The sequence below is a fragment of the Neomonachus schauinslandi genome, chromosome 3, assembly GCF_002201575.2.
Source record: "Neomonachus schauinslandi chromosome 3, ASM220157v2, whole genome shotgun sequence".
NCBI classification, from domain to species: Eukaryota; Metazoa; Chordata; class Mammalia; order Carnivora; family Phocidae; genus Neomonachus; species Neomonachus schauinslandi.
Genome location: NC_058405.1, coordinates 146,921,567 through 147,065,745, shown reverse-complemented (window position 1 = coordinate 147,065,745; position 144,179 = coordinate 146,921,567). Strand labels below are relative to the sequence as shown.

General features: G+C 34.3%; 2 protein-coding genes across 2 annotated transcripts in view; both read left to right on the top strand.

The window, feature by feature from the left end:
• Positions 1-14,219, top strand: part of TFPI (tissue factor pathway inhibitor) — a 34,414-nt gene extending 20,195 nt beyond the window's left edge. Inside the window, exons 7-8 of the mRNA XM_021703178.2 lie at positions 13,241-13,420; positions 14,113-14,219. Of these exons, the coding sequence (XP_021558853.1) occupies positions 13,241-13,420; positions 14,113-14,219 (287 nt within the window). The remainder of the gene's footprint in view (positions 1-13,240; positions 13,421-14,112) is intronic.
• A 73,581-nt stretch (positions 14,220-87,800) lies between these two features.
• CALCRL (calcitonin receptor like receptor) lies at positions 87,801-130,457 on the top strand. Its single transcript, XM_021702911.1, has 13 exons — positions 87,801-87,815; positions 89,053-89,145; positions 92,147-92,282; positions 94,994-95,104; positions 95,206-95,318; positions 96,900-96,991; positions 112,966-113,092; positions 116,075-116,228; positions 117,660-117,720; positions 117,804-117,870; positions 122,246-122,464; positions 122,617-122,658; positions 128,305-130,457. The coding sequence occupies exons 2-13, from the start codon at positions 89,095-89,097 to the stop codon at positions 128,518-128,520; spliced, it is 1,389 nt and encodes a 462-aa protein (XP_021558586.1). The 5' UTR covers positions 87,801-87,815; positions 89,053-89,094; the 3' UTR covers positions 128,521-130,457.
• The last annotated feature ends 13,722 nt before the right edge of the window (positions 130,458-144,179 follow it).

Genomic DNA, 144,179 nt, shown 5'->3' with positions numbered 1-144,179 from the left:
ATTACATCTGTCAGTGCTTGCAATTATATTAATATATTTTACTATAATTTAAGAAAATATGATTCTATGCTTATGTAAAACCTTGTGGTTCAAGGTTTTAGCAAATGTATAAGCTTCTCTGCATTAGGTTCTTTTGAAAAGATGTAAATCGTTTTAATTTTGATTCAGTGCATAGGAATAATAACATGCCCCACAATAAAAATAGGATAGCATTCATTTAAAATTCTTTCCATTAAATAACAATCCTTAGAGTATTGGAATATTCCAAAAATATAGCTAGATTATGCTATTGTTATGAAGGAGAATATTTGTAAATATAATTTTAATGTTTCTCTTCATGATAATAGGAAAGAAATCTTTTAGAAGTTTTGTTCGCTGTTTATTCTTAACTACCATGATATTGCATATAAGCTTGAGAATTTTTTTTCCAGTGAGCCCTCTTGACTGAAAATATTTGAATGCTTACCAAGTGCAATCTAGGTTTAATTTTCTCTGTTTATTTCCAGATTTCCTTATTAGTAGGCTATATAGGTATCTCAAAGATTGAGGCTTGCTCTTCCTTAAAGAGATTTTTACAAAATCTTTTGTAAGCACATCCATATGTACAAGTGAGAGCAAAGTATTTGAGTTTGGATTGGCTGAATTGATGAGTATATCCACGTAGGTAAAATAAATGTTTGTTCTCACTACATGTGTGAGAGAAATCATCCTAAAACAATCCCTCTAAACATATGTAGTTCTGTACACAATCTTCAGAATGAAAAACTACCACAATTAGTTTTTCCTGACTTTTCCCTTGAGACTAGCACTACAGTATAGTAGATAAAAGACTCCGAGCCTGAAGAGTCGGGCTCAAATCCCAGTACTTCCACTTATTAGCTGTGCAACCTTGAGTTACTTCTTAACCTCTCTGAACCTTATTTCCCACTGTAAAATGAGGATGGTAATAATATAGTACTCACCTTATAGGTTTTGTTGTGAGGTAAAATCAGTCAATGTACATGGCTCACTTAGCATGGTGCCTGATACCTATTCCATGCTATGGAAATATTATTCATTAACATTACCTGTGGGATTCAGAGCAATACCCCTAACTTCCCAGGCCTTAGTTTCTAACCTGCAAAACAACTCTTTGTAAGTTCTTCTTTGCAGAAGTTGATGTTTCAGACACTCATAAGATCTCTACTTATTCAACTAAGTCCATCAGTACACATACAGTCACAAAACTATAATTAACCTTTCAAAGGGAAATGACAATAGACCTAAATTGATACATATATGGAAACTTACACAGTTCAAATGTGTTTAGTAGAAACAAGTTGAGAATATTGTCATGTAGAAGTATCATGGGGCTTTGAAGCCATAATAATCATTATTATCAATAATCATTAATAAATAGTTATATATCAGACATGTTAAAGAAAACATTTGCTATATGTATGTATATAGACACATGCATATATATGTATGTATATGTGCTTATGTGTGTATATGGAGAGACAGAAAAAGACAGAGACTAAGAGAGTCATATACAACATGTATTAGATACAACATTTTTGACATTGCTGTCCTAATTCCATACATCCATTATATTAGGGTTAGAGTATCTTTAATCAAGCAAGTTTATGTATTTCTCTTGCTTTACAGAAAAATAAATTAAAAACTTAACAGATACATTCTTTCTGTGTTAATTTAGCCTCATCCACTTGTCTTAGATTTGTCTGCCTTATCTGTTGGCCCTCTAACTAGTCCAGGTTTTTGTCTCACTAAATACAAGATTTTTCTGTGCCTTCCGAATAGACATTGTCATTAAGTAGAACTTATCTACTCTGTTATTAGTAAACACAAATTATCCATTCTTATGGCTCCTAATGTTTTGTTTGGTTTCTCCTTCCTAAAATTCACTGGCCCTCCTCATGTAAGCTGCCTTTTCACCCCCACAAGGAAGTCTTCTTCCTCTTCCTTTCTCCTGGCTTCCTATTTTGATTCCCTTAATGCTTGTATTAGTTGATGTTGTTTTAGCTCTGCCTCACTGACTAGATTACAAGTTTTTTGAGGAAAGAGACAAATGTTTTATGTTTTGTAGATCTTCCCTTCTTTGTATTCAGATCAGTGTTATGCATGGGACAGGTGGCTCACATTTTTTATTTATTAATTCTGTGATCCACAGTTATAAAAGAACAAATGATAGTTGGAAGAATGTTGATCATACTTACCAAGTCCTTCTGACCGCCTTCTGCCTTCATTCATCCATGTCCACTTTAGGATAAGGTAGCATTTTATGCACATGTTAATATTTCTGCTTTATATCGTATATGTGATACCTCTGAGAGCATACCATTAACAAAGTTTTAATATTTATGTGCACATAGTTAACATAGTCCTCTCAATGGAGCTCACTGGTAAAAGTCTATCAAAGAAAAATTAATGTTCTCAAGGGTTCATACTGATCCTGGGCTTTTTTTTTTTTTTTTAGGAATTATTTATTTATCTGTAACTGTTTATTTTAATGCAATTTAGTTAACATATAGTATATTAATTAATTTCAGGGGTTAATTTTATGATTCATCAGTTTCATATGATTCCGGGCTTTTTGAATGGACCTGACCCATTGATTAACAAAGTGATTTGGAGCGCCTGGGGGGCTCAGATGGTTAAGCATCCAACTCCTGATTTCGGCTCAGGTCATGATCTCAGGGTTGTGAGACTGAGCCCTGCATCAGGCTCTGCACTCAGCAGGGAGTCTGCTTGAGATTCTCTCTCTCCCTTTCCATCTGCCCCTCCCCTCATGCTTGCTTGCTCTCTCTCTCAAATAAATAAATCTTTTTTAAAGAAGTGATTTCTTTTCTTGGTTCTCATAGCGCCTTTACTTCTCTATGTCAACTCTTAATAGCTGCCTTGGGACTACATCAGCTATATGATATTTTGGAAAAACAAAATTTTCTGATAGACTTCAAAAGCCTACTGGCAACTCAGTCTTGTACTTGGTCTCTGACAGAGAAAAGGAACACCTATATATTTGACGTAGTCCTTATTGCTTCCTGGAAGCCACTAAGTCAAGGGAAAATGATTGAGTATCATTCTGCAAACCATTTGGGTACTTGAGGCTCTCTCTCTCTCTCCTGACTGTATACAATATATACCTACTGGTTGGATTCCATATACATGTGGAAAAAAATGGAGAGAAAAGAAAAACATAAACATAAAACATAAACACGCACATACATACACATATATCTTATAAAAAATTTTTGGTGATCGTTGGCCTTTTGGAAGAGATGTTATATAAACTGCCTGAAAGTCAGACACCATCACTGATACAATTAATTTATAGATTTGCAAGAAAACGTTGTCGCCTATTTGGCCTCTTGTTGAAGATTTGCTTACACATTACAACCACGGAAAGTTTCTGCGAAGAAAATATCCCCCATAATCTAAGGAGTTCCACAGTTAATCACTAGCACTGTCAACAATTCTGAAAAACTCCACTTCATAAAAAACCCACTTAAATAGTCCCACAAAAGCACCCTGTTTTTCATAATGTGTTCTCAGACCCAGAAACATAGATATTCCCTCCTAATTTAAATATGAATCTGGTGCCTCATACACTGATTTTCTGACAAGCTGGCTTTCTAAAAATAGGTAACTTGCGGAGAGGATCCCTAAGACCTTCTACTTCCTGACACCAGAGCTGGTGAGAAACAAAAATGTAGCACTTCCCCTCTGCCAAGACTGCTGCCAGCCAGATACAGTCAGCTCCAGTGACCACTGACTACTTTTGCTAATCCTTTTCTTCCTGGACCATCTCTGCTTTTAAGAAGGATACATTTTTTTGGCCCCAGTATGAGATTCCTCCAGAGAAGTGTTTCTGAAATTTGAATATACAGATAAAGAAAAAAACCCCACAGACTTCTAATTTGTATATCAAATTATTTTGTATGACAGATTGTATATGAACAAGTAAAATACTGTATCTCATTATATATCTGAGCATTATACAACTATCAATCAAAACTTATTCACAAATGAATACAAGCTACAAACAAATGCATTAACAATACTAATTTGATGGCACTTTTTAATTGAAGTACAGTTAACCTACAATATTATATTAGTTTCAGGGGTCTAATTATAGTGATTTGACATTTACATGTAGTATAGAATCATCACCATAAATCTAGTTACCATCTGTCACCAAAGTCATTACAATATTGATTATACTCCCTATGTTGTACTTTACACCCTCATGACTTATTTTATAAATGGAACTTTATACCTCTTGATCATCTTTACATATTTTGAGTATTCCTCCATCCCCTTGCCCTCTTGCAACCACAATTTTGTTCTCTGTATTTATAAGTTTTCTTTTTTGTTTTTTAGATTCCAAAATAAGTGAAATCATATGGAATTTGTCTTTTTCTGACTTATTTAATTTGGTATAACACCCTCTAGATTCAACCATGGTCTCACAAATGGCAAGATCTCATTCTTTTTTATGGCTGAATTGTATTCCATTGGGTGTATGTGTGTGTGTGTGTGTGTGTGTATACACACACCACATCTTTATCTATCCATCTGTTGATGGGCATTTAGGCTGCTTCCATATCTCGGCTATTGTAAATAACACTGCAGTGAATATAGGGGTGCATATGTCTTTTCAAATTAGTGTGTTTGCTTTCTTTGGATACTCAGCAGTGGAATTATTGGATCATATGGTATTTCTATTTTTAATTTTTTGAGGAACCTCCATATTGTTTTCCAAAGTGGCTGCATCAATATACACTCCCATCAACAGCACACGAAGGTTCCTTTTCCTCCACATTCTTACCAACACCTGTTATTTCTTGTCTTTTTGATACTAGCTATCCTGACAGGTATAAGGTGATAGATAGCTCATTGTGGTTTTGATTTGCATTTCCTTGAGGATTAGTAATGTTAAGCCTCTTTTCATATATTTGTTAGCCATCTGTAGGTCTTCTTTGGAAAAATGTCTATTCAGGTCGTCTGTTCATTTTTAATCAAATTGTTATTTTGGTGTTGAATTGTACAAGTTCTTTATATATTTTGGATATTAACCACTTTTCAGATACATCATTTGCAAATAGCATCTCCCAGTCGGTTGCCTTTCAGTTTTGTTGATTGTTTCCTTCTCTGTGCAGAAGCTTCTTAGTTTGATGTAGTCCCACTTGTTTATTTTTGCTTTTTGTTGCTTTTGCCTGAGGAGACAAACTCCTACAATATTGGTAAGACCAATGTTTACAGCCTATGTTTTCTTTTAGGAGTTTATGGTTTCAGGTCTTACATTTAGGTCTTTAATCCATTTTGAGTTTATTTTTATATATGATAAAGAAAGTGGTGCACTTTTATTCTTTTGCATGTAGCTGACCAGTTTTCCCAAAACCATTTATTGAAAAGACTGTCTTTTCCCCATTGTATATTCTTTCCTACTTTGTCATAGATAAATTGACCATATTAAGTTTGGGTTTATTTCTGGGCTTTTTTATTCCATTGATCTGTGTGTCTGATTTTAGATGGCACATCCCTATTATTATATGAATTTGGTATTTACTGCCATAAAGCAGGTTAGGAATGAGGAATAGGTTAGAAAATCCTGTGCTACTCTATGTTTTAATTCTCTACCTTACTTCTATTTGAATAATGACCAATCTTTGCAGGAATAGGTTTGGAAAGCATTATTATTAAATGTATTAATTAGGAAAATCCCACCTCTATCTTTTCTAGGGACACGGTGGAATGTGGTTTCTAGTCTTCTGTCACATCTTATTGCTATTAAATGGATAGCTGACTGGCCAATGCAAATATGATCACAGAGTATACAAACACCTGGAACTTTGGTCTATTATTTCTAGAATCAGCCCAGACTGAATATACAAACACAATAATTCTTGCCTTTAAATATTTGGGCTCTTCGAATACTGTTTGGCTCAGCACTCTTACTCCCAAGACTTGTTTCCAGTTTCTTCATTTGATGGCCTATTTGGATTAGATACCTTTTTCCTGTTCAAACTTGATAAACTCCAACTTCATGCATGTAACTTAGGGTAAGAAGTATAGAAGACATTCTGAACCTAAGAAGAGAGAATTTGGAAACTGGATATAAAAGGAAAGTTGTGACAGCTTTCTCTTTACCTGATAATTATTAAATTGTCTTTGCTCAGTTATTTTTATTTTCTAGTAGTTTTCAGAGGATGCATCATAATGGTGAAGAGCACTGGCTTATGGGAAGAAAGATGTAGGTTTAAATTCCAGTCCTGCTATTTGCCAACTTTTTGTATCCTTGAAAGAATTACACAACTCTTGGCCTCATGTGGAAAGTAATAGCTCATAAAATTTTTGATGATTATGATGACATATATAAAATTCTTATCCCTATGTTTAGCATACAATAAGGGCTGAAAAGTATTAATATTTGAAGGTTTTAATGATTACCCAGTGTCATTGGAAATTTATAGCAGGAAAAAATAATCAGGGATATTATTTGTATACATTTTATTAGTGATCATTTTTAAATATAACTAAAGCCTGTAACCTTGATCTGAAGTATCTTCATTCAATACACTTAATACTATGATTATTTGAAATAAAATAAAGCCCTTCTAACATTCAAACGTAATTATAAAACACCAATACATATTTTGTGTCTTTGGATTGTATTCTCTAATCAGAGGACTTGTAAACCTGTGTTTCTAATTTTATCTTATGACCTGAGGCGCAAATCCATTATACCTCTTAATGCCAGTTCAGTTCAACAAATACTGAGCGGCTCCTATATGATGGGAATTGTCACAGGGACTGGGAGTCTGTGAATAATAAATAAGAAAGATGGTGTTGTCCTTTACAGGCATGCCTGTGAAATGGGGTGAGGGGATAGATACAAGGATGACGTCAATGCCTACACTATATGCTAAGACAGCTGCACAAGTGTTGTGGGGGGACAGAGTCATGATATTGTATTTCCATTGAAGGGTGTCAAAATTAAAATTTTGTCTTTTTCTAAACCTGTGTTCTATGTTTTATCGAACATCTTGGATTTATTTGTTTAGATGCTGGCTAATGCATGGGCATAGTTCACAATTCTATCTTTATTCAGGGATTTTTCTAAGTAAAGCTACAATGAAAGAAAGCCATGATAAAATTATAAATTATGAAACTGTTATGACTATATTTCATACTATAATTCTATTTTATAATATATTAAAAATATTCCATCTTCTAAGTCAATCAGTCTAAAAATACCAGAATTATCTTCTCTCTACCTCTCTCTCTGCTCACAGTCAGTGTGGTACTTAATTTTATTCATTTCCACTATACCTGCTTCAGTTAGGGTCATCTTATATTCTCCTTTATTGCAAGTCTCCTGCAGGATTCAGCCTACACATGGCTGGCTGAGCTTGCTTCATGCATCACGAAAGAGCAAGCAGAACTTTTTCATCCTTCAATACTTTCAGTTGTTCATTAATGTCTATATCATAAAATCCAGGTATATTAGTAATCAGAAACCTTCTTAATTTGGTCTAAATCTACTCTCCCAATCCTGCATCCCACTATACTCTCCATGCACTCTGTTTTTCAGATAGCCTGGAGTTTGCAAAGTGCCCCACACTAGGAATATTCGGACTTTTGTGCTTTCCTTCACCCATTTCCCCCTCTATCTCTTCCACTTGTTAAAATTTCATTCTTCCTTAAAAGCTGATCAAGGGAATAAATGAGTGTTAATTTTCACTTTTTACTAAAATCTTACAGGGTTTTCAATTTTGCAGATGGCTTAAGGAAAAATTTTTCTAATTATAAGACAATTATCTTAGGATAAATTATACTTATAACAGCTTCCTAGTTTATAGTTTTACCATGTATTGCTTGTTTTATGGCTTTATTTAGAAAAATCCCTGGATAAAGATAACTTTGTGAACTCTGCCCATGGAGTCAGTATCCAGGCAAAGAAATCCAACCCAATAGGTATCTATACCACTTCTCTTCTGTTTTAATCTGTGGAGGCTTCCCTGTTGGGGCAAGGGGTCTTACAGTCTATTCCCCCATGACCTTTCAGTTTCAGATGTCCTAGAAGCCTGCTTTTTACATTTCAACCTCAGCTAAGTTACTGTACACATAGACAAAAGAAAAAAGAAAAAAGTTCCACAGTACTAATTTTCCCATTCCCTGCTGTTTTTCCTTCAGTATAGAATGTCAGTTTCTGCCCATTTCACACCAACTCTCCCATGTTAGTGAATGGAGATGCTGCTTTTCCTATAGTACAGATTTACTATCTGTAAATAGTATACTTACAGGTGACAGGTTTACTCTCCATTTCTAACCACAAACAAATTCCAATCTCCAGCCTTTTCCTTATGACCCCAGGACTCTGGCGTGAATCAAAAAATATTTTGATTATATAACCCTATTTCTAACATTATATATTTTATTTTATAATTTGAATATTATAATAGCAGATAAATTGAAAAAAATAGAAAGGAAAAAGACAATTGGCCATATTTGCATTTCACAGAGACAATCACTGCCAACATTCTAGCATATTTCCTTTTCATATTTCTTTGCTATCTTTGTTCTCTACCACATCATGAAGTAAATAAAATACAGACTGAAAGTAGCTACTAGAGAATCCCTAGCAGTATGGAAGAAGCTCAGCATAAAAGTATCTGTTTTGGGGAGTTGCAACCTTGAGAACTGCTAAGCTCCCTACCTAATAAAAACATCTCTACAGTAATCATCTACTTTTGTGGGTATGAGGAGAGAAGAAAAGTGAATACAAATAAATGCATTGCAGTAAGGTGCACATTTTATTAAGTAATTGATTTGGTACTTTTAAACATCATTGTGAAGCATAAATTTATATAAGCTTTTGGTAGAAAATTCAGCAGCATCCACCAAATTATAAATTGAGTATAGCTTTTACACAATTCTAATTTTAGAAAGATCTTTAGAAAGATCTGAACTAGTGTATAAGGATGCTCATGAGCCATTAATCTGGAATTGAAAAAAATAATCTACATCCACATGAGTAATGGGTTGACTAAATGTACTGTAGTCAACTGAAGAAATGAACACTGTGCATATTAAAAATGAAATATATATGAATATGGAAACATTCACAAAATGTTATCAAGTATAAAAAGAAACAATAGTATGCTAATATATGTTTGCCTACGCAAACAATTTGGAGGAAAATATACAACAAAGCATTGATAATGGTTAAGGGACAGGGGTCAAATTATTGAGAACATTTGTTTTATATTTGTTATACTTTTGTATTAATTCAGTGTCTTACAATGATAAGTTATAATTAGAAAGTTAAAATATTTATATTTTTCTTTACTAGAAAATTATAGGAAAAAAGAATGTGTTATTCAAAGGAAAGATTTATTATTCAATTCCCTAAAACAATCTCAGAAGACAAAAAATTTCTCAGCAAGTGATGGGGTAATTCATAAATCCTAAATTGTTTGGTAAAATAAAAGCCTAAATATTATATAAAATGGGAACAGAAAGACACCATGGTAAGGATTCAAAGGGACTATAAAATTTAAAGTTTACAGTATAAGTTTCAGAAAATTTACATAAACCACTTTAAATATAAAACTGATTTTGGAGTGCCACCTTCAGTTTAGCAGTCATACTAGATCATGGCAGTTCCTGGCAGAATATAAGTGGATCCTGAATTCTGAAACCTATCATATACCCTCTAAATGGAAGCTATCCAACTTGTTATTAATGGCAAGATCAAGACAGAATGCATTTGGTTATTAAATTCCCTCTGGAAAATGAACAGAAGTCAGGTTAGTGTCTTTTTATTCTATCTTAAATACCTGTGAATAATTAAATCTAGACCAAAAAAATTTCATTGTGTAACTACTTCAAAACCTTTATATTTTCTTTCATTGTAGATATCATTGTCTGGATTTTGAATAGGTGAGTGCCTATGTTTATCTAGAATACATATGTTCATTGAAAACAGTCAAGCTTATCCCCTCATGAGGTGCAAGAACTTCAATTTCCTCACCGTTAGAGATAGAACTGGATGATAATCAAGGACTCAAAAAAATGTTAGAGCTAAAAATGTCTTTGAGAAACCATCTGCTTCATTATTTTAATCATATTGTTGTTGTCTATGTTAAGGCAATCTAATGATAGTCTTTTTTTAGAGAGGGAGAGAGAGAAGGGAATGGGGAGGGGCAGAGGGAGAGGGAGAAAAAAATCCCAAGCAGGCTCCATGCCCAGTGTAGAGCTCAATCTCACAACCCCGAGATCATGGGGCTCGATCTCACAACCCCGAGATCATGACCTGAGCTGAAATCCAGAGTTGAATGCTATAACCAACTGAGCCACCCGGGTGCCCTGATCCAATGATAGTCTTAGCTACTTAGAGTTCAAATGATTTTCGGAGAAATGAATTAGTTTACATACAAGTATAATTCATGTTCTGAAGAATAATGGCCTTAGAAAAACTCCACAACTGATAATTATAGTATTAAAAACTTTTACAAGTTAACTATAATACATTCTTAGTAATTAATTTCAAATTTTAACCCACTATCAAAATACTTGTATTTTTAGTGTTGGAAACCACAATAATTATCTGGGTCAAAAGTGAGTTGTATTTGATAATCTGTGCAGGTAGTGATTAAAATCAGGGCAAACAAAGTGAAATAGATGAACAGCTATGAACCTCTCTAATGGCATCTGTGCTGGTCAACTATCTGTTTGCCTTCAAAATAATCCCCCTGCCTTCTTCTTGCACTGTCCCATACATATATTGTACTCTTTCCCTTGGCTGTTGAGTAGATTTGGTGAGTGGCAGACATTGTTGGAAGACTCAGTGACCAAAGGAAGACAGAAGCTAGGGTACCTCTCCCCATCAAACCTGTCGTATATCCTCCATGGTTTCAGAGCCTTCTCCATTGTTATCTTCAGTCTAAGTATTGTAGCCCCAGATGTACCAATCTAGCTTGTTCAGTGTCTTGTGATTGAGAACTGCTAAGCTCCCTACCTAATAAGTGATTTGATTTGGTTATGGGGCCAGGTTTACTACAGGTTAAGGGAAAATAAGGATGAATTTATTTCATGTCATCAGAAAATTCTCTCTGTCCTGGAATAAGGAACTTTAGGTAGAGCATTGCTATTAAGACATAATAATTAACATGTGTAAAGAAGTGTACAACTTACAGGTACATCTATATATATTATCTTCAACTTACTGTGAGCTAATAAATCTTGTATACAAAATGCAAAAGTGAAATCGAGGTATAAGTCATATCATCATACTCCTATATCAGCTATGAAGTATCTGTGGGTGCTTGCTGAGAATTTAAAAAAATAGCAATTTTCTCTGTTTCTCATATTAGGCTAATTGCTTGAGGAGTACTTTTGTTTCTGAATACAGGTGATGACTTTGGAAGCTCATGGAGATAGAAGTGGTAGCAACTGATAACCATCTCATATTCTAGGTTCTGGGTTAATGAGAATCCAGAGCATAGACACTGGAAAAGTTTGCACATAGTAGGGCTCAATTACAGTATATCTCTACTATACTGTTAGAAAATTCCTCTTACATAAACCATTACTGGGGACAGGAGACTTCAACAGTTTCTAGAAAGTTAAGCATACATTCTCACCAAATAACATTTTAATTTTGATTTATGATGGCAATAATCATGCACTATAACTCCCAAATAGGATGACATAGAAGATAAATTAGACTACATGATTTTGAATGTTTTAGTTTTATAGATCCAAAGGTCTTCTTTTAAAAAAATTAGTGTTTATAGACCTAATCAAAGACCTAAATTATACAATATTCTTTAGGTGATTACAGTTCTTGAATTTTGACACAGAATTTTCATCTTTCTAAAATGTCTTGTATATTCTTTCTATAGTATTCCCACTCCTATTTTCCAGAAATTCTCTTATTATAGGAGCCATTATATCAAGACACTCTAATCACTTAAATTATCAAGAAGGCAGGAGGTAAATGCAGATTCTTATTTTTTCATGTCTAATTAGGATTATTGTTCATTAATTCAGATTAGATCAAATAATTTCTGCATTTTCCCCTCAAATTGTTTATTTCTTTTATAGTCTTTCATCTAGGGTTCACGTCATCAGACCACTTATAGCTTTCTGCCCAACCTATTTGCCTTCATTGGCTGGATTCCTCAAAGTTCTATTTTCTGCCGATTTTGTATATTAGTATACCATCTTTGTCTGCATTTGCTGTGCCACAGCTCACAATTTGGCAAAGCCATTAAAGTTTTCTTATATTGATTTCTCACCATCTACCAACTTGCCTGCAGTATTGGTTTACTAATATTAAGCGGTTTAAGTCTGCTGCTGGAGTACCAGCTTCCCCTCACAGGATTCCCCAAAGAGCTAAAAACTACCATTGTACTGAAACTATTTCTCTACTTTACCTTAAGAAAATGAGCGATCCTTTTATTACCCTGGTTGTATTTTCTTTCTTCGGTTTCTAAAGTAGTTGGTCCCATCGACAGACCAGCTTGCCTGCCTGGTTTAAACCTGTAAATGTTCTATCTTACTGGCTTTAGCTATATTCCTTCCTTTGCAAAAACATCTAACTCATCGAGAACTGATGCTTCAATTCACAAGAAAACTTTATTACTAAATCAAACCATCTCTTCAGGGATCCTTCTCGGGAAGCTTAAAGTTGAAATTTGCTACACCTGAGTTCCTATGCTTTAAATTGTGATTATGTTACATCATTTAGAACTTTAGTCAAAAAACAACTACTCTTCCTCAGCTTCAGTGATGTCATTCAATGAATAAGGATTCCTCATCAGGACTTTTTTCCTCCCGAAGTTGAACATTCATGAACAAAAATGATGTGTAAACATTGATAATTTGTTAAAGTGAATATGGTTAACAAATTTTTATAAGTTCAATTTTTGAATAGTGGTTTGTCTATTTGTACAGCTAGTTTTTTACATTATGAAGAGTCACCAAAGTACTTCTCTTTAACAAATATATCTACTTTTTTATTTCTTAGAGATAGGTCTTACTGTAGTGGACAGTTGGTGATTAGTAAAGCATTTTCCTGGAGTTGAAATACATGAATTTCACTGAGTACTACTTTTATTATTCAGATTACCGTTTTACATAAATATACTATAAGAGAATAAATAATCAATAAATATAAAAGTTTCAGATTAACTATCATATATAATTTACCATGTTTTCTTGATGTTCTTAGAATATCACGGTCCTTCCTGGTGTCTGACTCCAGCAGACAGAGGATTGTGTCAAGCCAATGAGAGCCGATTCTACTACAATTCAGTCATTGGGAAATGCCGCCCATTTAAGTACAGTGGATGTGGAGGGAATGAAAATAATTTTATTTCTAAAAAAGCATGTCTTAGGACTTGTAAGAAAGGTATAAAGGACATTTTTCCCATTAACTCACTAGTGTTTAAGATAACAATTGCATTAAAATTATGAACAAATTTTAATAGGGGAAAATATGAAATTAGTTCTATTTATAATAATAAACAATATTATAATTTAGGTAATATATGTCCCCCTTTCAACTACATTTAGATGATATTGCTGAAGATGTTAACTACAATTCCTCATAATGTGTCTTTCACAGAAAAATAATCTACTTGAAACAAAACATTTTATTCTTTTAATATTTACATACTAAGCTTTCATTTTAAATTATACCAAAATATTTTTAAGCATCTTATAATGCACATTTAAATGTAGTTACTAATTTTCTTCTGAATATAAAAATGATGCATGTTTATAGAGTATTAATACATAAATGAAAATCGCATATAATTCCACCAACCATATTCATCCATGTTTGCTTTAATAAAGTGAGCACAAATTTCTAAGTGAAGAAGAGTAATAAAAATTCAGAAACATGCTTATCCATTTTTGCTAATTCTTATATATGTGAAATGACTTCCTTAGAAATACGTTGTTCTGCATAAAGACAAATTAAAGGCTTTTAAGCCAATTTTTAGTTCTATATATTAAAAGATAATTTGAGAAAATTTAGATAAAATGTTTTACTGTATTACTTTATTATGCATAATAAATTTGTTTCTCTTCCTTCTATAGGTTTCATCCAAAGAATATCAAAAGGAGGATTAATTAAAACCAAAAGAAAAAGAAAGAAGCAGACAGTGAAAATAGTATATGAAAAAATTTTTGTTAAAAAAATATAAATTTGTTACATTATTACATCAGTTCTAAATATTTTGGATGAAACTTTTCACTATAATTCTTACTTTTTCTTTCCTGAAATCCTTTCAATGAATATTTCCATGAATTTTCTATGTACATATTAACCACTATTAATAATCTATATCAGAATTTATCTAATCAAAGTACGTATTCAAGGGCTGACTACTATGAATTTATTTATTCTCTCAATCCCTTTCTATTTCCCATTGACTACAAATTATCATATTACTGGCCACATCAAATCAGTCCATTTTTTCATTTGGTGATCATCTGTTTGAGAATATGTTGTCATTTATTTGTTTTGATCATGTAGATGATGATCTCCTTTATAGCCGATGCACAGATTAAAAAATACAGCTATTAAAGATCAAACACTTTTTGGATTTCACATCTAAAATGTGACAAGCACTTCCTTCTGTAAGGATCACTCAATTATACATTTAACTAGAGCTGGTAATAATACAATTCCATCATGTGCTTCCCTCCCTGGACATACTTTTTCTCCTTTTTTATAAACCAGTACCTCAGATCAGTCCTGAGCCAAACCATTATCTGAACAAAGAGAGTCAACTCTATCATGTGCCTGATTCTGATTGATTTAACTATTTTTTATTTGCTTATGACCCATTATATTAGTAAAAATGGTTGAAAAGTTGTGTGTTACGTACAGATCATGGTAAGAAGAAGCTTGGTGGAAAAGGAAGTTTTTGTTTTTACGATTTATTTATCTGAGAGAGAGAGAGAGAGATCATGAGCAGGGGGGAGGGGCAGAGGGAGAAGCAGACTCCCCACTGAGCAGGGAGCCTGGCGTGGGACTTGATCCCAGGACCCCTAGATCATGACCCACGCTGAAGGCAGACGCCTAATGACTGAGCCACCCAGGCACCTGGAAAGGGAAGTTTTTAATGGCAATCAAAAGGAAATTGTTGAGCCACACAGAGAGGTGAGGTTCACTTTGTTCTGTTGACCACCTGAGCTCCCAGAAAACCTCACCTGCCAGCCTTGTGAAGGAGCCTGGTGGAGCCTTCAGATGCACAGATGTTGATGTCATCTGCCCATAGGAGCATGGGAAACTCTAAGCAAGAACCACCGAGCTGAGCCCAGGCAACTCACAGAACTATGAGAGATGATAATGTTGTTTGTAACCATGAGTTTGAGGATTCCTTATTTATTATTACATAGCAATAATAACCCCTTCTGACTATAATTATCTCTTGAATGCAAAATCTAATCTTAGAAGGGACTGTAAATCCTGTGAAACAACAAAATTCATTCGAGTAAATTTTAAAGATGTCAGCTTTAAAAAAAAAAAAAAAGGAAATTGTTTCAGTACTTCCCAATTTTGTTGTTTAACAAAATTTTCTCTTACCCAAAATAGTAAGACTATTTAAACCTACTGAAATCTACTCGTTTATCATTAGGCTTTGCACATAGTACAATCCAGTAAGTCATGTTTAAGGCGGGGGGAAAAAAAGTCATGTTATTGCTGTAGAAGAGGAAGCTTCTACTGGAAAAATCTATGTGTTACTGACTCTCAGTGACTTAACCTTTCCTTGGAGTTAATTCACTTTCTCCAGATCTATACATTTCCTTCTCTGCTCAGCTACTCACTCTCTCAACAGCCTCCTGGACATTCTAGTTTCTATAGCGTTCATCTCTAACTTTGCATTTAAATTTGAACTTATCATCTAGAAACAACTAATCACTTCATCCGCTTAGTTTAGCTTTATGACTTTTCTCTAGCAATAGTATTTTAATTTTGCCTGCTCCTCAGCCTTGAAAGTTTGAACCCAATTTGACTTATTTTTCTTCATATACATATCTAATCAGTATCTAAACACTATTGCTTCCTTTTTTGTAAACTTCAACTCCAGGCTTTTTGCCCCTATTGCATTCTTCACATCAGTATTGATTTAATTCCTAAGAATTAATTCAATATATTTCTCTACCACTCAAAATCCATCAAGGACTCACTAGTTGGTACTTAACCCCACCCTATTCCCCACAATTTTATTTTGATATATATATTTTTGGACTTAACTACTGCTCTTTCTTGACTATTTCAATTTAGTTAAAAGGGTCTACACTGTTCACTGAATACATCTTTAATTACTCAGCTTATTCATGCTGATTTCCTACCTAAAAATATGATCTCTTCCCAACTATCCACATGAATTCAGGGTCCAGCTGATGTGAGCTATAAAATCACTATGTTTTGAGGCTGAATATGAAGTCTTAAGATAGAATTATAAATCATTTTCATCCTATGGCATAAAACTTACATCATTATAAAATAGTGTCAATTTGTTGACTTAAAAATTTTATATCTTGATTTCAAATGTAATAATATACACAATATATACATAAGTAACTGCCTTAAACTGGATCTTTGCTGTGGAATTTGAGACTTTTGGAAATCAAAATCCCCGTGAAATATGCATTGTTATCATTTATACATGGATAGCAACACCTTTAAATAAAGGGTAATGTCTCCTTAGGGTAAGTGATTAGTTGCCACCAACAACATATAAATAACACATTAGTGAGTTGAATGTTTCCTCCAAAAACCATTCATGGGTTCATTATTTAATCAAGAAAGACTCACTAAGATAGTTTGCAATGTTTAATTCATGAGAATATTATTTTTACTCTGTTTTTAGATAAGAAGCTCTCTGGTGGTATGGTCTTGCTTTGTTTTACATAATCAAATACATCTAACTGTGAATTTTATGTAGAATTACATTATACAGAATTTATATATATTTACCTACTTTGTTTATTCTATGTTCAATATCAACAGATCATACTGAAAACTGCTCAAATGATTTTAGTTTTTACATTATAATAAAATATTATCCTGAATAATAAAATGTGACTGTTATGATGTTTTTTATACTTCAAAAAATTTTAGTGTTCTTCAGTTATTACAAAGATTGGGTCCTAAGACAAAGAAAAAAATTGTTCCATAAGCTCCAGTTGACTTTTACCTTCTTTACAGGAATTTGTTAATAATCTCCTTTCAATTACAAATGTGCATTCATATACTAGGACATCTTATTTGTCAAACAAATTAATATACTATGTTTTACCATCCATGCTCCATTCCATATGTATTTCTATCAATCATCTCATACAATTATATAATTATGACATCTATATTTAAATATGTGTCATGTAACTATACATTTTATAAGGGACTTCCAATCTTGACTATTGAAGGTGTCCTGGCCCATTTCCATACCAGAATAAGGAAGAAAATGACATTAAAGTAATCAACTATTTAGGAAAAACCTTGAGTTCCTTTATCAGCTGCTCATATTTTTGTTTACTTTTTATGAAGTTAGTATTTGAATTTTGTTTCCAACTTTTGACTTTCAATTCTTTCTCAAGAACTTCAGCATGAACACACCTAAATTGCTTTTACTGTATTCTGTTCTATGGAACAGAGCAGATCCTGTTAGTCCCTTAGGACCAATCTCTGAACTACAGTCACAGAGCTGGTGTCTTGGCTAGAATTGTTCACATCACTTTTTAAGGGAGTAGTAATACATGGTAATTCATTTCACCAAAGAGAGAGCGCGAGCGAGCGAGCGAGCGAGAGAGGTGTGTAGGCATTTAGACATCTAATATAATAAAATAGAGCATTAGGACAATGAATAGGATTTCCTCACCCAAAAATTCTGGCCAAAATTCCTCATCCAAAAAAATTCTGGTCCCTAAAGTCTGAAACAAAATGGGGATATATTTGATCACAAAATTAGAAAGGCCAAAGGTATTTTACCTCAGTATAGATGGACTCAGGGCCTCATACTGTCTAGAAAACTCAGTCTATCTTTATTCCTGATTCTGCTGCCCAACATTTTTTGCCTTTATTTTTTAATCTCACAGGTTTCAAGATGACTTCTAGAATTTAAGGCCCACATCCTCTCAGATAAAGTTTTCTAGGAAAGTTTAGATTCTCTTACCTCAAAAGAATTGAAGTCCTGGCCTCAGGCACGATCCATGAAAGAAATAACTGATAAGCTGGACTTCATTAAAATTTAAAACTTCTGCTCTACAAAAGATAATGTCAAGAGATTAGAAGACAAGCCATGAACTGGGAGAAAATATTCCAAAAGACACATCTGATAAGGGACTGTAATCCAAAATATATAAAGAACATTTGAAAGTGAAAAATAACAGCCCTGTTAAAAAAAAAATGGGTTAAAGACCTTAACAGACACTTCACCAAAGAAGATCTACAGATGACATAAGTGTATGAAAAGATGCTCCACAACACAGAACATCAGTAAAATACAAATGACAACCATGAGCTACTACTACACATCTATTAGAATGGCTAAAATCAGGTACACGGACATGACCAAATGCTGGCAAGGAGGTGGATAGAGCAAGAGCAACTCTTATTTATTACCGGTAGGAATGCAAAATGGTATAGCCACTTTCAAAACCAATTTGGCAGTTTCTTACAAAAGTAAACATACTCTTACTATACCATTTAGCAATCATGCTCCTTGCTATTTACCCAAATAGATGAAAATATTTGTCCACACAAAAGCCTGCACACAGATATTTGTAGCAACTTGATTCATAATGGCTGTAACTTGGAAGAAACCAAGATGTCCTCCAGCAGATGAATGGATAAACTGTGCTAAATCCAGACAACAGAATATTATTCAATGTCAAAAAGAAATGAGCTATGAAACCATGAAAAGGCATGGAAGAATTTTGAATATTACTAAGTGAGAGAAGCCAATCTGAAAAGTCTACATGCTGTAGGATCCCTAATATATGATGCTCTGGAAAAGGCAAAACTATGGAAATGGTAGAAGATCAGTGGTTACCAGGGGTAAGTAGGAAAGGAAGGATGAATAGTCAGAGCACAGGATTTTCAAAACAGTAAAAATACTCTGTAGGTTACCTTAATGATGAAAATATGTCATTATATATTTTTCCAAATCCATAGATTGTACCCCAGGAGTGAACCAAGATAAACTATGGGCTTTGGATGATCATTATGTGTCAGTGGAGGTTCGTCAACTGTAACAAATGCACCACTCTGCTGGGGGATTGATGACGATGGGGGAGGCCATGCATGTGTCATGGTAGAAGATATATGGAAAAACTGCACCTTTTCTTCAATTTTGCTGTAAACATAAAACTCTTAAAAAAAATTTCTTATATAAAAAAAAAATCCTGGCCGCACTCTTTTCGACCCAAATATCTTATGGCCAGCCTTGACCCAAATATTATGCTGAGAGAAATGTTACTTTCTGGTTAAGTTCACGAGTCCACTCCAGGTATCCAGTTGCCACAAGAACTATCTGCAATTTGTGATCTGACAGCCAGGGTTGGGCCTGGAGTGAGGCTCAGGCACGAAATTTGAGAAGACATTAAAACAAAGTCAGTAACCAAGAAAAATAATATTGTACTGCAGTTTTTAAAAATAAAGCAATTCATGATGAAAGTATCAAAATTATTAAAAAGACAAGATCAGTAACAGCCATATTGGAATCTGAGGCAAAAGGGGAAAAAAAAATCAGTAATACCAATGATTGTTAAGAATATAAAGATGGTTCACATTTGGTAATTATTTAGTGTAATAAAAAGTATCAACAGAAAAAATAACCCAAATTATCATTTAATAGATAAAGTTCATTTGACCAAATTCAACACCTGTTTCAGGATTTAAAACTTGAGCAAAATAGAGCTCTTTCTTATCTAATGAGGCATATCTACCAAAAACATACAACGTGATATGTAGTGGCAAAATTTCAGAAACATTCCCATTAAACTCAGTAACAGGATCAAGATGTTCTCCATATCTATTACTCTTCAACATATACAGATAGTCTTAATTTTACACCAAAACAAAAAGAAACAAATTAGGCATAAGTATATTATATCACAGTTATTTTCATATAATATGCTTATCATAAGTGAAAATCCAGGAAAATCAAAAACAGAAATAATACAAGTATAGCAAGATTGCTACATGCAAGTTCAATACATGAAATCAATAGCATTTTTGTACACTAAATTGAAAAATAGAAAATATATACTGGCTACAACAGAACAAAAACCCTAATGTATGTAGCAGTAAATCTCATGAAAGATGTATACAAAAAAAAAATTTTTTTAAATCCTTTAGAGAAAATTCAAATATGTTGAGGGACATAAAAAGAGCTAAATATTCTTCTATTTATTGTAGCCCTTAGTATTTGCAGAGAAGGGACACAAGAACATGAGATTATGAAGGAAGAAATTGTTAAAATACATAAGCATTTTTTTTGAGGGGGGGGGAGAGAGACAGAGAGAGAGAGCACCTGAGCAGAGGGTGGTGGTGGGATGGGTTATGGGGAGAAGTAGAGGTAGAGGGAGAGAATCCCACGCCGACTCTGCACTGAGCGTGGAGCCCTATGTGGGGCCTGATCTCACAACCCTGAGATCATGACCTGAGCTGAAATCAAGAATCAATCACCTAACCAACTGAGCCACCCAGGCACCCCAATACATAAGCATTTTTCAAATTAAGAAACAGAGGAGTGAAGAAAATCTCTAAGCTATAAAGAGAAAGAGACATACAAATGAAAACCGGATAATAAAAGGGGCACCTGGATGGCTCAGTCAGTTAAGCATCTGCCTTTGGCTCAGGTCATGATCCCAGGATCCTGGGTTCAAGCCCTGCATTTGGCTCCCTGCTCAGCAGGGAGCCTGCTTCTCCCTCTCCCTCTGCCACTCCACCTGCCTCTGCTCTCTCTCTCTGCCAAATAAATAAAACCTTTTTAAAAAATTGGATAATAAAAAATAAGAAAATTAGGAAATCAATTCAGGAGCCCAACCTTGAAGTAATAGAAAGTCCAGAAAAATAGGCTATTAAGAGAGGGGAGAGAGATTTTAAAGATGTAAACAACATAGGTTTCCTTTATTGAAACGGTGTGCTATAACCAACAACGGAAAACTACCCAGCACACCCCCTACACACAGAGGAAATTTCAGATACTAGTGATAAAGAGAAAATTCCGAAAGGACAGAGAAGAATGTAGGGGAAAAATCACAGAGAAGTTTAAATAAAGTGGAATTGTACCTCTCAATGGCAAGAATGAAGGAAGCCAGAATAAAGTTGGATGTGAAAGTCTGAGGGAGGATACTAGTTGTTTACTCGTTAAAAGGCTAATTGATCTTTCAATGATGTGCCTGTAGTGCTTTCCCAGAAAAATAAAAGTTAATTAAAATAGAGTTGTTTAATGCTTTCACCTTCCATCAGAGCCTGTGGGGAAAAGTTTTATAGTGTGACCTAAGATACTGTTTTTTGTACCAATACTGACCCTACTTGGCAGTGAAGTTGTCATCTCATTTCTTTAGTCTCACATTTGCTCATATTTGAGATGAACGACTGAGCTAGACTGCCTATAAGAATTCTCCCGATTTTGGCATTTTAGGTTTTTATCGGAATGTTCTCTATTTAAAAGCATTCAACTCCAATACACAGTATGCCAAAAAGTGTAAAGATGGTCTGTGATCAAAAAGACAAACAAACAAAAAAAATCAACATTGGCTAGGCTCTTCTCTTGGTAATAACATCTCTTCTAGCATACGGTGGTCATTTTCAGTGGTCGGCTATTTTCCTTCAAAACTGGCCTATGTTGATGCAGCCTGCCATATCCAAATTGACCACATCCGTAACAGATTTTGTTTTTCAGTGCCTGATTGATTCCCAGACATCAGAAGATTTTTATGAGAAGCTTCCAATTTATTACTTACAGGGGTTCCACTCACTTTGGGAGATTCTGAATGCCTTAACATTTTGGTTTTGCTTATGATTTAAAAAAAATTCTGAAACATTAACTTTTTTTCCTCTCAAGATAATATGCATTCTGGAGAAAGTAATTCATGTGCTTCTGATTTACACTAAATCATCAAAGCATTTTAAGCTCATGAAAGTTTTGAAATAATTATAAAAGTGTTTAATCTTTCTTAAAAATTTATTTATTTTAGAGAGAGAGGGAGCGCATGCATGAGTTGGGGGAGGGCAGAGGGAGAGAATCTTCAGGCAGACTGCCAGCTGAGCATGGAGCGCTGGGGCTCCACGGCGGGGAGGGGCTCTACGCAGGGCGGTGCTCCACGCGGCAGGGTGGGGAGAGGGGCGCGCTCCACCTTAGGACCTATGCGATCATGACCTGAACCAAAACCGAAAGTCAGCTGCTTAACTGACTGAGCCACATGGGTACCCCATCTTTTAAATATCATTCATAAAGGAACTAGCAAAATTTAGTGAAAATAAATCTCTAGTACCAAAATCTTTTATTTCAATATAAAATTTATTTTAACAAGTTTTAATTAAATTCAACTGTAGCCAAAATTAAATCATTCCTGTCAGCATTACTGATGATTTGCTGTTCTTCATTTGCTGCTGTTCTCATTATGAGATAACATTAGTTAAATCAATTATGAACCTATTTGGGGGGTTTTAATGTATATTTAATATGTATTTTCAGAGGTTATAATTCTAATATGCTGACCCCTTAAGCTGCAGGTGCTCTCAAGTTAGAAGCCAGACAAAACTGCTACTTCCTTCTTCCTTCATCAATTTTTGGAATTAGAAAGCAAGAATTTTTACTTTCCAATAGTCTATTTTTTAAACATATTCCCTACTCTCAACCAACGTTCCACAAAATTTGCAAATCACTCTAGGGAAATTTCCAGAGTTTCTAAATGTGAACAGCTGTGAGCTACCTAAATGATCCATCTGGCTAAGAAATTGCTACTCCAGAGAAGAAATAAACCATTACCATTTTTTACTCAAAATATCTGACATTATTCAATGAGAAAGTCTTTGGAACTGTAAAGTTAAGTATGATAGGAAACTTTTTATTTAACTCTGCACATTCTCTTTTTCTCCCTCCCAAATTACATATATACACAGTCAATCAGGGAGGAAAATCTTCAAAATATAGTAAATCTCACAGCTTCAATAAACTGTCAGACACAAATGAGTAATATTTTAAAGGCTGTGGAAGTAAAAAACAAATCAAATAAAATAATGAAGAGCATAGAATTTGGATTCAAATCAACCTGGATTTGAGCTTGTGAAGCCTTGGTATCTCTCATGGTCTCTTTATTGTGAAATGATCATGAGGGTAAATGAGAGCACATGTAAAGTACTCAGCATAGTGTTTGCTACATCATAAGCCTTTAATAAATGGTTAACTACTCATACTACAATTTGTTAAATATTTAATATTTTAAGGCTTCAGAATATAGTCTCTGAGCTCTAACAATTACTCAAATTAAGTGAGGCAATAAAAGTTAAATTAGGAACTTTTAGGTAAATTTTGTTTGCTAAAGTAACAGTTTTATAAAATGAGAAATGGAATTGACATAAGTGGTTTTAAGATTAACTGAGAAAAATGTAAAAATTATGTATATGAGAATTTTTAAAAATTTTAGTAACTTGTTTTTGAACTAATTGCCTAAGAGGTGCTACAAATATTTTTAATATGGAAAGTTCCATAACATGGGTAAAAAGGGGATTAAAATCAGTGAATGTTCTTTTTTATTTCTCTGTAAAATTTACCTTTTACAGAGGTAAAATTTACCTTACAAAGTTTAAATGTCTTGTTTCTAGGAAATTTTGAGTTTAAAAAAATGACCACCCTTATTCCTTGTGTCATCCTCTCAAATATTCAAAAACTTATACTACATTCATGTATAAATAATATTGAAAAATGCAGGATCTGGATAGAAATCAAAAATACAGATATTTTAAATAGAAAAATAGCTAAGCTAGTGGGGAAGTTCTAATGTAAATTTGCTAAACACTGTGCTGTTTTCCTATCTTGCTAATACTCATTTTTTTTTTCTAGTAGAATTATCTCACTGAAGCCTCAGTAACCAACATCACTTTACTTATAGTCCATACAATTTTCTTTCAAAAGTAACTGAAGTAGTTTGCCAGATTAAATATTTTGCCAATAATGTTGTAAAGGAGGACGGGTTTAAAAACTAAAGCACTTAGGTTTCAAGCTCCAGTTCTACCAATTTCCAGTTGGATAAACTTACTAAGTTTCCATTCCCTCATCTGAAGAGTGAGAATAAAATCCTCACGGAGTTAAATATCTAAAGCATATAGCAGATATCTGGAAAAATGCCAGTTATCAATGTTACTTTTCTTCCTCAACCTCTCCTAAAACAGAACAGAGACCCAGCAGCACTACCAGATGTTAAGTAAAGATGTACTAATCACTACAAATCATTATTGAATTTGTTTATGCTTTACAATTAATTTAAAAAAGATTCCTTCAATTGTAGTGTTTTTATTTTCTGAATATCCACAAATACCACGAGAAGGGAATTTTAAGGATACCCTATGTAAGGAACCCTGGTGAACGCTGTGGACATTAACTTCATTAATAACTGCAGAAAGACATGGAAACATTTCACAGGAAAAGTTTTGGTACTTGCCTCCTCACACTAGCCCCCCCCACCCCAGCCAGACGCAACCACACCCAAACAAAGCATAAAACTCGATTTGGATTTTATGACCCGTCCCACGTAGAATAAAATACAAATTCCTTACCATAGTCTACAAGGTCCTACAATTTATGTCCTGATGTATTCATGTGGGACTCTCCTCTTACTGATTGGTCTCCAGACTCTACAAATATTCTAGGTGCAGCACTTGGACAGATTTTGTTTGCTTGTCACAGTTTTCCAGCAAATTCTATTTTGGTGCCCCCTCCCATATGTGTTTTATTGAGCCAGTGCACTCATCTCGCAGTTGCTGGGAGAATTGGCCGCTCATAGCCCTCAGCTGCATCCTTCTCCAAACTGTCCTCAGCTGATAGTAGTTCTTTCTCTAGAAATTACGTGCCCCACTCCCAGAGCGGCTCACACAATGACTGACTAATAAGGAGCCAGTAAAGACAGATTCCCTTGCATCAAGGGAGGCCAACTCTGTCGTGCAAATTACATTCCAAAGCCCTACCCTGATCAAGCAATTGATTGCTTAGGTCAAATCCACATGTTTGCTCACCTCATCCTTTTTCCAAACCTGCTTCATTATCTTAATGCTTTTGCCTAATTTTTAAGAGCACTCTTTCAGTAAATTACTGGCATCCAAATACTTCTTTCTAATCTATGGAATGCCTCATATTTCTTCCCTTCTAGGTTCCAGAGTAATTATTATCTTCAGAGAAAGTGCTTTTCTACAGGAAATATGTTCTCCCTCCATCCTACCTTCCTATCTATTCAGCCTGATTTGTTCCAGTCATTGAACATACTGTTTTTAACAATCTGAGTTATTTAAGCAATATAAGCAAAAATAAGTGTATTTTTCTAAATGTCTACCTGAGGATAGAAAATAAATTCCTTGAGATCAAGGACCATGTCTTTTGTACATGACAATGTACAAAGGACCACTTTGTACTTCCAGTATCTGTCCAAATGTTTGGCACATGGTAGGCGATCAATTAATATGTGTTTAATGGAAGGCTGTTGTTCCAAAACCTTGATTTCTTATGATACAAATGTTTATAGAGAGAGATCTTGGAGGTAATAAGTATGCCCCCAAATAATGTCTCTCTCAAATGTCAGCTGTATTTAGCCAGAACGGGAGTATAGCCAATTAGTGACTGATTTTTTTTCTGACACATAGTGATAGAATATATATTTTTTATGCTTGGATATAGTGAGGGACTGATTTAACAGACGTCAGAGACACTTTCACTTTGTTGTAAACTTTTGAAGATTTGATTTGTATTCCTGGTCAGATACATAGGAGTTAATCCATTCTAGCCTAGCCATGGGCTTCAGAGCTGTCCAGCTTTAGATCGCTTCAAATATTTAAATATACATATTATATATGTATGTATGTAATATATATATTTATTGGAAGACAAAAGATGGTAGGTCTTTTTAATTTATTTTTTTACTTATATTATGTTTTAACATTTAATTATTTTCCCTTTGCATCTAAATATTTTATGATGTATTTTTTCACTATACATAAGTTGATACTTTAATTGTATAGTCTACAGTAAGTACTTGCCCATTGTAACTCTAGTTATCATGTGCATCAGAATATTTTCTTCATAATCTTCCCTAGCTGTTGGGCTTTTTTTTAATCAGAGAAAAGAAGAATTTCATTATTCAGTTAGAGAGCAACTTTTTGCAATTTGAGAATATTTAACACTAGATGGCAGGATGAGACTGTAGATACCTAATTCCTCAAAGCTAAGCTTATAAAAAGGATCTGCTACTTTTCTTGTTGTATTATTCTTTAATATATGCACTACATAGAGTTCCACATTCCTTTTTGTTTAAAAACTTTCACTGTATATAATAGAGTGATGTTAAATATGAGTAAATTATTAAAGAGAAAAATATAAATTATTAATAACTTTACAAGTTATACCAATATGACAATAGCTGAACAAAAAAGTCTTTGGTGGGAAAACATTCATGCTATTTGGCATCTTTAGAACTTAAGACATGGGACTTTAATCATATGTTACTTAAGTCAACATGCATAAACTCAAAGTTAAATAAATCATTTATTCTCGTAATCAAGATTGATATTCTGCAAATAAGAAGCAATTCAGCATAAATTCACAATAAATACATATCCAGAGACAAAAAGGGCATCTTTTTCAATGCCAACTAAAACTATCCTAGAAATAGGAAGACCTATTTTAAACTCTTCTGGGAAACAGAGACTCAAGTTTCCCAAAGACATTACTCACTGTCAATATTTATGTTACCACTTGTCAGTTCAACATGTATAAGCATGGCTAGGGTGATCATGTATTTTTTTCCCATTCAAATCATGACATTTTTGAGTGTGGAAATATAAACTGGGACTGCCCTAGCAAACTGGGACATATGATCACCCTAATTGACAATGTTCACTCTCAGAAAGTTCATTTTGTACCTTCATTTAAGTGAGCATTTATAATTTTGTTGTATTGAAGCGTTCATTTTGATTTTGTCCATGATGTATCTCACTTGCCAGTGTTAGCCCTTTATTCTAGCTTTCTAGGATTATTCCTTTTGGAGGAGGAGAGGCTCAAACGATCATGAGTATCTATAAAACATTGATTTTCTTGGGAGATCCAAATTCATCAGAATTTAGTAAGAACAATGAGTGAGAATAATGAAAAGAATAGGCAGATTTTTAGCCACTTGTTTTTGATATATTGTTTGACTCTCTTGGGGAAACCCATTATAAAATAGTAAAAGAAACACAAGCTATAAATTAGTAAAATAGTTTTATTTACCTACATATGGATATAATGTTTTCTGCTCTTTTCAAATTTGTAGTTTTAGTAGATATTTTAAAAATAACATTATAATTTCCTTCAAGATGATAAATTACGTGCACAAGTAGATTTAAAGATCAGCTCTTTGGTTTTAATAACAGAAAACAGCATTTTCACTCTTAATGGCCCAGCCATTGGATCTGGGTCCTTTTACTGAATACAGTTCATTTCATAATGAAATAACTTTAAATATACTAAGCAATTGCTAGGTAAAAAAATAAAAGGTCAGGTCAACTTATTACCTTAATAGAATTTTTTGATGCAAAGATTATAAAAATTATGGGTTTCTCCTTAAATAATTGGTGCATTTTTAATAAAGCATTGTATACCTAGTTTTGTTGACTGCATAAATTATCTGAGTAAAAGTAACGACTCTCAGACAACTGAGAACACGGAGGAATTATTAACGTACAACATAATACCTGAAACATATTAATTCACAACATAATCATAGATATCATTTGTAAAGATCTTTCCCCATTCTCCTCAGAGGTAGTCTGTCCATAATATATTTTATGTAAAAGTGTTTCGTTTTGTTTTGTCTTGTTTATTTTTGTGGCAGAACCATCCTCCAAGGCTGTAGCTACACAAATTCAAAATAAGTGATCGGTGCAGCCTATAGAGAACTAAATTTGTCAAAACATATTTTTTGGTCCATTTGACTAACTTAGTAAAATAGTACAAATGGTAATCCAGAGATTTTGAGTTAGCTTCCTCCTGAGTATGAGTCAAAGCGCATTGCACATGGCACTTGGTATTCATTATTGTGGGACTATGGCACTTGTGAGACTTACATGGGACCACAAATGCAGGTACAGTCCTGTGTGTAGGACTCTAACATGGACAACTATTTATCATTATATATGTCATTTTTCAATTATACATTATTCCTCAGTTCTATAGAAAAACCTATTGACAGCTCTGTGTGGCTACATCTAGACTCTGTAGCATTAGTTGCTAACTGCAGAGAATCTGGTGCTTGAATCCTCATGTGTAGTCAATTTGTGCTACAAATAACTATACAGCAGGACACATCCTTTTTTTCCGTAACTCCCCAACACAACTATTACAGTACATAGCTCAAAAAATAAGCTTGATCACTAATTATTAAATGGTCATCAGTGTCTTCAATCTGTATGGAAAAAGATTATTTTATATATATATGAAATACATAATGCTGAATTAATTTATTGACTAATGCCACATTGCCTAAGAATCACCTCATTGATTACTGAAATATTTTCATTTTGTTCTACTGCATTTTCTTAAATATTTGTCATCATATTTCAGTGTGTACTTGAGAAACTTGCATCATCCATCTTTTGTCTTGTCCCTCCATACCCAGAGGGGCTCCCTGGAAGTCTTCATGCCATTTATTTCATCTGGAGTTTATAAAATGGCAACTCTTAAGGATCTGACTAGTGGGATGCAGTTTGCCTATTACCTCTAAATAAGGCTTATCGATGATACCCATAAGAATTATCCAAGAATCTTCATGGACTATAACCATATGCCTGACCAATCATTTAAATAGGAATATGATATCTCTATTAGCCTTTAGTATATCACTTGATGTAAAGTAGAGGGGAAAGAGCATTGGTGTAAGAGTCTTAAGACATAAGTTCCAAGCATAGACTTTTTATTCACCAGAATTTACTAGTATTGGGCAAATGAAATAAAAGACTCTTTGAAAAAAAATTAATGCTTTTGAGAACTTATTGGGAAAAGTTTTAGTTTTTCATAACTTAAGTTCAAAAGCTATATTAATCTCTTTCTAGGGGTCAGATATTATATAAAACATGGAAGATTGGAAGACATGGACAGTGATCATTCAGATATTAAAATCTAGTACTTGATTCCACTCTGGATTTTCAGATGGGAACACTAAGACCTAAAAAGTTTTGTCAAAAGTCACACTAGAGAGTGTCAGAGCCAGGACTGGAATTTCACGTCTCTGGGTCCAACCCCAGTGCTTTCGACTTCTTTCTTAGTAGTTCCCTGAGCAGTGTCTCCCTCGTGGCAGAATTCATTCAAGCTTTCACTTGGGATTATCTCCAGCAGTATTCTGACTAAAGAACCCTGTTTGTGGAGCCAGACATAGTTTGCAACATTGACTTTTCCTCCAATGAGCTGAAGGAAATAGCTCAAAATGAAGTACGTCTCAGCAGCCTCCCAAAGCAAAGCTAACCAAACTGTAACTGAAAATACAATATTCTATAACCTGGCAATTTAACCCCTCTGGTTATTTCTATCTCTCAATAACCAAAGTTGTAACACTCAGTTTCTTACAAGTCTTTTAACTATTACTGACAGAGATTAGTATATATCCTATTTTTAAATCTATTTATTTTTATTCACCTTGATCCTATTGATCTTAAAATCAAAGATGTGTAATAAGTTTCTTCCATGGATCCAGATAATAAAAATGTCAACAGGAGCGTACTGCTTCAGAGCATGGTATCCTTTTAATTTATGTTGCCTTGTCTTCCTTTGTTAGTTAACAAAAATTGTTATTCCTGAATTTTGCAGTAATTTACTAATATTTCCAGTGCCTCTGATCTCAAATTTACTAAGAATTGAATAATTATCCCAGTATCTTACCTATTTCTAAATGTTACATAATTTGTTGATTCAAAATCTTAGAGATATAAGCGATTTTATATATTATTTAATTCATCTCTTCTAGTTTACAGGGGAAGAAATTGATGCCCAGTGCTGTTTAGGCTTCAGCAATTATGATCATTGTTGTACCTCAAACACTTATCATATTATCTAAAAACACGTGCATTTCAAATTTAAAGCATTCTTCCCAGATAATGTCCAATGATTTATTAAACACATTTGGAATAAAATTATGTTTTGAGGGAAAACTTTTTCTAAAAAATTAGAGTATGTTACATATTTTACATAATCATTATAAGTGATCTGCATTTTTGGTAAGGTTATTTTGAGGGATAAACGTAATATAAATTACTTTTTTATTTCATAGGTGATAAGATAATAAGTTAAATATATTAAAATATTTGCAATTATTTTAAACTTATACATATATTGTCAAAAGATCATTTTCCCTAATATATAATGACAAAAAATCCTGTGTATATGTACACACACACAACACATACACACACAGTGGTTTTGTTTATGACATATACACACATAGTTATGTCATGGACAAAGTAAAAAAGTTAAAAATATTAAAAACAGGATAAAGTTTCATCATTTAATTGTGAAAAACTGATCGGATAATGGCTCTGGTTATTAGAACTCAGTAAGAGTTGGATCACAGAGTTAATTATGATGGATGCAGATATTATTTTTGTGTTTACTTATGAAGAAAGACATGTTAAATAATAGTTCCTCAATGCTTTGTAAAGTATAATTCAACACACACACACACACACACCACACTCACACTCCCCTAACTCCTTTAATTGTTGGAGCAGGATATTATATTCAGATTTCCTTCAAAACACAGGCAGCTCCATGTGGCAAGTTCTAACAGAACTCCGTCAAGGTGAAATCCAGCCAGCTTTGCTGCTAACAATGTATTCATACAGCATATGATCTCTGTCTGTTCAGGCTGCTTCTTGCTCATGTCTCAGAATAAGAAAGGAGTGCTGCTTTCCTGGGGTATGCTATTTGAGAAAGAAAGTAACCTAACACTAACTGCAGGCGGGGTCAGAGTGATGTAACAGGAAGCTCTGATGTTTCCCTTCTGCTGCTGAGCACATACAATGTGACAACACTTCCAATCTACTCAGAACAACCCTCTCTCTCCAGCAGAGAGTATCACCTCCTGATTTAGGATCATCAAGCTCTGCTAACTGGACCTCAGCCTGCCGGCGGGATTACATTACAAGGCTTTCCCTCTTCCTCACCTTGCCCCGGGGGTAAATCTCTTCTGCAGAAATCTCAGAACATCAAATTCCATCCTAAGAATATTTCACCAAGAATTTCTTTAGAAGCTGTGCTGGGTAAGTACATTATTCAGAATAAATCTATGTATTCTGAATAGTATTCTCCTTTAGTTTGGCAGTGTTTCTACTGTAGAATTTAGTGATATTGAAATAATATTGAAACATATTCTCATTTCATATGTTAAAGAAACTCCAGTGTATTACTCCAAAATGTATACAAAATCTATTACTACTGGATATTATTATGTACAGTGATATTCTAGAAGATAAATTTAGCAAGTAATAAAAATCTAAATGGATTAAAAGGCATACTTCAAACAAGTAACTTAATCAGGGAACAATGCCTTTTAAAATTTGCTCTACTATTAGCTCAGCTTAAATTTTGACAGCTGGAAAACATTTCCCCCCCAGGAAGGGTCTTTAAACTTTTTATATAGTTAGTACTCTGAGAAATGGGGGAAAGAGTAACTACTTACGGGGTCCTGGAGTCTCAGTCACTCTGTAGTTGAACAAAATGGAGAATTCAAAGAAAAGTAATCACTTTGAATTTATTATGTGTCTTCTATTTGCCTTTCACCTTTATTTACACATATATCTCCAACTATTGAAATAATAGAATTTTCATTGTTCATTGTTGCCAGATGTGGTTAAGTCTCTCTCTTGCTAACCCTGAATTGTTTCCGCTGTATTGGATCATGGGGTGGGCTACAAAAGAAAAAGAAGAAAAAAAAAAAAAAACCAGCTAGGATTGAGAAAATGTTATTTGTCCATTAGCTGTAATTTTACAACTCTTTAGCTAACAGCGTATTACTTCAATTTGTCTGGTATCCTTCTGCAGGCTTTGGGGGGAGGATGTGAAAGAGATAACTGTGAATAAAGAAAAGTAACAAAGTTTTCCCAAGTATGTATGTCAGGTTATTAAACATACAGATATCAATATGTATGTCAGGTTATTAAACAGAAATTAAAGTGTGTTAAAAAAAAAACCCGAATGTCCAGAAAAAAACTTAACAGTACTGTTGAGATGAAACATCTGTTAATGCTTCCTTCACCAGGGCAGACTGTGCTGGACTGTTAGGAAACCATTGTCTACTCGGGTGTTGGTATAGAGCTGTCACAAATCTGTTGCTAAGAAAAATTAGCTGGCAGATTTGGGTTCAAATTATATTGACTGATACAATTTATTTATATAAAAATTAGATATCGGATTTGGGTTCAAATTATACTGATTGACATAATTTGACATAAGAATATATATATACACACACACACACACACACACATATATATTCTTTCCCACCTATATAATTATACCCTGCAAAATGTCCTTCAGTGGAGAAATCCTGTACTTAATCATCCATAATCTGGCATATCAACAGTGGACTACAGACTCATTCTGAGTAACTCCCTCATAATTTTCTATGCATTTTCCCACAAATTTCTCCAAATAATGGAAATTTCAATTGAGTCTTATTTTTGTGATTCTTAAAAATATTATGGCTGATTTCCTATTTCCTTTCCATCATCAATTGTATTGAATTCCCTGACACATGTGTAGAAATGGAAAGCGTGTTTTTAGAAGGTGACTTTGTAAATAGCCATTAGATAATTAGGGAAGGAAATGAAAAGAACACATTAAATGCCTAACCCAATGCCATCGATTAATAACAAAAATTAAAATAGCATTATTTTTAATTTAGATTATTTTCTTAGGAGATATTATATTAATATCGTATTTTATAAAAAGGAACTCCTCATCAATTTCTTCCATAATTTAATTAAATTTTTTAAAGTGTACTAATAGTATGACTTATAGTTTTTTTGTTTTTTGTTTTTGTTTTTGTTTTTTTTTTTCAGAAACTACTGTTGAAAACCACTAGGAACTGAATTTCAAAGGTTATTAGGCAAAGACTTGTTATTTGAGAAAAATAACTAACTGAAAGTTACAAATAAGAACTCATTATATTCTAAAGTTCGCTTTCCTTAATGATAAGAGAATATCAGAGGATCAATGCATGCTTTCAGCCATAAAGAATTAACTTCTTTTTAAGATGCTATAGGATCATAAAATTAATGCAGAGTCTAAGGCCAGTTCCAAGTATGAAACATAGGATTCAGAAATCATAAGAATAATGTGAGCTGGAGTATGTTTTACCTGCAATATTCAGTTATCTTTAAGAAATGTGCTTTAGTTATTACTACAAGGTCTTTTTTTCTAACATATCTTAGCACTTTCTAAAATATTGTTTTGTTAGTTAAAGATGTAAACTTTTAGAATATATAAAACTTCATTCACTCTAAAAAACAAAGATTAGAAAAAACAGGAAAACAAAAAGAAATTAGAATTGGTACTGTAGGGCGCCTGGGTGGCTCAGTTGGTTAAGCGACTGCCTTCGGCTCAGGTCATGATCCTGGAGTCCCTGGATCGAGTCCCGCGTTGGGCTCCCTGCTCGGCAGGGAGTCTGCTTCTCCCTCTGACCCTCCTCCCTCTCATGCTCTCTGTATCTCATTCTCTCTGTCTCAAATAAATAAATAAAATCTTTAAAAAAAAAAAAAGAATTGGTACTGTAATTTTAAAAATTGTGTTAAATGAGTGACGAAGGTGTATATACTTTACTCACTGGTGATGCCTAGCGTAAGTTTAAATGGAACCAAAATGCTAGCATATTTAGGAGAACCTTCACATTCACTGTATGTATTTTACCATTATTTTATTCATAATGAATTTATTTCAGTAAGAAATTCAAAATAATATTAAGACAAAGTAAGATGACCTTATATGCTTTATGTTAATGTGGATAAATTCTTTGATAACACATAAAACTAATCAAACTTCAGTTAATAGTATTATTACATATTTTTAACTTACATCATTTTTGTGACCATTATAACACTATTTGCTTTCAATTTTTAGCTCCATGGTTAAAATTTGATAGTAACTTAATTTTTAAGAATTGTCTTAGAGATATTTATACAAAAATTAACAAAACATTTTTTAAAGGATCAAAATATACATTCACAAAACAAAACTGATTTTATACTCTGTTGTATGACTATCTACACAGATTGAAAAATAATTCTTATTTTAGAGATATCAGGATTATGGTATCAACTTTTCAAAAAACAAATATATTCAAAGGACATTATTTGAAATCACTGGCTTTATTCTCTATCTTATCTTTGCTTAGGATTCAGAGATGGCATTAACCCCAAAACATAAGCTGTATCATTGCAATGGTGTTAATGAAAGACACTCAGTGTCAAATGTGTAGCACCTCTGAGTCCTTGACTCAATCAGACTATCAGAATACTCATAAGATGAAAAGTCAGTACGTAACTATTTAAAACATTCGTCTGTATCTGGGTTTGAAGTCCATGCATGAACTATAAACATTTATAATTTCTTAGGAAAGCTCTCTTTTTTTTACCAAAGTACTTCTACCATGCAGCACTATTACATTATTTCAAGAAATCCTCTCATTTAATATAAGAAAATGTTTTGATGAAATTAGAAGGAAAATAAAAATTTACAAGAAACAGAAGATCAGGGCTACATACTAACCAGATATTTCAATCATTTTCCCATTTATTCCCATAGAATTCCCATAGGAATTCCTGACCAAATTCCTTCATCAATAGCAGTTACACAACTCAAAGGATCCAGATAGTTTTCACATCTTAATTTTGGTTTACCTACCTATAATTTGGCTTATAATTTTGAAGATATAGAGTCTTAATTAGTATAAAATTGAAGCAGTAATAGGTGGAATACCTTTAATTGTAAAATTTGGAATGTAAATATTGAGCTAGTGTTATTTAGGATAAAAGAACATATACTTAGATAAATTAAGTAAGGAAATCATTTAAATAATAGGGAATATATTTTTATATATTATATTGCCATTTCAATTTAAACAGAAAAGTCCTCAATAAATCTAGATCATTATTTTTTCATGTCTAATTAGTATTATAATTTTATTGTGCATTAAATCAATAATTTTTGCATTTTCCAATACTTGTGTAATCTTGAAAGCAAATTAGTTTTTAATTTAATAACTTATTTTACAAAAAAATGAAGAATTTAATTTTTAACAACAAAATAAAAGTTTTATTATTATTTAAAAATAAAAGAGAATCACTGGCTGTGAACTGAGTTAGAGTGTATGTTTATGAGATTACTAGTATTAATTATCACATGATAATTGCAAATATTTTCCTAGAACATGTTTCTTCCTTTTTTTCCTTTAGTTTGTTTACTTAAAAGAGTTGGTATTCTACAAAACTAACACACTATTATCGTTTGCAAAATGATCAAAATAGTGAATTTATTTTTTAAATGTAAAACAAGTTTTATCTTTTTATTCCTTTGTGCTTTGAATTAAATGTACGTTTTTTACCTTACTACCAACTAAAAGGCAAAATCTCAACTCAGCTCAACCCAACATAAATATAAATAAATAAATAAATAATAAATAAATAACCAACCTACTCCTATAGTATTAAGGCCATAGCTCTATACTTTATTGAGTTTGTTGGATGGAGCCCAATTTTCAGAGAAATCTTATTCCCCTTAACATGGAATGTATTTTTTAATTAGAAAATGTTAATATGGCATAAACTTTTGTATAAATCTGTCATTATTTTTCTATTCGTGTTTAGGTTAACCTGAGCTCAGCTGTGTTTCTTATAAAACCACAGTGACTCCTGAGTATGTCATTTGGTATATTAAATAACAGTGATACAGTAAATGGCAACTATCTGGTTTATAAGAGTGCCCCTCTCCTCACAGCTTAGTCACATGGAGGTTCATTAGCATATTCATGAGCACACAGGCTTGGTTTTAGCAATCAAACTAAGATAAATTTGTCTAATATCCAAGTATCAATTTCATAAATTCTGCAAATGAGTATTAATCAAATCCATCTTCATTAACATGATACCAATTGTTGTTTAGATATTTTGGGCATAAACTTCAATTTTGCCTTCTTTCCAAGGATAATTTGAAGGGAAAATCGGAACTTTGGTAAGTACTGGAGAAGAATAAAGCATGTTATAACTGAAAATAAGGAGGATTAAAACTATGCAAAAAGCATGTCGTCAAACATAATGCGTGTGTGTGTGTGTACGTGCTTTTTTGCCTAACTCTGCAGTTGTTTTCAAATGTGAGGCAAAAGAGCAGACTTACTTTTACTTAAATAATGGAAACCTAATATTAGACTAACATGTTTAAATATTTTATTAATCAGTCTACATATGTCTTCTTCAAAAAGTTATTTTCAATAAAACTTTCCCTGTTTGAAACAACTGCCTAGAATGGAGTACACTTCAGACAGCATCCATGTCATATGTAGTGAGGACGCTGCTACATTTTAAATTTTATTAGATATTTTAGTTAGTGAACTGGGAAATTAAACTCCCAGTTAACTAACTAAAATATCTTTGAACTTGTCAGGTTTATTTGGGTAAATATATATATTTATTGTCAGCTTAATCCTCTGGTCCTTGACATTATTAGATGAGTGCACATATCTTCATATTCCTGAGGGACAAATAAATTTTATTTTTGCCTCAAACAGGAGAGTCTGCCTTCCCAGCTGCAGTTCTCCCTCCCAAAGTTAGCAGTGGATGAATTTTTCCATACTGCACTAATACAGAAGAACCCCTTTTCAAAGGGTGGCTTGCCCTATTGAGATTATTTAGCTGATTTCTTTGAGGATTTGCCTTCTGCCGTGTACATTATTAATTACTCATGTATAAACTCATTTAACCTTCCCCAAAGCCTCAGGAATTATTATTATTGTTGTTGTTTATTGTTGCTTGCCTATAAGAAACTCCAAAATCAAGGCACAGAGCTTCTAAGTAATGTGCCCAAATCAGATAGCAATTCAAGTGGAGGTATCAAGAACTGAATCCTGGGAATCCAGACTCCAGAGCTCATGCTCTTAACCACTCTGCTTCCCTTTCCAATTGGTGGCTGGTATCTAGTCCCCCTAGTGTGAATGGATGGTGGTCCCAAAACCTTAGGTTAAAGTGCAGGCAGACCTCAGATATATTGAGGGTTTGGTTCTAGATCATCTCAGTAAAGTGATATCATAATTAATAAAGCCAGTCGAATGAATTTTTTTGTTTCCCAGTACATATAAAAGTTATGTAAATAGTACAGTACAATAGCATTATGTTTAAAGAACAACACATATACCTTAATTTAAAAAATACTGCTAAAATATACTAACCATCATCTGGAGCTTTGAGTGAGTTGTAATGTTTTGTTGGTGGAGGGTCTTGCCTTGATGTTGATGGTTGCTGACTAATCAGGGTGGTGGTAGCTGAAGGTTGGGGTGGCTGTGGCTATTTCTTAAAATAAGTCAATAATGAAGTGCTGCATCCACTGACACCTTTCGTGAGATGCTGTTTGATAGCATTGTACCACAGTAGAACTTTCAAAATTGGTCCGTCTTCTCAAACCTTGCTGCTGCTTTATCAACTAAGTTTATGGAGTATTCTAAATCCTTTGTTGTCATTTCAACAATCTTCACAGTATCTTTCCCAAGAATAGATTCCATTTCAAACCACTATCTTTGCTCACCCACAAATAGCAACTGCTCATCTGTTAAAGTTTTATCATGAGATTACAGCAATTCAGTCACATCCTCAGTCTCTCCTTCTAATTCTAGTTCTCTTGCTATTTCCACCACATCTTCAGTTATTTCCTTCACTGAAATCTTGAACCCCTCAAAGTCAGCCTTGAGGGTTGGAATCAGCTTCTCCCAAACTCCTGTGAATGTTGATATTTTGATCTTTTCCCATGAATCATGGCATCTAAAATGGTGAATCCTTTCCAGAAGGTTTTCAGTTTATTTTGTCTAGATCCATCAGAGGAATCACTATCTATGGCAGTTTTAACCTTAGAAAATGTGTTTCTTAAATAATAAGACTTGAAAGTTGAAACTACTCCTTCATTCATGGACTGCAGAATGGATGCTGTCTAAGCAGGCATGAGAACAACATTAATCAACATTAATTTCATTGTACATTAATCTCATTGTACAATCTCATTGTACATCAGACCTCTTGGGTGACCGGGTGCATCTTCAACGAGCAGTAATCTTTTGAAAGGAATCACTTTTTTTCTGAGCAGTAGTTCTTGACAGTGGGCTTAAAATATTCAATAAGCCATGTTGTAAACTGATGTGCCATCCTCCAATCTTTGTTGTTCTATTTTATAGATCAGAGGAAGAGTAGATTTAGCATAATCCTTAGGGCTCTAGGATTTTTAAAATGGTAAATGAACACTGGCTTCAACTTGAAGTCACCAGCTGCATTAGCCCCTGACAAGAGAGTCAGCCTGTCCTTTGAAGCTTTGAAAAGGCATTGACTTTTCCTCTCTAGCTACGCAAGTCCTAGAGGACATCTTCTTCCTGTAGGAGGCTGTTTTGTCTACATTGAAAATCTGTTGTTTAGTGTGGCCACCTTCATTAATGATCTTAGGACGATCTTCTGAATAATTTGCTGCAGCTTCTACATCAGCACTTGCTACTTCACCTTGCACTTTTATGTTATAGAGATGGCTTCTTTCCTTAAACCTCATGAACAAACCTGAGCTAGCTTCAAACTTCTTATTCAGCTTCCTCACCTCTCTCAGCCTTCAGAGAATTGAAGAGAGTCAGGGCCATGCTCTGGATTAGGCTTTGGCTTAAGGGAATGTTATGGCTGGTTTGATCTTCTTTATTTATTTATTTATTTTTATTTTTAAAATTAATTATTTATTTTTATGTAGGGTTCCATGATTCATTGTTTGTGTATAACACCCAGTGGTCCATGCAATACATGCCCTCCTTAGTACCCATCACCGGGCTAACCCATCCTGAAGCTTTCTCCATATCATCAATAAGACTCTATAGTTCTCTCATTATTTGTGTGTTCACTGGAGTAGCACTTTTAATTTCCTTCAAGAACTTTTCCTTTGCATTCACAACTTGGCTAACTGGTACAAGAAAGCTAGCTTTTGACCTATCTCAGCTTTCAACCTATCTTCCTCACTAAGCTTAATCATTTCTAGCTTTTTCTAGCTTTTGATTTTACATGGGAAATATGCGACTCTTCAACTTCAACATTTAGGGGCCATTGTAGGGTTATTAATTGGCCTAATTTCATATGGTTGTATCTTAGGGAATAGGGAGGCCCATGGAAAGGGACAGAGATGCGTGACCAGTCAGAATACACACATTTATTAAGTTTGCCAGCTTATATTGGCATGGTCAGTGATGCCCAAAACAATTACTGTGGTAAGATGAAAGAACACTGATCCCAGATCACCATAACAATATAATAATAATGAAAAAGTTTGAAAGATTGAGAGAATTACTAAAATGTGACACAGAGACATGAAATTAGCAAATGCTGTTGTACAAATGGTACTGATAAGCTTATTAAATGCAGGGTTACCAAAATCTCCAATTTGTAAAAAATACAATAGCCGAGAAGCCCAAGAAAAGGAGACATGCCTGTATATGGTAGGTAGAATCTGCAAGATAATTTCCCATCTTTCTTTGTGTATGCACTTTCTTCCACTAAGTTCCTTCATCTATACCTGTTTAACCCTCACCTTCCTCCAAACCAAACTCCCAGTAGTTACTCTCTATCCTCTGGTAGTTAAGAGTAGCTTGGAAAACAAAAATTTTGAAGAACTCTGTCTTCTTCAGAAAACCTCACTGTTGCTTTTAAAGCCTTCAACTAATTGGATGTGACCCAGACACATTATACAGATAATCTCCTTTACTTGAAGTCAACTGATGTTAGATGTCAATCACATCTACAAAATACCTTTACAGCAATATCCAGACTAGTGTTTGATCAAACAGGGCACCATAGCCTGGCCAAGTTAACACATACAATTAACTGATACAACTAGTTTGGGGCATTTGTCCATACTTGCTCTTTTTTCCCCAAAATTATTTAGGTTTTTAGATTTTGGAAATTCTTTAAAAATTCCTGCTGGAACAATAATTGGAATTGCAGTGAATTCATTAGTTAGATTGAAAATGATTAACATCTTAATAATGTTAAGTCATCTAATTATGAGCATGGTATATATTCTCCAGTTACTCAGTGCTTTTTTTTTTTTTTTTGGAGAGGGGTGGAGTCTGATTTGGTTCTAAATATAGGTAGAAGAAATATTTAAAACAATAACATTATAAATGAGGGAGGCTGAAAGATATAAGGTTTCTACACTCCCTCCAAAAAAGGTAGCTTGTTTTTCCCCTACATGATTCACATAAGACCTTCCAGAATTGTTCTTTCTTTTATGAAATTAAAGTCTGTTCTCCTTGCATATCTTATTTGGGGAACTTTCTGTTCACACCAGAATTTAATCCTATCAGAGAACAGTTATATGACTTATTGCTATGGAATAAGCAATGGAACCCCCTTATAGGGTTAAACTGAATGATCCTCAGTTTAGCAAGCACTCACAATGTGCTAGGCCCAGTGCTAGATGTTAAAGATAAACAAGACAGGACCCCTGCTCTGGACAATATCAGCTCCACCTCAGTGCTCAGTCCCGATTAAAGTATGAACTCTTCATTTATTCTGCTGGCCTCCACTCGACTTTTCATCTTGTCCCAAGGTCAGGACTGAATGCCTGAATCAGGATGTTTTTTAAAATGACAAAACCTGATAAATCAGATATTTTCTGTACATATTTATTATATCTGGGAAACCCTGGATTATAGATGAAACATAAAAAAAAAAAAAACCCAACCCTGAAATAAAGAACAGTCTAATGGATTCTACCTAGTTCACAATTGTATGTGCTTTGGTTAAGATATTCTGAAATATCTTATTTTCAACTGCTTCTAATATAACTTTGACTTTTCATACTTTAACAGAAAGATTTCCTCGTATCTAAATTAATTGCAAACATCATGGTTGGGTATCAGAAACTGTTCATTTTAAAGATAGAATGTGGTTAAAGAAAGATATTTTAAGAATAAAGCTTTGAAGAATGCTTGGTTTCATTAATTTGAACAGAAAGGCCTTCAAATGAGATATGAGCAAGTATTAAGGTCTAGAACAAACTGGCAGGGGTGAAGCCCATAAAATGATTTTCCTAAATACTGTTTAATATTTTAATTAATTGAATTCCTCACATGAGTTAACTTCCTTAATTATACACTTTCCAAAAGGATTTCCTGTGTTGTGTTCCATGTTATCAGTTCAAAATTATTAGAAAACACTTACTGAATCTTTTTGATCATAAAATTAATATATGACCATATTTAATGAGCCAGATTCCAGCCTACTTCCTTCAAAATAAATACACCAAAATTAACAAAGAGTTTATGTTTGAGTCATTGTATAACTCAAACATCCTTTAAAAATTCACTAATTGTGTGATTTTTCAGATTAATCCTGAAAGCTTATTATTCACTAAATTCTCAACATCATAAAAAACTACATATTTAAGGTTGCAAGCTCTCAACTATATCAGTTCTAGTACTATCTGTACCATAAAGGACTACATGTTCAAAACTTTTCATGTTACATATGGTTTCTGAAGCTAGAGTCCTGAATAAGGTAAATAAATCTAGTTAATGGGTTTCTAACAGAAGTAGGAGACTCTAGCTCTCTATGTTCTCAGAGGGTTTCGTTAAGTGTAACTATGATGTAGATCTTGAAGTAACATCTGCTTTAAAAAAAAAAAAGTTAGATTTCTACATTTAGACAACATTCCACTCCTAATTACTCAAAGTCATATAGACTTCAAGGATTGTTCTACATTCTGGCCTATGATTTTACTTCCAGATATAACTGCATAATTTTATAATCAGGGAAGGACACAGACTGTAAATAAAACGTATGAGCTTTTCTAGCTTTTCTATCAGTTCTAACTTGGATAACGCTTTAGAATTAAATTTATAATACACAACAAAGGTCATTGTGCATCATATTTATTGATATAAGATTATAATAGAAATTAATGAAGGAATACCTATTTGAATGAATTAACTAACTTTTTAAGTTTATGATGTCTCCTTTACTCATCATATATCCATCATTACAGCACCTGAATATAGAAAAAATGCTAATCTTCCTTATTTGTGGGCCTGTAGTTCCTGGATTCCAGACTTCAGTATTTCTTCTTCCTTTAGACAAATATACTTCTTGTTAGTACTTCTGATATCAACTGGCATAAAACTGAAGAAAGGTAAACACATTATCTGAAACAAGATTAAAAATTATCTGTGGGTTTCTTTTAAAGAGCATAGGATGCTCTTCTCTCAGAAATTCATATGCCACCTTCCTCTCCTCCCTGGAGTCTTTGCTCAGATACAAACCTTTTTTGGGGACCTAACCTAGACACTATTTAAAGTCAGCTGCACCTACACCACCATAACCCTTTTGCTCATCTTTATCTATTTTAGCTTGTGCGAGCTTTTTCCTGTAACATCAATCCCATTGCAACAAACCATCAACTATAATTTACATATATTCTATGTTATTGTTTATTTTCTGTCCATATCTTTAACACATAAAAACTCTACAAGTACAAGCACTTCTGTCTGCTTTTTTTTCACTAATATATCCTAAGCATCTAGATAAGTGCCTGCACCTAGTAGTGCTTAAATACTGCTCAATAAATGATTAAATGAATGAATACGTTTCTTTGTATCAGTCTCCACAGAAAACTAGATGGTGACTCTATGTGATTTTGTATCCAGTATACAATAGATGCTAGAGCTGATATTTTGAAGGTGTTAGAAACATGACCCATCGCCAAAGAGAAAATATTCAGAAACTAATTATCGTTTTATTATTCTTAGGTCAACCTAATATTTATCCCTCCACTGCTCTTATAAAGGGAAATAAAATTAGTAAAGATGCTTTCTGTAACGTAGTTAGTGTTCAGGTTTCACTGAATTCCAAGGCGTGACCTTTCAAACTAGGGTAAATGAGAAGGTTGCTTGGTATTTTAACACAAAATGTTGAAGCATTTCCCCAAATGGCCAAACAATGGCTGAACTTGGCAGAATTTCTTGTTGCAACTGGCAGACCTGCCAACTGTTGTCTCCCAGCAAAAGTCTTACTCCATTACTTATTGCCTTTCTGGACAGTAACACTAAAAAGTCTATAGAAGGAGAAAAAACTTAGCGGTGAAGTTGAAAAAAGTAAAGCAATCATTTAAAAAAAAATATATATATATATGTAGAATACAAGCTTGTTTAATTCACAAAAAATTATACAACTGTGTGATAAGTGATGTGTTAAGTGCTTGAAAATCTATTATTTATCAAGCTTCTAAGTGTTGATTTATAAATGTTTAAAGATAATTCTAAAAAGAAAACCAACTGTCAATGCCCTTTCATCCTTGTATAGTTTTGGACATTTTCCAAACATTAAGCCAAATAATTTTTTTTATAAACTGAAATATATATTTGTCATTACATAAAGTCATGATTTGTTTGAGGGCTTCATGATGGATTTTCACAAAATATATCTTCTGAATTGATTCATCTCACAAGTTATGATGATACTTGTTTTTTTAAATTTAGATTCTCTATGTGTTGAGATTCATATAGCTAACTCTATTTTCTTTTAAAACAGAGTGCTAATCATTCATTTACCTAGAAATATCATAAGTGGGTTTTTTTCTTCTGAGCCCAGATATGCATGTCACTTGTGTGTAACAATAATAATTGTTATGAAACCATAAATGTTATGAAACAGTAATTTTCCTTTGAGAAAAAGACTGCTTCTTAAATTATGCTCATAATATTCAGAAAAAAGATGTATATAAAATGTGTTCAAGTTAGTTTGCTGTTTATTTCAACATATCATCTAATAACACACTGGCCGAATTTTAAACCACAAGCAACAAAACCAGCTTGAATTAAACAAATCTCTGTCCTGAATGAAGTATTGCTCAAAACATAAAAGCAAACTGTCAAATAGCTTCTTCTTCCCACCATCCTTTCCTATTCTTTAATTCTTCTTGCCTGACTTTATTGGATATGGTCATTATCAGATAATGTACTTATAATAAATTTTTGATTACAAAACATAAATGATAATAATGCCCTTACAAAAACTGTATTTTGTTTTAAGGATTAGTCTACATTCAGTTTATTTCTGGTATGTTTATAGATAGCATCACAACCCAATATTCTACAACACGTTTTCTTTGTCCCAAGTAGCTTAAAATAGACAAAATTAATAATAATAAAATAAAGTTGAGACCAACAGACAATTGACAAATTTTAATCTACATGAGCTTGGCAAAATGCTGAAATAAAGCACTTAAAAATAAACTTTACATCAATAAAAGCCCCAATAGAAGTTTCAATTCAAGTACTTCGTTTTAAATTACTTTACAGGGGGACCTGACTGGCTCAGTCAGAAGAGCATGTGACTCTTGATCTCAGCGTTGTGAGTTCAAGCCCCACATTGGGTATAGAGATTCCTTAAAAATAAAATCTTTTAAAATAGGGGCGCCTGGATGGCTCAGTTGGTTAAACATCTGCCTTCAGCTCAGGTCATGGTCTCAGGGTCCTGGGATAGAGCCCCACATTGGGCTCCCTGCTCAGTGACAAGTCTGCTTCTTCTTCTCCCTTTGCCTATGTGATATCTCTCTCTCACTCTCTCTCAAATAAATAAAAAAAATCTTAAAAAAATAAAATAAAATCTTAAAAAATAATTAATTTAAAAATAGAATGCAAAAAGGACTAATTTCTTACAGTGAGCAGACATACTTTATACTTTCCTCAAGCTAGTATCACTCCTTACAATGACAAATAGATACTCACAGTAGTCTGATTCAGAAAAAGGCAGTGCCAAAATATTTGTTCTCTCTCATCAAGATTCAGGGGAGACACCACATATTCTCGAGAGCCTCTTCTAATAGTGCTACTTGTAGGATGAAAAAGGCTGTTTTGAGGTTTGAATAATTGCCTGATATAAAAAATTGCTGTCAATTTAAAATAGTTTCACTAAATATTACAATTGGCTCTCTGTTGCATAGTGGATTTAAAGATATATCCTAATATACATATATATATTTTAGTAATTTTTCAGCTTTTATATCTGCTAGATCACCTTGACTGTGTTAAGTACCTCTGTTCCAGGAGGTTGATAGTAACACCAGAGACATACCTAGCTAGCCTAGAGCACAGAATAGGGCCTTAAATCAATTTTGTAGTTCATGATGTTGCCCAAACCAATGTTATTAACAATTCTCTAATTAGTCCTATTTTAACTAATTCCTCTTTCTAGCTGTCCTCACCTCAGACATCTCTAAAGGAACAAATGTGCTGTCCATGTTTACATGCATCATATCCTGGAGTAAATCCAGAACACTGCATTTTGTTACAGGTCTGGTGACAGTACCTTTGGTAAATGACAAGATGAAGGGTTTGAAGATTCACCAGAAATTGATAAAACAAGACATGAAAGGAACAAGTTAGGGAGTGAAGGGCCAATCTGGAGAACGGAGAAATGAGAAGATTCAGAAAATTTTTCATCTAGAGAACAGATATATATATGACTGTAAGAATACAATTAACTTAGTAATTATTGCTCACTGAGTAAACAGACTGACATAAAACCAGAGTGAGAGATAGGTTTGAAAGTAAAAGAAATTAGATCAAGAAAAGGGAGTGAACAAAATAGAGAGGAAAAGAGAGAAGATAAAAGGGGAGGCAATAAAAGAAGATAAATTGGTTCAATAAGATATATTTTATTTGCCAGAAAGGTTAGAAAGTACAAATCCAGCACTGAACTGCATAAATTAAGATGTGGAGACACTTTGAATACATGGCCATGGACAAAAAGTTAGTATGCAAATGCCTCCCAACTGCTTGGCCCAACAATTCAGATAGGAAAACTTTATCTACACTTTTGTTTGGGAAATTGGGTTGAGGGTTAAGCCTAGAAATTATTCCTTCTGATAAGAGGTGAAGAGTGTTTATGAAGAATTTGCAAGAGGCAAACACCACCTCCAAGATGATAATCATGTTCTAAGGCTTGGGCCCTATTAGTCAAGATAATGACTGTACTTGTAAGCGTTCATAGGGTCTGACCTGCTGGCAAGTCTTAGTCTGTCTAGGACACTTTTTCAAAAGGCAGCACAGATATTGGGCTATATTCATGATACCACATCTAAAGCAGCAGAACTGTTTGGTAAAATAAAAATCCCTTGGCTAATTCCAAATCTACCAAATCAGGCTGAGATCACTCAGCATACAGAGAGAGGAATGCTTAAATGATCCCTGTGTGCCCTGAAAATAGTTTTCTCTGTACTAAACTCTGGATGTGGTGAGACTTAAGACATAAAAACACAGTTAGGTTCAAATTTATAATAACAAAATAAAAGCATGAACAAGACACATGTTTAAACCAAGTGATTCTCTTTCTAAATAATAAAATAACAAGCATTAATTCACATGAACTACATATAAATAACAAGACATACATATTACTTTCTCTTCTAATTTTGGCTTTGAGAATTATTAGTTTTGTGATTTGGGGGTTCATTTTCCCTGTCTGAATCATCCTAAAAGTCTTGAGAACCTGGTAATAATCCAAAATACAACTTTACTGACCCTTTCCTCTTTCACTGGACTCAGGGGTAAATACACACACACACACACACACATAATTGATTCATGGGCTGTTCATCATTGGTGTTCCAAAATTTCCTCCATACAACTAAGAAAGTAACCTAAAGTCAAATAGAATTCATACACCTAAATCATATTTATAAAATTCTAAGTGTTTAAATTGTGCATTGACTGTGATTTAACTGTGAAATATTCAAAGGGGGTCTAATCTTAACAATATCCTGACAAAAGTAAGTAAACGTTCAACTTGGATCAGTGATGTGTGAGGCAGCTGCATTTCCCCCACCCCAGTGCTGTGACCTATCCCAAATACATTGCATTTTGATATTTTGATCCATAAATCCACAACAAATACCTAATCCCAGATTAAGGAATTATACTCTTCATACTGTTCTACAAAAATGTTTTCTAATTTTAAAAATCTTGTACATACAGAAGATTATACATAGCATAAATATACTGTTTAAATAAATAAATGCCTGTTTATGGAACCCAGCTTGTCCATCATGTTCCTCTTAGTTAAGTCACACACATGGCCCCAGAAGTAAGCCATTACCCAAACTTGTACTTACTATTCCTTTGCTTTACTTTATGGCATTATCACATACATACATGCTTTTAAGCAATGTGTTATTTAGTTTTGCTGTTTTTATTTTTATTTTTATGAAAGTGCAATCACTCTGAATATAGTCTTCGGAGATTGCTCCTTTCATTTAGCATTTTGGAGATGCAGCCTTATTAATGTATGTAGCTGTTTCTTTCTTTTCACTGTTGGAGTGTTCTATGGTTATGAGTATACCATAGTATATTTCATTTGGATTACTTCCACCATTTTACTATTACAAACAATGAAGCAGTGAATGTATTTTTTACAAATCTCCTGGTACACATATGCCTGAGTTTCTTCAGGGAATATAGTTTTGAGTGGGATTTCAGGATTTTAGCAATTCAAAGTGCTTGTACCGATTTATCCTCTCATCAACAGGGTATGAAGTTTCCACTGCACCACATCCTTTCCAACACTTTCTATTATTGTTAAACTTTTAAATTTCTGCCAGACTGGTGGGAGTAATATAGTATTTTCATTGTGATTCAGTGTAAAATCATTGTGATTTTAATTTGCATTGCCCTGATTATGAATCACAGAAAATTTGTATATAGAAAGAATTAAAATTTTTCTCTGAAACATTTGTTTTTAATTGGGTAGCAGTGACTTGATGTTGTAGAATTATGGGTAAGCCACTTTTGCTCATAATTATTTAAGAGAAGGACTATCTTGTTTTGGTTAGGTGGTCCAGGAAAAGGAGAAAATGTATTTTATTACTTTTAAAACTGGGAAGGTATAAATAGCATTTCTCAGCATGACAAGAACACAAACTGATAATGCCTAGAATCATATCTCTAACTTCCCATTTCCTTTATTCAAACACCCCATCAAACACACATCAAAACCTCTTTTAAAAATAAAGAGAGGAAGAAAATGAATAATTCCATTCAGATGCATGTGTACTTTTTTAAATAGACTTTATTTTTTAAAACAGTTACAGGTTCACAGCAAAATTAATTGGAAGGAACAAAGATTACCCATACGGCTCTGTCCCCATTCATGCACAGTTTCCCTCACTATCAACATCTGCCACCAGAGTAGCATATTTGTTACAATTGAGGAACCTACAGTTGACACAGCATGATCACCCAAAATCCATAGTTTACATTAGGGTTCATTCTTGGTGTTTAAGTCTATGACTTTGAACAAACACATAATGACATGTGTTGTATGCTTTTTATAATTTTTCAAATAGTTAAAATCATTTATGGAGCTTACAAATCTCTTGAAAGAGACAGTGTCTCTCTACTGTGGTAAAAATTATTTCTTATACAGAAAAAACACTATAGAAGGCATTAGAGCTTGTGTCTTTCACATAATCCCTCATTTTGGAAACCACTTGATTGTTCTTATACATATTAGCTGAATCTAACCCATATATTTTTTCAATGTTTTGTTTCTTCTTACTAAATATACTTAGATTTACATCTTTTTAGCTCAATTGTTGTGTTTCACCATGACATTACATTAATAAGGTTTATCTATTATTCTTATTTGTTATATTTCTTTTGTTTTTAGGGTTTAGTTGATTTTGATTTCATTGTCTAATCAGTTCAGCCAATGGCACTGCTTGAACAAAATTAGCTTTCTCTTGAACTTTCTCTAGATAGATCTATCTAGAGGCTTTATGTTTTCTTTGCATCTTTTCTTCTTGGATGTTAATTAACCTTTGGTACTACAGACACAGATATTTTTCAGAGAAAAGTGGAAGTCAGACCATGCTGACATATGCATTATTTTATTAAAATGTACAACACATTGGGGTTTCTGGGTGGCTCAGTTGGGTAAGTGCCCAACTGTTGATTTTGGCTCAGGTCAAGGTCTCAAGATTGTGAAATCGAGCCCTGCAAAGGACTCCACACTCTGTGGGGAGTCTGCTTGAGATTCTTTCCCTTTCCCTCTGCCCCTCCCCCTGCTCTTTCTTGATCTTTCTCTCTTGCTCTCAAATAAATAAATAAATCTTAAAAAAAATGTACAATGTGTTTACTTATCAAAATTACCTCATCAGTAAATTTTCTGATAGCCAGAAGAAACTACTGACATACTTGTTTTTTACTTATCCCAAATCACCAAAATGGTGGAAAGAAGCATTTTCAGCTGGAGTGAAAATAAAATCTCTAGAGCCATGCAGAAGAAAACCAGTAACACTTCATGGTCCTTTCTATTTCATGTGCTATTTTCTAACAAGTTGGGAAAACACTCAAAATAAACGTCAACTCTGAACCTTCTGAATTCTATATATATGCCAGTAAAGCCTGAGACTGACAAGAGTTTTTATTTCTTCCAAAATAGCTTGTAGAAAATCCAGATGCTAAAAATGTGCAGTGTTTGTTGGTGTAAAAATACACATCTCCTCACTAAGACTAGATCATGATCCTAATTGTAACATATACTATACAATTTAAAATAATATATAATAAATTATTAAAAATATGTGAAGGTGTACAACTTTACAAAGTAATCCAAAATGTTTTTTGAGTCACAAAAATCTGATTACAGAGATTGCTTTTAACATAGCTTTCTTAACTTTTGAGTTTTCATGTAAATATCCCTATTGACTTCATAGAAATCCTTGGCAATAATTCAAAGGTTGTTGTTAGAAGTAGCTACAAATTGATGATCCATAAAAGTGAGTTCAATAAAAACCTCTCAAATCACAATATAAACTAATGGAGATAAATAATCTGTGAACACAAATTTGACATTTTTGAAGTTCAGTAAGTCCAAATACCATGTAAGTGCAAAGCTGGATTAAATTCAATTATAGGTATATCTTGCCTTCAACATTAGTTTGAGTCTGAAAAGAGGCATAAACCCCATTTATATACATTAAGTCTTTGTTCAGCGGTGGGTGAATCTCACTTTTTGGTAATGTCCTATAATTAAAGAAAGTTAAATGCCAACCTGCCATGACAAGGCCTGTGACACTCTTTGCCTCTCCCTCATTCCAGTTTGATCACATTGACCTTCTTTTTGTACTTTGAACTGGCTTTGTCATTCCACCCTCAGAACCACTGACCAATCCTTCCATACTTCCAGGAACAACCTTTCTCCTGAACATTTCAGGGCATCCACCTCTTCCGACTGCTAAGATCTTGAACAACAGGGACCATCCTTCATGTTTGCACCCCTTAAAATCTTCATTATTAAAAAATAAGGCGCCAAGAACAAAGTTCTTGATTACTTCCAGGTTAGCATGATGGCAACCTGGCAACCTAAAAGTTCCTGACACATCTCCCAACTTCCCATTAAAATTCAACATTTAAAATACAGGGGTTTATGGTTTGAACAAAAAACCCACACTAGTATATAACTAAGTTAAATTCTGTAAAGTCCCATTATTCACTACTACTATTACCAAATTCACAGGAATGTTCTCTTGTCATCCAGGGTTCCTCGATGATACACCAACCATTTGTGCTGCCACCTGTCAAAACTTTGGATGGCCCTGCTTTCAGGTATTGCATACATTACAAAAGAACATTCAGGACCTAAATAAAGGAACATGTTGGATTGCCAATGAAGTTGAGAATAATATGAACATGTTAACAATAGTAAGGAAGATTTCACAGAATTTCACATTAATTTATAACTTAATGTCAAATAACTCCTGAATAAAGGAAAACTTTGAAAGGTAGTCTAACAAAATGCTGGTAGAGATGGACATATGGACATCTGGCAACCTTATGAAGTTATTTCCTGGACCTCAGGGTAGGCATTTAGTCCCTAAATTCTTGTTCTCTTGGCCAGAGAACTAGGAGTGTTTAATTAATTTGAATGGGTCCAATCAGATTTATTAATATTAGTAATTTGGTAATATTTGCCACAAACATCACACACACACAAACATACATGTATGTACATACATGCACATATACAACGTCTGTAGTTAACCTTATTATAACTATATATATTTCTATATGGATTACATAGAAAACAAATTATGTTTAACATTATTAAATAATAGAGCTAGGTTGCTCATTTGAACTAAATAACTTTCCTCTGTAGAATTCTTTCTTTTCTGGATCATATAGTCACTGTCCTATTCCTATAAATGATTGTAAAACTTTCCCATAATTGGAACATAAGAGGATATCACTTATAAATAAGGGAACAGGAAAATGGGGGGTAAGCTGTTTTAAAGATTTAAGTTGTTCTAGAGACTATTTTTAGAACTCCCTGGCCAAACAGTTTCCATTTCAATCCTGGGCATTAATTATAAGCTTCAGGGGCACTGGTGCTTCCAAAAAGATTACTGTTGTAGACGGATATGTCTTTTAATTTATATTTAGCATTATACTTCCATGTCAATAACATATTAATTATACAATTATTATTACACCTCACAGCCCCCTTCCTGACAAAATTAAAGTAGTTTTCCTGTCCTAACTTATTTTTAGACTGCAAAGTATTTAACAATTCAATCATGTATCATCCTGATAAACTATAATGGCATTAATGAAAAAAGGCTCCTAAATAATTTTATCTTAAATTCAAAGCTAAGTGACATAATTCCTTCTTCTGATTTTTAAATTCCCAAGTCATTCTGCTGGACCCAAAAATAGACCCTCTATAATTATTCTTTTTCCCACAGCTTGTCTTTGGGAACTCATCATTGTTGTTCTATCCTTTTATGTGTCAGCTTCCTTTGCACGTTACATTTTATATGACTCACTGTTCCTTAGAGCAAGGTTTGAATGCTCAAAATGCCTACTTATATCTCACAGCTGGATTTTTCTTCCTGAGCTTTTTTATGTGAAGTGGAGACAGATCAATTTTCATCAGCCCCAATTTTTCTTAATGAAGACATATAGGAAAGAGCATAAAATGGAAGACAATTCACTTACCAGGCAAACACTGATTTTGACCTCCACTGTCTATGTGTACCAGTCATCTTTATGTGGAAACTAAGAGGATTATACAATATTTTTTCTAAGTGTCTTTCCAACTTATAAATTTTAACATCTATTGGATACTGTGAAGGAGATAAATTGGAAGTGGCTTGAAAATGAAAGGTACAAATTTAAGCTGTTTTCTCTTCATTAGATTGATCTCTGACTTGAGGAGTATTGCTAAGATTTTTTGGGAGAAGTTTAATAAAAGTTTAAATACTACTCTTCTGTAGTATTTAAAATTTTATTTTTAACAAGTACTGTTTAAAGTGAATATGTATTTAAATTCCAGCAGGAAAGATGTTGAAAAATTGTCTCTGGGGAGATTAAAAAATATAAATGAGAACCAGGATTGCAGTTTGCTATCATATTAGTTTGACTCATCTATGGTTTAATTTTAACCTAATGAAAGAGGCTCAGAACTGAAACTTAGAGAACTCCTAGTCTTAGCTCATCTACCATGGCTGTGGGATAGAAGGCAAAAAGTCTCCTCAACTCCTACTTTCCAAATCTGTAAAATGAGCAGGTTTCACTATAAGACTTCTCAGGTCCATTCAGCTCTGAAATTCTACAACCTCTGAATGTAACTATGCTGAATTAAAGATAGGAATGAGATAAAATATTATCTGAAGTTCTTTGTAACAAAGTGATTTGTAATAGTTCAATTCTAACTTTGAATATTTTTGCACTGCTTTATTTAATCATCAATTAGACTCAAAAACATAACCGATGGTTAAGAGGTGGGAAAGAAAAAAATAAGGAGAATATCTCTGGCTAGATTGAATTTTGGCAACAGAAGGATCTGTTTCTAGTTACCACTACTATTTAATAATCTTACTAAAAATCCTTTTATGTCCCAACATAGCAACAATATTAATTTTTAAATTTCTAATAATTTGATAGTCCACTTTCACATTTAAATCTTAATCCAACTGAAATTGTATCTCAGATATACATTTTTCCTCCAAATTGATAGACAGGTTTATCAATACTTTTCATTAAGTAGTTAATCTTTTCTATTACTGATTTGAAATTTATTTATTTTTTTTTTTTTAAGATTTTATTTATTTGCAAGAGAGAGAATGAGAGACAGAGAGCATGAGAGGGAGGAGGGTCAGAGGGAGAAGCAGACTCCCTGCTGAGCAGAGAGCCCGATGTGGGACTCGATCCCGGAACTCCAGGATCATGACCTGAGCCGAAGGCAGTTGCTTAACCAACTGAGCCACCCAGGTGCCCCTGATTTGAAATTTAACTAAATTGTTATATTTACTAAATTCTGTTAACAAAATTATTTTGAAGGGGTGCCTGGGTGGCTCAGTTGGTTGGGCTTCTGCCCTTGGCTCAGGTCATGATCCCAGGGTCCTGGGATCCAGCCCTATGTCTGGCTCCCTTCTCAGTGGGGAGCCTACTTCCCCATCTCCCTCTGCCACTCCCTCTGCTTGTGCTCTCTCTCTCTCTGTCAAATAAATAAATAAAATCTTAAAAAAAATATTTTGGATTCTAAGGTCCATTTGTCTTTTGCTATTTGTTCAGTTAAACTTTAGAATCATTCATTACCTTGAGTGTTACATTTATAGATTATCAGGGAGATAATTAAGCATCTTCATACATTTTAGTTTTTCATCTACTAATACAGTGTCTATTTATTAAAAATTATTTTATGCCTATAAGATAATTATATATATTTTCAAAATGGCTCTACCTGCAGAAATTTTAATAATAATGCAATCAAGTAGGATTTTTATAAACATTCATTGACAGTCATTTGTACAGGAAATTTTTTTAACAAAATTTCACCAAGGTGCATATTTTGTTGCATAGAAGATTTTGAACAAGGAAGACTTCATTGAAAATTTTCCTATGAAAAGATTAGAAGAGGTTTGCATAGTAGCCAGGCAATCACTTCAAAGGAAAGGGAAGACAACAAACATTGCAGTTTTTAAAATGTCCTGCTCATTCAGTGATTTATTTTCCACCTTTATCTTTCTGGCTTAATTACAATAAGATTAATTGGATCTGGAATAATGTGACTAGATACTACATATATCATATGGAAGTGAGCTGTTGGTGCTACTAGCAAGCAAATAAATACAAGGCTTTATAAGCAATGGGCTGGAACATACCAAAAAGGCTTATCTTTCGTTATTAAAGATAATAAATTATAAGGAGGTTAAGAAAGTTCCTTTGAACCTGGGGCTTATAATTCTATGTGTAATATATTTGTAATTTATGATCATTAACAAATAGCTTACTTCTATTTTTTGATAATGAAGTTTTATTTTTGATAATGAAGAACATTATACATTTGCAAAAACATAAGAGGTTGCCATTAGATGTGGGAAAACTCCCTAACCTTTTACCAAGATGCACTCACTCAGAAAATTAGCAGTCAGTTGAATAGAGAGTACCTATATTGAAGGGATTTTTATATTTGAAAAGGTTGTTCAGTGGGATAGACCCATACTTATGATTAAGAATTAGACCCTTTGGGCCAAATCTCAGCCAGAGTCCATCAGACTCCAGATGAATTCTACCAGTTGATGTGATGTGGATTTCCCCTATGTAGGAAAACCCCACATAAAAAGAAAGCACCTCCCCACCCCCCATAAAAAACATTGTTTGTTTTGCTTAGATATTTTATTATTGTTTCATTTGTCTTCCATCCTATCTCCCAGGCCTTCCTTAAGCTTCCTTTCAAAGCAACCTAGTTATCTTTTTATGGAATATATCGATTTTGACAAAATCTTTCCTTGTCCCAAAATATACAGACCTTAGCCTGAATGGGACAAAGTAAAATTATCAGTTGGATTATGCCACTTCATTTATACCTATCAGGAGCTAGTTCTTAGCTTCCAGCCCGCTCTTCCTAAACTGCCCATATTTATATCTTTCTGAGATGATCTCATTTTCTGTTTATGTTATTCCATCAGTCACAATATACTTATAAATGCCAGATGGGGGGCGCCTGGGTGGCCCATTTGGTTAAGCATCTGTCTTCTGCTCAGATCATGATCCTGGGGTCCTGGGATTAGCCCAGCATCAGGCTCCCTGCTGAACAGGGAGCCTGCTTCTCCTTCTCCTTCTGCCCCTCCCCTCAGCTCATGCTCTCACTCTCTCTCTCTCTCTCAAATAAATAAATAAAACATTTAAAAATAAAAAAATAAGTGCCAGTTGGGCAAGCCTTCTACTTTGTGGCTTGGTCCATTAATGTACATTGTCCTGCTAATATATTTAATCATATATTATTTATAAGTCTATGAGTTATTAAAAAACTGAAAAACATTTACATGTATTGCTTCCTGTAAAAGTGAGCAAATTTCTACCTAAAATAGTGGAAAAATGCCTAGGACCTAGGAATTAAAAAAAGGATGTGGAATATGAGGAAAGCACAGTCATTTATTGTATTTTACAGGAAATTCCTGCTCTGGCTAAAAGTTCGTTGCTCTCTCAGACTGCTGTAGATATAAGACAAAGGAAAACCAACACAAACTGTTGTAGCTTTTAATATGCTGAATCTAAAGTTTGCCTGCCATGAGAAACAGACTGGATTTAAAGAAAACTAAAGCTATGATTCAATAAACTTGGCAAATAGACTGGTGACAATTAGTTAACTCAAGCCAGCCTTTAGACCTACTTTTATTTGTTTTAGGCTGTTTTATATGACCCCAAAACCACCAGATGAAAATTCAACACTTCTGTCAAATGTTTTGTCTACATGACACCAAAAAGTAAGAGAAATTTAAGTAACCAATAACTATCAATTCCCATTGTAAAGAATTACCTCGTTGCAAAGATTATCCACATTATAAAAATAAAAGTTGGCTACTGTTAACGAGGCTTTAAGCTGGATAGCTCCTATCTATAAGGAAAAAATTATGCCAACCTGAATTTATTATATTTTATTATTTCAAAATAGAGTCAACTTGTTTTTCACATTTGCTGCATAATTAGTAACAAACTCCAGCTTTAAATCATTTGGAATTCCACTTTATAGAGTGTGCTAATCTTAGTTACTTATTTCCAGAAAAAGTTTATTATTCCCTATTTACTCTCAATTTCTTCTGAAGTCTTTGGACATTCAGTAAAGGATCCAGACGAGATCAGGTGTGTTTAGGGGGGTATGGCCGTAGACTCAATAAAGGATCCAGAAAATAGTGCTATGACACATAGGCTGCCACATCACTGGAAACACTAATACACACACACATATAAAATCATAAAATACTTTAGAATGAATTTTCCCATCATAAGTGTAAATTTTCTGAATCATAGCAGACCTTAGAATTTATGATTATATCCATATCATAAAAATATTCCTCAACAGTATCAAGATAAATTTTGTGTTTTCTTTACAAGGGAAAAATAATCTTAAATACTTCTATAACATCTCAGATTCTGCATTACATTTGCTAGAATATTTGGTGGAATATTATATACAAACATACATATATACATATATATAACTTTGAAGAACATTAGCTGAACTTCAGATGCATTGTGAGAAAAAAAATTCATGCAATAAAAATGAAGAGAAAGAAGTGTGTTCACACAGATATATTAAGTTAAAAAGCATAAGACTATTTTTTTGATTTACAGTTTGTAATGCCTGGTTTGGAAAAGTCTACATATCTTTGTAGCCAGAAAAATTCTTCTAGGGACACCTGGGTGACTCAGTCAATTAAGCATCTGACTCTTGATTTTGGCTTAGATCATGATCTCAGGATCCTGGAATCGAGCCCTGTGTGGGGCTCCCCACTCAGCGGGGAGTCTGCTTAAGGATTCTCTCCCTCTCCCTCTGCCCCTCCCTCTGTGGGTCCCTCTGCCCTTCCCCTGCTTGCAGACATGCACACACTCTCCAAATAAATAAATAAATAAATCTTTAAAAAAAAAAAAGGAAAGAAAAATTCTTCTATTACATTCTATTATTATTTTCTATTACAATCTTTGAAGGTCAAATTAATCTTTGCAAAATTTTAGTAGTGAACAGGGAATAGCTGTGTTTTCTCTGATAAGCCTTATCTACCTAAATATTATAATGTAAATTGTAATTTCTATTCTCTCTATTACAATTCTATAACTTGGAAGTCTCTGATGCCATTTATGGGCACAGAGCTTTAAAAAGCCTTATATTCAACATTCTAATATATTAGCTTTATAGCTTTGTAGGACCAGAAGTATCCTTACAGATTTTTGATACAACCCCCTACATTTCTGAAATGAAAAACAGAGAAACAGGCAAATAAAAAAATGGTTAAAAGAAAGAAAATAGTAACCTGGTGTCACAACCAAAATTAGTATGTTTCTTTTCAATATACTTGTATTGACTATTCTATACAATGACAACAAACTACATAATCATGCCTTTTAGAAATTATCTATAAGCAATACTCCATTCTTCACATAAACTTAATCTTTCTCCATGTTCTTCTGGATGTTCTCTTATACTGTGAACTTGGAACTTCAAGCATTCTCTGATTAAGGATATTGTTATCCTTAGGATATCACTAGTGTTAGAGTTGATAAATCCCTTTCACGATGCCCCCAAATAGTCACATCCTGTTCAATCTGTACTTCAAGAAATCACCCTGTTTTGGGTTCATGTCCAATCCAGTGTCCACTGAATTTGTCAAGTTATTTTCTAACTGGGCTCACATCCTGTGCTGATGTATCTTAAACTTCAGGATAGTTGTTGCCTCAAGATCTCTCATGCAGTTTTAGTGCAAACTCTGTTCAAATAAGCACTGTGATTGTATCTCTGTTGAAAAAATCTGACCTATCAAATTTTTGAAATTGCTCTCCATAACCTGACATGAAAATGCTACCCAATTAACAGACAGCGCACACATGTGCATAGAGACTGTGGCCACCGTGTCTATTCCAGGTCTTTCAATTGCCATTTAATTGTATTTTTCTCTCTTTATGTAGCAACCTACTTAGCATCAGGGCCTTAAGAAACCCACTAGGCATTAAGTTTTTATATTGAAAAAGGTTTGAGATAAAATTTATTTTATTACAGAAGATAAAGCCAGACTCAGCAGGGGTATCAAACTGACTTCAAACATTGGTGAAATAGAAAAAAATAAAGACAAAGCACAGACTCTATTCACTAAATATAACTCTTTGAAGTCATCGATTTTTAAATCTGCCTGAACCCATATGTAAATATATATTTTCTACTGAAATCTCAGTAATAAAGAACACGTGACCATTTGTGGATATAATTGGTTGTTCACATTTTATCTTAAAAATGTTGTTAGCTCAGGGCGCCTGGGTGGCTCAGTCATTAAGCATCTGCCTTCGGCTCAGGTCATGATCCCAGGGTCCTGGGATCGAGCCCCGCATCAGGCTCCCTGCTCGGTAGAGAGCCTGCTTCTCCCTCTGCCACTCCCCCTGCTTGTGTTCCCTCTCTTGCTGTGTCTCTCTCTGTCAAATAAATAAATAAAATCTTAAAAACATATATATACTAAAAATGCTGTGAGCTCAGTTCACAGGCTTTTGTATATTTGGGATGATTTCCCTGAGACAGCATAGGATAACAAATAGGGATTTGAGTTAGGGGACATGTTTCTAGTCTCTCCTCTGCCTCTGACCAGTTGCATTAATGTGGTCAGGACATTTCACATCCCTGGTCCTGAGTGTCCTCATCTATAAAGTAAAGGTTTTGTACCTATTTGATCTTGTTTATATTGTGAAATGATGATATTTAAACAAGATAATAAACATAAAATGTATATAATCGGTTCTCATCAAATAAAAGCTTTTATTACTATTATTACTATTATTGTTAATAAAACCATTAGGTCCTTTTTTTTTTTAAAGATTTATTTATTTGACAGAGAGAGACAGCGAGAGAAGGAACACAAGCAGGGGGAGTGGGAGAGGGAGAAGCAGGCTTCCCGCAGCGCAGGGAGCCTGATGTGGGGCTCGATCCCAGGACCCTGGGATCATGACCTGAGCTGAAAGCAGACGCTTAACGACTGAGCCACCCAGGCGCCCCTCCATTAGGTCCTTCTAACTTTAATTTCTATGAATGGCATTGAGTTCAGTTTTGTCTGACAGTGTTCTGTTTTGAATCATTTCAACAGTCTGTGTTTCACTAGAATTGTATGTAAAAATATGGGTACTTACTGTGTATCGCTAGCATCAAGATAAAATACTGAGTTAAAAGTGTCTTCTATGATTAATTCTCCTCAACTGTTAACTGGTCACATATGGATGGCTTATCTGAAAGATACCTCACTACATAATCTTCCAAAACCATTTTACGTACTGTTTTACTAATTCTGAAAAAAAAAAAAAAAGATACTTTCTGGAGTCAGAAAGATTTCAAATTGTATGTGATTGCTAAAATGAACAATTTCAAGGCAGAAGTTGCATAGTATTATTTAATATGGTCCATTTTTTTCTTGAAGTATATTTTTATTCTCTTACTATAAGCAAAGAAACCAAGTTGAATGTAAAACAACAGTAAGGAATATTTATTTTCATATCTTCTCTCTACAGGATCTACCATGGTGGTGGGCACATAGTAAGCAAATGCTCCACAAACATGGATCTTTTAGTAATGGTTCTATGGGGGGAGAAGCATATGCTTCATATAAACTTCAAAATAGTACTGATAAATATCTATATAGCCAGTGACTATTTGGGGAAGTGAAATATAACAGGGTCCAGAAGTAGTTCTGGTTAAGAGTGTATTATGCTAAGCGAAATAAGTCAATCAGAGAAAGACATGTATCATATGATCTCACTGATAAGAGGAATTCTTATTCTCAGGAAACAAACTGAGGGTCGCTGGAGTGGTGGGGCGTGGGAGGGATGGGGTGGCTGGGTGATGGACATCAGGGAGGGTATGTGCTATGCTGAGCTCTGTGAATTGTGTAAGACTGATGAATAACAGACCTGTACCTCTGAAACAAATAATACATTATATGTTAAAAAAAAAAAAAAAGAAGAAAGAAGGAAGGGAAAAATGGAGGGGGGGGAAATCAGAGGGGGAGATGAACCATGAGAGACTATGGACTCTGAGAAACAAACTGAGGGTTCTAGAGGGGTGGAGGTTAGGGGGATGGGTTAGCCTGGTGATGGGTATTAAAGAGGGCATGTATTGAATGGAGCACTGGGTGTTATACGCAAACAATGAATCATGGAACACTACATCAAAAACTAATGATGTAATGTACGGTGATTAACATAACATAATAAAATAAAATTAAAAAAAAAAGAGTGTATGTTTAGGAGTCAGGGAGACTCAGGTTGGAATCTTAGCTTGCTCACTTGACTAGTGAGATGAACTTGAGCTTTAATTTCCTTATCTGGAAAAAATAAGAGAAAGAATGTAATGACTTGTTACCCTCAGAATTGAATATGATAGTATATAGTGCCTAAGACAATGCTTAGCATACAGTAAACAATAAATGGTAGTTATTACTATGTAAATTGTCCTAAAATCCTGATTGGAATTGTTATAAATAACATCAAATTAAACCTTGGTTTATAGTACTTTATTTTAGATAACATTTAGATATATTTTTTTAAGATTTTATTTATTTATTTGACAGACAGAGACACAGCAAGAGAGGGAACACAAGCAGCAGGAGTGGGAGAGGGAGAAGTAGGCTTCCCGCAGAGCAGGGAGCCCAATGCGGGGCTCGATTCCAGGACCTTGGGATCATGACCTGAGCCAAAGGCAGATGCTTAATGACTGAGCCACCCAGGCACCCCAGTATTTAGATATTTAGATAGTATATCTATTTTTTGATATTTTGATAATAGATTATTGAAAGAATTCCTGACAATTTCTGCTTTCCTTTTACTAATTAGAGGAACCAGGATGAGATGTCTGGTCCAAACACCCTACTTTTGTCCACTTCCTACTACCCTCCGCCAACATCTATATGCTTGAAAAATATTCAGAGGTACTTTGAATGTTGCTGAAGAAGGAAATAGGAGGTTGTTTTGTTTTATTTTGTCAAGACCTAACTTATGATGAGGAAGACATAAAGATTCAGAGTGTGGCATGGTGCCTATACTTTACTGGACATTTGAACTGGTTTGGAGATTCTAGGACCTGAAGAGGGAGGCAACACTTTCATGAGAAAATTAGCAAAACTGGTGAGGAAGAGGGCTGTCTTAGGGCCCAGGTGGCAGAGGGTAAAGTTAGAGGCCTTTATTTTTAGAGGCCATTTTCTACCATTTCTGCACAGAACACAGAAGGACTCTGGCACCTGTAGATTTGAAGACTCTGAGAGGATTAGGGTATAGTCTTTGTGATATCATTGTCAAGTTGAAGTAGTAAGACATGGCAAGATTAAGGTCACTTACAGTGATTCTGAGGGCAGAGGGCATAGACAAAGGAAGTCAGAATGCTAGAGAAAGAATGGTGTTGGTTGGTAAACCATCTCTTTAGAGATTTCAAGAGACACTTGAAACTTAGGAGGTCCTATGTTCTAAGGAGCGACAAAATCAGAAATTTGTGGGTTATTGATAACACGATTTGATATCCATAGGCTTCTGGGGCATAAAAAGATTTCAGTCACACGAAAAAGAGTTTTTTTAGTCTTAGTCCTTAGTTAGTCTTACTGATAATTAAGATATTTTGATAGTATGGAACCAAGAGTAGGTTTCAAAGGGTTTGGATTTATGGATATAGTAAGTGAACTATGATATTATCTGCTTGATTCAAAGTATCTTGTGGTTTTACATGAGTCACCTGGCAATAAAGAAAGTGTGTGATATTTCCTAATAAAGTTATTTTCAGATAGGAAAAAATGAGAATAGCTACATCCACATGGGAGGTCTTGCTACTGCTCTATGTAACCCCAAGGATTAATCTATTCATGGCTTAGATAGTTCTACCTAAGAGGCAACATGTAAATTCTTGTAAGTCAGCATTCATAAGTCAGCATTTAGTGTGTTCAGAGGAAACTCTCCAATGGCTTTGAAACCCTTAACTCAATTATTTCTAAAAACCCATGCAAAGCATTCAATACTTGATATAAGTTTACTTAAAGATAAACTCCTAGACATGTATGATTGATATATTTATGTGCAAATAATTTAAGACTAGATATTAGAAATTTTCTTTCATTTCTTGTCTGAACACTAGCCTTCCCCCACACTCTACTGTCTTGTATCCCTTTCATGTACATTTCAAAATTCTTTCTCTTTTCCTGCAGATACCACTGAAACATATATACTCTTGAAAAGTAAATTCATATTATCTCCTGTTGAGTTTGGACTCCCAATTCAGTCTTATGAAGCCCTTAATGATTTATTTTCCTCCTGGAAGTAGCTGACAAGAATTCATACTCAGTTTCAATGTATTCTTTTAATAGATTGTTTTTGGCTTGCTGAGCTCTTTGTAGCTGTAAGCAAATATGTGAAACTTGGCAAAGGCATCATGTATGCTCTTCGCCACAGAGACAGCTGCCTCTCCCTACTGGTCCACTTCTTTTCTTTTAAAAAATTATCAAAAGAAGAAGAAAAATAATTATGAGTATTAGTCTATTTGAGCTATACTTTCAGCCAGTTTCATTATAATGTTATCTTTACACTTTGAAAAAAACAGTAGTTCAATAAATACGAGATTTTTCCAAGATATGCATTATGAACACTAAGTCATAACGTCATGAAAGAACTTTGATCTCATCCAGAACTAGTTATTTAAATTATTCTTTTAGGGACGCCTGGGTGGCTCAGTCAGTTAAGCATCTGCCTTAGGCTCAGGTCATGATCCAGGGTCCTAGGGGAGTCTATTACTGCCTCTGTCCCTCCCCCCACTCATTCTCTCAATCTCTCTCGTTCTTTCTCTCAAATAAATAAAATCTTAAAAAAATAAATGATTATTTTAATCAAACTGATTTTTGATACAAATGACAAACTTCTATCTTATATTTGCTATCTTGGAAAGATATGATCTTTTAAAAACATGAAATAACAGATTTGATTAACTTCAACTACTCCATGAAAATGATTTTCAATATTCTTACTCTGAAAGCTCTCTTAGAAATGTTAGCATCTATTACATTTTATAGATTTTGGAATCACAACTGAAGGTTCAATGATTAGTAGGGCAAACAGAGGGTAAGTTGGCATTTGAGCCAGTCTCTGCTTCCAAAAAGGTGAGCATGTGACTCCAGAACTAAGAGTTATTAATCATAGCATTTTTTAAACTGCTATATTTAATGGCTTAATATTATGCTATTCATCTTTCTAATGCCTTCAGGCAGATATCATAGATCCTTTAGAGATAGTAAGAAAGTGTTTAAAATGAGATAATTTATAATAATACCATTTATAAAGTTAAAACCTAACTGTATTAGTCTGCAAGAGTTGCTATAAAAAATATCACAGACTGGGAGGCTTAAATAAATAAATAAATTTTCTCACAGTTCTGGATGCTGGAAGTTCAAGATCAAGGTGTTGGCTGGTTTGGTTTCTCTTTAGGCCTCCCTTTTTGACTTATAGATATCTACCTTCTGACTGTGTCCTCACATGGACTTTTCTCTGTGTGTGTGCATACCTGATGTTTCTTCCAGTTCCACACTTATGACCTCATTTAACCTTAATTACCTCCTTAAGGACCCTACCTCCAAATATAGTCACATTGTGGTGTAGGGCTTCAACATGTAAGTTTTTGGAAGAAACAATTTAGTCCATAATGCCAACAATTTCTAAGACTTTATTTCAAAGGAGTAGACGTATATAGGTAAGAGTTACTTTAAAAATTTAAAGTTATCCCAGATAATAACCGAGTTGAATCCCTAAGTAGAAAATAATCATCATGTCCTCTATATGCCAATAACTCCCGAATTTAAATTGTTGTGTAAGAACTTCTTACATATCAATCCTTCAAAAAGAATTTTTCAGCCAAATATCTCATGAACTATACATAATTAAAAAACGTTTTATGACTGAATGTCAAATTGATAGCAGAGATACTAATAGTTCCCTCCCAGAGACACTATTAAATGCCACAATGGTTTATGAAAAATTTTCTATATATTAGTAAGCATACTTTTCAGATCTATACTCTTCCTCAGATTCTTCAAAAAGATTTCTCTTTCCCTATTCTTCAGTATTTTTCAAGCATGCCCCTTTAAAGAACAAATTTATTTTATTTTGTTTGCTGATCACGGCCTGAAGAGAGACCCACTTGCTGACATACACATTTTGAGAAATGACCTTGGCTAGCTCACTGTTCTCTAGGGGTTCCCAAAACCTCTTTTCTGGTCAGAAATTCAAAGGCAAGAATGTTAAGTACTGATTTTAGCCAAATTCCCAACACTTAGGAAGCATTTATCTAAACATTTATCTAGATTTTTCTAATGTGGAATTGTCTCATATCCTACATATATATCCCATATCCTGTCATCTAGAGCTCGTACACTTTGACCAACAGAATGCATAAAAACCTCTTCTCTAGGAACTTCATTATATTGCTACTAGGCCTCTTGCTACTTCCTTCCTTCCCTATAGGGCTTGATTTGTTAGATTAACTCTTAACCACAGAGATTATTGAGACAACACCAGTGTCTACTCCTAACCAAATCAATCAGTCAACAAACAAAATGTATTTTATTTTCCAGAAAGTGCAATTCCAGAATGAATAGAGGTGGGGGATGGGGAGTGAGGGGGTGTGGGAGTAGGGGGTGTGTACAAAAAGAATAAACTCATTTCTCTGGCTGCCTTAAAAAAACAAAACCACCTATACTTATTAATTTCCTGATAAGCACAACTCTCAATCCTATGAGCTTCAGAAAAGACAGCAATTTGGGGATGATGTGTTTGTCGACTTTTTGTCCCTTCGGTAGGGGCTGATTGTGTCTGAATCCAGTTCTGTGTTAATTAGAATACCTCCATGGGGGCGCCTGGGTGCCCCAGCCGTTAAGCGTCTGCCTTCGGCTCAGGTCATGATCCCAGAGTCCTGGGATCGAGCCCCACATCCGGCTCCCTGCTCTGCGGGAAGCCTGCTTCTCCCTCTCCCACTCCCTCTGCTTGTGTTCCCTCTCTCGCTGTGTCTCTCTCTGTCAAATAAATAAAATCTTAAAAAAAAAAAAAGAATACCTCCATGGTCCTGGAAAAATCTGTCTTAAATGCTAGTGTTTCCATGGGTTTTTCTTCAATTTTTGTGTATTCAATGTGTGGTGGGCATAAAGATAGCAGATGGCATATAGTTCAGAGGTTGCCAGTCAGTTGCTATTTTTAGCCAGGATTCACATATGTACTTTGATTTTAGGTATGATTTGTTGTATTATGATAAAAGAAAGATCATGTTTTCAATCTCCTACAGATTTGGCAGCTAATAATTATGATCTTTCTTAATAAAAGTGGATTTAAATGAGTCCATTATGACATGCTGCTGTCTACATTAATATGTGAGCAGTGAGTTTAAAATGTGGTCATCTACTTATAACTTTATTATTTAAAGTAACTTTTATATTTATAAATGAAATATTGTTGATGAATAGTGAGGAATTAAAAAACTTCCTTGGATAAAATACGCTAATTGACTTTCTTAGGCAACTACAATTATACAACTTTCCCATACTCACACTCTAATAAAACATGATGGAAAAAGGAATGTTCCTCCCAAAAGTGAAATTTTTGTATAAATAAAATATTTGCTTACTGATGTCCCAATTTAGATTTCCATTCCTCCTGCTGGGTGACAACTAATGATAATATTAAATTTGCATTATAATGATCCATAATAATAACTAACATTTATTAAGTGCTTACTAATGTGCCAGAAAGTGTTCTTAACTTACCACATACAAATTTTTCATTTTTACATACATCAGCTCTAAATAGAATATAATATCATTATATATAGGATATATATCCTATATATAATAGGATATATATCATTATATCAAGATTATAGGGGTGAAAGAATGTGCCTAAATTGGATACATACATAGTATCAGTGTATATCAGAGCGCAACAAAATACAGACTCAATCAATGACTAACTCCAAAAAAATAATCTTTCTCACTTCTCCCAAGATGTAAATGTGAACAAAGCAAACTCTGGGTTGCCCTTTGGGTACTTTATATCTATTGAGACATGAATCAAAGGTTTTTGGGTGTGTCAGCACACAAGTAATACCTTCAATAAAAACGATTATTTCAAGATAAGGCCAATGACAACTACTTTGCATAGTTTTGTATCAGAATTGCTAAAGAGAAGAATAATTTCCTTATTTGCTGGAAACTGTCTGCCCCAAACCTGCTTTTGTCCTTTTGGTGTGTGAGTAACAGTGTGTTAAGTAATATTATAGTCCTATAACATCCTCTTGCTTTCCTCTTATGGCAGGGGAGCAGATGGAATTTACTGAACTTGTAGAAAATTTAACAGTTATAGGTAGAGCAGTCATCAGATAGAGGAATTACCTTATAAGATTTAAAATATAACAGCTGACAATAATCACATATAATAGTTGTCAAGGAAAACAGAATGAATGTTTTAATCTCTGAAATTTGAAATTCTGATATGTAAGTATTATGCCTATCTGATGTTCATGCTTTTCTCCCTGTCTTTTGTTACTTTTTTTTGCCCATGTTACTTCCCTTCTGGAATAGCCTCTCAGGCTCTCTCTCCCTCCCCATCCCTCCCTCCCTCTCTCTTACAGTTGCTTAGATCACAATAATATCTTCTCTATTGTCCAGAGGAAAATCCTGATCTTAACTAAGATTGAGTCCTGAATCAAAACAAATGAGTTTGAAAAGCTGATCCAGTGGAAGAGGGGAAAAACTTTGATGTTTAAAACATTTTCCTAGGGATTTCAGGGCTATTATCCATCATTGTTTGGTAAACCGAGTCAATTAAAGGCACTCACATGTAAAACATTCCTTTTCAAAGAGCTCACAGTGACTGTTACAAGTCTTGGGGCAGAACAGGGGGAGGAAGAAAAAGAGGGGAGGGCGCCTGGGTGGCTCAGTTGGTTGAGCGACTGCCTTCGGCTCAGGTCATGATCCTGGAGTCCCTGGATCGAGTCCCTGGATCGAGTCCCTGGATCGAGTCCCGCATCGGGCTCCCTGCTCGGCGGGGAGTCTGCTTCTCCCTCTGACCCTCCCCCCTCTCATGTGCTTGCTCTCTCTCACTCTCTCAAATAAATAAATAAATAAATAATCTTTAAAAAAAAAAGAAAAAGAGGGGAGAAGGATAGGCTTTTAACCAAGATTAATTGTAAACACTTTATATGATCTGAATTAATTTATTTGTACTCTCTTTACATTGTAATTGCTACTTAATTTTTAGGAAAGAATTCAGGAAAAACCAAATTATATATCTCCATGAAACATTTTAATTATAAACTGTATAGAGCATGGAAAATGAGAGACTAGCATAAAAATGTTAAAGAAAACACTGCATTTTTAATCTTTTTTTCTTGGTCTAGCTATTGTTATTCTTTAGCTACCACTGGTGTATAATCACTTCATCCACTATACAGTGATTAAAATACTTAATTTCTTTACTAAAATTTTACTGGTAACTTTTCTGAGATGGGAGAATTTGTAGATGAATTACAATAAAATCCAAAAGTTGTTCTGGATTATCAAAATAGCAAAAAAATAAAACTAGGTGCAGAGGAGAGTTTTTAAATTTTCATTTGTACAGGACAAAGTACTCCAGTCCAAGATTATAGTGAATTCATTTCTTTATTTCTGCAGTAGGCCTTTGGGCTTCTGTATCATCCTAACTTTTCCAAAGGAAGGTACACAGCACATGATAGAATTTTATGAGCATCATATTAGGCATCTTTGGGGTTTATTTCTAGATTCCCGATTTCTAAATAGTGTTTCTTAGGAGTGTTGACAACTCATTTATTAATTAAGGCCTTGAGGAGAAAAGGGGGGGGGAAGCTCCCTATAGCTAAAACAAAATCCAAAATTAAGTTTTCTAAGTATATCAATAAATATCAAAATAGCATTATTTTGCAAACTGTAATATTTTGTGCCTGTATATCTGAAATAAATTAGTGGGGAAAAGTTCCTTTTTTTCCAGTTTGGCCTTTGATACTTAATGTATTTGCATTAATATATATATCTTGAATGTAGTAACAGTATTTTCCACTCAGAACAACAGAATTAAAGAACAAAAAAGAACCTTAAGAATCTAGTCCAATACCCTTATTTTACAAATAAAAAAAAAACAAAACAAAGCTGAGACCACCAAAGATAAATGGGTTTGCTCAAATTATATACAGCTTGTTTAGTAACAGAAGTCAAGACAACATATAGAGGTGAGAATATTAGTAACCTTAATGCACCATGCACAGGAAGCCATAGGTCAAAGTTGTTGCTAGAACCAGCCCTCACTCCCTTCCCTCTGTGATCCCCAGGTTTGGTTAAAATTTGAACCCTGGGTTTATTCATATTCAACTAGAGGCTATTTGAATTTTTTAAAGCTATATTTTATCTAAATATATGCTTATTGCCAAGGAAAGCTTTAATATCAATCAATGTATTTTTATATCTCACTGTACCTCAGTCCTCACCTTATGCCCAAAGACTTCTCATTCTTTTATTTTTAAATTTGGATTTTTTTTCTCTTAGAATATAAAAGTCAATATTGTCACAAATTTCTAGGATTAACAGGCAAAAATATACTACTAAACTTTTGAATATGCACTATTTAGGAATTAGAAGTAATAGTTAATTTGAAACTGTTGCTATCTTCTCCATTTTGATTGCCATAATATATTCACCTACCAATTTTTAAAATTTTTTTCAGAATTATGAAAGAACACTTTTATGACTAGTTTAATAGTGTTTGTCTTTATTTTACAAATGGGTGGGACGGGAGCCTGGCTATCAGTCAGAAGAGCGTGCAACTCTTGATCTCCAGGTTGTGGGTTCGAGCTCTACATATATGTTTATGAAAAAAATACAAAAACAAACAAACAAACAAATGGATGGGACAAACCATCTTAACTTTTCTTTTATGCTTCCTAAATACACATGAATTTTACTGTGATCAGGTTTTGTAAGTCATTAAAACAATGTTAATCTTTATAACTATGGACACATATTTGGTAATGGGTAATATTTACTTACTCATTAAGTAAAGGATGCTACACACCAGGCAATGCCCTGGAGACTTAAAGATTAGGAAGGCAATGCCCTCAAATAGCACTTATATTTAGTGGGGAAGATAAAAGATCAGACCTCACCAAGTCTAGTGTTACAACGTGCCATTTAGAGGATGCATAAAAAAGGACCACAAAGCCATGTGTGGTGGTGGCACAATGTGGGCGGGGAGGGGAGACTACTGGAATAAGTGCAGAGTTCTTAAGGATGGTCAAGTTAAAACTAAGTCCTGAAAAGACAGTAATGAGATCCTTCATAAAGCACTATTAGCCTTATTGTATAAAACAGTTTATTTTTTTCCAAAATTCTACCCTTCTTACATCAGACTAAAAGATTTTCCAGTTGATTAGTTAACATGTGTTTTTAAGGACGTTGATTCTATCACTCCTTCCCTGAGTAGGAAATAAATAGGAAATAAAACAGGAAAACAGGTCCTATCTTCTAGTTTTAGCTCCCTTTCTTTCTCTCTCTCAATCTCTCTTACACACACACACACACACACACACACATAGCAGAAGGGGACTAAACCACATTTTTTTTTCAGAGACATATTCAGTTGCTTATTTTAAGTACTAACCATAGCATTACAAACAATGATTAGTTAAAAATCCACAGAAACCAACCAACCAACCAACCAACCAACCAACCAACCAACCAACCAACAATATTAGGTTCTCCTATACTTCCTCTTTTTTTCTTACCAACTGGGACCCTCTCTTATATAGAGGCAGCATCCTCCTAAGATTTTCTTCATGATGAAGATGTATAGCAGAAAATTTCAGTTTCATTTGTAAATTGAATATTCTGTACATCTTTACTAGTTAGAGAATTTATTCCCAATTTTTAAAAGCACATGTCTTCTTACAAGTAATTTTTATAAAATACTAAGAACTAAATCAAAATATATGCAATTTTACAGAAGAAGGTATTTTTTAGTTTAAAAATCATTTTGTTTTTATCATTTCTTTGCCACACACAGACATATCAACTTTTTTTTTCCTTGGGATGGTGTGGGTGGTCCAGAATCAAGCTTTGGCAATAAGAATGAAGTGATAAAGCCCAACTGCATCACAACCCCATATTGGCACTATTTTATATTAAAAGACTACATTATGTTTTAAAACACAGAACAGTAAATTTTATTTCATTAATAACAAATTATTAACTTAATTATTTTAAGTGTTTTGTGTGTATATTATTATGTTTTGATTATTTTGGACAACAAAATAAGCTTAATCAAGAGCTGCTGCAGGCTTTGCTTTCTTTCTCCTTGAATCATTTACACGTGCACAATTTTATCTCCAACTAATTACCCCCTGCTATTTCTAGGTGATGCCTCTGGTACCTTCAGTTTCATTTGTTTCTTCATCCAGGAATTGATTTTATTTGCTTAAATAAAACCCAACAGTTGATAATGCAAAACAAGTCTTCTTAGGGTATGTGTTTGTGAAAAAGCATAAAAGACTTCACTTCAATAGTGTTGTCCTGGGGATCTAAAGAAACGATGTGAGAGATTTAACCTAAGGTGTTTATTACCATTTTTAGAGGAAAGTCCTAACATATATAGGAAAAGGCCCTTCCTAACAGAGCAATGGTCAGCAGTGTTATGTACTGAGTGAAGTAGTTTTGATAAGAAGACAAGTGCTTTTGGAAACAATGCCTTTTGTCCACACTCCCTGGAATATGGTAATCCCATGCCTATGATGGCTGATAAAGCCCTTCTGTAAAGAAAGCTAAGAGTTGGCTTTGTTAAATATCCATATATAATTTTACTTAAAATTACAAATCTTGTCACTGTGACCAATTAAAGCAAACCAAGGCATTCCCTCTCTGCTGCAGGGGAGAGAGATTACTTCTTAAGCACTTGTCATGTCCCAGAATGTGATAGGTGATTATGTATGTATTTAAGAGACATTGTATCATGCTAAAGAAACCCAGGGAGGGGGACGCCTGGCTGGCTCAGTTGGTTAAGAGTCTGCCTTCAGCTCAGGTCATGATCTCGGGGTCCTGGGATTGAGCTCCGCATCAGGCTCCCTGCTCAGCGGGAAGCCAGCTTCTCCCTCTCCCTGCTTGTGCTCTCTCTCTCTTAAATAAATAAAATCTTAAAAAAAAAAGAAAGAAAGAAACCCAGGGAGAGTTTGCAGGTTAAATTTCTGCTTAGATTCCCAGTTACTATATATGACAGCTAGTATCCAAAACCAGAGATGCAAAAAGCTGTGCTCCCTGCCCTGCATCTTACTTTCTACCGTTTTCCTGTCTTTCTTTTTTTTCCCAATTCAAGTCCCTAGTTTTGTTTTGTTTTTTTTTAATTGTTGTTATCTGCTGCCAAAAGCTAGGTGGACTGACTCTTGCCCCAGAAGGGCACATGTGAGTTTTCCAGCCATAGCCTCTATCAAGATGGCTGTTGGACTTTTATCTTTCACTGACTTTCGTCATCACCTTCTTTTATTTCCCCTGAGATTTCCAGGATTATTACTGCTCAGAAAGACTTCTGGTGGGGAAACACTCCTTACTAGGAAGACAAACACATGTAGTACTACCACCCAAGTTGCAATTTGAGAAACTGGCCCCAACAATGCATGAGATTCATTTGAAGTGACCAAGTCAGACCTCAGAATGTTGTGGATCTTTTCTTTTCCTCCAAAAAAAGAAAAAAAAATAAAAGAACAACTTTGAGGTACCTAGGGAACCATTCCATATGATGAATCGGTTTTATTTTAGGTTATCTTAACTTTTATTAAAAAAAAACATTAATTCTCTATAGTGATTTTTTTCTCTTTATTAGGAAAAAATCCTAGTTTAGTGGACAGATTTTATACTTGAGTTTTCGGGAAATCATCTCTTGTTTCTTCAGGGATTTTGCATTTTCATGAAAATACATTGTCTTAAGATGCAGTGAGAGAGGGGGCAGTCAGGTTAAGAAAATGTTTTACTATTGTTGTTAAGCCCTCCTACACCATGTCAAGCGTGACAGGGCATTTTTTTCTTTAACACATCCTGGTCCAGTGAAGGCTGAGATTCAGAAAAAGTGCTTGACACAACAATTTAGCAGGAAAGAAAGCTATTTTAAAAGTCTTTTGGGAACATGTTTGTGAAACAGGAAAAAACATACAATTGAGTTGATAATAGCACCCCGTAAAGGTTAGACTCACTGAAATGGATTTGCCATCTTTTTTCACAGGGAACGCGTTCTTCTTAAGCAGCAGTTCTCACTTAAGCGAGGCTTAATTCAGCAAGGAGCTTCTTCCTGTGCAACTGCTTTTGCATTGGAAAACCTATTTTTAAATTGCAACCCAGACTTAGTCACAGGAGTAAATAACTAAAAATAAGCCGTGCTTGGTATGTGCAAAATTACAGCAGTTTATAGAGTGCATCATGGGACTCTGTGCCTAGCAAAGGTCCAAATGACATAGCCAGGTTTTCACTCATTAATTCCCCAAAGAATCTCAATTTCCTCCCAGGCCTGCACCTTTACCTTCATTCACACAATCCTTGCTCATTCTGGACCTATGCCTTTGTTTTTCTAGCTCCTTGTCCCTAGACACTCTACCTCTGTCCTCTATCAACACACATTCTTACGCTGAATTCCTTCAACACTAATGTTTTGAAATGTGCTCTCATTCCATTCATATGCACATCGCAGAATGCACTGTTTACTCCTTTCCCATTATGACAGTCCTTCTGGATGAAACTTCACCGTTTACTATTCTATTATATGATGATGGGTGTGAACTTTCCATTTCAAAGCCCTCCCTTAACAGATTTCCAGAACCATTTAGACAAACTCCCAGACACTTTCTTCTTCAAAATGTCTGATCTATACTCAGATATTTTCCTACCACCCCTTTTCCTCTGCTGTACCCCCTATATTAGTGATTGGACCTTATTCAGATACTCATGGTAGAATTTGGGGGACTCTGTTTAGGTTTCTTATACTCCCTAAATTCTCCTATTCTCACAGATTAAATATTTTTAATATCTCTGTTAAATATTCCTTTCTGTCCCCATTATTATTCTTCTTAATTCTAGCCTTCATGATTATTTTCTTGCTTCACTTACTTAAAAGTCACTACAGTATTCTAATTTGTCTCTCTACAACTACCCTTGTTGCCATCTTTGAATTAATCCTCCTGCTTTCTTTCTTTTTTTTAAGATTTTATTTATTTATTTGACAGAGAGACACAGAGAGAGAGAGAACACAAGCAGGGGGAGTGGAAGAAGGAGAAGCAGGCTCCCTGCTGAGCAAGGAGCCCGATGTGGGACTTGATCCCAGGACCCTGAGATCATGACCTGAGCTGAAGGCAGACTCTTAACCAACTGAGCCACTCAGGCACCCAATCCTCCTGCTTTCTAAAACAAAAAACTTGTCATAGTGCTCTACTACTACTACTACTATTATTATTATTTGTAGTGGAGTTAGCAAATCTTTGGGATACATGTTATTCCTTAGGATGGTGCCCATGGCAGACATCACTGATGGATCAGCGCCTCTCACTGAGTCCAGACTCAAGCTCATCGCTGCTAATCACAGTCCTGCTAATCACAGCCACAGCACGTCAGAGCAGGCATTCTTGATGAAAATCTCTAGTCTGGAGCATTAAACAAAAACTCCTCAATATGACAGAAAATACCGTCTCTAATTTGCCACTCTGTTTCCCTGGAAAGCCTCATCTCTTACGTACCTACGTCTTTCAAGTACCTGGCACTTCAAATTACTGATTTTTTAAAACTACACTGAAGTGTCATATTCTCTATGTCTCTCTCGCTCTCTCCACATGTGTGTGCGTGCACACACACTCACACATAAACCACTCCCATGTAAAATGCATCATTCCCTCTGATTAAACACTAAAAAATATTTATTGACTACCTATAACACTTCATTATCCACATTTGTACATGCCTTTCTTCACTTACAAAGTTTTAACCAATTCTAAGAGCAAAACTGTATCATTTCTGGATCCTCAGCACTTAACATTGCTTTTGGAATATATTGGGTTCTAAATAAATGTTTGAATGAATGAATAAATAAATGAATATATTAAAAAATACGAAGATGAAACTATGTTCAATGGTTGTAAGAAATAGAGATCCTGTAAAGGAACAAATTTCAGGATTACCAGGGTGCCCGGGTGGCTCAGTTGGTTAAGTGTCTGCCTTGGGCTCAGGTCATAATCACAGGGTCCTGGAATCGAGCCCCCCTGTCGGGCTCCCTGCTCAGTGGGGAGTCGGCTTCTCCCTTTCTTTCTGCCCCTCCCCCGCCTCCTGCACGCGGACACACTCTCTCTCTCTCAAATAAACAAAATCTTTAAAAAATTTTTTCAGTATTATCAACACTGTTTGCTTCTTTACAAAAATAATGGAAAAATGTGGTTAATTTTAAATAAAGTGTGAATTTACCTGAGACACACCCATTGAGCTTTCTCTTTCCTCCCTACCTCTACCTTCTCCTTTCCTTCCTCCCTCTCTCTTTTCCATCCTTCTTTCACTTTTCTTTTGCCTAGTAATAACTTCATAGAAGGAAAATAGTTGGGATGTAAGCTTTTTAACTTGGGTTAATTTCTAAGAATGTACTAAAGTTCCTTAATTTTTCCTGCTAATACTCCCATTTCTTGTTTCTTTGTTATTGTTTATAATAATACAATTTAAATATGTCACAAGTGGAATACAAATATCTACAATTTTTTTTTTGTACATAAATTGTCAGTTTTCCACCCCTGTAAGAAAAATAAAATAAGACTGTAGAAATGTAAAGAAAAGAAATTACTGACAGGAGAAAAGAGATAACAATTATAAATTCTTTAAACCTAAGGAATATTTTCTAAGTTTATCACAATAGCTTTTGCCTCAATTATGTATAATGGTTATTTTTTATAAACTAAAATTTTTATCTCAAAGGAAATATAATATTTTTGTGTATGAGCTGAAAAGCAAATTTCAAGGAGAATGTACTTTTCCTTACAAATAAAACAGTTCTAAACATGTAAAATAGAGTTGATGCATCAAATCGAAGGAACAATTCAGAGTTTACATCCATGGGATACACTGTAAATTAGGCAGGTTTTTGTTCATTGTGTTTTGTTTTACAGTGTGAATATTATCTCTTGACAAAGGAGAGAGAGGAAACTAGATGTTCTGCTCAGCACAAATCTTCCCTTATATACACATACCTTTTTTCTTGCATTTACTTTTTAAAAAACAGCTTTATTAACTTACAAATCACATGCTAGATAATCTGCTGATTTAGTGTATAGTTCAATGATTTTAGTATACTCACAGGATTGTGCAACTATCATCACAATTTAATTTTAGAACATTTTTATCACCCTAGAAAGGATTCCTGTACTCATTAGCAATCAGTCCCCATCATCACTCTCCCTCAGCCCCATGAAACCACTAATCTGGTCTCTGCCTCTATAAATTTGCCTATGCTGGACATTTCATATAAATAGAATCATACAATATGTGTCTTTTGTGATTGGCTTTGTTTACTTAGTGTAATGTCTACAAGGTTTATCCACGTTGTATTACTACTCCTTTCTTTTTATTGCCAAATAATATTCTATAGTATGGATATATCACATTTTTTTGATGGATATTTGAGTTGTTACCACTTTTCAGCTATTAAAAATAATACTGCTATGAATATTCATGTACAAGTTTTTTTTGGACATATGTTTTCATTTCTGTCAGATATATATATACATATATGGTAATTCTATGTTTAACATTTTGAAGAACTGTTAAACTATTTTCCAAAGTGGCTACATCATTTTACAATCCCACCAACAATGTAAAAGTTACAATTTCTCCACATCTTTCCTATACTTATAATTGTCACCTTTTTATCATAGCTACCCTAGTGGGTATGAAATGGTATCATTGTGGTTTTGAATTGCACTTCCCTATAACTGATGATGTTGAACGTGTTTTTTCACATACTTGTTGGTCATTTGTATGTCTTATGTAGAGAAATGTCCATTCAGATCCTTTGCCCATTTTTTAATTGGGTTGTTCATCTTTTTATTATTGAATAATAAAAGTTATTTGTATATTCTAGACATTAGTCCTTTATCAAATATGTGACTTTTAAGATTTATTTATTTATTTATTAGAGAGAGAGAGCATGAGAGGGGGGCAAGGCAGAGGGAGAAGCAGACTCCCCGCCGAGCAAAGAGCCTGATGTGGGACTCGATCCCGGGACTCCAGGATCATGACCTGAGCCGAAGGCAGTCGCTTAACCAACTGAGCCACCCAGGCGCCCAAAATATGTGACTTTAAAATATTTTCTCCTAATCTGTGATTTGCCTCTTCATTTTTTTGATGGTACCATTTATATCACAAAAGTTTCTAATATTGATGTAGTCCAACATCTATTTCTTTGTTACTTGTGCTTTTGGTATCATATCTAAAAACACATTGCATAACCCAAGGTCACAAAAATTTATTCATACATTTTCATGTAAGAGTTGCATTTATTTTTTATTCTTAATAAAGATTTTATTTATTTATTTGTCAGAGAGTGAGTGAGAGCACAAGCAGGGGGAGTGGCAGGCTGAGGGAGAAGCAGGCTCCTTGCTGAGCTAGGAGCCTGATGTGGGACTCGATCCCAGGACCCTGGGATCAGGACCTGAGCTGAAGTCAGACACTTAACTGACTGAGCCACCCAGGTGTCCCATTATTTTTTGAGCAAGCTATAAATATCTTGCTATAGGCACATACTAGCTGTGGACTATCCAAGAACATATACTTCCAAGTCTATTTCAGATTTAAAAAAAAAATTGGTGAAAAGGAAAATAATCTGTAGATATTTAGATTACAAAATGGAGAAGAGCTTTAAGTCATCTTATTTTACAGGTCAGGAAACTAAGGCCTAGCAAAGTCACTAACCTGAAAACATTCAGGCTCTGTAAGCTAGGCAAAATGCAAAATGGAACCTTCTTATTAATCATTCCACTCCACCAGCATTTCTAAAAATGTTAGAAATGTTTTGGTTGCAAATATTTGGAGACAAAATTCCAAATCAATCCTGTTTAGGCATAAAATATAACTTACTGGCTACATTGGTGAGGAAGTCCATTATTATAGCTTATTTTGGATGTGGCGAGATTCAAAGGCTCTAATAATGTCATTGGATTCTCCACCAATCTCCACCTAGCTCTCAGCTGATTGACTTCATATTTAAAAATTTTTTTTTCCATACGGTAAGCAGGATGCATTAGGATATACCTTCTCCTACTTGCTTTGCAACCCCCCGAAAGAGAAAACCTTCCCTGATAACACTAATAGAGAAGTCCTAGGGAGAACACTAATGATGTAGCTTGACCATGTTTCCATGCCTAAACAAATCAAAATCAGAAGATTATGCTAATCTGACCAGATTTTAGTGACTTCCTACCTCTGTAAGAGGACAGACTCACTTGAACCAGAGGGGACAGATTCTCTGCTGGAAAGAGGAGTTCATTTTATCAGGGAAAAAGGAAAATTGTGCTGGATCAACAGTATCATCAGCTTCCCAAATGCTGAGATATGCTAGGAGGTACTGTATAAATTTGATTTTTTTAGAAAAATTGAAAGCCCCAAATAACAGAAATACAGTATTGATGATGAGCTATTATGTTAAATTAAAATTCCAGGGAATTATATGTTTTCTGATTTTATTGCCTTTGGAGAAAACATGTTTTCACATAGAATTTGACTCTTGACTTTGTGAAAGGGAAATAGGTGTAAAGCTCTTAGTCCAAAGAGCTGGAAAGATATGTTTTGTTTCTATGCTCGTTGAGCAAGCAATTCTTTCCATATTAGATCTCTGGAGGGAGAGTGTTTCCATCAAGTACAAAGCATTTTTTTCAGTCTCCCTCCCACCTTTTACTAATTGGGCTGAGATTTGGCCACTTGCCTCTTTCAAATAAAAAGAAGGTGACCAAAATCACCGGAAAATGGCTAATCATGCCCACAATGGGAAAATTATTCCCATGAGTACATACTTCAGAGTGTAAAATGAAGTCCCAAATTTAATCACAATTTTATCTGTCTTTAATGGCTATACAGCTATTCAACCTGGAATGTTCATTAGATAAGCAAGTAAGCAGAGAGTCAATATTTTTTTTTGGTACCAATACAGTATCAGTAAAGGCTATTATAGTCAACCTAAAATTAAACTCAAATTTGGGAGAGTTTATATCTTGTTTTTAATTGGATTAGCATGTTATATTCTTTAAGATGTGACTATCTGATTACAATGTATACAAACAATTTGCTAGAGCTTTAGTTTATATAAGTTCAATATTAGGAAATATGCAATTATGTTAATTAAATGGACATCTGATTTGGGAATATACTTGTTACCATTCACTTTATTTGATATTTTCATAACTGGCTTAAATGACAGAATAAAAACCAAACACATTATTTCTAAAGAAGATAAACTCACAATGCATATGACCACCCCTTGAAATATAGGGTAAATTTTCATTTATAATGCTATAGAAATTGTGGCAAATAATTTAAAATCATGTATAATCTTGTTTATGTTTCTAAAAATTTTAATGTGATATAATAAAAATAACAGTAATAACAATAATAGCTAACTTTACTGAGTTCTAAAAAGTCTATGTACATTATCTCATTTTATCTTCACAATAGCCTTTTAGTGTAGGAGCTATTTTGCAAATGAGAAAGCTATTCTTACAGAAGTTGTTTAACTTGGAAGTATGAGGTTGAGTTGGGTTTTCAAATCAGAATTTGTAACCAGTACAACTCCTGCCTCTACTTATCACGGATGTCCCTCTATTGGGCTAGTTATTAAATATCAGGTGGATGTTACTTTATTCATTTTATAATCTCCCTAGAAAAGGGAAAATTGTATCATTGTTCAGTAGGGCAATATTTATAATATTTATTTTCTTAGCACGTGGAATTTAGTTATAGTTAAACTCTGATGTGTCTTCAAAATAAAATACTTTCTGGAGGTTTTTATTGACTTTTTAAAATTGGCTATTAGAGTGCTTTTATATACTAGGTCATTCATAAGATTTTGATGAATTAAATGTAATAATCTTTCTTGCTATTTCATTGATTACCTTGTTGAGTTTATGCATTGTTGAATCATTCCTTAACATGTCCTGTAATTTCTGAGCTGTATAATTTAAAATTTTTTACCTATGTAATTTCTTGTTAAGTGCAAAAGAGATAAAAACCCAATGTATCCCAAATTCATAAATTGTTGGCTTCCAGTCCCAGGAGCATTTAGGCTTATTGATGACAATAAGTATACCTTGGCTTAGATGAATTAATCAGATCCCATTCTGAAGATGTCTGGCAAGGGGGCTTATGAAGAAATATGTTTGCTTTTCTAATTTCATTTTTCTACAGTGGAGAAGAGAGAACTAGACTTACCCCAAACAGCTTTTCAAAAGTAAGAATAGCTCTAAAAAGAGGCAGTATATGAAGAGGTAAAATCAAGATGTGATTTCTTTTGATCTAGATACATTTTCCCTGAATTCTCATGTAGCAAAAGAAAAAATCATGGGTCTACGTTCCACTGTCTTAGATTCAAACTCAAACTCCTTTGGGCAATTAGAAGGAAGAAACCTAGGGAAAGTCTTCCTGAACCAGAAAAAACTGTGTCAGAGAGGCTTGGTTTCAAGGATATTTTGGATTTGAGTTAGTTTGAACAAAACTGTTAATCCTGCCTTTTACATAAATTTTGAACACTTACCCAAGGCTTAAATAATCTTATTCTACTCTTTCATTTTACAAATGAGATACCTGGGAAGGTATGTAACTTGCTCAAGCTCACTGAATGACAACATATTGACTGAGCACCAGGACTAACTTCCTATCTTAAATGTTGGTGAAATCATCCCTCTTTAGAACCTTATGAATGAGTCCTATGGACTCTGTTTAAAAGTAATGAACTAAACCACTAAAATAAGATTACTGTTCTCTAACTTGATAAATATTTTTGTTGAGGAATCTTAACTTATATTCACTTCTATCTCCCTACACAATTAGGTGAAAGTAGATGCTCAATAAATAGGGTAAGATGACTAATTGAGTTTCCAGAAGTATTTCTTAAATTAAAATGCATGTGGTTTTTATCTTGGTACCTTACCAGAATGGCAAGTCTTGAGTTGTGAAACTTACTAATGTAAGTTTAAAAAAAGTAAAATATCCTGACTTTACTAAGAAAAGGAATCAAAAGAAGAAATTGCGTGAGAAAAAATAAAAATGTGTTTGATAAATGAAAGTGAAATGAAATGTCAAAATTGGATGGTTAAGAAAATAACTGAATAAGCAAAACAGAAATGTATCCTGCACCACTTTCTAAGTCCTAATTACCCAAAAAAATGGCTCAATTCTCTGAGTCAGTATAGTTTGGGCAAAGGGCTTCAGATTTAGAGTTGGAGAATCCGAGTTCTTAGCTTAGGGTCAGCCTAAGCATCTGTATGCCCTTGGCCAAGTCACTAAGATAGGTATGAGACATGAGATGTGAGATTAACATTGCCATAACTAATTAAAATTATAGAACAATAAAGATAATAGCAATAGCTAATGTTTATTGGGTGTTTATTATAAGTTCTTTATATCTATCATGTAATTTAACACTTAAAAGAACCTGACAAGATTAATTATGATAAAAATTCTAAGTGACATTGATCAAGCCACTATTTGTGTACTCCTTCCCTTGTCAGGAAATAGTGAGTTTAAGTGTTGTAAGAACTGGAGTTTGAAGCTATGCCTCTCTGACTCCAGCACATATCTTTCAATAAGTCTGCAATATAGAAAAGGGAGCTAAAGATTAAGTGCGCATTTTTCTAGTTGGGTAAGCCAAGCAGAAGAGTTGAAATGATTTTCTTAAAATCACCTAACAATTTAGGAACATCTGGAAGAAATTCAGCTAATGCGTTTGCCTTGCACTATGATACATGTGTTCTAAAGTTAGGAGGAATGACTGGCCAGTTGTGAAGCCAAAAGTTACCACTTATATTTGATGGGAAAATGTAATTTTTGATCAGGTGAAGATTTGCAGTTAATTTTCTATTACGGCTGTAACAAATTGCCACAAATGTAGTAGCTTCAAAAAAAACACACATTTATTGTGTCACAGCTCTATGGGTCAGGAGTCCTGTGGGCTTGGCTAGTTTCTCTATTTCAAGTCTTACAAGGCCAAAATCAAGGAATTCTGTCCTGGAGGCTCTGGGAGAGATCTACTTCCTGATTCATTCAGGTTGTTGGCAGAATTCAATTCCTTGAGATTGTAGAGCTGGGGTCCCCATTTCCTTGCTGGCTATTAATTTGAGAGCCACCTTTATCTCCTAGAGGCTTCTTTCCAGTCCTTGTACGTGGGCTCCCTCATAAAGCTGTCAACTGTGCCGTATCTCTTCTGCTTCCTTTTCTTCTGTTGCATCTCTGTGGCTGACTATTCAACCTTCCTCTTCTACTTTGAAGGGCTCAAATGATTAGTTTAGCCTACCAGAATACTTCACAGTAATCTAGGATACTCTTCCTATTTTAAGGTCCATAATCTTGAAATGACAGATTCTGGGGATTAGGGCATGGAAATACTTGGGGGCTTATTATTCCACCTTAGAAACTTGGAAAAAATGCTTATCCCTAGGCCCCAAATGATAAACTGAATCCAAATTTCCTAGAGTAGAATCCAGTCAATGATTTTTTTTTTAAGGTGTCAGAAATTATAATGTGCTTCATAGGGCTAAGAGCACCCTCAAACACCAGTTTCTTCAACTTAATTAAATTCATTTTGTAAGTAATCCATTCAAAACACACTTTCTATTTATTCTCTTTATGCCTAGGGTTTGGAGTTATAGAGGTAGATACCATGCATGTCCTATTTTTACTGTGCTCACAATCTAGTGGCATAAACAGACACACACAAAAATAATTACAACATTACAGGATGCATTTTTTTTTAAAGATTTTTATTTATTTGCGAGAGAGAGAATGAGAGACAGAGAGCACGAGAGGGAGGAGGGTCAGAGGGAGAAGCAGACTCCCTGCCGAGCAGGGAGCCCGATGTGGGACTCGATCCCGGGACTCCAGGATCATGACCTGAGCCGAAGGCAGTCGCTTAACCAACTGAGCCACCCAGGCGCCCTACAGGATGCATTTTAAAATAGATATTTGAATAATTTGCTCTGGGAGTTCTGAGACATTTCTTGTGCCTGGGAACACGGTAGAATATTTTGCTTGATTTATACTTGATAGTCATCATTATTTATCTATTTTTTTTTGAAGTAAGCTCTACTTCCAACGTGGGGCTTGAACTTACTTTTTTTTTTTTAAAGATTTTATTTATTTGACAGAGAGATAGAGAGAGAGCACAAGTAGGCAGAGAGGCAGGCAGAGGGAGAGGGAGAAACAGGCTCTCTGCTGAGCAGGGAGCCCGATGCAGGGCTCGATTAGAGGGATCAGGACCTAAGCTGAAGGCAGCCGCTTAACAGACTGAGCCACCCAGGCGCCCCATGGGGCTTGAACTTATGACTTCGAGATCAAGAGTCACAGGCTCCTCTGACTGAGCCAGCCAGGTTACCCCTTAGTTGTTATTTTTAAAATAGTCTGGCAAGGGGCACTGGCTGGCTCAGTCGGTTAAGCAACCAGCTTCTGATTTCACATCAAGGTCCTGGGATCTAGCCCTGTGTTCAGGCTCTGCATTCAGCCGGGAGTCTGCTTAAGGATTCTCTCTCTCCCTCTCCCTCTGCCCCTCCCCACCTCTCTCAAATAAATAAATAAATCTTTAAAAGTATAAAATAAAATAGTCTGGCAGTACCTAGAGACAGAAGAAGTGTGTCCAGGTTTCAGCATGGTCCAGTTAGGCTGTTGTATTTATGTCGTGTTTCACAAAATTTAATAGGCCAAGAATTTCCTTGAAGTCAGATTCCCAGTTCTTCTCCCAAAGATTATGATTCAGAGGGTCTGTGGTGGAGCCTAGACATTCTAACATGTTCAGCAAGTTCTAGTAGTGATTCCGAAGCCAGTGATCCATGAACCCACAATTTGAGGAACACTGGTTTATGCCACATCAGAGATTTGGTACCTGTTCATTCAATAGTCTAAAAAACTATGGAAGCCCCAAGTGATGTTATTTAAAAAAAAAAAAACTTATATTTGAGTTTCTTACATCAGTAACAGATATTTAGGAAGAAGAGGTCCTTATATTTTAATTTTTTTTACTGCTTCATGTATTAAAAGTGTTAAGGACATTCCAGGCCAGTATGGGGGTAGGGAGTTAAAACCTTAACCTGGTATGTATTTTTTTTTTAAGATTTTATTTATTTATTTGAGAGAGAACGAGTGGGGAGGTGAGGGGCAGAGGGAGAGGGAGAAGCAGACTCCCCGCTGGGCAGAAAGCCCAATGTGGGGCTCAATCCCAGGACCCTGGGCTCATAACCTGAGCCGAAAGCAGACACCCAACTGACTGAACCACCTAGGCACCCCACCTGGCATGTATTTCTTAAAGATTTTATTGGAAGTAAAGACAGTAATTTGCAAGAATAATTCTAGCAGAAAGACTTAGGATTTTGAAAAAAAAAAAAAAAAAAAGCAGTGAGGAGAAAATAAGAGGTAACCGGGATCTTGTACTTTGACATTTTTACTCAGTGGCACAATCTCTTCTATACAGTGTAGAATGACAGAAAGAAGTTTCCATTTGCCATCCTAGTGTGAAAAACTGGGTTTGGAGAAGAGTGCTTATTCCCTATTTTGATTGAGAAATGTAGCATGAGACAAACCATAAGAGACTCTTAATCATAGGAAACAAACTGAGGGTTGTTGGAGGGGATGGGGTCACTGGGTGATACATTATATGTTAATTAACTGAATTCAAATTACAAAAAAAGAAATGTAGCATGTTGAATTTGCCACAAGGGAAAGGCATGTACTAAATAGAAAATCCTCACTTTGCTCATACAAAGGTTCAGGACACTTCATGGTAAATGAGGTATGTATGGGAAATGCTTCTGTTAGCCCACTTTATAGTGACTGGATAAGTAAGGGGAGAAGAGAATATGGCACAGGGCCCATAGAAATCCAAGATATTTTGGAAATGGAGGAGTAGAAGTTAAAAGTTTTATTTTTTTTCTTAATCTTGGCACAAACATATACTTTTAGTATCAGGGTTAGGTAACTCAACTAAAACTAAGAACTGTTATAAAAAAAAAAACCACATTAATGAAAAGTGTGTATAGGAATAATAAAATTTTGAGAAAATAAGAAGCAAGTTTGCAAGGCACTGCTATGCATTTACAGGATTTAGGTTTTTGTGTTCTGATTACTTAGTATTGATTAGGTCACACTGATTTATAATTTTTTAATGCAGAATAAATCATGCTTTTACACTGAAGAAAGCAAAAAAGATTGGTTAAAAGTTTTGGACTTGGAAATGTAGCTCTATGAAAAGTGTTTTGTGGTAGAGATCAATGGTAATTTTAGGAAATGAAACCAGAATGAGATTACATAAAGTCCTAAGTGACTAGGAAGCTATATTTCCAAAGTTCTTTGAGGTTTTACAACATTCTTCATCTTCAAAGTTCTTTCTGTGATGAAATAAATCATTTTTACTTTATGTTGGTGATTGTTTGGACAAGAAGAATGAAGACTATTTAGAAATAGACTACTTTTTTTATTCCATGTGTACAGTAAAGAAAATTATTTTGTTTCTAGTAGTAGAACCAAATCTTCCACTTTGTATAATTTTGAAAAGTGAAAATAAAACAGTACTGATAGGATCCATGAGGCTAGCAGTTAGAGAAAATGCCAGTAACTACTATTAGTACCATTATGATTACAAACTCACTTAAGAGTTTAAATTAGAGCTTTCTTAGTTTTGAATAAGCCCTTTTCCTACTAAACAAACCTAAGGACACTCGGAAAAACCCACTGGCAGATTTAGTCATTTAACTTGACCCTTCATTGCATATTTTATCTCTCTTTAGAATTATGGAAACTACTGTATCTCACAAGGCACCATGCAACTCATTTGTCAGTAAATAATTTAACAAGATCTGAAACAGATTTACAATGATTTGCCTAACAGCTTTAGTCAGTTAATATCAAATGTATTTTAGCAAAGATAAATTTGGAATAAGCTAAATATAGAAAAGAGAACCACTTGCTGAATGAACATATTAGAGGGAGCATGCAAAGAACCACTGAGCTAAACTGAGGAATACACTTAAACCTACCTCTGATAACAATCATGCCATTACATCTACCAAGTCAGTCTAAAGTGACCTTCAGATATGTCTTCAGTGGTGTTATCTACATGCCCAGTCATGAGCCCTCCATTATTGAACTTGAGAACATTCGGTGAAAGTGGCGATTCCTACCTACCTACCACTCACCACACATGTCTGCTGGCAAGAAAATTTGATAGGTCCTTTTCCAGGTGGATGACTCAAATGACTTAGATCACCACCTGAAATGGTCATTGTTAGACTTCATGGAGAGTACAGGTGTCCACCACGTGTTTGAAAAACTGCCACCCAAACTTGCCGCTGCATCCTTGATAAAACCAGGGCTATAGACCCGCCCCTTGATTGGGAGTGCTACAAGTTTACACAGTGCAAAAAACAACCTTGTTACTAGTAACACATTTTCCAGATCACTAAGGAATAGGGTAAAGAAGGAAGTTATAAAAGTGGAATTATTTGCATTGGTAAATATTTCGTGAAATGGATAAAGTCTTCTTAAATTACAAGTGCCAGGATAACCTAGTAAACACTAAAAGGTATTTCACTAACATACTTTTTGGAACTCTGATTTTAAAGCCTCTGATTAGATAAGCAACACAAATAACTGCTAGTGTTGGGTGAAATGTTTTTCAAATATACTGGGTTTGGTAAAACTCAAGACATGTTTTTGAAGGACTTTTCCCTTCAGTTTTTGATCCCAGGTACATATTATAGTTAGTTTAATCCTGACTCATGTGTAAATCATCAAAGCATTGTTTCATAAAAAAAACCTATCTGATTTCCAAATAGAATAATATTTCTTTACATTCTTATTTGTGTATTTATACAGAGAAATGTGAACTACCAATTCTTTAAGTTTGGCTTAACCTTTATAAAGACTTCCAAAGTCAGTAAACTATTGTTTATTCAATACCCAAACAACACAAAACTTGAAAAATAAATATTTTTCAGGACATTATTTTTTTAAGAAAGTAAAATTGCTGGTATAAGAACTTTTCTTTTCCAATTTTCATTGTCAGTATACACTATCAAAGCCTTCAAATAGAAGAAAGGGCAGTTATTTAATAGTTATGATTATTTTTTCTTGATTGTAAGTTTAAAATCCTAAAGTAGTTTATTGGTTTATTTTTTTCATTCATTTACTCATTCATTTATACAGCCAATGTAAGTTAACTGCCAGTCACCAAAGATACATGGATCAATCAGATATGGTTTCTGGCTTTGAGAATGGATATATGTAAACTAAGACTATTAACATACTCCAAGACATTATTAAAGAAAGTCATTCAAAGGAAAATTAAACTGTAGTTTAAAATTTCAATATCTTAACTACTACTTGGATGAATGGAAATTAATTTAAGTTTCTCCAAATAATGGAAAACAACAAATATTTGTGAAAAAATTCAAGTATATTATAAGCAAAAGAGATTTTTAAAGATTGGAATAGCTTAATAAAAATATTTTAATAGTGGTATTTTCTTTGAAAATTTCAATTTATCATGGAAATTTTGTTGGCTCATTGAAATAACATTAAATTATTACCTCAATCAATATTTCAGGTCATGACCCTTGGATTTAAGAAATTCTTCAAGACAACATCCAATATGATCCAAGGGAAAATGTGATTTGAGTCTGGAGACAATTGTGTATGTAAGTATTGGAAAATTAGATTTTCTCATGGTAAAATGTAATAAAAACTAAAATATCAATGCATTAATTACTAAATTACAAAAACTCTGATTCATTGTTTTCATTCTGTTACATGTTTTTTAATATCTAAAATTAATACAATGCCTCCTGATTTTTTGGTTATATATTTTTTTAGATCAACTAATAATAAAAACTCAGTATAGCTGATAGAAGAGAAAACATTATTTGGAAGATTGCTACAGTTAAAAAGAAAAGCTGTGTCTGGGTGAGTCATTGGTGAGGGCAAGCAATGATATAGATTCTATGTTCTAGAAATTGGTGTGCTCTCGTTGCATGTGATAATAAAAATAATAAGTATAATATGTGGAAATGGCTTTTATAATTCTTTGGCCCTAATATTGGCACTATAATAAAAATCATGACAACTTTCTTAACAAAGTTAAATCTAAGTTCATAGTTTTCTGGCAAATATCTATTGATCGGATTTTTAAAATCTCCCTTGCCTTGAAAAATACTTCTTACACATTCAGTTAAATAAATACATTATGACTATACCATGATAATTTATATCTCATAAAAGTACTGTCAGAGTAGGTTGCTCATGGGCCTTATAGTGAGTAAGCCAGTCCAGCAATGTTTGTCTCTAAGAATTAAGAAGTTAGGGACATTGTTTTAGAGGCCATTTTAATTAGCTCAGAATTGTATTTACCTTCAGAAATATTTAACAGAAATACTTTATGTGGTATTGTCCATTTCCTGTAACCTTATTTTAATAACAGATGACTTAGGGAATCTCTTATTTCCTGATTAAATGATGAATTTCTATTAAATTATAAGGCAATTTTTATGACATATGGTTGTTGACTCTCAAGAAATTGGCCCGAGAACAATTTTCCCCCTTAAATTATTGAAGAGTCAGAAAATTAAAAATGAGATTCATGTTTATAGGAAATGAAGGTGAGCTTTATAGGAAAATACACTATCAAAATTTGTGCTTGGATGTTCTTGTGAAGCTCTTTATTTTGATACTTTAATCATTTTATTCCAATTTTGGTAAAGGCAAAGAAAGCAAGATGTTTTCTTATTACTTAAAAAAATATATGTAAGAAGCTTTCCTGTTTGTAAGACTAACATGTATTTAGGCTCTTTAGTACTTTAAGCCATAATGCTCTTAAGATTTTTTTTTAAGATTTTATTTATTTATTTGAGAGAGAGAGAGAGAGCACAAGCAGGGGGAGGGGCAAAGGGAGAGGGAGAAGCAGACACCCGCTGAGAGGCTGGATCCCAGGACCCTGGGATCATGACCTGAGACCTGAGCCAAAGGCAGATGCTTAACTGACTGAACCACCCAAGCATCCAATGTTCTTAACATTTGCAATATGTAAAACTATTAATCAAATCCTTAAAGCAAAATTATTGTATACTTTTAAAAAATTTACCATTGAGTACCATCTATATTTCATAAATATTGATTACTTATATTTATTTCATTTTCTCTGCAGTTTGATTTATATTGTATAGCATATTTCATTTTGGGTTCAGTGATGGAGAAAAAGTGTATCCTGTATTTACTGCTAATCTTGCCTTTTTTTATGGTAAGCATAAATTCCTCTAATAAAACTCCCTATTTATGATTATTTGTTTTAACGTCCAATAAACCTATAATTAATAAGGGTTAATAACAACAGAATGACATATAGTTATTTGATGCATGAATTAAGTACATTTTTAATCAACAAAGCAATATTTTATTACCTTTCAGTGTACACTTTCAGGTTTTATTCAATGGGAGGTACTCTAGGATGGTGAGGCAGTGTCCGTGGGGGTGGGATGGCAAAGCGAGGAAGGTCAATGATAAAATGTAAAAGACACCAGAGAAAGGTAATTATCAGAGTTTGAAAGAAAAATGAAATGGCTCTATACTGTAGTCATACCTAGTAGGTAAAATATTTTCAGCCAGACCTGTTGATTCTGAGTTAGATCTACTTAAAAAGCAGATTCCAACCTGTTGGTTTTTCGCTCATTCTGCCAACTGATTGGTTTGTATTAATTGAAACCAAGCACTGTTTTAAATTAATTTCCTTATCCATTCATTCAAGTAAGTATTAAGTGTCTGTTTTCTGACAGGCGTTGATACTAAGCTTGGGGCAGGTGTGTCTGTGAGTGTGTGCACTCATGCATGCCCCTGCATGCATCTGCGGGGAATGTGAGGCTGGAGGTGGAGGGTAGACTAAGGATGAGTACAAGCCTATTGCTGTACTGGAGGGGTCATATTCCTTATACATATTATGTTATCTTTATTTACAGATATATCTTGTTCACATTTTTCTCTGTCCCACATGACAAGAGTGATGGTACTCTTATCTCATTATATGTATTAGAAACAGAGATGTAATCTCATCTAATTCTGTGCCAGCAAATAATTTTCCTGTGGTGTTTTCAAGCAAACCCCATAAAAAGATTCAAACAAAGAAACTCAAGAAAAATATAGAAAACCTAAATGGAAAAAAAGCAAGACTACATTCCCATCAGCATGTGTATTTGAAAACATTCTCCAGTCTAGGAGCAGTCCAAATCCTGAACTTCTTAGATGTTATCTTACGTAAATAGACTAGAATTCAAGAAGCAGGACTCCTGTTTCTACAGCTCGCTTCCTCCACTGAGTGTGCCAATGAGCTGCACCTGCCAACTTTGGTTGCCTGCAGGTAATTCTGTATCAGATTACCAATCTGATTATTGTAATTTAAGGATTGTGACCATTTTTCTTGAATTCATTCAGTGTGCAAATCTGAGTTTTTAAGAATAAAAATGATATTGGTTTATGCAATTCTATAAACTTCCTGAGAACAGGAGAAAAATACTAATTTTGTTGATGCTGTAAATTTACATTTATTGCAGCACAACTGCTTTATAAATCTTTATTAGGAAATTAAAACTAATCAAAGAATGAGAGAGAGGGTAAATGTTAAATGGTGGGCAGGCTATAGTGAAATTGAGTGGTGCCACACACTGAGGGAATATTACTATTTAGACTTTCTTAAATACAAATTTGGACTAGAGAACAGAGAATCAAGAATAAGGGGACAAGGGAAATACAAATCAAAACCACAATGAGATACCACCTTATAACAGTTAGAATGGCTAAAATGAACAAGACAGGAAATAACAAATGTTGGCGAGGATGTGGAGAAAGGGGAACCCTCTTACACTGTTGGTGGGAATGTGAACTGGTAAAGCCACTCTGGAAAACAGTATGGAGGTTCCTAAAGAAGTTAAAAATATAGCTACCCTATGACCAAGCAACTGCACTACTGGGCATTCACCCCAAAGATACAGATGTAGTGAAAAGAAGGGGCACCTGCACCCCAATGTTCATAGCAGCAATGTCCACAATAGCCAAACTGTACAAGGAGCCAAGATGTCCTTCAACAGAAGAATGGATAAAGAAGATATGGTTCATATATACAATGGAATATTACTCAGCCATCAGAAAGGATGAATACCCACCATTTACATCAATGTGGATGGAACGCGATGGTATTATGCTAAGTGAAATAAGTCAATCAGAGAAAGACAATTATCATATGGTTTCACTCATATATGGAATATAAGAAATAGCACAGAGGATCATAGATGAAGGGAGGGAAAACTGAATGGGAAGAAATCAGAGAGGGAGACAAACCATGAGAGACTTTTGACTTTGGGAAAAAAACTGAGGGTTGCTGGAGGGGAGGTGTATCGGGGAGATAGGGTAACTGGGTGATGGTCATTAAGGAGGGCATGTGATATGATGAGCACTGGGTGCTATATGCAACTAATGAATCAATGAACACTACATCAAAACTAAAGATGTACTTATATGTTGGCTAGTTGAATTTAAATTTTAAAAAAAGAATAAGGGGACAAAATAAAAGTAGAAAATTACTGCTTATGGAAAATAATAGAAATAATAGAGAAGTGAAGAAGAAATAAGGTTGAAGAGAGGTTATACAGGCTTCATGCTACAAAACAGAAACAAAAAGTCATGTAGATATTAAAACTGAAGTAAAGCTTAAAATAGTGCTACTAAACTGGAAGATCATAAATATATAGCTTGTCCAAAAACATTTATTGATGTGCGTTCAATGAAAATTCCATTTACCCACACCATAAATGAATATTCTCAATATTGTGATTATCAAAATATGATGATAAAAATGACGACAATTTTGAATATTTGCCATGCATCAGATACTTCCCCTGTTATCTCGATACTATTTTACCCCATTTTACAATAAGAAAGCAGAGGATTAAATATCTTGCCTGTTTGTATTCCAGAACGCATGTCGTAGAGCCAGCTCCCACAGGCTTCTGAGAACTGTCTATAGACTACACTTCCCAGAGCTGCCATTGGCAGCTGTTTGGGGGCAGTTGAAATTAAACATGGTGGGGATATTTAAACTATGAAAATTGGCAAACACTTCAGATCAGGGATTCCTCCCCCCCGAGCCAGATGACCATGTAGCATATCATTGCAGTGACTGTTTCCCACTGGGACAGACTGCCTCTGACAGACATTCTCACAATTCTGAAGTTGTTTTTTTTTTAATCCCTTAGATTCTTGACATAGCAGAATCAGAAGAGAACATTGAAGGCTTAAGTCAGTTGGGTGTCTATACTAGAAATAAAATTATGACGGCTCAATATGAATGTTACCAAAAAATTATGCAAGACCCTATTCAACAAACAGAAGGTAAACATGACTTTTTAATTTTAAATGCATTTGATATATTTTTAAAAGAAAACTACTCCACTACATCATTTATGGGTTCCTTAGGTCCATTACTAAAAATGGGTTAGTTGTTAGCTTTCCTGACATGTGTGCATTCTTAATTATATTTGAGCATTTTATGACATAACTTATCTTGCTTCTTTTAAAAAATTCTAATAAAAGTATGTGTAACAGGAATATTTTTAGTAACATATTTTATGGTACAAAGATATTTAAAATATCAAATGTGTGTCTTGAATTAAATTGGTGGCTGTTGATCTTCAGTTTATGTAATTTGTATTTCTTTTTTTCACAAGCTGCTTGATAGGAGTTTGCACAATAAAATTATAATTTTTTTGTATAATGTGCTTTGCATAATACATTTAGTAGCAATGCTAATGAAGTCTAAGTGCTTCTGTTTCTATTAAGATATTCTTTAGATATTTTCGTAACATTACTGAGGGACTGCTAAATGCCAGATGTCTGCCTTGATTCTGAAGATACACAGATGAGTAGCACAATTAGAGTTGCCAGATTTAACAAAAACAAAATCAAAAATCAAAACCAAAACCAGGCCCTGTATTTTATAGCACAACACTAAAGACAGGGTATATCTTCAAAATAGAAAATGCAAAACTCACAACAAAACATAGCAAAATGTAAAGACTTTTGATATTTCTAAATTATCAGTGGAAAGAAAGATCCTAAATTTTTTGGAAAAATATTGGATGGTATAATATATAATGCTTCTTATATAAACAAAATGCTAAAAGTAGGGTATTATTAATATTTATAACGGACAAAATGAACTTGCTTGTGAGGAAAAAAGTGATCTTCCCACGCTGGGCAACTTTTAGAATCTTAATGAACAATTCTTCTTAAGGAAGAATCTACTGAACAATATAATTTGCTTATCTTTTGAGAAGTATTTAGATGTATCTATCCAAACATTTTTATTATGAGGAATTTATTCAGTTAAAAATCTCTTTGAAATATACAGACAATGACAAACTATCTGATATTATGTCAATAGGGTCTAAATTATCAAGTACATGAATTGTATACAAATTCTTTGTTAATCCATCTGGCTTTTCACTTTATTCCATTAAAATCTAAGTGTTATGAGCTTAAAATGATTGAATTAACCCCTTCCAGATCATGTAGATATATGTAAAAATAGGCTTCAAATCTAATTGTCAAACAACAGGAATATCTTTATGAGATAATTTTGTGATAAAATAATTTTAGAATCACTGCATAATCAATCTTCCTGTTGAAGCTTCATAACAGACTTTGTAATTTAAATACTCTAGAAAGTCTTGCAATAAAGAACTGTCGTTATTTTAACTTTGTGCTTCCCGCATTTTTTTTTTTAAGATTTTATTTATTTATTTGACAGAGAGACACAGCGAGAAAGGGAACACAAGCAGGGGGAGTGGGAGAGGGAGAAGCAGGCTTCCTGCTGAGCAGGGAGCCCGACGCGGAGCTCGATCCCAGGACCCTGGGATAATGACCTGAGCTGAAGGCAGACGCTTAACCGACTGAGCCACCCAGGCACCCTGCAAATCTTTTGACCATAGAAACTCTTTTAATGGAATACCTATTCCTGTCTCGCTCAAATGCCATACAACACAGTTGAAAGTTTCTGACCTTCTAATCTATCATACTGCCAGTGTTGTCATTAATTAGATAGAATCTTTTGGACCAGTGATAAGGACTTGTTTGAGATGCTTTCTATCAGTGAATTCTCTGATAGGCCACAAAATACATATTATTTAGTAATATATGAATGCAGACTATTTAAATAAGTGTTTGAAAAATCACAGGAGGAAAAAACTGAGATGATCTGAGTTCTTTTTTTAATGAGAATTATTTATACTTTCAGGCCAGAATTTTCCTACTCCCGTGAAGGTTAGATTGATTCTGAGATTGTGGCACAAATCTGTTATAAATAATGAACATCTCATACAACAGTCGGGCTTCTATCTATGAGTGCTTGCCTGACAAGGTGGAAAATTATTTTCTTTGATTATAGACTGTTACAACATTGGAACACTGGTCATTTTATTTCTCTATGCCTTTAAAAAAACATATTTTTTCATGTAAGAGGTACTTTCTCTTCAGGTTGGTAAAAGGAAACTGTGAGAATGTTAAACACTCTACTTCATTTGAAAAGTAAAGGAAGGCAAGTAAGAGCTAGAATTTGGTAGAGGGGTTTAAATATCTGTTAGGGTCAATGTAGTGAAATGGGAAATGTTGGAGTGTCCATTTTTTTTTTCCAGAAAATACTAACACCTTGCCCTAAGAACACAATTTCTAAGATAACACATTTTCTATATTCCCATATTTTTTTTAAAATTTTAAGCGTAGGGACACTAAGTAACTACCACCTTTATGGTTAAGGACAACCAGCAAAGACCATTTAATTTATTGAATGAATGGCTACCTTTGAGAATTGAAATTAAAGTTAAACTTTTAAATATACTCTTATAGATATTTCTAAATTGAATTTTGCAGTTATTCCAATAATTACTTGGTGAAAAATTTAAGTAATAGCTATAGCTTTTATAAGATGTCTTCATTTTCAGTCGGTGGTCTGTATTTCACGACAGTATGAACCCACCAGTAAGACTTTACATCTTCAGGTTTAACTAGAGGGACTGGTAATCACTGATCTTTACTCTCCCCTTCAGGCATTTACTGCAACAGAACCTGGGATGGGTGGTTATGCTGGAATGATGTTGCCGCCGGAACCGAGTCAATACAGCATTGCCCTGATTACTTTCAGGACTTCGACCCATCAGGTAAAAGCAGAAATGTATATACAGATCTGCTTGATATGAAATAAACCCTAAGTTAACTAAATTACCATTTTTTTCTTTCCTTTTCCTTTTTAATTTTAAAGAAAAAGTTACAAAGATCTGTGACCAAGATGGAAACTGGTTTAGACATCCAGAAAGCAACCGAACATGGACAAATTATACCCAGTGTAATGTTAACACACAGGAGAAAGTGAAGGTATGGAATATATATAAACGGAAATGTAATTGATACTGTTTAAAAAGTCAGTTGCTGATACAGTATTGGAGAAAATTTGCTTTGTGTTCTATTCTATTGTAAAGTCTTTTCATAATATACTTTGAGAAAAACAACGGAGAAAAATCTTTGTGGAAATAATCATTCATTCTGTCATGACGTTGAGGAAGCAATCCTGTTAGATAATACTGTATTTACAAGTCAATGTGTCAGTATTGGAGTTTCAGATTTCCCAAAGAAAACATACTTTAAAAGAATAAGAAAAGGGAACATTTCATTGGTACCGGAATTTTGAGAAATAAGTTCAGGAATTGTGCTCAAGTAAACAAGGGAAGCCCAGCAGGGTTTAAACAGCTCTCTCTGTCCCTCAACAGAAGGCTGTCCTTCCGACTGGATGCTAGGTTATTCTCGCTCACATTCCCACTTTTAGCACCATACATTAAAGTCAAGGTTAGTCACAGTTTGTCACAACAATTAAGCTTTTATAGAAAGTGCCTGATATTTGCACATGGGGGAACACAGAGGAAGTTTGTCAGTGATTGAAACGGAGTCCTGAAATCTGACTTCCACTTCCTGCTCTTTACCAGCTAGATGCCCTCAGGCAAGCTATAACCCCTCTCTGTATAAAATGAAGATAACAATAAACCCACCCTCAAGGTTTTCATAAGGATTGACTTAATACAAGAAAAAACCTTAGAAAACTATAGGCATAAAATAAGCACTTGATAACTGTCAGCTATCATTATAATTATAAATCATGTATTCTTTGCTTATTCAGAGAAGGGTTTAAAGAGAATTATAAAAATACACAATAAAATGGTAAATTACAAATAGATGGAATACAGAAAAATTAAAAAATCAAAGCAGATCAGAGGCTCCTATAATTACTATATTGAGATTTGTCTTAGAGTTTCAAATTGTCAAAGGAAAAAGAAAAACCCAGTAGGAAAGAAAGCCTTACCTAAAGAAAACACAAAAATAATTACATAGCATTTGATTTAATGTGCACAAAGTGATAGAGTGAAAATTGTCAATATCTTTCAAAATATAAAATGCTAATTTCATATATTACACAACCTAGATCAATAAAATTATTCCTTCCTATCATATGACTTCTAATTTCTTTTTTTTTTTAAGATTTTATTTATTTATTTGAGAGAGAGAATGAGAGAGAGTGAGAGAGCACATGAGAGGGGGGAGGGTCAGAGGGAGAAGCAGGCTCCCTGCGAAGCAGGGAGCATGATGCAGGACTTGATCCCTGGACTCCAGGATCATGACCTGAGCTGAAGGCAGTTGCTTAACCAACTGAGCCACCCAGGCGCCCTGACTTCTAATTTCTTAAATAAAAAGGGCATATAATTTATAAATTTTGATGTCACTTGATAAATTTGCATATACTCTTCATTCCAGATGTAACAAATATCTAATGCAAGCTAAATGGTAAGGCTATCAGAGCACATATTTTTAAAAATACAATTTATTCTATTGATTTGAGCTTATACACATGGAGGATTATATTACTGATATGAGCCTTACTTGTTTTTTTATCTACACAAATTGTAGACTGCACTGAATTTGTTCTACCTGACTATAATTGGACATGGATTATCTATTGCTTCACTGCTTATCTCGCTTGGCATATTCTTTTATTTCAAGTAAGTACATGTAAAATATTTTTTAATTTACAAGTTGTCATTGGTGAATGCAGTGCCATGTGCATATTTATGTCATGTGCTGATAAAATATATGAAATATAGATGACATAACATTTAAAATAAATTGAATGTTTAAAATAATTTGAAATATATTGAACTTATCTTGACTTTGTAAAATATATAGAGCAGAGATTTGTGAAAATCTGAAACTCAACTTTACAAAATTAGTAGACATATTAAAACGAAGTCATGTAGTGAGAAGAGAGCCAAAATCATTATGTAAATCCATCTGTATTTGTTTTAGAAACTGTCAAATATTATAGGCTTTTTTAATTGAATTTTCAACTTTTAGGTCAATTTTTGTGTCAGTATACATGGTACATTACAGAAACTGGTATTTTGTGTGAATAATGGCAATGGAATTTAATATATATTATTAACTCTAATAATTTAAATATATTATGGTTAGATTACTTTTCTTGTTTGGGAGGTCATTAATATAGTTAACTTATATTTTGAATTTTACTGGAAATTTACTTCCTTTTTTTGGGAGGGAGAGTCAACTCCAATTTCTTGATTTAATCAATCAACAAGTGATGTTTTAAGTTAATGGGAAGGAAATTCCAAAACGTGCATACAATATTTTACTCATTAACATGGTTTTCATAATTTTGATCACCACCAATAATTACAGAATGCAGTGTGAAGAGTGAGTAGCTGTATTTCATTGTATCTTCATTACGATTGTCATTATCTTCCTCCTCTTCCTCCTCCTCCTCTTCCTTCTTCAACAATTGTCTTGGAACATTAGCAGCTTCAGAATCAGCTAGAGTAGTAGTACATCACAATAATCCAAACCCGGAAATTATCAGGCAGCTGGATGTTAGATACATATGTAACTAGAGCACCAGCTTTGGCCCACAGTCCATCAAATATTCAGAGTATATCGAATAATATATGAACCAACCAACCATTGTCTCTCATGGCTTCAAAATCACAGGATCTAGAGATTGCATCAGAATTGCTGTTTTTGGAAACCTGTGCCTTTTTAAACAACTTCAAGATCAGTTACTTTGAGGAATCCACATAAGTACTTTTTAATGGCACTTTTGATTTATAACATTATCTAGGCACCATTAGAAAGTGACTTTAAAAAACTCCCCTCTGAATAAAGCTAATTAAGCATTTGTATACATTTTTATATTTGACATGTTTTCTTTAGTAAATTATGTAAAAATGTATCAAAGTCAGTTGAAAAGAATTTTTATCCTAAAATATGGAAAACATTTCTTAAGGAATTAAATTTACTATACTATATTTTGCAACAAGTTATCAAAAGTTTCTTGCTCAAAACAAGTTGCCAGTTCTCAGTCAATGCCTTTATAATTAGTTATGTCGTATCAGTTGCTTATATATAACTTAAAACTTCATGACTTTACTCTTAAATATATGCTCTCCTTACACAAGATTTTTGAATAAATACTGTCTCTGGAGTAGGAAAAACTTTATTATGATTGTATAATAGATTAAAAATATCTGTTCTAAAAAATAGAAAATAAACCATTTTCCAAAGTAATAATTTTTATTTATTTATTTCTTAATTTTTTTAAAGATTTCAAATATTTTTTTGAGAGAGAGAGTGAGAGAGAGAGAGAAAGAAAGCATGAGCAGGGGGAGGGGTAGAGGGAGAGGGAGAGGGAGAAGCAGACTCCCAGCTGAGCAGGGAGCCCACAGGACTCTGGGATCATGACCTGAGCTGAAGGCAGATGCTTAACCGACTGAGCAACTCAGGCACCCAAAGTGAAAATTTTTAAATAAAGTCCGCTGGTCCATAGTGACATATAATTTATGCTAATTGACAAAGTGAAGCAATGTTGCTGATGCTAACAAACTTATTGGTAAAATAAGGCAATGAAAATTAGTTAATATTTAGTGACTTTAAAAACACAAAATGAAATTAAAATTTCAAGTCTCATTTAGTATAATAAAATGACTAAACAGTTTCACAAGGATATAGTTCATTTCTTATTCATGAGACAGAATCTTTACAATTTAAAAATACAAATTGTCTAAATTTGAAAATAGAACTCTCTTGGCTCTTAGAACTAAATAATGCAATTAATTGCCATTAAATTTATGCAGTACTCCTAGAACTCAGATTTCTAGTTCATGAAAATTACATATCTACCGCACTGTACATACCATACAAAAACACAGAGAGAATTAATTTAAATGTAACTAATATTAGCTAAGTTTCTTCTTCTTAACATGAAAATTCCTACACCTATGACTGACTATAAAGATCAGCCTCTATCCTGAAGGCATAGAATAGAAATAATAAGAGTTGTTTAATACTATTTCACAAATCTTGGGGAAAAGTTACAAGTTTTAACTATTTCTAACCTCGGGAAAAAGACTTAATTAAAAACAAACTATAATCTTGAGAAACAAGACTTGCCCTTAAATTTGCAATACTTTTTAAAAAATCAAGAACAATTTAAGCATGTTACTTAAATAAAGGAAAGAAATATATACACCTGTAATTTTAAGATCCTATTGAGCACCTGTAACTTTAATATGCTATTGAGCAATTTCTTACATTTTTGCAGTTTATTTCATATTCCTTTGTTTTTACTGCTTTGTTATATACAAAGTGTGTTAACTATTTTTATAATTTAGTATTATATAATTCTTTCCATGTACCTAAAGAGTTTTTAAAACTCTTTAGTTTATTATTTAGTCATTTAATTTGTTAAATAATATTTCATTTAGTAAGTCGACAAAGGTTTATTAAATTATTCCTCTATTTTTGAGCACTAATATTACTTCCAATTTTTCCTATTAATAAAAAACACTGCAATGGACATTTTCAGACATAACTTTTCCCATATTTCACACTATTTTTTTAGGCTACATTCCCAGAGACTTGGGATTTCTTGGTCAAAGGGTATATGTCTTTTTATGGCTCTTGAAATACATCATCTTTTTTTAATTATTATGTTATGTTAATCACCATACATTACATCATTAGTTTTTGATGTAGTGTTCCATGATTCATTGTTTGCATATAACACCCAGTGCTACATTCAGTACGTGCCCTCTTTAGTACCCATCACCAGGCTAACCCATCCCCCCACCCCCCACCCCTCTAGAACACTCAGTTTGTTTCTCAGAATCCATAGTCTCTCATGGTTCATCTCCCCCTCCGATTTCCCCCCTTCATTCTTCCCCTCCTGCTATCTTCTTCTTCTTCTTTTTTTTTTTCTTAACATATATTGCATTATTTGTTTCAGAGGTACATATCTGTGATTCAACAGTCTTGCACAATTCACAGCGCTCACAATAGCACATACCCTCCCCAATGTCTATCACACAGCCACCCCATCCCTCCCACGCCCCACCACTCCAGCTACCCTCAGTTTGTTTCCTGAGATTAAGAATTCCTCATATCAGTGAGGTCATATGATACATGTCTTTCTCTGACTGACTTATTTCGCTCAGCATAATACCCTCCAGTTCCATCCACGTCATTGCAAACGGCAAGATTTCATTCCTTTTGATGGCTGCACAATGTCCACAATAGCCAAATTATGGAAAGAGCCAAGATGTCCATCAGCAGATGAATGGATAAAGAAGATGTGTTATTTATATACAATGGAATATTATGCAGCCATGAAATACATCATCTTAAAAATGTCTCAAAGTCAACATGTCTGAAACAAATCCATAGCATGTACCTCCTCCTAAGCAGTTTTTCTTCCAGAGTGACCCATCTTTGAGAATACTACTACCAGCCATCTAGTTGAATTAGGAGCAATCTGTGGCATCTTCTCAATTTTCTTCCCTGTCCTTCTTCCTCAGACTCTGTGGATTTAGCCTTGCAACAGCCCTCCAATCTATGCATTTTTTTTTCATTTCTACTGCCACCACCATCACCCTAGTGTTATCTAGCCTCAATAAATCCCCTTCACCACCTTCATTCAATTCTAAACAATGCAGACAGAATATTTTCAAAGCTTTAGATCAAATACAGATATGATTTTGTCATCCTTTGCTTTAAAAATCTTAAACTTTCGGGTGCCTGGGTGGCTCAGTTGGTTAGGCGACTGCCTTCGGCTCAGGTCATGATCCTGGAGTCCCGGGATCGAGTCCCGCATCGGGCTCCCTGCTCAGCAGGGAGTCTGCTTCTCCCTCTGACCCTCCTCCCTCTCATGCTCTCTGTCTCTCATTCTCTCTGTCTCAAATAAATAAATAAAATCTTTAAAAAAAATAAAAATAAATAAAAATCTTAAACTTTCTACTGTAATTTATATAAAATCAAAATCATTAATGTATCCTATAATTGAATATCTTGCCTATCCTACCCCAGCCTACTTAAATGTATTCAACTTTCAGATCTAAACTGTAGCATCAGTTCCTCAGTGAAATCTTCCCAAGTTCCTTATTGTAACATTACTAAAACGCAACTAGTTACAGTGGACACGGAGTAAATTTTTAATTACCATTTTAGGAGACCGACCACCTATCACTGTAGATTTAAAACTAATAGAACTGAGACCCTTTAGATTAAATAATCTCTTTTTATTTTCCACGTAACAAGTCAAAATGTACAAGCACGTTAAATATCTGAATGACATGAAGTTAAGCAGGATAGCAATTACATTGCATGCCAAAATCAGAAGTCAAAAAGAGAATAATAGTCCCCTAGTATACAAAGTCCTAGGGTTCCAAACAAGTTTGAACTTAGCAAGGATGTAAATAAAGTCCCGCACTAATTCTATAAAGTCAGATGTAAAATTAACAAAGCTTCTTCGTGAAAGAATCTGTGACTTAACTGAGCAAATGCTTGCTGTGAACTAATGAGGCAGCAGTGGGACTGCCTAGTGAAAACAACGCTACAAGCCAGAATATACCAGTAAATGCAAAGTATTAAATTCCAAATCTCTAATCAGACCAGTCCTTTACTCTGGCACTATGGACTGACTTTGTAAGAGGAAAAGGGGATGTTAAAAGATTTGGCTTATCACACAGTGAAGCAATTGAAGAAAATAATGTCCACTGATCACAGAGTCAAGGTACCAAAAATGTTAAACCAGAAAAAGACAAAATATAGGGGCATAATAGATGACTTCAAATCCAAATGACTGTAATTGAGAATAGAATTTATATAATAACATAAAAAAAATTGGCTCTATTAAAAAATATAAACAATTCTGACAGCTAAACAAAACAGAATGAACCACCAATTGACCAACTGACCTTCCTGTCACTCAAGACAGAAATTAGATGTCAATTTATCAGGAATTTTGAAATGGGGGATTCCCATACTGGGTTAGTTCATAGCTAGTCCTAATGTTCTATAATGCTATTTCCAAACCCAAGTCTATGAATGAGCAGTAATTTAGTAAAGAGAATTAGAATGAAAGAATTAATATTTTTTACATCAAAATACATAATTTCAGTATCAGGGAAGTTAGCATTTGTGAAAGTATTTTGCAATCTAAGAGCAATCTACACAGAAAAACCTTATTATTGATTAGGTATTTCAAGAATATCTGGTTCAGTATTTTTATATCTGTATTTAGGTATGTTTTATTTAAAAATGCAAATACTATTCAATCAATACAAGTAATTTTAATTTTTGTTTGAAGTCTTAAAATTTAAAACTTTAGAATCTATTTCCTCTATGAAAAAACATTTTTTTAAATTGCAATTATGTATATATATGCAAAGTACTTTAGCTTTAAAGATAGAATCTATAGACTCATACCTCATTTTATTTTATTTTATTATTTTTAATTTTTTAAAAAGATTTTTATTTATTTATTTTAGAGAGAGACAGTGTGAGTGGGGAGAGGAGTGGAAGGGGAGGGAGTGGGTTGGGGAAAGAATCTCAAGCAGACTCTATGCTGAGTGCAAAGCCCTCCACTGGGCTCCATTCCACAACCCCAAATCATGACATGAGTCAACACCCAGTCAGGTGCTCAACTGACTGAGCCACCCAGGCCCCCCACATACCACATTTTAAAAGAGAAGCTAGAAATTTCTTGTTGCCCCAAATATTGTCCTCATATTTCAATATAAATAGGCCTTATCTTTTTCAGAAAGAAAGCTAGTTTTTTAATTGAGATTACTATATGCAATAAATCCGTGTATCTATTATTTGCTAAAATTTCCATGCTTTTATAAATGATATCTAGCATGCTACATGGGCAAAACTTTGTTAAAGCAAATGAGTGTCTTGCCGATATATGGAATTTGGCCTCTACGTTAAAGAAAAATTAAGGTTTTCAATTAATTACATTGCTTAAACTTTATGCAGAAAGTACAATTAACTGTTCATTCTCTAGTGAACTTAAAAAAATCTTTAATGGTGATTTACCATGAGAAACGTTAGTGGATAGTGTCATACAGTAATTAAAACTGTGGGATATATTCAAATCTTGCCATCACCACTTACTAATAGTGTGGATTTAGCTTGATTCTGCTTTTCAATAAGTCTCAGTTTCCTTATAACGAGTCATAATGTTGTTTAAAATACTGGGCAAAGAAGACTTACATAGTACCTGGCGTATAGCAATCTCTCAATAAAGGGTAAGAAAGAGGTTCTACTTGCGTCATTGGACAGTATCCATCATGTAGGCACAGAGACCGCGCCCACTATCTCGTCATCTAACGTTACCCCTGTCTAATAGTAATACAAAGTGGGGAAAAAAAAAAAAAAAAAAGCTGTGGCGGTACCAAGAGCTACGGGAAGACAGAGGAAGGAAAGACTCATTCTGGCTCAGAATCAGAAGATTCCTAAAGCGATAATCTCACTGAAATAGGGGTTAAATGATGTGTAAAATTTCAATAGGTAAAAATTGTAAGCCACAGCCAATGAAGAGATTACCTAGTCCAACACCTAATTCTCTTTATGTTCTAAGTAATTAACCAAGTTATCCACACTTCCTCTCAATCTGTGTTCTTTCTGCTTGGTTTAGTAATTTTATTTGACTTTGTCATTTAAAAATGGAGCACTTGAACAGAAAGAAGTAAAACTACAAATTAATTTTTTAAATTATACATTCTCAGGCTTTATGTAAAACATGAAAAACCCTCTTCAAGTTAAGACCCATGTATAGCATTCGAAATCCTTTTTTATATGTCTAGACATCCTGACTCACAGAGAGTGCTTAAGAGTATGTTTTCTAGACAGGCACCTTTGGTCTCAGGTACCACCTCTGTCATTCGCCTGCTCTGAGGCAACTTCTTTCGTTTCTGTAAACCTCAATTTCACATCTTAGTCTATCGATATCTATATCATAGATTTGGCATAAGGACTAACATAGTATATATTCAGTGTTAAGTGGAATGTCTAATTTGGAAACGTTGTCTATTATTGGCATAGTTATCACTTTTTCTTATTAGTCCATTAAAATATTTTTACATAAACATTTAGCCTTGATAGGCACACTATATCAGTAGGCACTTTAAAAACAAAATTAAAGAGGGGCGCCTGGGTGGCTCAGTCGTTAAGCGTCTGCCTTTGGCTCAGGTCATGATCCCAGGGCCCAGGATCGAGCCCCGCATCCAGCCCCGCATCCAGCCCCGCATCCAGCCCCGCATCGAGCCCCGCATCGGGCTCCCTGCTCAGTGGGAAGCCTGCTTCTCCCTCTGCCCCTCCCCCTGCTTGCGTTCCCTCTCTCGCTGTGTCCCTCTCTGTCAAATAAATAAATAAAATCTTAAAAAAAATTTTTTTAAACAAAATTAAAGAACATAATTTTTAGTATTGTATGTATCAAATTTATAAAGAAATTGTTTTAATGTTCAGGTAGAAAAATAAGTAAACAGTGAATGAAAAATTTTATAAACAACTTAGTAGTATAATTATATCAGAAAAAAATTATGCTTAAGTAAATTAGTCAAAAATAATAAAACTTTTTATGCCCACAAGATACCATCTAGCTTACTCAGTACTTGAAACCATATTAAAGAATTTGTAGCCTTTGATTTTAAGACACTTCTACTATATACTCCTCAAAACTATCTACCAAAACAGTAAAACCACCATCTCCTAAAAACAACCACCCACTGAACAGCAAGTAATGGAAAGAACATCACAAAGTTAGTTCCGTGAGAGCACAAATCATCTCTCTTTTTTTTTTTTTTAACACATTCCAGGGCTTATAAGGCCTTGCTCATAGTAGGCACTTAATATATTTTTGAGGAATGGAAGGCATGAAGTGATTTGGAAGCTTATTTCTAAAACTGACTTTCCCATGACTTATCTATGACCTTGGACAAGTCCCTTAAGTTTGTCTGGTCTTTGTTGTCTCCATCAACAAAGAAAGGCATTAGAGTAAGACTCCTTAAAATTCTAATTAGTAGGAGAATCTGTGTAAAACAATATAGGATGCTCTGTAGGTAGATTGAGGGTAGACCAAGACCACCTCAGAAAATAGTGAATTGAATGGTTAATAAAGCACGTTCAAATAATCAAGAGCACCAGAAATTTTAGCTTTCTTCCCACCAACCTGGAAACATCCTATAGGAGTTGATGTTTTACATGAAATCATTGTGTACTGAAAAGCTACCAATATCTTTTTCCTGCTTCTTACCCCAGTTCCCCATACTGTAGTCTCTCTTGCTTAGTCTTCGGTAGAGGTAACATTTTTTGTTTTCTGTTAATTCAGGGTTACTGACCCATCCTAATAAAAGCCAAGAACCAAACAAAAAAGTTGATTTAGGGTGCTGTTTGTTATTTTTATTTAGAGAGAGAAAAGAAAAAGTCTCCTACTCATCCATGCTTTAAATTAGAAACAGAGAACTCAAAACACTATTTACCAGATATACTTCAGTTTTATATTAGAGCCAATTAAAGGAAAGAATCAGAGTGGGAGATAAAAAGAAAGGGAACCGAAAGGGAGGGGAACAGAGAGAGCTTTGGGATTTGCCAAGCCCTAAGAGGCAGTGACTCTTACTCATAATGATCCTTAGAAAAACAAAGCACAACCCTGTAGATAAAAAAAATAAATTTTACCAGAATTAGTTATAAATTATATTTTAATTACTGTTTAAAATTTGAGAGCATAGCAAATCTTGTTTTTACTTTCAACCCAGATAAAGGGCTCTATCTTCTTGCACATAAAAGAGCACATATAACATCTGACTTGTATGGGGAAAAAAATGGTTCTTTTTATTTTTTGACAACTTAATTTTGCTGATCTTTCAGACACTGATTCCAAGTAATTTCAAAGCCAAGTTGCACATTTGCAACTATATAGACAATGATGTAATTTCTAGGTAGTTGAGATAAAGTCCTAAATAAAATCCAGCAAAAAATCTATCCAGTTGACAGGATAAACTTTCTTAATAAAATAATCCTTTAATGCGTGTATTTCTACTTTTCAGGACAAGTGATCCAAATCTCACCTTTTTTCTTAGATCATATATGAATATATTCAATCAATATTGTGAACACTTATCTCAATTCCAGTTTCTTCATATATCTCTTGAACTAGAACAAAGTATAGTTTTTCTTCTTTAAGCTATGAATTTTCTCCTGAAAACTGTTCATGATTCAATCTTCAAATCAATTTTAAACAAAGATAACTATTTAAAGAAATCCTACATAGGAATATGGAGAACAAAAAGCCTTACTCTACAAACCATATCCTGATGTTTTTGTTTTGGCAAATTAGAACTTTCACTTATATAAGTTGTTTAAAACCTGGCAAATATGCCCCATCAGAGGTTTGACAATGGCTGAGTTCAGAAATAGTCAAGTGGTCTCTGAATAGCATAGCTCTCAGTGCCTACCCAGGATCATCCTGGTTTTCTCAACTCTTTGGTACATTTCACTCATTGTAAGTTTGTTATGCAGTATGGTTTTAAGACATATTTTATTCTGCTTTATGCATCCCAGGGTTCCTTCAGCTTAACATTGAATATTGGTTAATTAACCATAGTTTTTCATGTAATATTTTATTAGATCATACTCAGTCTATTTCCAAATTAATGAATTTTGATCAATGTGCTGAAAAATCCATCCCCCATAAACTAAACACGGTGAGGACTGAAAAGTCTTGGTTGGAAAGCTTTGGATAAGAACAGAGTAGTACAAGAATTAATGGATTTACTCTAACAAAAACCAGTTCCACTATAATATAATTGCTATTACTGGTTTATGGAGAAGAGTCCCAGGTATGGAATTATAAAGTAAATAACTGAATTAAAGATTTTGGACTTATTTTAAACAGAAAATTTATTATTTAAAGTTATAACTGAATGTTAAAGATCACATATTTCTGTTAATATTTTTGATAAATATGCAACTTCTTTATAAGTGTAATCTATTTTGCTCGAGCAGGTTGAAACATAAGTGCTATTTAAGCATAACTAAATTTTCATGGGAATAGAATGACAAATCATTTTAAGAAAACAAATGATCCATTGCTTGAGGTTAAAACGATAGTCATTTGAATGGATTAAAATTTCATGATTTGAAATAGAGAACATAAATAATATAACATTTCCCTCCTCAAAGTCATACTATATTCTGCAATTTGGTTTTCTACTCTTATGGGCATAGTTTATTTGGTTAGACTGTACCCACAGATATGACTATATAATAGGAGAAAGCCAAGTAAACTCTCCAAAGTGTAGCATCATTTTAGTAGTTAGGAAAAACAAAAACCAGACATGACTGGATAGTATGCTGCTAACATTTGCTAATAGAACATTAAAATGTAACACAAATGAGTATGAGCTTCAGAATCAAAAAGTCTTTTAGTAAATTATGCTCTTTAATTTTCTTCATCTTAGAATAGGAAAAAAAAAACAACAATGTAGAGTCTTGCCTTATGCATTTATTCACATTGTTCTTCGTGCCCTGTAAAAACTCTAAGCTTAATTTTTTTTGGGGGGGGGGACTCTGACTCAGGGTAACTTCTTAATCTGCTTGAAATGCTTTTCTCCCCTATCTGCTCCTGTTTCAGTTCTATCTTGAGTCTCCCCTCACTCTGGCCACAGTCTTTATCTATTTCTTAATCCTATTTTCATTTCTAAAAAGCATATAACACTATCAGGAATTATGTGATGTAATTTATGTATTTACCCTCTATTGTTACATGAATGACATCTATATTATTCAGAAGTGTTTCCTCAAAATCTAGAAATAGTGCACAATATATTACTTATGCATCAGTAAATAGTTATGTGATTAAATAAATATTAAGAGACAAAAGCCTTACATTTTCTTAAAATTCAACATGCAAATTCAACAGATCACTTAATAGGTTTGTAATCTCGAGCAACTTAAATTCCATTTTATTAAAGGATAATGACACTTCAAGGGGTTATTATAAGACATAATGAATGTGAAGTACTTATCTCTGTGTCTGCGATATTCTAAAAGCTCAATATATGGTGGCAGCTACTATTATGAATTTTATCTCTAAAATTTTGGGGAGTGTAAGAATCATAGGCATTCAGAAAACCTGACTATTTCTTCTCTTGGTTTCCTGCCCATTAGTAGACCAGGAAGAGCTCTTGCATGGGGCAGCCCACACATGAGAGAAAACCATCTGGCCACACAAAATGTGCCCATCTATTCCTTATGCAGCCCATATTCATATGTTACCTTAAATGAGGAGCCGTGAAAGGCAGGGACAAGGGAGAAGGGAGCATGATGGAGTAAAAGCAACCATTTCCCTTCAGAAGGACATCCATTGATCACCTTGCTTGAAAGTACAAGAGTACTCTTGTACTCTTTCTAATCTGACCAAATGGATCACCATCAGCCTGCAAAGAGAGCTGTTGATAGAGGTTATATCCGCCTTGTGTCATACCTAGCCAGGTGAATCCATCAACTCAGTGCTCCCTTCAGTAGACAAAAGATAGCCATACTGCTTTTCCTTTTAATATATTTATTGCTTTCGGCCCACTTTTTTTTGGCAGTGTTCCAACTGGCATGAGCTTTCCTCCCAGATACATGGTTAGTGTTTTCTTGGGAAAAGAGCTAAGCATTAAGAAATTAAATTAAATACACTAGCATAAGAAAGCAGTACTTTGTAGCCTGTGCAGTTCTTATATTGCTTGTATTTCCTCTTTTTGTTACTAGTTTTGCTCAGGATTAGTGTTGAGTGAAAGTAGTTTGGAAATTTCTATCTCCAGTCAAAACCAAATGGGAAACAAAGGCAAGTATTTTGTTCATACTGTGGCAGAACTTTGACTATGGAGCAGCATAATACTTGGGGCCGGTAAGGCCAGGTTTCAAAACCCACTTTCAAGTATGTGTATAGACTGGATGCTACCTACTCCTAATTGTTCCAAAAGAGAACTGAAAGACATAGGTACCTTATACATGAAGAATAATGGTTTGTTGACATGCTTACATTAACTGCCTCTACTACTCTGCTTGTCAAATTGCATACTGAAAAAGTATCCTAAAATAATTATATGTAAAAATATGAAATGGAAACAATCCAAACCCACAAACCACATTTTCTATTCTGTGGTTATGCTCAGATAGAAAGGGATATTATAACTTATAAAGAAACCAGAGAGTTTTTTGTAAAACATTCTCCAAGAGTATAAAACAATTGTTTTAGTATTTTAGTAAAATAAGCACATTTTAAAACTTAGAGTAGGTGAAACTGGTTTCAGGTTAACATTTGAAAAAATACCTGGATGTTTTTAGGGTTAACAAACCAATGTGTTTACCAAGTACGTATTTTGGTTTCCATTTACCAATTGATTTTATTCATACTGATGAACTTACATGTGTTAATGAATATGTTTAGAGAAAACAATATGCTTCACTAGAAAAATTTAAGCATCTTTACCACTAGACATTGATAGAAAACGTATGTCAGACAGCATCTGTCTGCATTTAAGTTGCACAGAATCTGGAGGAAGAAATGGAAGAAACTCCCCCCATAGGCTAGTATTATAGATAGTTGGACATATTTACATAACACAAAGTGAATTTATTTTGCAATGGTTCAGTTCAACAGAACAATATGAACAGCTAAACTGGATATCAGGGTTTCCAAAGCAGAAGTCTTTGGTTTGAATTATATAGGGTGGGTTATCTATGTTGACCATATTTTGTAAAACACTCAAAATAAGCTTTATGTCTCTGTTTTGAAATGATTTCATGTATCCTCCTAAGTATTTGTTTGGTTTTTATATTAAATATTTTATTTGTAATAGGATTTCATTTTATTATTTCAAAATTTTGCCCATAATATGGCATTATTTTGGTTCTCAAAGGGGAAAATGCAATATATCCATTTATCACAGAGTAAGAGAGTAAGAAGCAATTTCTTTTTTGCTGGTGGACTCACAATAACTACATCTTTTTAGGTCATTTTTAGGTCCTTAACTTTCAAACCAGATTGAGGTGTGAGCAGTCATCAGAAAAAGTGGGAATTCTGAGAGGAACAGAAATATACACTATCATAGAAGAGAAAGGAAGTTTAAGTGCACACAAAGAAAATTAAAATTGTTTTCAACTAACTACAGTTAGCATTTCATTTTACTTATTTTTAATCTTTGCACATGTGAATATTACAAACACCAATAGTCATAATATAAGTGCTACTCATTTTGCATTCCTTAGCTCATCTTTAGGCTCTTCTATCATGAATTGCTATTTTTAAAAGCCTTATTTAGTGTTTGTTTTCCTTCATTCCAATTTACTCTTTACAAACATTTCTTATTTGCTGTTTAAGCAAACTCTCCCAGTGTTTTGGTCATAATTTTAAAACTATGAAATTTTGTTGTTTATATATTATGTCTTAACCAATGAACCTAAATATAAGTGTGTTCAGCAGAAAAGGGCAAAATATCCCAGCTAAGGAAAACATTTTTTATTTTATTTTTCCCATGGTGGTAGCTGAGTTATTCAAATACTGTTATGAAAAAAGTACATATTTGCATGGGTAGGCAGTTTTCCCCTAGACAATAGTTGGCACTCCACAGACACAGAGTAAGCTCAAGGAAGGCATTTAAAACTAAGACCATGTAGACAAATTTTATATGTTCATAATGTGAAGAGTGACCAATTATAAAAAAACAAACCATTCATGATACAAATGATCTGAAAAGAATATTCTTTACTAAACCTCTTCTCACATTCATTAATTTTGTTTGATCCCTGCCTGCCTCTCACACCTCTCATAAACTGCAAAGTCAAATCAAAGACTCTCTAATACGAAAATACGAGCAGCTCTCAGAGCTGTTTCTATTTTGAAGGACTCCGGCTGCACTTCACATACTTGTTGTATATGACTGTCTTATGCTCAGTTGATTGCCCCAGAGCCATCTCAGTCATGAAGTCTTTCATCGTTTCCCTCATAGCACCCACTTCTGTGGAAGGCATGTATTGAAAAATCAGTATATACTGGTTTGAACGGAATTCACTTCTAGATCCTTTAAAATACTAAAGCTATATATAAAATCACAGATCTATAGCTGGAAGAAATTTCAGAGACAGGGGCGCCTGGGTGGCTCAGATGGTTAAGCGACTGCCTTCGGCTCAGGTCGTGATCCCGGGGTCCTGGGATCGAGTCCCGCATCGGGCTCCCTGCTAGGCGGGGAGCCTGCTTCTCCCTCTGCCTCTGCCTCTCTCTCTCTCTCTCTCTCTCTGATTCTCATGAATAAATAAATAAAACATTAAAAAAAAACAGCAGTAGTTTAAAAAAAAAAAGAAATTTCAGAGACAATATAGCTTAAACTTTGCATTTTTAAATATAGAAAACCTTGGCATCCCAGCCTAACTATAATATCCTGGGCACATGGTTTATTTAGGATAAGGTGATACAGTGATAAAATTAAGTTAAAATCTCCTTGAAGTTCCCAAAGTAGAAGTCATTAGTTTGTGTTAAATAGGGTGGGTTATCTAGGTTAACCATATTAATTGCATAATTTTGTAAAAATACAAAATGAACTTTTAAGTCTCTGTAATGAAATCATTCCTGTCTCCCTACATACATGTTTTGTTTTGATATTAAGTATTCAGTTTGAAATGGATTCCTTTCTATTAGTTTAAAACTTTGCCCATAAGTGTTCAAATAAACGCTTCATGAAAGAGGTAGAACTTGAGTTGGTCTTTGAGCATACAGTCATATGCAGACAATCTGGTAGAGTAGATGTGGATTCAATCCGAGGAATGGTGTTACTTGTCATTAATAATGACTTTTCCTAAAATTTATTTCTATATGAATATATATTATACATATTATATATAATATATATATTTATATAAAATATATATAATTATTTCTATATGAGCCAGTTCTTTAATTTTGTTTTATATAGGAGGACCTCCAGTCACAAGTGGTAATATTTTTATACCTTACATATGGCTGGGCCAGTTAGAAAGAAAATTCAGTAAAGCTGAACAAACAAACATCATTGGTTTCTAAGTCTATATTTTTATAAATTTATCTATTCTGAATACAATGTTATCTTTCTCATGGTTGGTCTGCATAATCACTACCACCACACAGAGGCTCTATAAATTGAACAACCATAAACAATCATAAACAGGCTATATAAACAGAACAACCTTTGTGGTATAATGAAAAGAACATTATCTGTGTAAGATTCTGACAGACAAATCTAAAGTTTTCAAAATTAATTAGCTGTAGGATTTTTTGATCAATTAACTTCACTGAATCTCAGTTTCTACATTTTCAAAATAAATTAAAACATTACTCATGCTGAGACATTCACAGAAGAAATTTATTTAGAAGCCTTGTATGGGCAAATTTCTATTCCTACGAATGTCTACCTGTTCTGAAGCAGCTCATTTGCTCTCTTTTAAGGAATTATAGGTTTTCCCTAATTAAGATTTTATCATGAGTCAATCTTGGGGAGAAAAAAATAATTCTTCCAGATTTGAAGCAGCTATTATGAATTGTGAATGTATCTTATTTGAATGATTATTAATAAAAATAAAATATTTGGTTTCTCTTGCCTTTTAGGAGCCTAAGTTGCCAAAGGATTACCTTGCACAAAAATCTATTTTTCTCTTTTGTTTGTAACTCTATTGTAACAATCATTCATCTCACTGCAGTGGCCAACAACCAGGCTTTAGTGGCCACAAATCCTGTAAGTAAAATGAGGTTGTGCCCTAGGTTCAAGAGGTTAGAGGGAAAGAAATGTGAGTGAAAGGTGGCGGTGGGAGGTAGGGGGTGGGGGGTCCTGATATATGTAAATGTGTATAAATACTCATATATATTTTAAGGTCTGGCATCTAGAGAGTATATGTATCTATATTACAATCTATAAAGGTAAATACATCTCAATCTTTCCCAAGTTATAAAGGAGGAATACATGTCTTTGCTTCAATTATTTATATATATTATACATATCTTCACCTCATTTTATGGCTAGAGTCCTCCTGCTGGTGTGACTTAAGGGTTTATGACCATGTAACATTTACTCAATCGAATTTAAAAAATCAATCAAAGCAACTAACTACAGATGTACTTAGAAACACAAAGCATGAAAACAGAAAAATTTTAATTAAATTATATATTTGGGATCAGGTGACTTTAAATAGTTAATTAAACCGGGGAAAATGAATTGTACATCCCCTATGTAATGTTAAAGTTCCTTAACATGAGACTTTTTTTTTTAAAGGACTCTACCAGCTCCTCAGTATCTCAGCAAATATTTATAAGTTGTTTCCTTATAATCCCTTTGGAAGCACAATTTGTTTTTCTTTTAAGTTTTTTTTTTACTGAAGTGTAGGTGACGCAAAATGTTACATTAGTTTCAGGTGTACAACATAGTGATTCGACAACTCTATATGCTATGCTTACCACGAGTGTAGCTACTATCCATCATCATACATCTCTATTATAATACCATTGACTATATTTTCTTATGCTGTACCTTTCATTCCCATGACTTATTCATTCCATAACTGGAAGTCTGTATCTCCCACTCCCCTTTACCCAATTTGCCCATCTCTCGCTCCTCTACCCTCCATCCCTGGTAACCATACATAGTTTGTTCTCTGTATTTTGGGGACTGTTTCTGGAAGCACAATTTTTAGGATGAGTATCAATAGCTACATAAAAATAAGCGCAGAGACTGTCATAATATAAAAGCCATATTTTAAAACACAAACTAAAATTTACTAATATAAGTGTATATATTTTATGCAAATTATATGCATATGTGAGCTATACTTAAAGTATCTGCATAAATAAAAGCATATTTTCAAGTATTTAAAATTATCTGCTTTCATAATGTTTATAGTATCCATACTACAGTTTTGGATATGGATTTGTGGAGGGGTATGTATATATATATATGGTGTACATAAAGTGGTTTTTGAAAGATTAAGTTATCTAGTTGTAACTAGATAGATTAGTAACTAGATTTCAGTAGAAATCACGGAAGGGAAGGAATTTTCACTCAGTGGGCCAATAAACAATACTCTCCTATGTGTTTTACGTGTGTTTTAGGGTAATTTCCAAAATCCTAAAATTCCCTGCATTGTTTGCACATGTGTATCCGGATTGCTTAATCTTGTGTATGTTCCACTCTAATGTCACTAGGTGAGGAAACACACTGGGATAGATTTAGCAACATAAAAAAACTGGCCAATGGCCTACCACTTTAGAGTGACTTTCTCTAGAGCAAAGAGATGAGAAGTTTCATCATGAAGCTACAGAGCAAGAGATTCTAAAGCTTACATTTAGATATAAGGATATTGTGTTTAACGTACAAATTGCAGGCTGTTAATATATTTTTAATATATTCTTGGAAAATTTATTGTTTGTTTATATCAGCAATGCCCTTCATAAAAATGCTTTCCTGAAGCATGTTTTAAGTTCTTTTTATCATAGTGGCTTATAGATGAATTTTTTAAGTGAAATCAGGAGTAAGAAGTCCAATTGGATATGCACGTCTAAAAACTATACCAGATAAAAATTTGAAGCTGAAGTCTGTTATTTCTATATAAATATAGTTAACTAACTCACTTTACCCTTGAGAAGACTTTGTTAATATAACGTGATGTTTGACATCAAGATACTTTAAAGTTTAATGTTATGCATTCTGCCAATGTATTTAATGGAAGAATAGGTTTTATAAATGTCCTACGGGCAGAAGGCATTGTGTATAATCATGAAAACAAAATTGGAATTACAAGACTTGTGTTCAGGGTATAGCTTAGATTGATGTTGTATGAATATTAGCAAATCACTTAACTTCTCCAGTACTCAGTTTTCTATCTGTAAAATAAGTGACTAGTGATAAATTATGTCACACAGAATTAAAGATTAAATAAAATAACATATTGAAAATATTTTAAGCTAACTAATATGCACATGTCATGATTACTATTCTATGAGAACCCCAATATCTATTTTCTAGTGTATCTCCCTTCCAATTTTCTTTTTAGTGAAAAAAAAATTTATTTCAAAAATAATGATAATTGCCACTAAATATTTATTGACCAGACTAGAAATTGGGAGCTGTGGAGAGTAAATGGCCATATATTTCTGGGAGAGTTTTAAATTTATTCTCCTTTCTAAGGGAGCAAAATATATATCTTACTCCTTCATGTTTATTTTACCCTGTATTTGAACCTTCCTCTTCTGATCTCTTTAAGAATAGAGAAGAGAAAGTGGGGATCTCAGAAAAAGAGGAAGGAAACCGTAACTTTTTCTTCTTTTTACTTACATGAAATCCTCAACCCCATATAAAATATGGGCCCATTAGATTATTATTTACTAAGTAATTGCATTGGTAGCAGTAATATGCAAGACTTTCAATTTTGGCCACTTTTCATGAAAAAATGTATCTGGAAAAAACACATCCACTAACTGTAATAAATATGGAACTTACACATTTCCTGGAAGGTATACCATTATAAATCTTTAGAGTCAGTGCTTAAAAACTTTATAGGTACCATTAGATCAGGATGAAGACTGGCATTTTACAAATCTGAATCATCAGTATATAAGATTTTGTGTAGAGGAGAGAAAATTCCAGGTCTCTATATAACTAACCTAAACTAGACTACTGAATTCATAAACAACTAAATATTGATGACTTTCTTTTTTTTTCTCACAGGTTAGTTGTAAAGTGTCTCAGTTCATTCATCTTTACCTGATGGGCTGTAACTACTTTTGGATGCTTTGTGAAGGCATTTACCTACACACACTCATTGTGGTGGCTGTGTTTGCGGAAAAGCAACATTTGATATGGTATTATTTTCTTGGCTGGGGTAAGTGCCATTACACGTGTTTGCTGACTCACCTTTTAAGAAAGCTCTTAGAGGATGCAGAGCTCCTTTGTAATAAAAATATACTTATTATTAATCATTCTCAAACAACAGCAGGTGATCAAGCTTTGCTTATTGCTGTAAATTGAAATATTTAAACAAGAACCACTGACTCATGGTTTTCAGTAGTCACAGGTCAATAATACAATGTGGTTGAGTTTTTTTCTATTTAATATTTCAGTGTGTATCTTGGCTAAGTATGCAGTGGCTAACACGACAGAATTAGAATCATGAATTAGGGAACTAGTCTTCATATTGTTCGAATCTCCTTTTCCTTTGTGCAAAATGAGGGCATTGGGCTTAGCCAGCTTTGAAATTCCACTCAAAAAAAGTTTGTTTTTAAAAAAATATCATTTTATCTTAAGAATAGAGGGGCCAGTAATTGAATAAAGGCACACAAAAGATCTATTTTTCCACACAATCTCCTGACACGGTATTATTCACAGTGCAAATAATGATACACTTCTAGCATATTTCCTTTTCTTTTTTCTGTTTTTTTCAGTTTTAATTTTAATTCCAGTTAGTTAACATACAGTATTATATTAGTTTCAGGTGTACAATATAGTAATTCAGCACTTCCGTACACCACCCTGTGCTCATCACAGCAACTGCACTCCTTAGTCCCCGTCACCTATTTCACCCATCCCCCATCCACCTCCCCCTCTAGTCATCATCAGTTTGTTCTCTGTAACTAAGAGTCTGTTTCTTGATTTGTGCCTCTAGTGTATTTTTAAAAACAACTAGAATAATTCAAAATATAAAATTCTGAAAATGAATTCAATTGGACTAGTTTCTAGAAACATAACTGAAATTATACTTATCTATCATATATCAATCTACCTATCTATCTAGTCAGACAATAGATACAGATATATAAAGGTATGTACGCACACACACACACATACACACACACACTCTTTAGTATATTCAGTATATTTAGTATAGGTTACCTTTATAAAACATGTCTTCATTTCATGTTGGAAAGATCTCATTTAGAATGCTAAAAACATGCAAAATATCTAATATATAAGCCATCTCTCTCTTCCTCTCTTTTTCTTCACTTGATCAGTCTCAACTTCTTCCCACATCCTACTAAATAAATATTGGCTGATTCCATATCATAGAAAATATATATGAATTCTTCTAAGCCTTGGGGCTTAGGCAGCACATTTATGGACTTAGGCTCTGAAGTCCACTGATTCAAAATGACTTCACACAGACACACAAATATAAATACCTAATATTTACCATATTTATTGCTTGACTATACAGAAAATATTTACTCATTAAACATATAGTGACCAGTTATTTTTGTTCCCAGGGTACCTCTGAGTTTCATATTTTATGACCACCTTTTTTGTTTGATATTTGCAGGATTTCCACTGATCCCTGCTTGTATACATGCTGTGGCGAGAAGCTTATATTACAATGACAAGTAAGATAATCTCTCTTTCTGATTTCTATTGGAACTACATAAATGAAAATATCCAACATAATTTTGCTGTTTTTTTCCCCAAGCTGCTGGATCAGTTCTGATACCCATCTCCTCTACATTATCCATGGTCCAATTTGTGCTGCTTTACTGGTACGTAATGAAAATTTTCCTTGTTTCATCATTGTTCATATTTCAACTTTATTTCCTGAATCATCCGGCCTATGGTATCTTTCAGGATCCTGGTGTACATAAATGACATGTTCACAGTGTTTAACTGAAGAGAGTTTAATAAAGGTGTTAATTTGAGGTATTTGCAGGAAGAGGAAAGGAGCTAATTCATAAGGAATGGCCAGGCACCAGGGACCTGCAGTGGGACCTAAAGAGGGGACAGAACAGTGTTTCAGGATTTGGGCCAGTGCTGGGAGGCATGGCCCTGAGTAGAGGAACACAGCCACTGCCCAAACCACAGCCTGGCAGGGAAGAAGAATGAGGAAGAAATACTCAAACTTCTCTCTTCCTATGCCCTGATTACTTGGTTCTTCCCTTTGGCCAAATGCAGCAAACAGCAGAGAGCAAGAAGCCTTGGCAAGGGTGCAGTCTGTCGAGGTGCCTCAGAGTTTCCTGGGATACAGAGCAGAACAGAGAAGGGCAGAGGATAGATCTAGTGAGAGGGAATGGCAAATGGGGAAAACTACACACCTATGTTGGTAATAAGAGTAATATTCCAATAAAGAAAAGACTTTAATTTGGAAAAAGAGAGTATTGGTTAAACTGTTGTTTTACTGTCATAAGGATCATCACTTAACACAAATACAGCAATTGGACATTTTTAAGTGTGGTTGCAGGGAAACAGAAGTCACATTCAGTGCTTTTATTACATTGTTTCAATGGGGAAATAAATTCATCCACATTAACAGGGTTGTTTTCATAGAGCATTAGACACCAGAATGCGATTAATGTCTGAGATTATAATTACAGGTGATATTCAATTATACAGAAAAAGATAAAGGGGGCTATGTTTCTCGGTCAAAATTCAGAGCTTCCTAATCCTTGTTTTCAAATTCTTTTTTTAGACAAGGATTCTTCTATTATTTTACTATATTTGCTAATTGCAGTTTAGCATACGATTATGTTAGAATATTGTTCGAGCCATTCTCAAAAGCATGTCACAATTAAGAGAAACTTCTGGAGGCTGAAGGCCTGGGCTTGAACACTTCTTCCACCTTTTACTTGCTGTATGACCTTAGGCAATTAAACTAATCACTCTACATTTCAAGTGCCTCATTGGTAAGATAAAGAATATAATAATAGTGATTTTTAATCTTTTAAACAAGGAGTCCAATGAGTTAACACCTATAAAGGATTTAACCTGGCATGTATAAAGCATGTAGCAAGTGTCAAACTTCTGATTTGTGCCTGACCACATAAGCTCAAAAATTAACCCATGGAAGTTATTACAGCGATTATGGAAAGTTTAATATAGCTTAATGTAGACTCTAGTGAGAATTTCATAGGCAGAAGAATTTCCTTCCTTTCTGCCCTGCACACACTAGGGTCATGCATGATACACCGGACTTAAGTTATACCTTGAGATGTCCTAGCTTTGTAATCTTAGAGCCAACACTGAAATCTAGTTCTACCACATCTGGCTGTGTGTATCAGGGCAAGTTCTGTTTTTTTGGGGGGGTGTTTTATTTTGTTGTATTTAACCTCTCAGTACTTTTGTTGTCTCTTCTGTGATTAGGGAATAATAATAGATACCTCATAAGGTATTGTAAGGATTAAAGGAGATGCATCTTGTCAGCACAGTGCCTAGAATACAATAAGCTCTCCCAAAAAACGCTCTAAAAACTTTCTTGTAATTTCTACATGATACCATGATTTTGCTCTGAGGAGTGTTCAAAGAAATAAGATATGTTTTTTGGGCCACCCAGGAGCTTACAAAACAAATATAAGGCAAAATTTTACTACAAGAGATCTGACTGATTCTTCAGAGGGGTAATTCAAATGCTTAAATCAGAGAGGTTCAGGAAATTAAGTAAAAGCACCTAGCAAATAAAAAATGTAATTGCAACTAACACAATCCTTGGAAAAGCCCCTCCACATCAATTTTGGGAGGGAAGAGTAGATGGTGCAGTTAAGGGTAGAATATCACATAGAAATATAACCCATAAAGCTACTCTAAAAGAAAGAAAGTGAAAATCCACATTATTTGCCTAAAACATTTTCCATTTTCTTGGCTTAAAAAAGAGCAGGAGCCTATTTTTCTAACACGATAAATTGTTCTGTCTTTGTTTGAGTTCTAGGGCTCCTCACTGGTTCTGGCCGATTCCAAGGTCTTGGGAGGGGCCTTAGCAATTGTTTATATGGTCACATGCTTAAGTACAACTTTTATAAATAAAATATTTCAACCTCAATCAGTTTATTTCCACTCAGACTTCCCCTGTCACATTTCCTCTTGAGCAGGATGGTATTTGAGTGGCTACAGCACTTTTGAGATCTTGCCAAAGGGAAGTTGAGAGAGGATACATTTGTGTTTAGCGAGAGATTTTTAAGTCAGTTCAGTGTATAGTTAAGTGATTGCTGGCTGTTCTAGTCTGGGAATGGCTTCTAGGAATCCTCCTGCCCTCACTGTGCTGAGGTACACTGCTCCCTTTCATGACCCGAGTGTGGGATCATGATATGAAAATGTCCTGTTGTGCCTACCAGTTACATGATCTTTATGAGTATTGGAATAAAAACAGATTTCTTTTCTTCCCCTTAACTAGTTTTGCTCAAAGATAGATGAGATTCAGATATAGGTCATCTGAAATTTAAAATTCTTATTCAATCCTATTCAAAATAAATGGAAGTATTTGCAGAAAATAAAGTAGGATGACTTTCTAGTTTCTAGTTTCACATTTTAAATCAGATTTGCCATTTTGGAAAAGCACTTTGCATTTAGAGATTTTCATATAATGAGCATCTAAATTGCAACATTTCTACTGATTTTATAATTTATGATTTTTGCATGTAAGGATTATAAAATATTTTATATTCTAAATTTATAAGCAGATAAAAGGGCATTATTATATTTTCTTTCATGGGCAGGTATTAATTTCCATTTAGTCAAAACTTTACAATAGCCATGAGTGCTTAGGAAGGGAACATAATAGGATGGGTGGAAAAACAGCTGATGTGTTGATTTGTCATGTTTCATTCTTACACCTGTTGAAATGGCTTATTCTGCTTTTGTCTTTAGCAGAGACATTCCTGTGTCTATAACCATGTTACTTTTCATAGATGTGTTTCCATCGGTATTGTGGTGAACTTTGGAGCATATGTCCCATTAGATTCTCTAAGAATAGTAGTGGAATATTTTTATGCCCGGTTATTTTCATAACACATGTCTTAAATCAGCATATCTATGTTATTTGTTCATTGTTTTCTATATTAAATTAGGGGCTATCATTATTATTCCAATTTATTAAGGTAAGCAGATATAAATTACTTATCAGGATGTAGTTTAAAAGCTTTAGATTATTGAAGCACAGAGCTAGAAGTCAGGGTGAAGAAAAAGTAAAGAGAATATAGCACAATGACATAAGACCCCTAAGGGGATTTTCTGGAGTTAATATCCATAATCTTATGGAAGGCGCAAAATATGGGCACAGAAAAAATAGACAAGCATAAAAGATATTGACTTGGAAGAAGATAAGAAAGTGGTATTCAAAGTGAGAGAGAGAGCGAGAGAGATATACTAGCAGAACTCTGTTTCCTGAGTGACTTAGTTATCCACACTAAATTTTTGAAGTTTTATAGCTCCCTTTCAAAGAGAATGATTTCTTTTGGGAGAAGTTTTTAACACACAGTAAATATGTAATTACAAAAAGTAATTAACAGACGGCCCTGTGGGATGCCAAAATTGTTTTAACTCTAGGGTGATCTAGGTTGAACATCAGCTGGTTTTAGTGTGTGATCAGCCTCCTTAGAATGATAAAGAAGCTTACAGTACTATCTCAGGAGTTGTGAGGATTACTGTTAGAAAAGGAAACACAGGAAGGAGAAACCAAAAAGATGAAAATGGTTATTATGGTATAATATGTATTTGGAAAGTACTAGTATGGACAGTGATAAAGAGGAGACACTTAAAAAAATTAGCATTTGTTATAAACAATTCTTTCCTTTGTTTGAGCTGAAAATGTTCAAAAAACTTTGTTTTTGGACCATTGCAAAATTCAAAAAAAACTGCATAAGAAAATGAGCTGAGAAAAACACTCAGATATTCCTTAACTGAATGTGTTCCACAATAATTCCACCATAATTCTATTTTTCTAAAACTAAGTCCACTAACATTGATGCGCTTGTTAAATTAATAAATCACAACTCTAGAAATACAAATTAATATATTAGGCATATATTCTCTGCAGTAGAACATATTCTTGTACATTGAAAATAATCTATGACATAAAATCAAAGATCCTTCAGTAATGCTTCTTAATATTAAATATTAAACAGTTTTCAATATGCCATTTTATTTTTTTAGGTGAATCTTTTTTTTCTATTAAATATTGTACGTGTTCTCATTACCAAGTTAAAAGTTACTCACCAAGCAGAATCCAATCTCTACATGAAAGCTGTGAGAGCTACACTTATCCTGGTGCCGTTACTTGGCATTGAATTTGTGCTGATTCCGTGGCGACCTGAAGGAAGGATTGCAGAGGAGATATATGACTACATTATGCACATCCTTATGCACTATCAGGTATGGTGTTCTTGAATCAGGAAGGCACCTTGTGAAGTTTGGTATTAAATTGCATATAGCTTTGGTTTAGTTTGACTATGTATGTAGCAAGTTGGTTACAAATAATGTATCTTTTCCATTTGGAATCAGAAAATTCTGTTTTTCTTTTACAGGGTCTTTTGGTTTCTACAATTTTCTGTTTCTTTAATGGAGAGGTATGGTGATTATTTTTATTCCTTTTATCGTTTTATATTTGCAATACATCTTTTTCTTAAAAATAAAGACAATTATACATTCCCTAGGAACAACTACTTCAAATTCCATTTTGATCAGGAAAAAAACGAATCTCTTTTCATGGATGCAACTCTTCTTCCCAAAAGCTTGGGTCATACTGGAGTTCAAGAGTAGGGAAAATCCAGCCTCACTTTAAAATAGTCCATCAGTGACTTTTAGTCATGTAGCCTTTGACCCACCTTTTGCACTAATCCTAGTAAGTCTGGCCTTTGTCGTAGGTACAATGCTAGGCAATCCTTAACCTCATAAAACATACACTCTAATAGGAAATAGAATTGACTCATTTTCATTTTCCCCCTTTCTCTGTTTTTTGTTTTGCCTGGCTCACAATGTGGTTTGGAAAACAGTTTTATGGTGGTTACAAAAAGATTTTAAAGAATTAAACTCTCAGTTATACAGGGAGGGCATGCAGTAAGTTAGAAAACTGAGGAGAACAGAATGCTGTAATTTGTAGCATGGCAATGTGCTCTTGGATATTTCAATATTTTTATCCAAGGCTTTCCGAATAAGAAAGCTTCAGGTGTTTTAGAAACTGGTACCAAGGTTCTTATGCATATGAATAGTGTTATAGCTCAGTGGTTTGAGCTATACTGATTTAGCTCTTTATCTGTTTTTAATCTATTTGACAAATTTTAACCTTTTGGAGGATTTTGTAAAATTCAGCAAAGTTTAGAAATCCAGACAGCAACTGAGTGAGACTCAAATACTTGGTAACTGTGAAGCTTATCGCAAAGCTTCAGATGGGAAACATACGGACCAGTAGGTGTAACATTATGAGAACTATTCCTAAAAAATAAATCAACATTGGAAATCATGCACATGTCATGAAAAACTATAAAATATTGCTCTCCTTTGCTTAATAATCGTTTACTTCTTTCTCTTAGCACATGATGAAATTTCATGTTTGATTTTATTAAATTGATTTTTTAAAATTTTTATTTCATTTATTTATTATTTATAATGGAGTGTAGAACTGTCAAATATAGTAGGCTATATTTCGTATCTTTAAGTGGTGCTTCCATGATTTTTTCTGTTATACAGTGGACGACAGTGACTTTTTCTGAAGTCATTGAGAAATACAGATATAAAATGCAATGAGGAAGAATAGATAAATCATTTGTTTTGATAATAAAATTCAAATAGCATTTATTATGTACTTCTATAAATTTATGATTGCATGAGCTGAATTAGACAATCCTATTTGCTGCATATATAGGATTTTACAATTAAAATAGATGAGAGAGAAATGGACAACATGCCAAAGAACAGGCATACAATATGAACAATATACCTCTCCACTTGCAGAAACAGATTTCATTTTAATAAAGGGTAATTCTAAATGTATTAATCATAATCACTAGTAAAATATTTTGTGATAGGAAGCAATGTAGAATAAAAGCACAGATACATCAATGTGTTTTTACCCCAAAGATGCCACTTTGTTCCTGGCTGTAACACTTTGGGCAATATTCTGAGCCTCCTAGAGTCTCAGTGTCTACTTTTATTAAAAGGAAATAAAAGCGGGCGCCTGGGTGGCTCAGTTGGTTAAGCAACTGCCTTCGGCTCAGGTCATGATCCTGGAGTCCCGGGATCGAGTCCCGCATCGGGCTCCCTGCTCGGCGGGGAGCCTGCTTCTCCCTCTGACCCTCCCCCCTCTCGTGTACTCTCTCCCATTCTCGCTCTCGCAAATAAATAAATAAAATCTTTAAAAAAAAAAAAAAAAAGGAAATAAAAGCAAGTTCCTTACACAAGTCTCACAAAGATTAGTGTAAGCTAGGAATCTAAAGCTTTTAGCACCATGCCCCACCCTTAGTAGATTACCAGGACATTACAGATTCCTTACTAGATCTGTCAACTCGTTCATTTTCAAAAATACATGCACAAATGGGAGCATTAGTCATATTGGAGTCAATCTCAAATTGGACTTTTTATTTGGAAAGGTTGCCCAGGGAATATCTAAACTAATGCCTAATACTCTGATTGCACTCTCTGTGTAACCAAAAGAGACCCAGACCTTGATCTTCTGCCATGTCCTAAAATTGAGAAAATTTGGGCAGTAAAAAATTACAATAATACAAAATCTTTTGAGCCTAGTTGTTGCCAAATCCTTTGGTTCTTTACAACATCTCCAATATGTGTCCCCTTTTCTTCATCTCTCAAGATACAATCCCTATTTGTGGATGACTCATTTCTCATCTTAAGAAATACTATAATCCCTCCTTTTTTGTCTCTTTGCCTCTTAGTTTTTCCCACTCTCATAACATGAAGGCACAACTGCCAGATTCATTTTGTGTGGTTCCAACTATGTCATGTAGTTCTTAAAATCATTTCCTTGGGCTTACGTTCCCTTCTTGCTTTCCACAGGAGGTCAAGTAGCTTCCCTTTAGCGTAGTCTCTTCTTTTTTTTTTTTTTTTACTCTCACACTTTGTTTATTTTTTAAGCCAAAATATTCCTATTTGCATTTCTCACTAGTTAAATAACTGTGGCATGACAAGTGCTCAGGACACATTCATCTCATCTCTAGCCCACTCAGCCAAATATGGACTGTTAGCATAAACTAGAGATCTAGTTATTAGAAGTGCCCTCCCTAGCCTCAGGGGTAAATCTAACAACACCTGAGAGAGATACTTTTATAAAGTGAACAAAAAGATTTATTGAGAATAACCAAACCTATATTTTATAATGAGAACTAGGTAGCATTTTTATATGAAGCTCTATTAACTATTTTTTAACTAATTTAGGTTAAGGAATATAGAATTGATTCCTTATCAAGTGCTAATGGGCACATAAAGTTGTAATGTTACATTGTAAAAACAGTTGGCCTTACTATTTGTATAACATTTACATTTTCATATCTTTAATAACATCAGGCTATCTTCCCTTCCAATTGCAATTTTCCTTGTTATCTTTCCCCATTACAGTTTTCTCATTAAAGGTGTATTAAGAGTGGCCACTTTAATGTTCTGTTGAACAGTATGATATTGTATTAGAGGAAGCAGATGAAAAACATATCCTTATAGAGAATAATATAAATAAACAGATGCCTACAAGGCCAATGGGTCTTTAATTAGGTTCATTTTTAACTTCAGTAAGTCCCCATAGTTCAGGAAATTGAACTTCCATGGTTTTTCTGATGATTGGGTTGTAAGGAAGAAATAGGGTGATGATTGTAATCAAAGCAGATAGTTCAAGAGCAGTCAGATATTTCAAAAGTCATTTTGACGGTTGGAATTGAATTTAAGCTTTCATTTTCAAGAACATAATTATTACATTCACAGCTAAGATACTTCTTCTTGTCAGCTGCTTCCCAACATTTATGTAGAATCTTTTGTATAAAGTTACATTCTATTTTCTTTCAAACAGAAACTATATAGCAAATGTATTCAGTCAGTCCATCATTTAGTAACAAAGTGAAGAGAAATGAATTTAGCAGAAAATCAGGATCAAAAACAATTCCCATCAGAAATATCTAGATAATTGGCCAAAAGTCATTTTTGTTGTAAATCTTTGAATATTTATTTAAAAAGCACACTCTAAAGCCATTCCATTTGTTATTTGCTTATGCTCATGAAGATATTACATATGCAGACATTATTTTAAATTACTTTAATTTAAACATGCTATTTGGAGAATTAAGAAAGACATTACTAAATCATGAGGGAAGCAGTAGTATATACTTTTTTGCAAGATAAATGTATTTGTTGTCCTATAAATGCTTTTATTTCAAAGAAAATTTACAAGAATATAAATTATTCCCTTCAGATACAGTTTATATATATGTGTGTGTGTATATATATATAAACTTGAAAGTCCTGAAGTTCTGAATTTCATAAAAATACATTTAAAACACATTTATTGCATTTCTTTTTTTTTTTTAAAGATTTTATTTATTTATTTGAGAGAGAGAATGAGAGAGAGCATGAGAGGGAAGAGGGTCAGAGGGAGAAGCAGACTCCCCGCTGAGCAGGGAACCCAATGCGGGACTCGATCCAGGGACTCCAGGATCATGACCTGAGCCAAAGGCAGTCGCCCAACCAACTGAGCCACCCAGGCGCCCTCATTTATTGCATTTCTAATTACATAATTAATACTTGAAATTCTAATAACTCATTTTGAATTCTAACTAAAGAAACCTATTGACTTTGTATTTGTGTCTTCCATTTTTCTACATGTTAAAATATAAAGTGAGACAGTAAAACTTTGTGTTCATTTTAAGTGACAGAGTACAGGAGACTCTAAAAGGACTTTGAAGTATCCCACAGAGTCCTCTCATTGAAAGAGCTCCTGGGAATACCTATTAGTAATAGATTGTTCATAATTTGGAGAAGTTTTCTAGATCTATTAGACAAAAGAATGTAGACTTAAATAAACCAGCCCTATTTTAATATTTATATTTAATATTTAATATTAATTTTTACACATGAACACAGTGAATGAAGAGTTGAGGAATTCTATATAATTAGTAGCAAGGTAGACAATTATTGCATGAGTATATTTCTAGTACATGGATTATTGGAAAATTGCTTTTAGTGATGCTCAGATTGCCCCTGAGGAAGCAATCAAATGTCAAAGAGCAGTTGAGAGCTTGGGGAAGACAATTCAAAGCTAGACATGTTTTGGACAGACCTAACTTATGTCACAGGCATGTGGCTAATACACTCGTAAAGTAGGAGATAGCCCCACACTGGTCTGCCCAATCATCAGACACCTGGAAATATCCAGGTTACCAAGTGGGAGATGTATTTGAATATTCTCATTTCCACTTACTGAATCAATATGAAGAAAATCCCCTTAGTGTCTCATGTTCAGTTAAAACCAAAGTCACTATATATGGCCTACCGGTCCTGATCTCTAGCCCTAGAGAAGAAGGAAGTCATTAAATATCAAATTCACCCAGTCAGAGGGGGATCCAAACACAAAGAAGTGGAGTGGTGACATTCCTAAACTTTTTCACAGGCTTATCCCATTTGTAATTACCTGTTCAACACTTTCTTCCCTCTGGGTAGTAAGGTTCAGGAGGACAAACACCCTAACTTTTTTCCAGAATGTAGCACAATACCTGGCACATGATAATCACTCAATAAAAAGTAGTTGCTGCTGTTAATGATGATGATGAATATTTATAGTCCTTGTATCCCTAACTTCTTTTTCTTTTACCTCTTTTCTCTCTCCTTTTGTACTCTCACTAATTGTCTTCTCATTCTATTATTAAGATACTGATATAAAACTAAATGTTACACATGCAAGCTTGCAAATGGGGGTCTGGGTTAACTACTTATTTGACAATAATACATTCATATGCATTATTAAAGCTTCAAAGATAAGGCATAAAATATTAATGGGATCTAAGAGTAAAGAGTAATGCAATGAATTTCCTAAATATAAATTTCTTAATGTTCCCAATTTAATTCTTTTAATTAAGAAAATAAAGCAGTATTATTCACTAATTAACATCAATGCTTTTTTTTAAGTTTTACATAAATTATTTTATTGTACTTTTAAATACAATATCTTTATTTCAGATAATGAATTGTTCTTGTCCTTTCTGTTTCTTTTTGATTGACAGGTTCAAGCAATTCTAAAAAGAAATTGGAATCAATATAAAATCCAATTTGGAAACAGCTTTTCCCATACAGATGCTCTTCGAAGTGCATCCTACACAGTGTCAACAATCAGTGATGGTACAGGTTACAGTCATGACTGTCCTAGTGAACACTTAAATGGAAAAAGCATCCATGATATTGAAAATGTTGCCTTAAAACCAGAAAAGTTATATGATTGATAATTGAGGGAGTACTGCTTAACTATTTTGTGCCACTCCTAACTAAAGGACTTTGATCTATGGCTTTACAACCAGAAGACTTCAATATTCAATGAATTTCTTGAATGCCACAAAGAAAACCTTCACATCAGTTCAGTAGTGTGTTGTTAAATGTTTAATAACTAGCTCTTTGGGAGAAAAATAACCACTGATTTGTAATGTTTTCCAGTTTCTGTGGTGTATTCCCACCACGGCTGAATTCAGGCTACCAATTTGACATTGCTGAATGTGAAATTGGGAAAATGTCAGTACAATCAACTCTTAAGGCTGGTACGTACCAGCTCTAGGACACCACTGCATGAATTCACAAATGAGTAAGACTGTAAAAGTTCATATACACACTGGGCACAATTCTACTCTTACTGACTAAAGAGAGCTAGGTAAGACCTCCAGACTCAGAGGGAAAATTAGCTTTCCATTTGTTTGTTTTTAAAATTTTTATCCCATATTCATTGGTGCAGTTGATTTTTTTTTTTAACCCAGTAAATCTTCTAGCCCTTTTTGTATTTACCCTTTCAAATGGACTGGATAAAGAAGTAATTATTTTCCAAGAAAAGTGACTGAGCAGAACTGCTATTGTCTACTCTTTGGCTGATACATCATAGTCATATCCAATATTATATCTGTTTTTGAAATTTGACAAACAGTATGTAGGACATGCAATCCTACTTTGCTATCATTAGGGAGACATCTTGGTTGATATTACACCTTGTCAGCTACTTTCCTATCTTACTACACAAGTGGGAGGGAATCAGTTTCCCTGTATCTGTAAATAGAAACTTTGGCCCTTCCATTTCTACTGTGTAGACAAATTCGCAATTATTTTACATGAAGGAAATCAGTGAAGGATTTCTTATTTTCTTGGAAGTTTGTAAAAAAAATTGTTGTGAAAATAAGCTTGTAAATACTCTGTTATCTATTTTATAGTCTCAAATCAAATGCATATAATCTAGATAAGTTTTTTTAAAAAACAAATACATAATGTAACAATGTATGCTTGTTAATATCTGATACTGTGTCTGGGCTGATTTTATAATAAAATAGAGTCTGGAATTCTATATTTGGTAAATATTTTAAAGACAACCAGATGCCAGCATCAGAAGTTTGTTTGAGAACCAAGAGAACAGAAATATCTATGAAATGATATAAAATATTTATTAAAAAAAACTCAAGGCCACTGTTTTATTACATTAGCTTAGGTGATTCTTTCATAACTTAGTAATACGTATGTTTGACATATTTCTCCTTTTATTTTGACGATGAACTTTCATTCTAATCCAGAAATTTTAAAGGATTCCTACAGTAATAAATGTCAGCCTGTCATTCTTATGGTTTTTACACCAGTAAAAATATTACTTTTCTGACTCTTACTGTATAAATATATATGGCTTTGGAAATGTTCCAGACTATTAAAAAAAACTAGAGGAATACTATATATATATATACATATATATATCATATAAAATGCTTTAATAGAGCTACTATGATAATGCGATACTAAAAATCAGTGAAAGACTTGAATATATCAGTGAAGAAGAATTGTCAGAATGTTTAGGGAGTAATTCAATTAAGATGGAAGAAAGCCTTACTAATGAATTAAAGTGACATTTAAATGGGATTCAGTTTCCCTAATGTTATTTTCCACTCAAATTTCTGAAAAACGAAAATGCCTTCAATTAGTAAAAGTCAATTTGAGGAGGAGAAATCACTATGTGTATGTGTTTTCCTAGTGTGTTAATTTGTTTAAAATGGATTAAACTAATGACTTAGTAATCATAGCTTCTTTCTTAAGCTGTCAATAGACTGGGAGTTCAGAAGTCATTTGAAATTGTCCAGGAAAGGGGCACCTGGGTGGCTCAGCCGTTTAGCGTCTGCCTTCGGCTCAGGTCATGATCCCGGGGTCCTGGGATCGAGCCCCACATCGGGCTCCTTGCTTGGTGGGAAGCCTGCTTCTCCGTCTCCCACTCCCCCTGCTTGTGTTCCCTCTCTCGCTGTCTCTCTCTCTCTCTGTCAAAAAATGAATAAAAGTCTTTTAAAAAAAAAAAGAAATTGTCCAGGAAAATTATCTAAATTAGTAAGAATTAACATATTAAATAGTCTGGTCAATAGATTTATAGTTTATCTGTATACATGCAAAGGTTTTACTGTTAGTTTCAAATTTATGGATTTTATAGCAAGCTATCTTAAGAAGGAATGCAGGCTGTTCTGGATTTGCTACTGTTTAAATTTTACAAAAATTCCTTTAAATAAACTCACTTTTTAGCTACTTATTATTCAAAGACACAGATTCAAATCCTTTGTTCGACACTGTTCACATATTTCTTCATTCTTCCAAACTGTCGTCTCAACCATAAATGACAGTAGAAAATGTCAAACTCTCCATGAGCATTCTATTAAAATTATGCTGTAATTTTCCATTATTTTTTATTGTGCTTTTAACATATTAAGTTCAGATCAGATTTCCCTTCTGGCCAAGAATCATCTATTGCACAACCTTCAGGTGAAAGAATCCAATAATTACTTAGTGTTAGTTTTGTACCCATATTTTTTTATGAGTAATGTTTTTAAATATTAGACTTCTCTAAAGCTGAAGTGTTAATTAAGATCTCCTTTATGTCTTACTTATGAAGAAAAGATACAATCAATAGTTTTTAAAAGGAAACTTTTTTGGTATCTACTGAAAACTAATTGGGGGAATTTCTAACTTTCAAAATGGAGATCTGCTATTTTTCTGTGAGTACTTGTGAAAGTTATATTTTAATTTAAAAAAATTCTAATCTGTCCTTTTTGAGTTTTCTAAAGTTATTTTCCAGTGCATTTATTTGTAAAACACCAATTCTGGAATTTGGTGTTTGCTCAAATGTAATCCAGTGTACATAGAATTAGTGGTAGGTATAGTGCTGTAATTAATTGCTTATAATTTTTTAAAATGTGAATTTATTTTAATTTTCTTTTGGTTTTAATTGGCTAAGAGAAACCACCATTTCTTTTACCTGTAAGTCATAAACAAGATATTCTGATCAATTAAAATAAGTCATGTTATGTCTACTTAATGTATATCTCTATTTTTTGGTTGTATGAAAATATTAAAGATGTGAGTTAAAATTGATTTTCACTCATGTGTACTGAAGTGCTGAATAATTTATAAACAATATTGTTTACAGTGGTCAGTGGAATACTACTTAAAATCAATAGCTCTATCTCTACTACTCTCTTTAAAATCTTCAATAAACCAGTAAAACATCCCCAAAACCAATTTTTTTTAAATTATGAATTTGAAAAAAGATTATGAATTTGTTTTTCAAGCTAGAAAACTCCAAATAAACAGCAATATACCCAAATTCCTTCCCAGGCTGAAAGAAGGGAAAGGATGCCCAGAAATAGGAAAATGTACAGGGATTTCTCTCCTCTTTCCATTATATTCCATTGTGTAGTTTTGTTTTGAATAGCAGAAACAAAAAGAAGGAAAGGAACAATTTAAAGATAATTTTTTTAAAAAGAACATAATCAGGACTCACAAATATAAAATGAAAACATGTCAAAGAATTTGTTTAGTTCATTCATTAACAGGGGGACAAGATGTTACAACAATTCATGGAAGAATGTAAAATATCACACATATAGAAGACTATAAGAAATGCTGAAATGAATTTATAAATAAATGCTCTACTCATAGGGCAATAATCAGTTGCATCCTACTGAATAACTATTGTGTATTTCTATGATCAAGAATAATGTACATCATGATCAGTTTTCTGCAACTAATATATCTGTAAAATAGCTCAAAATAATGAAAGGTAGAGATAACCCTGAAGAACATACTAGAAAGCACTAGAAAGGACACTTTAATGACTCTAACATATATTTTGCCTATACAATGAGAGAACAATATGATGCATATGCAGTAAGTACAATAAATATTGGTACATATGTTCTTATATATACAGATAATAGATATGGACACACCTGAAATGCTAACCTAAGCAGTAGGAGAATTCAGAAATCTCGCAATCCACAGAGTAAATGTATACAGATCAATATGTCCCATATATACCTTTAACAACCAGGTAGAAGCTGCAGTGGGGTAAAAAAGAGCAAATTTATAGCAACATCAAGAGAAGGTAAAATATATAGGAATAAATTAAATAAGAAATGAGTGAAATACATTTCAACACTATGAACAATCGCAACAGAAGACATCAATCAGATCATGGAAAGACACCTGATGTTCTTGAATAGGAAGATCACCATAAAGATGTCAATTTGCCCCTAAATAAATTGTATAGTACTGATGATCCAAATAAACATAATGGTAGATAATTATTTTGAAACCAGACACGATGATTCTAAATTTCATAGTCATGAAAGCTCTAAACAAGGAGAGGAGATAAGCCTTGACATATTTTGTAACCTAACAGTTAAAACAGTGGTAATAGCACATGAAAAAAGGACAGACAGAATGGGGGAGAAGTGTGTAGACCACTCTTTAGAATATTTTGCTGGAGACAGAGCCAAAAATGGTAATCCAAATAGGGAGTGAAATGACATTATCACCCAGGGAATCATTCATTCTTTTCTTTTCTCACTTTCTCTTCTTGAAAAACATGCCATCCCTGGAATACCAGGTATAAGAAATGAGCTTATTAACAAGTCACATGACTGGTATGGCTGCTGTCTTGGCTTTAAAAGAGTAAATGTGTTGAAATGATCACCTGATAAGTATAGAAGTCTGTAGAAAAAAGGAGGAGGATGCTCCTCATTAATTTTTGCCTGGGAAAGGAGTGGGGATGTCAATTGGCCAATTGTCTGTTTCAAGTTACAAGTATAAGCATACAAGCATAAACATAAGAAGATTTTGCATATAATGGCTTATGCTCATACCCAGGAACTATACAAGTCTTTTGGCTGTATTTCCCTTTCTGATGATGGACCTTGCCTCTTCTGTGTCCACCCCTAGTCTCAAGGAGTAGCTGTGGGATCGTTGTTTATACAGAGAAGTGGATAGATTCAGATATGCAGGCTGAAGGGTGCACTTAGATCTGTATGGGAGGCCCACCAGTGCAAGGAGAAGCTGAGGATGGACAGAAAGGGTTTTCTGAGGCCAGAGACCAGTTCACCCAATACCAACATGTCCCTGCACAAAGCTCTAAGATTTCTGAGAAATCTAAATTTGAAACTAATCTTGAGTGTTTTGAATATTTGTTTGTCAAAATAAAAGAGAAAGCTACTTAATATTTTTCTGGCTTCCTTTAAATACTTGAGATATGTCAAGTATATGGGCTTCAATTTGTACTCTTGCCTCAGGCTCCACAGATATTAGGGAAGAGCCTGAGCAATTTTCTTAGATAAACATTTCTTCATATATTGGATAATGAATTATATGTTCCCTAATTCACTTCTACTCTAAACCTTCCCTGACCCCCACTGAAACATACTTATTAAATGGTTAAGACCATTTTCATTTTTCCCAGAGATCTAGTTCATGCTTTTCTTATGTGTACTAAACCTCACATTTATCTGCTATTTTCAATCAGTCACAATTCAATAATTCTTGGCAATAACCATGAAAACAGTTAGTTTTACTAGTGCTATTTTAATAACTCTATCGATCAAATATTATTCCTCATGCTCCTGTCAAGCATGGGCCACTCCTGAAAGGAACTAACAATCTTTATCTTTGATTTGCTAAGTGGAATTGCAATAGGATTCCTTTGGAAGTCATAAGCTTCTTCCACTGACACATTTTTGAAAGCAGCTTCACTGTTGTTCTACAGATCACTTTAATTATTTTTTTCCCGGCATTAACATAATAAATATTGACTGCATTCCCAAACCCTGAATTAAGCGTCAGAGCTGTGGGCCAGTTGTTCTTTCTCTGGAGAGAAGCCCCTTACTGAAAGGATCCTCTCACTCCCTCCTGCACAGAAGCTCTGTCACTTTTTCTCCTCACTGCTTTTATTCAACTCTCCAAATGTAGACCTTACGTATGATAAATAGCAACTAACAGAAAACACTGGTGTCCCCCCTCTTTCTCCTTTAAAAATGCAGTTCATTCTGTTCCACATTAGACAGATTTGTCCTGTCGTCCATCTTTCTTAAATTTTCCATCTGCAGCTGCCTACAGACATTTCTATACCCATAGCAAAAGCTGAAGAAGGAAACTCAGCACTCTACATAACCAAAATACTTTGGTTGGTTCCTGCTACTACTGATTTTTTGCAGACACTTCTACCTCACTCAGATGCTCATGGGTTCTTCCTATACTGTCCTCTGTTCTGTGCCTTCTCCCTGCCAGCCTCTGGCTTCCTGAATAGCTGTAACATCTGCAGATGTTTCTTTTCTCTTTCTTTTCCTTTCCTCCACCTGCCCAACTGGATGTGTTACCCCCTTCCCTGTATGACATCACTTCTTCTATACTGTGAGGGCTTGGCACATGGCAGGCACTCAATAAATATTCATTCTTTTTCCTTCATCTATTAAAAACTGTATTTGAATCAGTAGGGCAAATGTAATCCTCAGATAATTAATAAAACTGAGCCTTCGAAAATTTGTGTTAATGTCACTCTGTTTCCAAATTATAAAGTTAAGACTAGAAATCAGTGTCAGTATTTGATACTAGAAACAGTATCAAACTATTCAAACCAACAAGAAACAACACAGAAGAAAATACGTTATAAGAAAGCCCTTCAGGAGACCTTTTAAATGTCCTTTAATAATCAGGGTGTGGGGGAAGAATCTGTCAAATAAAATGAGCTGAAAGGCAAAGACAAGACTTTAAAATAATGGCTTCTGAAATAAAGAATTGGCAAGAAGTCCTATTTACAATGTTCCATCTGCAAAATAGGGGCATGTTCCTTTCCTGACAGTCTATTGTCTCCTCTGTCTCATGAGGAAAGTAGATTTATCCTTTTATGCTCTGATTATTTCCTGTTTGAGTAGTCTGTCATCAACGGCTGGAATAGAAAGAATCCCTTTTTGTTCTTTCTATTCAACTGATACCACCACTCGGCTATCGCAAATGGTGGCCAGGCCAGGTCCCATTGGCTCCCTGCCCCTCTGCAGCCAGGCCAGAATCCAGAACCAGAAACGTGGAACTCAGTGGAAGTCAGGGCCCCGAATTGTGCTCCATGACCTTGACTTGTTTATGTGCTCTTTGATTATCCATTTCCTCAAATGGGGCTAGCAATGACAACACCAAGAGTTGAAAATTCACTGTGTCTAAGAGGTTCTAAGGAATTGCAGGAGGTGTCAATTAATACATACAGTGACAGGTAAAGATCTGCAAAGAACATGTGGGAAAAAATTAAAATTATAATGAATACAAAGGTTTTGTATGATTAAGCAGGAAAATATGTAACACTGTTGGTAATTTCCAGTAAACTATTAGATCAGCTATGCTTTCACTGTCACAGGTGTTAGACCACGAGGGGGAGAACAATTTATTCTATGGCTTTCAGAACACATTTGATTCACATCCTGTCTCCTATGTTGTTTTAAAATGTATCATATTTATCATTTGACAAGATGAGCATTTTTTTTAGACAGGCTGCAAATCACCCATCGTGCAAGACTTCTTTTCTCCTAGGGGATTGTGGATAGAATCCAAGGGAATGCATGAATTTAGATGCATAGAAAACTTATATTTGTATTTTCATTAACTGCTGGCTGAAATGCAATATTTCCTTCAATTATGAATATAGGAATAAACTGCAGTAGTATCAGTAATATCTATGACTTTGTCACCAATATAAATCATAGATACAGTTATATCACATCATGATTGTTGCAGATATCTGGAAATAACTTTTTTGATTACCAATATTTTATTTTTTATTTTTTTTAAAGATTTTATTTATTTATTTGACAGAGAGAGACACAGCGAGAGAGGGAACACAAGCAGGGGGAGTGGGAGAGGGAGAAGCAGGCTTCCCACCGAGCAGGGAGCCCGATGTGGGGCTCGATCCCAGGACCCTGGGATCATGACCTGAGCCGAAGGCAGACACTTAACAGCTGAGCCACTCAGGCGCCCCTGATCACCAATATTTTAAAACTATGATAGTTATTAGACTCACTCATGAATCTTGTTAGTTAAATGTGTTAGTAAAGAAGTGCATGTATTATTGTGTCACAAATTTGTTTTTAATATTTGGATAATGGAATTTCAATATAACCTATTTGCTTAGTAATCTATGTATTTTGTTTTGGATATTTAAAAATATCATTCTGACAAAAAGATCCATAAGCGTCACCATTACTGCCAAAGGGGTGAATTATACACAAAGTAGTGACAAGCCGTAGTTTAGAAGAGCAGTGGTTCTCAAAGCTGAGCATGCATCAGAATTCCCCGTAGAGATTGTTAAAATGCTAATGACTGAGGCCCAGCCCCAGAGTTTCTGATTCAGCCATTCTGGGGGGGACCTGAGAACTTGCATTTAGAATAGGTTCCCAAGTGAAGTTGATGCAACTGGTTCAGGGACCACGCTTTGTAAATGACTGCAACAGCATTGCTTGGAAGAAAGAATGGGCAGCTCTTAAAATCAAAGCCTAGAATTGTTTTAAAAAATCAGATAGATGTGGGGCACCTGGGTGGCTCAGTTGGTTAAGCGACTGCCTTCGGCTCAGGTCATGATCCCGGAGTCCCAGGATCGAGTCCCGCATCAGGTTCCCTGATTGGCAGGGAGCCTGCTTCTCCCTCTGACCCTCCCCCCTCATGTACTCTCTCTCATCCTCGCTCTCTCAAATAAATAAATCTTAAAAAAAAAAAAAGAAAAGAAAAGAAAAGAAAAGAAAAAAATCAGATAGATGTTGGCAAATAATAGTTCAGAAGAACTTGAAATTCATACACATTAAAAACAAATGCTCAAATGACTTTTTGCTATCAGAGCATAGCAAATCCACTGTATGAAGATTCATACCTTAAACAGTTGGTCCCCACTCATAACAATAATGATATAAATCAATAGAAAAATCAACATCATTAGCAAAGATGAACACATTTTTACCTTTAGGAAAGAAATCTGCAAGTAGTCAGGATGCTGTATTCAAGAAACCAAACCAGAGTAAATGTGTCTAGTTTTGATATTCTCAAATGTACATTCCTTAAAACTTAGTGTCTCTAAGTTTCATAGTGCACCATGCATGTGATGAATGATTCATTGCAACAGTAAAAAACTCATTCTATTTCTTTTATTCCTCCTCAGGTCACTTTTCAGAAACCTGTCCAAGATAGGACATTTTCAAATTAACTGTGTAGATGTTAATATGAACTGATGAATAGTGAAGGGATCTTTCCATCTAAAATTGATTTAAATTCTGAAGGTTGATTTTGCATTTATAATTCAGTTAGTCTTGCTCCAAATTAGAATAGTTGCCTCTGGAACCTTTAATTTTCTCTTGAGCATGTCTATTTCTTCTCAGTCAAAAGCATTAAAAAGATTGTGTGGTGATAAACTCTCTTGTTTCACAGCCTCTCCTCCTTGTGACTGTGCATTTTTAATTAACATTAGCTCCTGAGTTATATTTGTGTTAATGGATTAGATTATACATTTAGCAACCCTTCCTAGCAGAAGGAAGAAAGAGATACACAGACAACAGTTGAAAGGAAAAAAGGTAATGTAACTATGAATCAACCTACGTGGTATTCTCTACTCACTATGTTCTAGAAATTGATGTCCAGCTCAGAATTCTAACATCATCCCATTCTCCTGAACCCAGTCAGTATACACAAGTTCCTTGCTTATACAACCATTCCATTTAAGCTTAGCTTACATATTAAAAGAAGAGGTAATATTTGAGCACAGAGGGAGCCCAAATGACAAAAAGTATGGTGGACCAGCATTAATGTTTCTTAGGTAAAAGGAAATGTGTACACTCAAATAATACGGTGGGCAGCTGCTAGGCCTTACAGTGGAGCTACATTGCTAAATATGTGGGAAAATAAGCAGCCAAACAGGCTTAGTAAATTTAAATAAGTCACCCAAATTTGGCTGCAGGCATTTAGAATTTGAGAATCCCAAGTAAAAAGGCACTTAGATTTCTAAAGGATAAGGCCTGGATCATTTCACTGTTAAATATTATTATTATTATTTTTTTTACTGACAAAAGAGGCAGCAAGGAGAATGACTGAAATACAGATGCTATGGGGGCGCTAACTGCTAGGATAAATGAGGCAGAGAGAGAATCAGTGCTATAGAAGACCAAATGATGGAAAAAAAAGAAGCTGAGAAAAAAAAAGATAAACTACTGGATCATGAGGACAGAACTTGAGAAATAAGTGGTACCATAAGACGAAACAATATTAGAATAATTGGGATCCCAGAAGAAGAAGAAAGAGAGAGAGGGGCAGAAGGTATATTGGAGCAAATTATAGCAGAGAACTTCCCTAATTTGGGGAAGGAAACAGGCATCAAAATCCAGGAGGCACAGAGAACCCCTCTCAAAATCAATAAAAATAGGTCAACACCCCGACATCTAATAGTAAAACTTACGAGTCTCAGAGACAAAGAGAAAATCCTGAAAGCAGCTCGGGAGAAGAGATATGTAACCTACAATGGTAGAAACATTAGATTGGCAACAGACCTATCCACAGAGACCTGGCAGGCCAGAAAGGACTGGCAGGATATATTCAGAGCACTAAATGAGAAAAATATGCAGCCAAGAATACTAGATCCAGCTAGGCTGTCATTGAAAATAGAAGGAGAGATAAAAAGCTTCCAGGACAAACAAAAACTAAAGGAATTTGCAAACACAAAACCAGCCCTACAAGAAATCTTGAAAGGGGTCCTCTAAGCAAAGAGAGAGCCTAAAAGCAACATAGACCAGAAAGGAACACAGACAATATACAGTAACAGTCACCTTACAGGCAATACAATGGCACTAAATTCCTATCTTTCAATAGTTACCATGAATGTAAATGGGCTGAATGCCCCAATCAAAAGACACAGGCTATCAGACTGGATTAAAAAACAAGACCCATCAATATGCTCTCTGCAAGAGACTCATTTTAGAACCAAAGACACCCCCAGATTGAAAGTGAGGGGGTGGAAAACCATTTACCATGCTAATGGACACCAAAAGAAAGTTGGGGTGGCAATCCTTATATCAAACAAATTAGATTTTAAACCAAAGACTGTAATAAGAGATGAGGAAGCACACTATATCCTACTTAAAGGGTCTATCCAACAAGAAGATCTAACAATTGTAAATATCTATGCCCCTAACATGGGAGCAGCCAATTATATAAGGCAATTAATAACAAAAGCAAAGAAACACATTGACAACAATACAATAATAGTGGAGGACTTTAACACCGCCCTCACTGAAATGGACAGATCATCTAAGCAAAAGATCAACAAGGAAATAAAGACTTTAAATGACACACTGGACCAAATGGACTTCACAGATATAGTCAGAACATTCCATCCCAAAGCAATGGAATACACATTCTTCTCCAGTGCCCATGGAATATTCTCCAGAATAATCACATCCTAGGTCACAAATAAGGTCTCAACCAATACTAAAAGATTGGGATTATTCCCTGCCTATTTTCAGACCACAATGCTTTGAAATTGGAACTCAATCACAAGAGGAAAGTTGGAAAGAACTCAAATACATGGAGGCTAAAGAGCATCCTACTAAAGAATGAATGGGTCAACCAGGAAATTAAAGAATTAAAAAAATTCATGGAAACCAATGAAACTGAAAACACGACTATTCAAAATCTTTGGGATGCAGCAAAGGTAGTCCTAAGAGGAAAGTATATAGCAATACAAGCCTTTCTCAAGAAACAAGAAAGGTCTCAAGTACACAACCTAACCTTACACCTAAAGGAGTTGGAGGAAGAACAGCAAATAAAGCCTAAACCCAGCAGGAGGAGAGAACTAATAAAGATCAGAGCAGAAATCAATGAAATAGAAACCAAAAGAACAGTAGAACAGATCAACGAAACTAGGAGCTGGTTCTTTGAAAGAATTAACAAGATTGACAAACCCCTGGCCAGACTTATCAAAAAGAAAAGAGAAATGACCCAAATCAACAAAATCATGAATGAAAGAGGAGAGATCACAACCAACATCAAAGAAATACAAACAATTTTAAGAACATATTATGAGCAACTCTATGCCAGCAAATTAGATAACCTGGAAGAAATGGATGTATTCCTAGAGATGTATCAACTACCAAAACTGAACCAGGAAGAAATAGAAAACCTGAACAGACCTATACCCACTAAGGAAATTGAAGCAGTCATCAAAAATCTCCCAACAAACAAAAGCCCAGGGCCAGATGGCTTCCCAGGGGAATTCTACCAAACATTTAAAGAAGAATTAATATTTATTCTTCTGAAACTGTTCCAAAAAATAGAAATGGAAGGAAAACTTCCAAACTCCTTTTATGAGGCCACCATTACCTTGATCCCCAAACCAGACAAAGACCCCATTAAAAAGGAGAATTACAGGCCAATATCCTTGATGAACATGGATGCAAAAATTCTCACCAAAATACTAGCCAATAGGATCCAAAAGTACATTAAAAGGATTATTCACTATGACCAAGTGGGATTTATCCCTGGGCTGCAAGGTTGGTTCAACATTCACAAATCAATCAACGTGATACAATACATTAACAAAAGAAAGAACAGGAATCATATGATCCTCTCAATAGATGCAGAAAAAGCATTTGACAAACTACAGCATCCTTTCTTGATCGAAACTCTTCAGAGTATAGGGATAGAGGGTACATACCTCAAGATCATAAAAGCCATCTATGAAAAACCCACAGCGAATATCATTCTCAATTGGGAAAAACTGAGGGCTTTCCCCCTAAGGTCAGGAACGCGGCAGGGATGTCCACTATCACCACTGCTATTCAACATAGTATTAGAAGTCCTAGCCACAGCAATCAGACAACAAAAAGAAATAAAAGGCACCTGAATCAGCAAAGAAGTCAAACTCTCACTCTTTGCAGATATGATACTTTACGTGGAAAACCCAAAAGACTCCACCCCAAAACTGCTAGAACTCATACAGGAATTCAGTAAAGTGGCAGGATATAAAATCAATGCACAGAAATCAGTGGCATTCCTATACACCAACAACAAGACAGAAGAAAGAGAAATTAAGGAGTCGAGCTCATTGACAATTGCACCCAAAACCATAAGATACCTAGGAATAAATCTAACCAAAGAGGCAAAGGATCTGTACTCAGAAAACTATAAAATACTCATGAAAGAAATTGAGGAAGACACAAAGAAATGGAAAAACGTTCCATGCTCATGGATTGGAAGAACAAATATTGTAAAAATGTCAATGCTACCTAGAGCAATCTACACATTCAATGCAATCCCCATCAAAATACCATCCACTTTTTTCAAAGAAATGCAACAAATAATCCTAAAATTTGTATGGAACCAGAAAAGACCCCGAATAGCCAGAGGAATGTTGAAAAAGAAAAGCAAAGCGGGCGGCATCACAATTCCAGACTTCCAGCTCTATTACAAAGCTGTCATCATCAAGACAGTATGGTACTGGCACAAAAACAGACACATAGATCAATGGAACAGAATAGAGAGCCTAGAAATGGACCCTCAACTCCATGGTCAACTAATCTTTGACAAAGGAAAGAATGTCCAATGGAAAAAGGACGGTCTCTTCAACAAATGGTGTTGGGAAAATTGGACAGCCACATGCAGAAGAATGAAACTGGACCATTTCCTTACACCACACACAAAAATAGACTCAAAATGGTTGAAAGACCTCAGTGTGAGACAGGAGTCCATCAAAATCCTAAAGGAGAACACAGGCAGCAATCTCTTCGACCTCAGCCGAAGCAACTTCTTCCTAGAAACATTGCCAAAGGCAAGGGAAAGCAAGGACAAAAATGAACTATTGGGACTTCATCAAGATAAAAAGCTTTTGCACAGCAAAAGAAACAGTCAACAAAACCAAAAGACAACCGACAGAAAGGGAGAAGATATTTGCAAATGACATATCAGATAAAGGGCTAGTAGCCAAAATCTATAAAGAACTTATCAAACTCAACACCCAAAGAACAAATGATCCAATCAAGAAATGGGCAGAAGACATGAACAGACATTTTTCCAAAGAAGACATCCAAATGGCCAACAGACACATGAAAAAGTGCTCAACATTGCTTGGCATCAGGGAAATCCAAATCAAAACCTCAATGAGATACCACCTCACACCAGTCAGAATGGCTAAAATTAACAAGTCAGGAAACGACAGATGTTGGCGGGGATGCAGAGAAAGGGGAGCCCTCCTACACTGTTGGTGGGAATGCAAGCTGGTGCAGCCACTCTGGAAAACAGTATGGAGGTTCCTCAAAAAGTTGAAAATAGAGCTACCCTATGATCCAGCAATTGCACTACTGGGTATTTACCCCAAAGATACAAATGTAGGGATCCGAAGGGGTATGTGCACCCCAATGTTTATAGCAGCAATGTCCACAATAGCCAAACTGTGGAAAGAGCCAAGATGTCCATTGACAGATGAATGGATAAAGAAGAGGTGGAATATTATGCAGCCATCAAAAGGAATGAGATCTTGCCATTTGCAATGATGTGGATGGAACTGGAGGGTGTTATGCTGAGTGAAATAAGTCAATCAGAGAAAGACATGTATCATATGACCTCACTGATATGAGGAATTCTTAATCTCAGGAAACAAACTGAGGATTGCTGGAGTGGTAGGGGGTGGGAGGGATGGGGTGGCTGGGTGATAGACACTGGGGAGGGTATGTGCTATTGTGAGCGCTGTGAATTGTGCAAGACTGTTGAATCACAGATCTGTACCTCTGAAACAAATAATGCAATATATGTTAATAAAAAAAAAAGAAGATAGCAGGAGGGGAAGAATGAAGCGGGGGAAATCGGAGGGGGAGATGAACCATGAGAGATGATGGACTCTGTAAAACAAACTGAGGGTTCTAGAGGGGAGGGGGGTGGGAAGATGGGTTAGCCTGGTGATGGGTATTGGGGAAGGCACGTTCTGCATGGAGCACTGGGTGTTATGCACAAACAATGAATCATGGAACACTGCATCAAAAACTAATGATGTAATGTATGGTGATTAACATAACAATAAAAAATGAAAAAAAAAAGAAATACAGATGCTAACCCATAAAAGAAAAAGATATCTTAGTTTTTTTTTATCAAAATAAACAAAAGCTTTCATAAGTACCCAAGATCTCTAAGACATTCCAAGATTTATTCTAGTTCAGAGAAGAAGCAACTGAGAAAGTGTTAGTAGAAGCATTATCATCTCTAATCTTTTCGAGTACAAGAAAGAAAGAACACTTATTAAGTAGTAAATGATAACAGCCAATCACTTGATTAATTTGATATTGTTCTCTATCATGACAAAAGTAAAAAAAAATGACATAGCACTGAAATTTACATTACTAACTGCTGCTGTAATTGTAATTTCATATTTCCCATTTTCTTGTTCATGACATCAGCTTTTTAGAGTCATTGCCTTACATTAAACAGAGAACTCAATGTGTCTATCAGGAAGGGAGAAAATTTTGGTCTTGGTGAAAATATTTTCAACTGATAGAGGTATACAATTTTAATAAATCTAATAAAAATTATTGATACCCCTAGAGGG

Excerpts from the sequence above, each read along its gene's own strand:
- CALCRL (XM_021702911.1), top strand. The coding sequence starts at position 89,095 with ATGGAGAAAAAGTGTATCCTGTATTTACTGCTAATCTTGCCTTTTTTT. Across the intron at positions 117,721-117,803 it reads AGCTTATATTACAATGACAA|CTGCTGGATCAGTTCTGATA; the intron begins GTAAGATAATCT and ends TTTTTCCCCAAG. Across the intron at positions 122,659-128,304 it reads TCTGTTTCTTTAATGGAGAG|GTTCAAGCAATTCTAAAAAG; the intron begins GTATGGTGATTA and ends TTTGATTGACAG.